The following is a 141,115-nucleotide window of genomic DNA, read 5'->3' as shown; positions in this document are numbered from 1 at the left end:
ACGCTCCGGTGTCACTTCAGCAAAGATATGTCATCAGCAAAGTCATCGTGGTCCCGTCGCAGGCAGCGGAAGCAGCGCCACTGGAACACCATGAGGCAGAGAGGCAGCATGAACAGGGCGCAGATGGCTGCCATGACATAAGCAATGGTCATCAAGGTGGACTCATCCGTCTGTGGGATGTTGTAGCCGCAGTCCTCCATGTTGGAGTGCAGGTAGGGCCCCTCCACTGCGGCTGTCCGAAACTCGTCGTGCACTGTGGGCAGGTAAAAGGCGAGCGTCTGGTCACTGAGATACCACTGCACATCCACACCTCTTCCCCGTAGCCCCCTGCCTTCTCTCCCTCTTGCCTTGCTTCTCTTCCTTACCGTGGCAGGCACTGACAGCAAAGCCAATGCGCTTGCGGGCACGGTCAAAAACCACGTAGAAACCTTCCATGATGACAGCACCCATGACAGTGCCTGTGGAGGACTGAGAGATGGCGAACTTGTAGCAGTCATCCTGAGAGGTGGCCACATCCTCCACTGGGCGCAGGTATTGCTGCAGGGAGAGAAGAGCTGTCAGCTCTGCCCCAGACTGCCTCCTGCTCGGTGCTGGGCAGGGTCTGGCCCGGCCAACGCTCACCTGGGGAAGGATGGTGATCCGGAAGGATTGGTTGGTGGCCTCCCCCATCAGGTAGAGGGACAGAACGGGGAAGATGTGCCAGGGGGTGGTGCCGACCTGCCAGCAAACCAGCTGCTCCCCCAGCCAGAAGCCATCTGGGAACTTCTCCGTCTGCCAGAGGGAAAGGAGAGGTGAGGGGTCTGTGTGGGCAGGGAGCAGAGATGCTCAGGCTGGTGACAGGCAGTCACCCTGCCCACAGCCCTCCACTGGCACTGGGGATGTGCCCACAGAAGGGGGGGATGGATGGATGAGTTTCAAGGGCCACACTGACCGAAGAAGCTGTTTTGATGGATTTTACTGCAGCCTCAAACACCTTCTTCGGCAGCCTGAGGTTGGTGGTGCCGCTGTCCACGATACTCTTGTCATAGTTGTACTGCAGACAGCGAGAGGAAGAATGACCCAGGGGGTATCCCAGCCCTGCTCCCCTCCATGCCAGCACCTGACTGCTCTGGCTCCCCCTGCACAGCTACTGAGGCTGAGCCCATCCCCTTCTTCCTATCGTGATGGACTCAAAGCTCACGCTCATCTCAGCTTCACCCTTGGCCAAGCTGCCTGGTGCCCTCAGCCTCCATCACCAACCAGGCACTGAATCCCCAGGCACCAGGGCCTGCAGCATTCGCTGCACTCAGTGATTTTATCCTTTAGTAACCAAAGGACAGATGCTTTCAGCAACAAAGCAAACCCCTTGCAGGGCAGCTCCCCCTGGGGCCCCTGTCACCTCTTTGCAGTCCATGTTCAGGTCCTGCCCATTGACCTCCAGCTTGACAATGATGACCTCGTAGTACCACTCCTTCCGGATGGGTGTGTACCAGATGTCACCCACGTACAGCGAGCGGTCGATGCCACCAATGATCTGCAATGGGAACAGAAAGGTGTCTGATACCGTATCTCCAGCCATGGCACATTTTGTATGGCCATCTCTGCCCATGGGAACACCCAAACCACGTGGAGAATCCCCAGCTTCCAGCTGCCACACCAGCTCCTTCTCCAGAGCACTCACCATGCTGCCTCCCACTGATGCCAAGGTCTCCGTCTCATTGGATGAGAAGCCTGCCCCACAAAGCTGGAGGGAGAAGATGTTGGGCACCTGGGTCTGCTTCACCAGGGAATCAAAAAAGGGCTCCAAGCTGTCATCAGGCTGGAGAAAAGCAGAGGCAGGACAAGGACATGTCAGTGGAGGACACCCAGGTGTCCCCTCTGTGCCACGAGAATCTTGGCTCTGTACACTGTTGAGGTAGGGCTCAAGGTCAGCAGTGCAAATGCACACCCTATTTGGGCCCACTGGGACTGTGTGGAGCTATGGAGAGAGGAAATGTAACCCCTACCCCTTGAGAAAGGTGTGTTGTGCTGGGACACGATGCCTATGATTGCTGAGAAGCTGGATGCAGTACAGGCAGATGTGGGCCCCCGGCTACAATCAGGACTCACCCGGGCAATCTCTGCATAGGCCAGCCCCAGGATCCCTTCCCAGTTGGAGCCGTTGATGAAGAATTTGTCTGACTCCGTGATGGCAGCAATGTTGGCTCTGACAGTGACGTTGGGGCCGTGGGGGATAGTGACAAGGTCAGTGCCCAGCTCCCCTTCCCACTTGCCCTGGGTGTAGGGCACATACACACCCTTCCGCAGGTCACGGTAGGTGCTGGACCTGGAATGGCGTCAAAGAGAGTAAAACCACTGCAGAGAAGACAGTGACAAACAGAGCACATGCATAATAACCAAGCATTACAAGTGCACAGCCCTGCCCAGCCTGTGGGTCAGCATGGCTGTGTGAGGACACTACATTTCTCTGCCCGTGCAGCTGTTGGAGAGTCCACAGAGGGTCAGGGAAGCACAAGGACAGTGCCTTGCAGCCTGGGGTGAGGCAGTAATAGGGCACACGGGATAACTGTAGCTGTTGTATGCTATGCAAAACAGCCAGCAGCACAGATATGGGGCTGAGCACAGATATACAGCTGAGGGCTCCCCTGCTTCTATAGGCACAAGAAGGGGCCATCCAGATCTACCTGAGGCTGAGCAGCATTACCTGTGCCAGCCCAGGACTTAGGGCCATGTGTGGCCAGACCCAGTGCAAGACAGACCACACCATCACTGGAGGTGAGCCACAGGCACAAGGACCAGTGGCTGTGCTGTTTTCCCCCAGCGCCTGTCCCCACAGAACTCACAGCTGCCGCTGGTAGTATCTCCGAAGAAAGGGGTGAGGTGCAGCTCCCACAGCAAAATTACTGCTCCCAGTGTCCACCAGGATATTGAGCTGGAGAAGGAAGAGACAAGGAAGGTTTGTGACTGCAGTAAAACCAGGCTGTACTGTGCACCCAAGTCTGCGTGGCATTGCAGGCAAGCAATGCTTTCTTTTTCCCTGTGTTTTCTACATGGTGGCTGCAGTGCTGTGTGCTCCTGTGACCCACAGCTCTGGGTCCTCATCTCAGCAGCAAGCCTGGTTCTGCCCTGCTGGCTAGGGCTGTGTGCCAGCCACGCTTGTGGGACTGTGGGAGCAGCAATGGGGCAGCCAGGGGTAGGGCAGGGAGGCTGTAGCCCAGCAGCTGCAGGGGCCTGCTGATGCTGTGCACAAGGATGGCTCAGGGCAGTTGTGCAAGAGAGGATGGGACGGTGGAGCAGGAGTCAGCAACATCAGGCTGTTGCACAAAAAGCAAACATCATCTGGCACTGTGCAAACACAGCATGAGCTCTCCTGCCCTGCTCAGCACGGTATGACCTCAGCCCCCTGCAACCGGTGTGGGAGAGAGCAGCAGCAAGGCAAGGTCTCCAGGTCCCCCTTGCCAGGAAATCTAATTTGCTGGTGGGAAGGACTGATGGTACACAAGCCGCTGTGGATTGCTGCGTCCGCTAATCAGCCATCCGTGTGCTGAGCTCCGCTCCCGATTCATTTCTGCCTTGCCCTGGATTAGCAGCTTGCAGGCAGAGCTTGGCAAGCACCCACCAGCCGGGCTAGGAGTGGGCCAGCCCTGTCCCGCCACTGGCCAAGCTCTGCTTGTGGCCCCTCTGCCCTGCTGGAGCCGGGCCTGGCAGGACAACGCTGGTTGCAGAGGGCTGTGCAGCCATAGGGCTGCTCACCCATACAAGTGATCCACGAGGGCTGTGGGCCTTAAGCTGTGGATTCGGGAGGAAGGAAGCTAATGCGCTTGTGCTAATCGCACTGGTGCTTGGCTACCACCTGCAGAATTTCTTCAGTGAACTACAGGCAACGGCTCCCCTGCACACAGCACAAACTCGGCAACCACTGCCCTGGCCCACCTCGGTGCCCAGCTCTCCTGCGCTGACCCTGGGGGCTGTCCTGCATCCTCCACACCGTGACACAGGCAGGCTTTTTGCCAAGGAGACTTTCAGCTCCAGGTAGGAAGTGGAGCAGCACGCTCACCCCGCTGCACGCCTTGCTCAGAGGGGCACTCAGAGCCTTCCCCGGGCAACCACAGCCCTGCCATTCCCAAGGTGGCTGCTGGAGCGTTCATTAGCCATCTGCTGCACACAGCCTTGTTGCTGATCTCCAGGGTACCTGGTGAGGACTGCTTTCTCTGGGGAGATACCTGCTGAGCTGACTCTGCAGGGAGAGGACACAGGCAGCGGGGAGGAGGCTCGCTCTGGAGGCCACGTTGTCAAGAACAACCATGTTAGGAAGATGAGGAAACCTGCAGCTGCCCAGGACCTGCACCAAGCCCTTGGACGTTCAGACAGTCCCAGAACTGCCTACTGGGCTCTTCCTTGTGTGGCATGTGCAGCGTTTTGCACCGGTGACAGTGGGAGGCAGGGGTGGGGTTTCTGTCCTGCAGGCTACGCTCTGCTGCCTCGAGTTTGATGCCACGTGCATTGGCCCCACTTCCTCCAGGCGCAGCCCAGCCCTTGTCTCAGGGCAAGACACGACACGTGCAGCAGTGAGGCTGGGACATGTATGGCAGGGATGCTCTCTGAAGCCTGTCTGCAGCTCCCTGGATGTGACAGCCCCTCTGGGCGCTTGGCAGAAGCACTGCCTCCACACTGCACACGAGAGCGGGGCTGGCAGCACGCTTGTGGGGTCGCGGGGGGACAAGCACACAGCGGTGGCACCGAGCCTCTGCCATCTGTCCCAGAGCGCTGGCTCGGGCTGCTCTGCTCCCACCTCCTCCTGCTGTCCGGGTGAATCAGCGCTGGTGGCACAGGCGCGCTGAGAGCCGGGGGGGTGTGAGAGCGATTAATTGTTGGTAGTGACTGCGCAGTGCAGCCCAGCTCACAGCCAAAATTCAAGCACAGCACAACAAAGAAGGTGAAAGCCAAGGAGAGCGAGGGGCTGGCAGTGAGACCACGTTGGGCTGCATGTGTACCTCTGAAGAGGATGCACGCATCCTCCCAGATAAACACCCGCCACGCTCCCCAATTTCCTGTGTATGCATCAACTTAGCCTTTCATGTGAATCTTTTAATTCCATTAAAATGCCTGGAGGGATTTTGCTCCGGCACACAAACATGCACATACGCATGCATATGCACACACTGCATCCACACTTGGAAGCACTCCAAGGCTGGAAGATGCTTCCCAAAAGGGTGACAGCTTCAGAAATCCACGAGTGCCTGGAAACAGGTGGTTCTCACTGAAATTATTTGGCAGCTGTGACACATGGCATGTTCCAAGCAAAAGCTCCAGCAGGGCTGGATGATGAAATCACATTTAGAGCTAGATTTTAGAAATAATCTCCATTTTTTTTTCCTTTCCCCATAAACATACCCTGCCTGAACAGAAAAATACATCCTAAACACACACAAATTGACACAAAGCCACCTCAAGACACACAATCTGTAGAGCCATAGAATGGCTCAGGTTGGAGGGGAGCTCAAAGCCCACCCAGTGCCACCCCCGGCCGTGGGCAGGGCTGACCCCCAACAGCTCAGGCTGCCCAGGGCCCCATCCCACCTGGCCTGGAGTGCCTGCAGGGATGGGGCACCCACAGCTCTCTGGGCAGCAGTGCCAGTGCCTCACCACCCTGACACAAGGATTGCTTCCTCACAGCTCACCCACATCTCCCTCTTTTAGCTTAAAGCCATTCTCCCTTGTCCTGTCACTATCAGACCACTCCCACAAGCAACATTTTGTCGATTGTGAGCAAAGGCGGTTGTAGAAACCCCCTTGCTGTGCTTCTCTTCTCCCCTTTGGCTTCTCCATCCAGTGCACCACCCGTGCAATACCCACCAGGCACCCGAGGAAGGAGGCAGATCACGCTGGAGGTGCACATAGCAAAGCCCAGCTGCTATTTCAGAACCACCGTGGGCACAGCAGAGTTTTGGCAGAGCCAACCTACACCGTGGGCGGCAGCAGCACAGGATCCCGGCCCTGTGCTCGAACGAATCCAGACCTCCACGCATTTCAGGAGGCCCTCAAGGTCCCGCTGGGCTGACCGTCCCGCTGCTGCTATGCATGGCACGCGCTCACACACCGTGCCGACCCCCGCGGACCCCCAGAGCCACCAGGACGGGTCGTGGCGGTGCGGCCCCGCAGCCCCGCGCCTCTCCCTCACCTTCTGCGGGGGGCTGCCCACCGTCATCTCCACATAGTAGCCCTGCCCGGACTTGCCCCGCAAGTTATCGATCATCTCCACGAAGGCGCTCCTCCTGTCCGCCTCCTCCGGCGCTCTCCTCGCCCTGGCGCCCGGCGGCGGGGCCGATCCTCCCCGCAGCGGCAGGCGGATGCTCGGCGGGGCCGGACCGACGCTCAAGGCCGCGGCCCCGACGCACAGCAGCAGGCAGGGCCAGGCGGAGGCAGCCATGGCCGCGGCCCCGTGCCCGGATCGCCCCTAGCGGGCCCGCAGCGCCCCGCGCCTCGGCCGGGCGGCCGCGCCGGGGCGGGCAGGCGGCGCGGGGCCGAGCGGGGCGGCGGGCATGGCGGCTCGGCGCTCCCCGCCCCTGCGCCCGGCCGCGCTGCCGTCGCCCCGCCCGCCGGCGGAAGCGCTGAGATCCTGGCCCGGCCCGGCCCGGCCCCGCAGCGCCCCGCAGCGCCCCGCTCTCGGGCCGGGCCCAGGTGAGCCCCGGGGTCGCGTCGCCATGGCAACGCGCGGCGGCGCCCCCCATTTTTTCCCCGAACTACAGCCCCCGGCATGCATTGCGCGCGCCACCGCCCCCCAGCCAATCGAGAGCCGGGCGGTGACAGCGCTGACCAGTAGCGCTCGGCGGGGGGCGGGCCGGTGAGGGCGTCGTGACCCGGATGTGGTTGCTGCGTGGACCCGGGCAACCCGTGGGCGTCCATGGAAGCGGCGGCGCGGCGGGGCCCGGCCCGATGAGCGCCCGTCGGGACCGAGCGAAGGGTGAGAATGACAGCCGGGTGCGGGGCGGGCCTCGGCCTGCTGAGCCCTCCTACAGCTCGAATGCTTCCGTCTGCTCGTAAAAGATTCCTTTTCGGGCTAGCTTTGCGTGACTCTGCCTCCGGGCCGCTACGGCTGCACGAACGCGTTGATTATCCGCGTGTGTGGGCGGGGGGGCGGAGAGGAGGAATAAGAGCGGGTTGGCTGATCCTGACGGCTGTGTCTGGAGCTGCCCGGATGAATTGCTGCTTTTGGGCCTCACTCTGCGATAAGGCTGTGAGCGTGGGTTGAACGGAGGGCACTGGAGGCTCAGCTGTTGGCTGGGGCCGTTCGTGTGCCCGAGTGAGTGCTGCGATCTGCTGAGCTCGTGGTGATGGGCTCTGAAGGAGCACGGCCTCAAATCTGTGTCTGTGGAGTTTAAGTTACATACTGAAGTAATTCTCTAGAGGTTAGAGATGGGACGTGGTAAATTAAGATCTGCTTTTAGCTTCCAAAATGCCCCCTGGGAACATGGGAGAGGCCAATTGGGTTGCTGAGAGAAGCTGGCTCGTCCCTAGGCAGAGCAGATTCAGCCCAGGGATTTCTCAAAAAGCAGTTCTGCGGTCTGGGAAAACTCTTTCTTCTTACCATCTCTTATTTCAGCCTTCCCTTATCTGTCTAAAAAGTGCCCAAAGCCAGGGCTCGTTTTCTCTGTAGGTGCTGGAAAGCCTGGGGGACTCAAACCTCTCTGTCAGCATCAGCCTCAGGTCTTTGATCAGTGTTGCAGTGGGGGAGTGCTGTGAGCAGGGCAGAGCTGTGCCTGCCTTGTCTGCCTTGTCTGTGGGGTGCCGTGAGCTGATGGTGTTGTGACCAACTGTGTATCTTCTTCCCCCTTGGCACTGAGGTGAGGGCTTTCAGTTTCTGGCTGCCTTACTGCTTTGTTCTCAGTCTGCATCCATGCTTGGTGACCCCCAGTGCACCTTGTTCTCCTCCACAGTTCCAGTGCTGAGTTTCCTGTGAGGCTCTGCCATGCACTGTGTGATGGGAAGTTTTGTTTCTGTCTGGCTGCAGTTGCTCCGTGTGATTTTTGTGTCGTTTTCTTCCTGCTGCCAGGTGCAGGGAGCTATGGAAGGAGGTGTTGTACGCATTGGTGACCAGATCATACTGGAAGAAGATTATGATGAGACATATGTTCCCAGTGAGCAAGGTAATAGATGCTCATCCTCCTGGGAGCTGCAATAAGCAATTCAAGCTTGCTTATTTCAAGGAGCGTTAAGTAAATGGGAACTGGGGAGAGCATGATTCAGGAGAGTGGATAAAAGGAGATGTCGTGTAGAGTTGAAAAAACAGCTTTTTGATTGCAAGGGTATTTGCCATCTTGCAGTCTCAAGCTCTCTGCTTCACCAGCCAGGGAAGACATGTTGATACGTTTGCTGACACACAGACCTGTTTGGGTGGTTTTGAGTGGTGGGATTTCCATTGTGTCCATTGCTTTAGCTGTGGAAGCTGGCTTTGTGTACTGCTTGGTGTAGACCATGTCTACAGATTCCTGTTTTGTTTCCCTAGAAATCCTGGATTTTGCGAGAGACATCGGCATTGACCCAAAGGAGGAGCCTGAGCTGATGTGGCTGGCCAGGGAAGGAATTGTGGCCCCATTACCGCCCCAGTGGAAGCCCTGGTGAGAGAACCCTCTCAGAAGCTGGTTTACAAGATTGCTGGTCTCTGCTGGCCTTCTCTGCTTGTGTTTATGATTGTCAGAGCAGGGTATCAGCTGGCAAGGGGAAAAAATATACACAGGTACTTCTGGGTTCTTTTTGGGGCAGTTGAGGAAGAGGGAAAAAGGTTTCACAAGTTGAATGAAGATGTGACCATTCTCAAGAAGGGATTTTTCACCACACTGAAGCCTCTGGGTTCTTGGAGGCCTTGTATTGCTGTTCACTGAATGTGAGGTGATCGTATGGTGCATATTTTTAGAGCCTTTGAAAGCCCTTGAATGAGACCATGTCTGTGCAGAGCTAAAGTTGCTGTTGTGTTCTCACACTGTTTTTGCCACACAGCCAGGATGTCACTGGTGATATCTACTATTTCAACTTCAACAACGGCCAGTCCACGTGGGACCACCCCTGTGATGACTATTACAGAGCGCTGGTCGCTCAGGAACGGAGGAAGTTGCTGGCACGTGGCAGCTTGAAAAAGAAAGAAAAGAAGAAGAAAGACAAAAAAGATAAGAAAGACAAGAAGGATAAGCAGTCACCGAAGCAGCACGCTGTAAGTAGGCTCTGCTGCACGCAGTGATTCTGGGGAGAAGCAAGAAGGCTGGCTGAGGATGAGTGGCTGTGGATTAGGGGGTAATGTTGAACTGTTGCTGCTTTGGGATGGGAAGAGCAATCACTTGACTGGGGATCCCGTCAGGCTATGAGTCTGATGAAAATCCAAGGGAAATGGGATCACACACCCAGAGGTGCACATTAAAGGTGCACACCTTTAGTGGCTCTTTCGCAGCCCTGTGATGCTATTGGTGAAAAGCACCTGGGCCAAGGTGGCTGCTTCTGTGGATACTGGCCATTCTGAAGGAAAAGTAAAAAAAAGTAACCACGTTAAGCTCTGGACTTGAGTTTGTTGCTTTATGACATACTTTCATTAGGGCAGAGAACATTTATTTATTTTGCATTTGGTGGAGAGAGGGAGGGAAACTGGACAACACTTCGTGTGCTGAGGGATTTTCTGGATTTTCTTTTGGAGAAGACAATAGAGGGTATCTGTGCTTGTTGCTGTAATATCCACACACGGGATGCAGGTAGGCTGGTCACTGTGCTTTTTGTAGCTGGAAGCATAGCCAAATGCCCTTTAGAATTCTAAGTGATGGAATTCATTCCTGCCTTCCTTCCATTAGCCTGTAAAGAGCTAAATATCAGTGGGGAAAGAGAGTTTTGTGTTGCCACTAAAAGCACAGGCATCTTTAACCTCAAGCCTTTAATATGATTATCTTTCTTTTATACACATACAGATCACTTCAAGTGCTCTAAAAATTTGCACACATTTATATACGTGACACATTTATTAGATATAAATCTGTACTTTAAGTAAGATAAGTTTGTATGTATATATACATATATATAGTTATGTGATATGTTTCAGTTATGTGCTAATATTTATCTAGTTAGGAAATGCAGTGAGGGATTCTTCTTTCAGCATCCTTTTGTCATGTACCCTGTGCTGTTCTGTCCCCTGGGCAGGAGAATCCTGAGCCAGAACCAGGTAGCCAGATTAGAAATGAAGGCAGAGGGAGTCCGTCACACATAAATGATTCATGGAGACAATTTGCAGGCATGGGGCCAAACAAACTGCATCCCACACTTGTATCAGCATTCAACAGGCCACGCCAAACCTTAACTGATGTGAAAACTGTAGGAAGTGGCCCACCTTTCAGCAGCTTTGATGTATACATCCAGCAGGGCCAAGATGTACCTTTGGAAGTACGAGAAAATGTTCTTTTCAACTCCTTTGGGGCTATGAAGAGAAATCCAATTTTATTGCAAGCTAGAGAAGGAAGAAGGAGCCATGACATGACTCTCTTTGATTCCAGTCCCATGGGTGACTGGAGTTTGCAGGAGTTGGTTGATGCTTCATGTGTTCACGAGCAGCTAAGGTTTCACAGCAGAGTATCTCAGAGTAGAAGTAAGAGAGAAGTTCAGGATGAGGCTTTGGCTCAAGCTGTCATTCTTTGCACGAATGATGAGAGCATCAGCAGACCCGGGAGACAGGATTCAAAGCAAATGGAGCCAATGGAACTAGGAGCAGATATAAAAGCAGACGATGTCAGTGGTGTACCAGAGAACCCATCCAGAGTTCCTCAAGAGATCATGGGTGTGCAACCCTGCTTGCAAGGAATAGATGCAAAGGGGGGAATTAATGTGTACCATCGTACATCAAAACGTGTTTCTCCATCTGTCAAAGATGGCTGTGGAGAAGATGGAGAAAGAGGTGATTCGATATCAGAATGTGACAGCAGTGACTGGGACAGTTCTCGTAGTGTTGATACACCCCAGATGCTGGGAGTGAGCCATCAGTTCTCCTCTCCACACCGTGAGTCTGGAAGCCCAAAGGACCTGCACTTTTTCATAGAGGAGCCTATCCTGCCTTGTGCCTTCCTGACATCACCCATGTCTCAGATACGCAGTCCTGCCCAAAAATCAGAGAGGGAACGTAGCTCCAAGAGTATGAAATTGTTCCACGTGCTGCAGGAACATGAAGAAAGTGCCAGCTTAGAACCTGAATGTGTTAGGTTTGTGGTGGATTCCTGTGAGCAACTCACTGTCCAGGATTCTGATGGTGCTGCTGAAGGACAGAAAGAAATGAAGAAAGGAAACGGAAGGACAGATCAGGATCCCAGAGTGTGGGAGGATGGAGGCACAAAAGACTCGTGTGCTCCTCCTGAGTGTCTCTATCAGATGGCTGACTGCCAAGGAAGCAACAGTCCCTGTCAGCACACAGAAGTGAGGGTGACCCAGACCAGAAAAACTGCTGAGAATTACAGCAAAATAGAGGTTGGTGAAGGAACAGGTGAAAATAAGGTAGGACTTTGTCCTTTGTGATGGCACTTCTGTCACGCATCTTGAGAATTGAGATTGAAACCACACATTGTAGCTAACCTTCAGGAGTAAAGGGAGAAGGCATCCTGTTAGAAGTTATATAAGGAAGTGTGACAAAATTTCCTCTCACATTAGTCTTACGTTAAGGAGGTGTCTTCTAAAAGAAATAAAGGGGTTATTGGCAGGGAATGCCAAAGGATTGCAGCATTCCATACAAAATAGTCCTTAATTTTGGCTCTAAGATCCTTTGTAATAAGCACAGGAGAAGTCAGTCTTTTCCCTCTAAAACCCACAGTCTGAATTGAGGGTGAAATAAGCTTTTTTGAGGCTAAGAAGGCCCAGGGTGAATGTGTTGGTTAAGACATTATAGAAACTGTAAGGCAAAGCCACGTACAAGTCTAGTATGTAGACAAATGGACTCTCTTCCCTTTTAATGAGAAAAATAGGAAAACATTTGAATGAATATTTCCTTAAATATTAGCATTGCTTCCATTGGTTCCAGATCGTTGTTTTTCAGGCAGTATGACTTAACACACTCTGGTCCTTGGATCAGTGTGGCAGTGGTCTTAGGACACCAAGAAGGTTTACAGGTGTGATGGGGCCCTCTGTCAATGTAATTTTCTTCTTCCTCTTTGAATACCAAACACCCCAAAAAAGCTGCTAGAAAAGCATTGCTCTGTGAACCTGGCACTCAGCTTGCAGCAGTGGGAGAAAGTGGAGAAGTGGGAAGTAGAAAGGGTAGGTGCTGCTCTCTGTCACTGTCTATCAGTGCTATGGAATATGTCCTGCAGCTTTCAACTCATAGAGCCCCCCTTTCCCTGGGAGGAATATTTCAGGTTGTCCTTGTCCTTAAGTAATTGCCTCAATTTAATAAGAACTGAGCAAATCTCTTGTTCTGAAAATGAAGCAAAACTTGCCCCGGAACTAAAAACTCACTGTGTGCAGTGGCAATGAGTTGCTTTGCTGTAGTACTGCAGGTACCCAGCTGTGCCTCCACCAAATTGCTAGCTCAGATTTCTAATTAACAGCGTGTGGTAGTGCTCAGCTGATAATAACTATACCTATAAATATCAGATGAACTGCAGATTATCCAAGAAGTTTTAATTAGCCCACTGGAAGTGAGTTTATCTTTGCTGAAGGACAACTAGTGTCTAGTGCTCCACATGCATAGTTAATGGCCATCTGCAGAAAATAATTAGGTAAGCCCAGAATACATTATTTGTACTGTTAGCATTGATGTGGCACTGAGTTGGTGGAAGAAGGATCAGTATGCATTCATCTCCTTCTCCCTGTCCCTCAGTGTGCAAGTGAATTAACTCTGTTTTCAGTCTGTAATTTTGTATAAACACTGAGTACCAGGACTGTGATTTATGAATAAGCATGTGCTCTGCTGAAGCAACAGCACTTGGCTGTACTGGCATGCTGTAGAGAAAACCCTAGAGTACACTTGCTTCTAATTTAACTGGTGCAGTGTATCAAAGGTGAGACTTCTTGGGCAGTGAATTCCACAAAGTAAAACTGAACAGTCGCGTTTCTCAGTGGAAATAACTTGAGATGTCAAGCTTGCATTGTTCAGAGGTGAGGATGTTGGGTGGTTCCCAGGGCTCTTGATGTGCTTTGAAGGGTAAAGATATATTCAGGAGCTTCTTACTGATGTGCTGCAGCAGAACTTCTTTCCACTTTCAGTACTGCTGAAAAAGTACAGTGGTGTAAGGAAAGGAAGCAGCCTGGATTTGCATCTAGAGATGCTAATTGCAGCTTGTGGAAAGTAAGAGACTTTCTTGGCTGCTGGATTCTCCTTCACTTGTTTCACACTGTGCTGAGGAGCAGAGCAGAGCGAGGAGAGAAGCTGCCCAATGTGCACAGGGTGGTGTGCTGGTAAGAGCCTCCCTCAGAGGGTGCTGTGCTCAGTGCATGTGGGTGCGTGAGTTAGCCTGACTGTTGGTAAGCTCTTGTTCCCATCTTGGAGTAATGGTCATTTGTTTTCTGGATCACCTTGCTGCTCTAAACTCGATCACTGTATCCAGATGGGTCTTCAGGAGTTGAAACGGATGAGTAAATCAATCTGCTGTTTCCTACACACGTCATTTGCTGGTAATTGTTTGGTGTTAGCTCACAAGAACAATTTCTTGATGGTAGGTTCAGTGCTAGCCAACAGTGTTTGCATTGAGGAGTGCCTTCTGAAGCAAATGTGAGCTGTGAACTCATGTTCTTCTCTCCTGTCCTCTAGCCTTCAGACACCCTGCCAGCACCTGTGCAGGTGCCCCTGGGGAACCTTGCTCCTCTGCGTGGCCCTGTGGCTTCTCCAGCTGGCGTCCTGCGTGCCTCACTGCACTCAGACGACATGGGGAGCTCTGTGGATGCTGGTGTTGCAGACAGAGAAGAAGCTCAGGTAAGATTGTTTTCTGTGGGAGCATGCCCAGAAAAGCAGTCTATGCAAGAGGTCACAGGTTTGGTGTTACTTACAAAGACAGTGTTTGTGACCTGTCCTCTGTTTTAAGGACTGAAACACTTCTACTGTTCCACTATGTTTCTTGTCTTTTGCTGTTTCCACGGGGTTCAGTGATAAATTTTATTTCTTTAGCAGCTTGAAAGACAGAATATTTTCAACTGTTGATTTGAAACTGTTGATTTGAAGTGAACTTTGATTTCTACCCAAATGAAGCATGATATACTCTACAGGTAGTGTAAGCTAATAAATAACATTCCTTTAATAAAAGTGATACAAGCAAAACATCTGGCACAGTCTTGACTGAATCTGTGCTCTGAGGCAGAGATAGATTTTTGCAGGTGTGCTTCTTTGGGATGGGAGCCTCTTTTTTTGTGAAACTTCACAAGAAATGTCATCTCCTAGCTGGATATGGCTCTATAAGGGTAGCAGCAGCATCCTGAGCAAGTTCTCAGAATTCAAAAACTTCCTTTCTATTGCCTGTTTCGGTGGGTTCGTACCTCCGCTGATACTTTGCCTCTCCTCTGATTTCCCTTCCTTTTTAACTTCACAATCTGTAAGCCCACTAGTGAGACCAAGGGATTGATTTGTGAAGAGTTCTTTAAACACAATGGCTGTAGATGAAGGGAGAAGTGAAGAGGAAGTGAGAATGAGGTAGCTGGCGTGTATTGGCTCCTCATATATGTCAGTAACCACAGTGCTTGAAGCCTCAAGGAGTGGAAAACGGTGATGCTACTCCAGTAATGGCTGATAGACTGTGGTGATTCAGTTTGACTTCAGGCTTCAATTTGCACTGCACTTCCTGTGTGTATCTCTCAGTTGCCAGAAAGTGTCTACTCCTGTTTTGTACTCTCTGTAAATCCACATCTGCCTCCTGTATTTCCAGAATGTAGGCTTATTGCTGTGGTACGTTTCTCTGGCTCTGCTCCCTTATTTCCATGAATTACGGACCCTCAAGTTCCTTCTGCACAGCCTATGGCATTGCAGAGATCAGAACTCAATTTTGGCCGTTTCCTTTTTTGAATACATCTAGAGTCTCCATAGGACAACCGGACTCTTCAAAAACCTGCACATGGATGTCAGTGCCCTGGGATGCAGCTTTGAATCTGAGGTAAGAAAAGCACGATCAAACAGGTAACGTAGAACTACCCAAATAGAAGAGGAGCTATGGCACTGCACTGCCTGCGTGTGGGCTGCAGGAGGGAGAGCCCAGGAGCTGTACCCTAAGAGCTGTTTGTAATTCATGAGAAATAACAACCTACAGCAGGGCTGGGAGGGCAGCATATATGAGAAGCCAGATACCCACATCACTGCCCCTCTACAGAGAGTATCAGAAGGTAGATTTGTCCTTGAAGGAGAGTGCTTTCCAATCTGATAGATAGCATTTGATCTGACAGCACCTGAGCGTGAGGTGGAGCTTGAATTCCTGATGAGTGAATAAAGAGAAACTTAAAGCAACATAGGTGCGATGGGCAAGGCAGAAGTCATTTCTTTCAAGAAATGACAGAAAGAAGAGAGTCTCAGATCTGAGTGGTGCCATTGCTGATGCTGTGGGAGGAAGGGTTGATGAGGAAGAGGCATGGTTTGTTTCCTCCTTGTTTTTTTTTCTGTCAGTGCAGAAGGAAGGCTTATTCTCAGCAGAAATTGCAGCGTTGTCGTTTGGAGAGTGGAGGGGGAATTTGGTCTGGAGACACCATCCTCACATTGTTGTTCATTTCCATAAGAATCTCTTAGGAACTTCATGGTGGACTGGATACGGCAGCTTTTTCCGTGTGTGGCAACATAAAACTCATTTTGTATCTTGCACTGCTGATAAATTACATTGCTCAGACTCTCAGCATCAGCAATGAGTTCAGTACACGCGTTGCCTTGTGCAGACATTTTGCTTTCCCTGCGGGTGTGCATTCTTTGCCAGCACTTTCTTAGCAGTGATCAGGCTTAAGATGACAAAGGGACAATGTGAAGTGCGTTGCAAGCAGCTCTAGTGATTCAGTCTGTCTGTGCTGACGTTAATCCTTTCTTAGCACTTTGAAAATTCTGTTCCAGCAATTGAAAGGCAAATTAATTTCTGTTAAAATGTTTTTACTATTTCCCTCATCCTTTTCACAGTGTACAGAAAATTAAGCTGTAAACTCATTTGGAGAACTCATTCATAGAGCAGGACAGGAACTGCAAATGTTTGTAATAAGGTGGATGCAAAAAAAAACACCCAAAATAACAGAACAAAAAGGCTTTGACCCTCTCATCTCCAAACAAGAAGCCTGTCAGAGCTCAGTTCGTCACTGAAATGTTAATGTGTCCAGGAGCAAAGGGTTGTCTTGGCATTTCAGTGACATGGCAAGGCTTCAGGAATCTATTATAAAATGGCAATTGCTGCCCAACAGCCAGGCTGTGTCTCAATAGCTAGTAACTCAGATTGGTGATATCTCAGCCCTGATAAAATATTAGTGCCCCATGGAAAATATAATTCACCCGTAACTCCATGAGAGGGCAGTAGAAAAACGTTCCTATGAGTGAGCTCTTATCCTGCATCCCATCTCTCCAGCTTTGTTCCAAAATGGAGAGAAGGAAAGGATTCATAAATCAAGCTCTGTGGGAGGTGAATCTAGGAAGTGATGGGGTGAAAACAGCTGGTTTCATGAAATCTGTGGATCAGGGCTGAATATTCATGTTTAAAGAAAAGAAATGTGAGAGTGTGGTGATGTGCTGAGGTTCAAGGATCCTCCTGAAAGGGACGAGAAGAGGAAAAGACCTGGAGGCACCTCTGGGTGCCTGGATTGAGGGTCCCATGACAGCAGGAGTAATCCACAGGCTGCCGTGCTTGCAGTTTGGGAAGCTTTATTGCCTTGCCTTCTGTACAGGTCAATCTCTGGGTAAACAATTGGAGTCAAGGGGGACCTTTATCTGATGGGGGATTAACATGCAAAGCTCTCTTAGCAGATGGAGATGTGTGAAAGGGAGCTCTCTCTGTAAATAAACATTATGCAATACAGTGTACATGTTATTGCAGAGATGTATACACAGGCAGCAGTGTTGCTAATTCCAAGGATATTAAGACATCCATAAAATATCAGTGCCTCGATGGCTGGATGACAGATGTGTCACAGCCTTGCTCCTTCACGTCCTGAGGAAGCACAGTGCAGAGCTGCTGTGCTCATTCTTACTCAGGCCCTCACAGGCAGAGGACCCCAGCAGCTCAGAAGGGTGCTGTGTGAGTATTGGCTAGCAGATGTTACCCCATTCACTAGGATAACAGCAAAGCAGAGGAGGAGAACTATGGCGGTCACCTGGCTGATATCACTGAAACTCATCTCCAGGACCAGAGGAGTCCCATGGAGGAAGCTGGCAGTCTGAGAGAGGTGATGAGTGGCTCTGACATTGCAGCCCTGCTTGCATGATGTCGCAGAGCTTTGCTTGCTGCTTCCAGTGTTGTGGTGTGGATCTGATTGTTGCTTAGCTTGTTTCTTTTGCTGCTTGAAGTATTATGTGTACGGAAAGAGGTGTAAACTTAAGAGCAAATGCTTTCCAGATGCTGCCAGACCTACCCCACTGTTCTTCTCTGCCTGGGACCAACCTGAAATCAGGAAGCAAAAGGGGAGCATGTTCAGCCTGCAGAGGAATTCTCTATGCAGTATGAGGTGGCTTGTTTTCTTCCCTCTCTTTTAAAGATAGGGTTGTGAAGGGTTTTGTTGTAATCTCTCATGTTCAAGCTGTTAAAATCTAAAGTGGCATAGTCATCCTGTTTTGGGAGATGAATAAGATGCGGTTTTGTTGGCTGCTGTCTGCACTGATTTTTCATCCCTGGATTGGATGCTTTTCCAAAAACATGATCCCACTGGTATCAGTGTGGGTTGCTGGGTTGTTTTTTTTCCTGTTTATTTTCCTCCAGTTATGCTGATCAGTAGGAAGTCTGGAGATAATGTGTTTGATAGGCAGAAATTCCATGTTAGTGTCACACAGCTGCAGGTGAAATGTGTTACAGCTTGTGAGAAGATCAGATAAAGCCAATTATAATCTGGATGGCTCTTCTTAGCCCCAAAATCTGTAGCAAATTCATGGTCTCTTTTTTACGCAAGGAAAACCTTCCTTCTCTTCCACCTGTGTGAGTGTCACAGTTCCCTATTCTGGAGAGCTACACTTGTCATCATTAAGGTGTAGCGTTAACAAAAATCTTCTGTATCTGTCCTTAAAATAGGATTCTACCAGGTAAAGAAATTATTCTGGGATGTTCCAGTAGCTGAGGTAAATTTTACTGGAGAGAGGTCTTTGTGTGTGCAGTGTATCAATGGATACATCTGTATGTTGTTGTATGTGCTCCCCAAAGGGAAAGATCTGTTTATGGTTTACAAGCCTAAGAATCCTGGTTGGTCTCATCTGGCACATCTTTTCTTGGACGTTATCAGATGTCCTGGGGAAAGGCTCTCATGAAAACTGCAAACCAAATCTGGCCAAACAGAAGCACATCTAGAGACTCGTCCCAGGTGCTCTTATCCCCAGATAAAAGGAAGCATCATGAAGATGGGTCCCCTGGAAGATCACTAAAGGAATGGCACCACCACGTACATTTTTCTGGGTTCTGGCACAGAGATGTTAGCCAGGCCTTTGAAGAGCCTCCTGTGGCTGGCTAGTGATTCAGTGGTGTTTGTGAACCTCTGCTAACCAGGCACTGAACTGGAAACAGGCCATAAGCTTTCATTTATTACTTGGCAGATTGCAGGTGAGGCTCTGAACTGTAGTTTTTTTGGAAAGTACCCAGTGATTTGATTTCTCTGTCCTCCCCTCTGCTCTGATTGATGACTCTCTCAGCCCTGAGAAGGTCTCTCAGACAAATGATGTGCCCAAGACAGCCTTCCAGTTTGCCGCAGCTCCGTGTTCAGAACTGACAGCATTCCAGTTGCACTTTGATAAAAATACATCGTTAAAATATGCAGTCTGTATGGTACACGCTGTACTCAGGATGCAGCTAATGTTTGACAAGATACCACAGCATTAATAAACAGCGAGAAAGTAGGAAGTGCAAGCAGTTTTGTTTGCGTACCGGCGAGGGAACCTTTTCCTGCTTCCTCCTGGCTGTCACGCTATTTGTTGTGAGTTTTGTGGGCCTCCCCACCTCTGGGAGATGCAGCTGAATCTTTGGGTGACTGAGTTCTTGCTTGGGATTGTTTTTCCCAAGGCCACTGGGAGAAACACATTTCTTTGTCTAATATCTTAGTTGAGTTCTGAACCAAACTGGGACTAGAGTGGCTGCTTAAATCAGTGCCTGCACTCGGCTCGTCCCACTGGGAAGCATGGAGGCTGCATCCTGCCTGCCCTTCTCTAGTTATTTTGTGCTAAATTTCTTGCAAACTTCCACTTGTGAGACAGACTCAATATAAAAGCCTTCTGCAGAGCTCCTGGGGTCTGATGGTCCCTACAGCAGCCACTGCTCACTCTTAGCTACTCGTGATTACAAAAGCAGTGGGGTAATCTCAGCCTCAGGAAATGAATGAGTTCATCTTAGTGTTCTTTTCGTTTGAAAGAGCCTGTATGAAAATAAAACCAAGCTGGTCTTGCTGAAGTCACCCAAAGCTTTGTGATTTTTTTTATTTTTTTACTTTTTTTGCTTGCTGTAGAAGAGCCCAGCGTTGTTTTCTGGTGTTGTTGGTGTTTCTGGTTGATGCTGGTGATGTTTTCACCCAGTATCCTCCCAGAGAGAGAGTAAAGAATGTTATAGCTGTAACTGTGTTTGACTTGCTGCCTAGAAGGAGTCTTTAAAATCAAGACATGCTGAAGAAGAGTCTTCCTTGGATTCTGGTGACACGTGCCCTCCAACTCCAGTTAAAGCTCTTTCTGGAGATGCTCACTGTAGGCTGTCTGACCAGAACAAAGAGGAATCTGATGAGAAACTCGCTGGGAATGAAGGACTGGGTGAGAAAGCTGCTGAGGTGCAAGGTGACGTCTCTGCAGCTGATGAGCTGCCACAGTCTCTGGAGGAAGGGAGAGCAGCAGGGACAGACGTGCCCAGCAGTCCTGGGCAACCTCGAGCTGCATGTCCAGATGCTGAAGCTGCTGAAGCAGATCAGCTGGCAAGCCTGGCTGTCACCGTTGACACCGTGTCTGTTGATGAAAATATAGTAAATGAAACGAGGGAGGAAGCAGCTGATGTGAAAGCTGACAGCAGGCTGGATGCTGGCAAAGTAAGCGACCTGCCTGCTTGGGTTTGGTGTGGAATCTGCTGTGGCTGTTCCCATTGCTTTGCAAGGCCCTGATTCAGGAAAGCATTTGGAGCACTTGCTCATTTTCTGTTTAGTCAGCATAAGTGCTTTCCTAATCAGCAGTGTGTTCCTATGGGGAGGTGGGGGTGGCAATAAGTGCTCTGAATTCCCAGATTGGTTTCTTCAGTACTGAGCTAGGAAATATTCTTCTCTGCATACACGAAGTGCTGTCCAAAGCAACTGACAGGCAAAAGCCCTGGACTGTGACGCATGTTTCAAGTCTTAGAGGAGAAATAAGTCTCAGCTTTCAGTGCTGCCATCTGTACTAAGCAAGCAGGTTTTATAATGAAGTTCACACCAAGCTCAGCTGTCTGTACTGCTTTGTTTCTCTCCTTCTGTTGTTTCTCTCAGCTTATGTAGAGATGGGGCTAAAGTGTAAAGTGAGCTGCCAGCTGTGATGTTTACAGCTCTGCAGGAGGATGCTGAGAGGGAAGCGTGAGGTCAGGGGAAGGGCCATACCTAGGGGCTGGCTCCCGAGCTGCAGCTCGTGCCCAGTACCTCTGTAGTGCTGCCTGGGAGGAGAATTGGCAGCACTGAGCTGCACCGAGGCACTCGATTGTGCAGGCTCTGGCAGGAGATGAACTGCTCTGCATCATGAGGTGCAGGTGGGTTAACAGCCTGGACCTGCAGCCACGATGTCAGATGCACACCTTTCAGTTCTGTTACCTGTCTTCCAGAAGCGTTAAAGTGAGACCTGAAAAATGATGCCTCTTCAGTCTATTTTCTTCCTGATAATTTTGGTGATTTCTCTGGTGTGTAATGTTTAAGAAATGATAAACCATATGACTGATTCTGGAAAACGTGTGCTTTCCTGAAGAGCTTAAAACGGAAATCTTTGCTTTTATAAATGCTCTCTTTACATGTTTGGTTTGCTGAAGTCAGCTGGACTGCATGGGTGTTAATGTTAAACAGTTCTGTATTGTTTCATTGTGACTCGGAACGTAGGAATGCAAGTAGGGACAGCAAGGTGCTGGATTTTTGAAGTGGTGGAAAAAGCTCTGTTCTGTGTGGCTTCATGATTTACTTGGTGGCCCAACAGCTTCTCAGAGCTGTGATGATCCTTGCAGAAGGAATGAGGCAGTAAGCTAGTGCCCTTGTCAGGGGTATTTGAAGAGCACTTCTTTGCCTTCCCCAGTCCCATCTCCTGTGTGCATCCTCCTTTCCCAGCCCTTTCTCTGTGGCATTCTGTGATTGTCTTGTGGGTTACACCCTTAGTGTCTCCTAACATGTTCGTTCACCTCAGACACTTGCTGTTTTTCTTCTTCACGGTATACAGAGACCAGATCTGTCTTCCAGTTATCATTTGTTGTCTTTTTAGTTGGAAATGCCTAAACGAAGCTGCAGGGCTAACACATGTACGTATCTCCTTTCAGCCTTCCAAAGTATCTGAGAGCAGTGAATGCATGGAGGACTTGCAGGCTTCTAACCACCTCGACCAGGAGCTGATCCAGCATGTGGTGAGTTGCCAGGAGCTCCTTATCCCTTGGCTATGGGCTTTGCATCCCTCTGGGAACACACAGCCAGCGTAAGGCTATAGCCATCTCTTGTATCCCTAACTCATGCAGTGACCCTAATGTCTGGCACAGATCACCTGTGTCACCCTTTGCTTAGCTCCCTTTGGTATTCAGGAAGACTCTTGGAATACTGAAGCACACTTGTGCTTAGCAAATTCCTGAGCCAGCACAGGCTGTATAGGATGAAGTGGCTTGACCAAGGACTATCTTTTTGGAGAGCAGTGCTTCAAGAGCCAGCTCTTACTCTGAAAGCCCTCTAGCTCCAGAGATGTGCTTTCGAGTTTGAAGCCAGACCCAAGTCAGGCACTCGGTAGGATTTCCAGGTCTGCCTGTGTGGTCCTGTCGTGTGTATTGCCCATGGTAGGAGGCTTGTGGTAATTCTGCAGTCAGGTGTGGTGAGAGACTTGTACTGAGCAGGAATTGCAGAAAAGTGCAGGTTCATTCTGAGGGTGAGGTAATAGCTCTGGCAAAGTAGGTCACTCGTAGCTGAGACTCCACTTGGATAATTGCAAAGTGGAAAATAATAAGCGATATAAAATCATGCTTTAAGGGATGAAATAGCTTTTTCTAAGGGAAATGTGCATGGCTGAGAGTCCTGGCTCCTGAAAGTTCCAGGGGGAGAACATGCAGGAGGATAGCCCTGAGGTGAGGGGTGAAGTGCCCATCAGCATCTCTTCATCTCTGCAGGAAACTGCTGCTGCCATCTGCCAGTGGGAGCGGAGGCAGCATGGCCAGAAAATGGCTGCGAATATCATTATCTATCAGTGTTAGTATGAGCCTGTGTTGGCAAGTGGCTGCTGCATCAAACAATACCTTTTCTAGAGCTTGCTTGTGGGCATGCGTGTGTGCTCTCTCGCATGCTGTGTGTGCAGCCAAGTGTGTGAACCCACAGCCTCTGCCAGTAGGGAGAATTCGGAGCAAGTAGCCCATGGGCAACTTGCAGGAGCTGACTTCCAGGAAAAAATATCTCAGAAGATCTGCACCAATACTGGGAATAGAGCAGTAGAGGGTTGGGGCTATAGATGCACTGTATCACCTGTGCCTGCTGTGATCTGTGGCATGGAAGAACGCATGAGGTGGTGTGGCAAGGCTCACTGCCCTGAGGCAGTTCATGATGCCCTTATGTGGAATTGCAGCTCGCTGGCATTGCAGGGAGTTTCCTTTGGGACCATCAGGGAAGGAGCCGCAGTGCAGTGCAGTGCCAGGGCCCCACCTGTGATGGTTCACACCGGTAGCTCAGTAACCCGTTACCTGTGTGTGTCCCTATGGGTTGGGAAACAAAACCCAACTTGCTGCTGCCAGGGCCATCTGACTGCGATACAGATATAATCTGTGCTTGGATGGAGGCCTGAATCTCAGTGTAGCCATCTCCCATGTCCTATAAACCTTTCTAATTGTAGTGGCTCTGGATATTTGAACCAAATTGCTGTCAGTGGGATGATGAGTGAGGATTCCTAAGCGTGTTCAGATTTTTTTTCTAATTTGTCAGGATCTCTCATGGGACGAGTGAACTGATCCTATCCTTTCTTCTTCAGGACTTGGCTTTCCAGAGCCAGTTTTCTGAGCGGGTGTTGGATGTAGATGCTCTGTCTCCTGCTTTAGACAAGTCATTGTGCAAGGTAAGTGCTTTATCTATGATTAGGGACCAATCTTGGAATGGGCAGGTTAAAACACTGCACTGTGGCATACTAATAGCAGGATGAAGCTATTGGCATAAAGATTTTGAGGCAGATGGAGCACTGTGACTTCAGGGAATGGATGAGAGCAGCAGTTCTAGCTCAGTGTTGTGTCTGCAGAGATGCAGGGAGTTGCAGCCACTCCTGTGAGGAGAAACTACACATATCATTCTCTTGGGAAGAGGTGGTTTGTGAGTGATGCATGCGTGCAAGCTCACAAGTGTGTGCCTTCACTGCCTCCAGTTACATGCATAGATAGCTGGCTTTCCTAGGGAGTGCAGGGAAGCAGAGTCTGTTTGGCTTTTTTCCTGTTGTGTGTATTTGTTCTGCTTAAGAGAAAGAAAAGATGAAGAGAACTTGTGTAACAGAGCATAGTAGCAGAAAATGAAGAAATGGAGGTTGCCTTCCATGGACAAAGAAACTTAATTTTAGGCATTTGCTTGCCTTGGCTGCTTTCATGTAGGGGAAACAACAGGATCCTTCCAGTCAGTCAGTGGCATATGAAGGAGTGTACACATGCATGAACACATCTGCTTCCTATATCGCGCTGGCCCCATATGTGGCTATGTTATGGCAGTTCTGACTGAGGATTGCTGTGCCTCTTGAGATTTTTATCCTTGTCTTCTCAGCGTGTTGCCAAGTCGTCCTTCTCAGCCCTGCACTCCTATTGAGCTCTCCCAGCTCTCCCTCTCCTGCACCATCTCAGCTCATCAGCGCGTTGGCTGGAGGAGCATGCTGCACAGCGAGGCAGAGGGTCAGGCTCCAGCTGGGGTTTACTCAGCCTTGCTCTGATTGTAAGTGAGTTGATCAGCTGCATTGGAGGAGACCTTGAGTGGCAAACTCACCACCTGTCCAGCAGAGAGGAGCAATCCAGTTTGTTAGGTTGTCTGGAGAATACACCTGTCCTCTTGTGCCTAATAATGAGCATAATCAGATGTGAAGGGAAAACAAAACATATGCCTGCTGTGTTCTCCCCCTTTCCCTCTCGCTACAGCACAGTCATCGTGCATACAAATGTCTTGTTGGAGCAGACACATTTTGAGTTTTTTACAGCCTTGTCTTGAGGAGGGAGAGGTGGATTTGAAATGGTGCCCCCCGCAGAACTGCAGCTGCTCTTTTGTTCAAAAGACAGAGGCTATTTCAAAATGAGACTCCGGAACGTTGGAATGTGATTATTTCCATGTAATGGACTTGCCTTGCTTTGAATATACTGACAAAATATTCTTCTTTTTTTTTTTTTTTTTTTAAATAAAAAAGACCTCTTCAATGGTGCTACATATGCACGACATTGGAGGCTTTTGGCTAGCGTGTTCTGGCAGGAGCTGTGTTAGATTGCAGTGGCAGTGTGGGCTGCTCTCTGCTAGACTTGACTTCTCTGCTGGCAATGGGAAGGTTGCTCCTTTCACCCTTCACTTAGCAGGCATTTAAAGTGCTGGCATCCTCTTTGCTGGCATTGTTACCAAGCTGAGGTTGATGGTGGTGAGGAGCTGGAAGCAGGCATGGCATTGGAGCTGTCACGTGCTGGAGACCATAGAAATCCTCCTCTCAAGGCTTCTTGGGGACTATGCTGTACGAAGAGGAGACAGCCTATTATCTGTCATCCTGGCTTTGTATTGTGAGCGTGAGATCTTTCCTGGGGGACTCAGCCTGGTGTCGAGCAGGACAGAAGACCAAGCTGCCAGCAGTACTCAGTGCTTCGCAGGGTCTGCTGGGGGTCCTGGAACAACAAGAGGGTTAAGGCTCTGGGAACTTCACAGGCAGGGCTTAAAATCCAACCCTTCTTCCCTGTGGGCGCAAGCTCTATTCGCCTTTCCAGATATGTCTGTATATTCCTACAGGGATTTCTGGGGAGATACGTTGGGCAGGAATGCAGAGGAGGTTCCAGACATGGGCTCAGCAGTGTAACCTGTAAACTCACCATCTTTATTCCCCAGAAGACCTCGTTCTTTGTTTTTCTGGCTTCTTTCCTCACACAGGCAGCAGTGACAGAGCCTGTTTTGAGCCAGGTGATGTTTTCTGGGCTCCTCAGTTCTCAGGAATTGAAGTCATTATTTAGGCTGGAGAGGTGGGGAGCTGCTGGGAGAGTTCTGACCAGGCTGATGTGATGGAAGGTGACAGCACTTGCAGGGAATCCTTCCGCTGTTTGCTCTGCTGAACATTTGCATAAATTACTGCTGTTTTAATTGTGTTATTTTGGCCCTGCTCCCTATTACATTCCTGCATGGCAAGGTCTGAGCTCACCTGCTATGTGTGGTCCCTGGAATTTCTGGATGGGCTCTGGGGACCCATATGTAGCATCCAGAAACCTCATCAGGCAGGATGGGCTGTTGGTTCTTTCTCTTGTAGGACTGAGGGTTTGAAGAGGGGACCTGTTTCCCCTTCCTTGGGTGAATTACACAAGTGTGTGTGTGTGTGTGTGTGTGTGTGTGTGTGTGTGTGTGTGTGTGTCTCCGTGTCCTTGCTGGAGGGATAGAGGTACCTGGTAGATGGCAGGTGGGAATAGGAACAGCTAACCATGTTACATTGAAATATTTGTTATTTTAAGTATTTCCTATTTCATAAATAAGCCACCTGAAGTCACTCTGAGCCTGTTATTGAGGGACCAGTTTAGTCAGCAGCATCCAGACTGATCTGTTCTGGATGGAGTGGTCAGAAGTCTCTGGGTAGGTGTGACTATATCGTATGGTGCCCATTGTGGTCTGTTTGGGAACCAGGATTCAAGGCAGACCTATTGTAATTCTGGTCACAATCGGTGCATCAGTTTTCTTTATGGCCACAGTACATTATTTCATGTTTGTATATGTGACATTCCTGCTTTAAAAGATTTGTCCTGCATTATTCAGACAGTTTATGGTTACTTGGATATGTAAGATGACCTCTGGGGGGGAATAAACAACCAAAGCTGATGTTGAGAGTGCTGTGTGCTGGCAGAGAGTTCATCTTCTGTACTGAAAAAACAACCCTGAGACCAATAATAGTAACACAACCTGGAGAGCTGAGCTCCCTGATGTCTCCGTGCTGATGGAGCCATTCCTCCATGTGTCCCCATGGTATCTCAGGATCTTGGTTACATGCAAGAGAAGAAATTAACGCGTTCAGCTGGGCATTCTGGAATGCCCTGTGGATGCACTTTAGTCCCTGGGCTTGGTGCTGGTATGTTAGACCAGAGTGCTCCTGCTTTTTGGTGGAGCCACTGTAAGGTCTGGGAGGCTTTGATGGCAAAGGAGCCAGCAAACTCCACATATTTGCTTTTACCTGCAGGCCCAGGAGCTGGGAGAAGAGGAAAAAGACCAAAGCAAAGCCAGTATAGATGAAGAGCAAAGCGAAAGAACAAAAGCTGCTGTGAGGTATGGTACAAACAGAACTAGAAAGGAGGCATAGACAGCTCTAGCTCCAAGTGACTTTCCTGTCTCATCTGTCCCTGCTGTGCTCAGGTCACTGTAACCTGTACAGGAGTTCCCTGCAGAGCACTCTGAGTTCCTGCAGTGTCTCACACAGTCTCTTCCATTCAATCTTTCTTTTCTCCCACCACCCCTTTAGTATCACCTCAGCAGATTTCAGCATTGTTTCAGCTTCTGGCTGGGAAGACAGCAAAACTGCCTGCCTTGCCCTCCTCATGACCACTCTGAGATGTGGAGCTGGCTTTTCCATTTCCCTTACAGCTACGTGGCTTTTATCTAAGGCTGTGAAAGTCGCTCTCTTGCCGTGATGGTCCGTTTTCTCATTATGTTGTGCTTTGTGGTGTTTAACACAGGTGAATTGGGCCCTAGCCTTTGCCTGATAACAAACGTTGCAGGTTTTGGGGCCAGTCAGTGCTGGTTTGGCAGGAGAGTTTAGCTCCAAAGTGAACAGTTCAGTTCCACTTCCTTCCTTAGAGGAGTCTTAAAGCCACTTGGCTTCTGTTTGGCCAAGCACAAATGCTAAGCTATTTTGTTATCCTGCTTTGTGGACATCTCTATAATGCAACAGCTGTAACCCCAGGAGCAACACAGGTTTCCCCAACCTTTAGTTGCTATGAGGGCTAGACTGTCTAGGTATTTTCCCCCGTTTGTGGAAACTTGTTTAAAGCAACTGTAATGTTGTGCTGAGCAGAGGGCTCTGTGGTCTCTAGAGCATCCTGCTCTGCCTTTGAGAGTTGTAACGTGGCGTTTATAGATGAATTGTGTCAAAACTCTTAGCCTCCACACAGAGCTACACAGCATTCTGGGGCACAGGGAATGAAGAAGCTGTTGCTTATGCCAGGAAAACCTGTGAACAGAAGAAGCTGCAGTCCATCTTAATGGTTGGCTGTGTGCAATTGGGATTCACAGCTTTGTGCTTGGAGGAGCTGTTCACATGAAGGTCCCTAAAAATGTGTTCTGCCCAAGGAATTCTCTTTATCACTTAGTACCTGCTTCCCAGCTATGAATCCTCCCCACTCACTCTGCCTGTACAGCTACGTTGTGCTTGCTTAATCTCTCTTCTCTGTGCTTCCAAGATGAAGTAGAACCATAGATGTAAACATGCCTGCCAATGTATTTCCATCTCTAATTTAGACTACAATATGAGCGTTACTAATAGGGCTGATTTATCTTGGGGAAATTCTGTAAGGACTTGCAAAGAGAGGGAGGTAATCCGGCAAAGATATTCGACATTTTGAGGTTGACAGACAAATTACACCCTCAGCTGCCTGTTAGTCTGGCAGTGCTCGAGGTGGTGTGAATGGTTTGGAGCTTTGTCGGGGCTTTGGCAGCCCCATATTGGACAAATGAAGCCCCTTGGCAGGCATGAGCTCGTGCTGCAGGCTGCCCATCTTGAGTCAGCTGCTCATCCCGTCTTCCCTCTGTCTTTGTCTGCTTGGAGCAGTCACTAGAATCTGATCTATGCTAATCTGATATTCTGTTACCTTTTTTGTGCTGCGAAGTGAGAGGGATCAAAGTGGTGGTGAAGCATCAGAACAGAAGTGTGTTGCTTTAGAAAATGCCAATCAAGAGGAGGCTGTGGCCCTGCAGCTGGATGAGGAATTGCCGGATAGCCTAATCGATCTGGAAGAACTTGCAGCCCTGCAAAAAGCGTAAGGGCTTCATTTAAGTCCCTAGTGTTGTATGCATAACAGTTTTTGTTCTTTCTTTTCTGTTCTCCCCATTATTTGAAGTTACTGTGTGAGGCTGGCGCGCTAGGAGATGCAGTTTGGTGGGCACAGCAGAGCTTGAGAGCATCTCAGCATGCAAATCCAAGCAGCTGTTCTCCTGGCAAGAGTGCCAAGGTAACAGTCTGTCCTGCGGAGGGTGAGAACAGCAGCTCAGCCCTTGGGGTCTGTGGCACAGGACTCTGTGGTATGGAAAAAGATCTGTTTACTTTGTACTTGGAAAAGCCTCCTTACCAGCATCACTAATGAGGCTAAGCATTTACACACCTAATATAAACAGTTTTCCACAGCAGTTTGCTTGCTGAGCAGTACTGAGATTGGAAGGAGGGAGGGGAAAAAAAATCCTCTCACTTTTAGAGTCCCTGGGAATGCTGTTTGGTTTGGGATAACGAGGTCAGAGCAGAAGATGGGAGAACTGAGTTTCTCTGCAAAAGCCAGTGGTCTGTCACAGTAGTAAATTGGTGGAGTTTGCTGATAGGTACCTGCAGTTTCACTGCAATGGAAGTTCCCAGTAGAGGAACATGCTGACTTTGCTTTCTGTGTCAAATGACAGATCAGCAGAAGTAATTGGAAAAAATAGGCAATGCATCTATCAAGACAAAGTGGTGGAGTAGCAATCTTTGGTTTGAAGACAAGTATCTCCTTTTTTTTTTATTATTTGAAATTGTGTAAATGTGCATGTGTTGGTTGGATAGTTATTTAAACAAAGATTTGAGCAAAAAAGAACAGTTTTAGGTGGAAGTACTCGAAGTGCTTCGCAGAGCAGCCTGGTAAATGGCACCTCCTGGAGGCATCAGTGCAGTTGGCCCGGAGCATGCAGTGTTACAGGGGAGCAGTAGTGAAACAGGATTTTTCCAGGACCCGGCTACCCTTTCCTCTCTCTCTGTTCTTTTGCTAATGGCTGCACGAGTAACCTTTTCTCTCTGACTCAAGGTTATATTACTAGAGCTGCTATTTCCCTGATTCCAGGCAAGACAGAGATCTCTGCCTTATGCTAGCAGTCTCGGGGCATGATGAGAAGACCTTGCTGCTTCAGCTTTCACTAGCACAGAATAAGAATTTTGTCCTTAGACTAATCTTCATTTCTCCCTCTTCCCTTTCAGCCTCTTTCAGACCTTGTAATTTTGCTACTCTATGTCTGAAAAAAAAAAAAAATACTTAATTAGAAACAGATTGGTTTTGAATTTTTGGAGAGCTTAGGGCTTTCTGTTGCCTAGGGCTGGCAAACTCCCAGCACGCTTTCGATTGCAATTGCGGAAAAATACCTGGTCCGTTAGAAATACATTGCCAATCCCTGGGTTAGAAGCTGGTGCTGATTGCATCTGCTTTTATGGTCCTAGGCAGGATTTCACAGCTGCTAGATCCTTTGTGAGGTGAGGCTGTGTTTCCCTCACGAGGTGAGCTGTAGCAGGTCCAAATAAGAGCCGTTCAGGACCTAAGTTCTGTTAGGACTATGTTTAAGTTATCAGTCAGAGTTTAGAAGTCAATGAGAGTTCCAATCAGTGGTGCCTGGGAACATCCCCAGGCTGGCTTGAAGCTTGGAGGATCAGCTGTGTGTTCCTCAATGGCCTTGTAAAAGTGCTCGCCTGTGTCTGCAGCACAGGAAAGTTCAGGATGTAAGGCTGGTGAGTTTGGCTGGCAAGCAAGGGAATGGATTTGTTTTCCAGGCATGTTGTAGGGAACAGTGACAGCATGAGTTCTGCACCAAGCTTGTCTTCTACCTGTGTGCCCTCCACCTGCCTCCACTGCTGTTCCTCACCTCCTGTGAGCAAAACAGCAAGTGCTCCACAGCAGCAAATAAAAAAAAGAAATCAAGTGGCTGCAATCCAGTGGAGATTCTGCATTTACTTTCCCTTCATGGAGAGGAAAGCTTGTGGAGTAGGAGGCTTTGAGATTTTTGCTTTGGAGGTGATACTGTGTGTGGGAATGCTGCTCGTTCCCTTTGTGTTACTCAGTTCTCTCACCCTTTTGCCAAAGGAACTTTTTGCTTCTGATAGGCAACCTGAGAAAGAAACAAAACAAGAGCAGTCCTTGACCCAGTCTAGTGAAGAATCCCTGGAGGGAGTAGCCAAGGAGCTGGAGAAGGAGGTCGAACAAGACAAAACGCACTTACTGCAAGCAAAGGAGGAGAAAATCCAGCAATTCCAAGAGGAAATGAGGCTACAGGAGGAGGAAGAAACTCAGAAGCTTTATGAGCAAAAAGAAAAATCCCTCAGGTACTCCTTTGTTTTTCCTATTTCTCCTCCTGAGTCTTTCCCAGGTGTGATTCATTGCTGGTGGCAGCAAGTTTGTGCTGTGTTATAGGCCACCGAGAAACAGGAGCTGCTTTGTGGAGCTGTGGGTGAAGGAGGCAAGAATAGAGCTCTTGAGGTGAAAAGGAGCATGGGGCTCCATCCTGACAGTGGCAGTAAGGATCTGCACATCCTGAAATGGGCAGTGGTCTGCTCTCAGAGCTGCTCTCAGTGCTGCCAATGCTCAGAGCAGAGTACAGCCTGCCTGAGGAAAGCTTTCTCCCTCGTTACAGGCAAGAGAGCATCTTCCTTGTGTCCTGTCAGAAGAGCTATGATTCGAAACACATGCAACTTTCATAGAGCTGTGAACTTGTCTCTTATTGTTAACCTGGGAGAAGTTTCTAGTTCACTGCTTGGAGCTTTACCACCTGGCAGACTTTCAAATCTTGGTCTAAGTGGTAGTAATAGGGCTGGAAATTGGGGCATTAGAGAAGATGAGGTTATCCCAGAGGAACTATTTGAAGCTCTGGTACTGCTTGTATTACAGGAGGACTTCCAAACAAGACTTTAAGGAATAGGGCATGGATTTCTACGTGCAAAACCCAGCCAATGCAAGAAGATCTAATGGCAACCCAGGGAGCAGAACAGCAATAGGAATGGTGTCCTCTGTTCTGGGGGACTTTTCTCTCAAGACTTGTATTACAAACATCAGGGCCACCCCAGATAAGCTCTTAGCAGCACACAGGCAGCCAGAAAAGGTTGCCTTGACATGAAGCACTGTGGGGATGCTGCCTTCGGTGCAAAAGAGGACAAAAACTGTACCTGAAGGGAGAAATGTCTAAGCAGTGGGGAAAAAGGGTGTTGTGCAAAAGCATGAAGCTTTATACTAATGCATCCAGCTACCTTAGCTGGGAATCTGCCTCCATTTCATAGAGTTGATTTTTACATACCTGGGAAAAAAGTGCCACCTATGATGACAGTATAGTGAGCCTTTAAAATACACCACAGGAGCTTGATGCTTAAGGGCTGTGTCTCCTGTACCAGCAGCCAGACTGTGAAGGTATGGAAGGGAATTAACTGTCTGGAACCTTGGGAATGCATCTCTCAGGCAGGTGCAGTGAGTGGGAGCTGATCTGTGTGCCTTGGGGAGGTGGTTTGAAGACATTAGAGCTTCCTGAACCTTTTATTTTTTTTCCCCTCTTTTTTTCTTCCTCCTGGCTGCTCATCTCTCAGGACACTGAAAGAGGATTTGGCAAAGGTTTGTGAGGAGGAAGAATTACGTGTGAGAAAGGAGGAAACTGAAAGACTCTCAAAGCTGCGAGCCACCATCACCTCTGAGACTGAGGCAGAGAAGGAGAAGATAAGGTGAAAAGTTTTTCCACAACAAGCAGGAAGCTGCCATCCTTAGGGACATAAATTGTGGGTTTGAGAGAGAGAAGCATCTTGCATGCCATCAGCATCCACTTGAGGTTCTTTAGCCAGCCTGAGCTTCCTGTAGCTGCTGCCTTGCCCTGTTAGAAAGCTAGGAATCATGAGGACCCAGCTATGATGCTGTTTGCTGTTTATTTCCAAGGTCTTTGCTATTCAAAGTGTACATTGGTTCTCAACTTCTTCTGGGGTTTTCACGTCTGATCTTCTGAGCTCTGGTTCCTCAATGGAGCCCAATGTTAAAGTACCAAATTCTGACTGGCTCCTCTGCTCTTGTAACTCTACCAGGGCAGAGCAAGAGCTGGCACTGCAAAAACTAAGAGAAGAGTGGGAGTCCCTGCAGGAAATGGAGAAGGAGAACTTGGAGAGGAAGAAGCAGCTTGCTTTGGAGAAAATGAAGCTGGAAATGGAGGAAGCTCAACAGAAAGAAACAATCAGGCTAGAAAAAGAGAAGGAACAATTCCTAAGGGAGCTTAAGGAGAGATTAGAAATGGAAAAGAAAAAGGTGAGACTCTTTTGTTACCAACTAGAGCCAGACCCTTGCTGTTTATGCTGACCTGACTTGCACTGCAATGCTGAAGTTAAATAAGATTAAGTAACACCTGCATGTGCTTTGATAATGACTACGTTAAAACACAAGGGAAAGATGTTTGGCATGCTGGTAGAGCTGTGATTGGGCTGGGGATGCTCCCCTTGTTTTGTTACAGAGGGGATTAAATAGTTGTTTCAGTGGCCACATTGCATCTGAAGGAAAAAAATATTGTTCTTCTTGGCCAAGTGAAAGCAAACTAACTTATCAGGCTAGAAAACCTCTTGGGTGTTGCTTTAGCACTCTGGAAGGCTTGAGGTTCTTGAATAGAGGCAGCTGATAGTCTTTCCATGGGATGGCATGTCTGAGATCCACTGGGATCTTCTGGAAGGGAAAACGTCCAGAGAGTGTACTGTGCATTACTGTGCATTACTTGTTTTGAAAGGGATTCACTGCGCTTTTGCTGCTTGTGGATAGAAGTTAATTGCAGCTGCACCTTGTATGGCGTTGTCCCTGTAAATGAAGGATTGTCAGCAGACTGTTTGGCTTGTCTTCCTGTAGGCTGCAGAGGAGCTAGAGAAACAGTTTGCAGCTGAACTCCAGCAGCTGAAAACTGCAGCAGAAGAGAAGCATCGAAAGGTAAAAGATGGTGTCCCCAGAATGGAAATTGCTTTTTCGTCCCACTCCATTTCCAGGTGTGGGCAGGGTGGGTGGCATTAATTTTTTTCTACTTCCTAAACATGGTTCTGGTTTGGCTCAGTATTTGGTCATGTTCCAAGTTAGGGGGTGGTGGGACTGTACATGTTGATCTTTGCCATGCTTCTTGATCTCTGTAGGAGGATGCTAGAGAGATCTTGTCAGAAGGGTGACAAGTCTCTGTGGGTGGTTTTCATGGCAGGTCACTTCCAGCCTGCAAACCCAGATAGCGGAGGCACAGAGGAGTGAGGAGGCTTGGTTGCGTGAAGATTTGCAGAGAGCAGAGGAGAAAGTGCAGCAGAAATCATACCAAGTAGCAGAATATGAACGTGAGGCAAGTATTCGTCTTGGATGCTGAGAGTTCTTTGTTCTCCATTGATGTTTGGTGAGGTCTGAGATGCAGAGTTCCCTGCCCAGGGGTGACAGTGGTGCGCACTGGGGAAGGGACACTCCTGCAGCATCTCCTTTCACAAAGTGCTTTTTTGCTACTATCTAGGCTGTGGCCTGATCCCACTTGCAAGGTTCTCAGTCCTTCTGTTCGTGTGGGAAGCTGCTCTCTTGGGGAGCCAGTGCAGTGATTCAGTGAAGCCTCTTTGTGTCATCATTGCAGCTCAGTGAGCTTATGAGTGAGAAACGCCATGAAGTGGAAAAAGACCATGAGAGGAAAATGGAGAGGATGAAGGAGGAGCACCAGGAGGTCCTAGCAAGGATTCGGGATCAGTATGAAGAGGAGGTACTTCTGGGGAAGTGCAGTGGACTGGGAGATCACTGTTGCTCAGCTGGACTGTACCTGGGCTGGCACTGCTGCTTGCCAGCTCTGCTTATCTCAGCCACTCCTAGAACTGGGGCATCTCATTTGTTTTAGTGATTTGCTGCTGTGTAAAGCAAACTGAGGCTCAGGTTATGAGGTTAACCTGTCGAAGCATTCTGTGCAAGCAACTTCCACGTGCATTTGTGGACTTCTGTATTTAGAGAAGCTTTTTGATGGTTCTGTAGTTGCCTGTTCTGGAAAGCTTCCTGTCACACAGTCAGCAGTGTATGACAAAACCCTATCATGGGTCATTTCTTCTTTCCTGAGCCATCTTCATAATGATATTGTACCTACAAGCGGCAGGCTTTAATCTTGCTGAAATTGTTATTTGCTAAGGACATGTTGTGTGATGAGCTGGTTATACAGAGCGCGTGTCCTTTGTGTTCATGGCTTGCTGGAGGGTTTCACTCGGCCGCCTTTTCTCGTTTGTATTCTGTGACAGGAAAGAAAGCAAAGAGCAGAGCTGTTTGAAGGCCTGCGAGGTGAGATGGCTCGCCTCCGACAGCTCCATGAAGCAGAGGTGAAAACTCTGCAGGCAGAGCTGGATGAACGTCTGACCGCACTGCAGCACAGGCATGGGGAGAAGGTGAGGAGAACCCTGCTTGGCAGTTTGGGGCTTGGCTGCTTGGGTACTGCGACACCTCCGTGCATCTGCCACCCTCTGTAGCCAACAGAAATACAAGTGGCAGGTCATTCTCTCCTGGTGGCAGAGCTCTGCCTGGTGGGTGAGGAGCTTGTGCCATTCACTCTTTAAGTTGACATTTCTGTGCAGGAAAGAAGACTCCAGGATTCAGAAAATGAGCTTGAAATACGTGCAAAGAACATTAAAGCAAGATCAGTGCAGCTTCTTAGCCAGGTGAGTCAGCTGTGTTGGGCTTGAGACATTTCCTTGCCTGAGCTGCTCCCCGGCTGCTTCCTGGCTGGGTTGTATTTGGCACCCAAGTTACCAGGTTTCAAGATAAAACTTCTGTCGTGAGGGCTAAGTGTTCTTAGTAGCACAGTCTCACAGTTAGTGGTATTTGTGGTGAAAGTCAATGCCTTGGCAGTGCTCCTCTGTTTTGGGAGGCAGTATATGAATTCTGTCACTTACAGGATGGGATGAAGCAAAACAGAGATCAGTGTTCAGGTAATCTTGAATTATCTTGAAAATTAGGCCTGACCTCTGTATTTCAAGTGTTGTTGAGCATCAGCAGTCTCCTCTACTAGTATCTCTATGTTCTGGTAGTCACCTCCTTTTTCTGCTGTGTCTAGGAGGAGTCTCTGAGAAGGAAAAAGCAGCAGCTGCTAGATGAAGACAGACGGACTGAGCGAGAAAGAGATGTATGTATGCCTTGGCTCTGCAAGGGATCTGTGCTGCTTTGGTTTTGGGGGTGGAAAGGGGAACGCACTAGAACCATGGCTTAAAAAATGAAAGCTATGTTGTTTTCTAAACTGTGAGTTTGCAAGTCCCCTCCTGCCCCTTTGGCTTGACCTGGAGAGTCTTCCTGCTGGGAGTTTGGTTAGCTCAGAGGTATTTCCCAAAAAGAGCAGGCAGTCTTGTTCCCCTGGGATTGACGTGTGATGTGTGTTTGTAGCTCTGGGACCTCCCATGAACTGTGCAGATAGCAGAAGTCTCTTGCATGCAGTGTGCATTCACTCCATTGTCAGGGAAGCCTGAGAGATTTTTTGTTTGTTTGTTACCAGGAAGCTGCTTTAGCTTCTCAGCTCCGCCTGGAGGAGAATCGGAAGGAGCACACCAACCTTCTTGAGTCCATCTGGCAACTGCGTAAGGCTCTTGAGGAGCTCCAGGACCAGAAAGCTGAGCTGGAGGCCCAGGTGGATTTGCTGCAGACTCGAAGCCAGAGGCTGCAGAAGCGTATCAGGTGTGTGTCTGCGTGCGAGAGATTTCCTCTAGTGCTCAAAATCTACCTGGTTACTGGTGTTGTCTGCAGGTGTTGCACGAGCAGTTCAGCTGTGCCTAAGAGCAGTGGCAGTAGGCTGTCTTAATGGTCGTTGTCAAACTGCTTTGCTACTCTCTGATGTACCCCAGCCCTGGGTATAGAAGTCTGTATCTGAAAACTGCTATATGAAGTCTCTTATTTGTATTTATTCCTGTATGTGGGAAAAAAAACTGTATGAGACAGCAGCTGTAAGCTGTTGTGAATCCTTGTCGTCAGCATGTTTCTGTGTTCCCACTTGTCTTTCATGTCTGGCCCTTTCCTGTCTGGAATCTGGAGGTTGCTTTGGACACTTGCTGGTAGTTTACTGGGCTAGGAGGACCTGCAGTCTAATGAATTGCTGCCATTGTTGCCTTTTCATGTGGCAGTGAGCTTGAGGCAGCTGTCAGGAGCAAGCAGGAGACTTTGAAAGAATTGGAGGCAGAAGAAAGTGCAGAGTCTCCCAGAAGGAAAGCTGAGCTCCATGTTGAAGACCTGAGAGAAACTATTCATGCTGTGAGTAGAGCTGTCTGCAAAGGCATTTGCCTCGTGAGATCTGAGGCTGTAACTTTCTGAAAATTCCAGCCTTGGCTCTTTCTGTCTAAGCTCGTTTCAGATGCATTGATGCATTCTCCTTTGCCAGAATACATCGATGTTTTGTACTCCTTGTTGCTTTCTGCCTATTATTAGGGGAAAAGGAGCGTGGGATGCCTGAGTGCCCTTGAAGTCAAAAGCAGGACTTGAGTGGGAGATGGAAATGTCTCTTACTTAAAATACCACACAACAAAATATCCCCAGCACTGGTCTTGGATCAGGGCAATAATACAGTGATGTCATCCAGACATCCATTTTTGCCCCTAATTTGATTCTAATGGGATCCTGGGGTTCAATTTTCTTGTGCATATCTATCAGTGTTTGAAACGTTTCCACTCTTCAGCATTCATCCAGAGAGCCTGCTTCCCCGCCTTCTCAAAGCCATGAAGACAGCAACTTCCAGTTTGATCAGTGAGTATCTGTGTACCAGCTACTTCAGAAAATGTGGTTCTCTTGTGTTTGTTTTTTTTCTTCCTTGGGTTTTAGAAGCAGATGTTTTTGCTTGAGTTTTATATGCATTGCACATACCGTTTATTGTGGGAGGGATCTGCATGAGGCTTGCTGGATGGAGAGGCCAGCACAGAAGGCCAGAATTGTACCTGTTTCTTATAGAGTCAGGAGCTACATCTCTGCTGAAGGAATCTCCATCAGAAAAGCCAAGGAATTCCTGGTGCGTCAGACCCACTCCATGAGGAAAAGACACACAGCACTGAAAGCTGCAAAGCAGCAGTGGCACCAAGATGTGCAGAAAGCACAGGAGGTGGTGCAAGATCCTGACAACTCCCAGCTCCTGGAGGGAATGCGCAAGAACCTGGAAGAGGTGAGTCACTGAGCACTGGCAGGCGTCCATCCCATCAGCAGGGACAGGCTCACAGTTGTAGCTCTGCAGCAGCTTCGCTCTTGCTTGAAAACTGATCCCTGAGTACTTGTCAGTTCTGCTGATACATCAACCAAAGACAGGGAAAAGGTCTTCATTTCCTTCATTGACAGAGCACTCCTATTTGCAGATTTTTGCTGCAAAGCTGTTGACTGTTGGATGCAGGATTGTGACACCCCTTTTTCCGTGGAGCGATGTTGCCTTAGCCTTGTTCTTTCCCTTCTGCACGTTCCTTTTTGTTGCTCTGTGGGACTTGGGAGCAGTTTAAATCCAGCAGCATGATTTCTTGTGCCAAGTAGAAAAGAGATGGTGAAAATCACCGTGACCACTAAAGTAGATAATTTCCTGTTGTTCTTGGGTAATTTTCCTCCTTGGCATTGCTGTTTGATCCACTGCAGGAAGCCAAGCAGCTGGACAAGATGAAGTCGGCTATGCGGAAAGGACAGGTGCTGCTGAAGAAGAAGGAAGAGAAGCTAAGCCAGCTGGAGTCGTCCTTGTTGGAGGAGGTAAGCACAAGCATCCTGCTTGGACCTGCCCAGCTGTGCTCCCAGTTTGCAGAGCTGTTGGCCTCCTCCCATAGGCAGGAGTCTCTGCAGAGCTTTTGGCTGTGTTGTGCTTTGAGAGCAGACTGATGGGTCTGTGAGAAGAGTGGGAGAGAGTAGGCGAGACAAAGAGCTGGAGAGAATGACTGTGGTGCACATGATTCACCAGGTCTGAGGTTTGAGATGGAGAGTTTGTCCCATGATTGCAGCTTGCCGGTCAAGGCTACTGGCATCAGGGTTTGAGTTGGTTGGAAAAAAATCTGCTAAATGAGCCCTCAAAGCTTCTTAGATCAGAAGCAAATCTATGTTAACGCTGATAATGCAGATTACAATATAAACTGAACTCCAGTTAGAATTGTTAGATATTTTATTAACTGTCTGTGACTTGGGCAAGATGGCAAGTATTTCCCTTTGCTGATGGCATCTGGACTCAGCATTAAGCGTATGACCCAGAAAGCAACCTGAAAAATCGGCATGATTTTTGCCTGGAGAGAACGAGGGCAGGTCACCTCGTGTGAGGTGGAATCCACTTTACTTTCCTGTTCAGGACAGACCTTGGAATCTGTCCAGCTCTGCTTGTGAGCATGTGGCCTTAGAGCAGCACTGTAGATGTGAATGCAGAAGACTTCTGGTGGCCGAGCACTTTCTGTTGGTGCAAAGAGATGACCCAGCCTGCAAGAGCTATAAGGCATATTTGATGCACAGAACATTTTGACTTCTGCCTGGAAGGGCTGGTTCATGCAGCTGTTAAATTTGGCCTCCAGTGAATGCACGTGCTTCTTTCAGAGGCCACACAGTCTCTTTACTTTTCAAACGTTGCTGTTGGAGTCACAAGACTCTCTTTTCACCTGTTCTGTGCCTGTCCTCATGCAGTCCTGCCTGCGTAGATGAGCTGTAAGCAGTAGTCCAATGGCTTTGCTGTTGCAGAGACAGAAAGCAGGTTTTATTTGCAATGTTTCCCTTACCAGCTTTCAGATGAAGATACACTAAAGAGTGTTGCATGCAAGAAGATGGTGACTTTTGATCTCAGCAGCTCTGAGGACACAAACAGTATATCCAGTGCAAACGTACATTTGCCAAAGTGTAAGTTTCTGACTGGTTTGATGCTCTGTGCTCAATGTTTTTGGCAGTGTCTGGCTTTCCCTTTTGCCTCTCAGTTGTATGTAAGGCTGTTCCTGTTTGTACTCATTTCAGTCTAAGGCAGCTTTGCTATTTATGACTGAGACTGCTCTGTATATAACACTTTGCTTGAAAAACTTATTTCCTGCCTGTAGTGGTGCATGAGAGGGATGGAATCTGTGCATGAACTTGCCTCTTAAATCTACCCTTATTTTTACTGTGGAGTGTAAAACATGGCTTCAGCTGTTCCTTCTCTGCTGCTACAGAGCTGTCATGCTCTGTCAGTGTCCAGGCTTCCTCCTCACATCTCTGTCAGGAGAAGTTGGTGCAGTTTCCCATGTCTGCTGCTTGTGCTATTTGCCTTCTGTTCCTTTAAAATTAATCTTTGTCTCTGGTGCTCTGTCTGTGAGCAGAGACTGATCAAACTCAGCTCACTGTGGCGCAGCGCGAAGTGAGTCCTGATAAGGAGACAGTGTCTCCCTCACCTTTCCAGTGATTCCTTTTTTCCCTTCTTTCCTCTGCTAGCTGACCTGCGAACAGAGGTGCAGATTGCCCTACAGCAGGACAAGATCCAGTACTTGACAAACTCTGTGCAGCACATCACCAACGAGCTGAATGGGGTCCTTGGCGTTCTGAGCTCTCTGAACACCCTCCAGCCTCCGCTCCTCACTTCAACACAGGTGCCCCTGCAGGTTCCCTGTGACAGCATTCCTCTTTCTACGTATTCCACCTTGGCAGGATTGCAGGCAGGTGCCTCCTCGAGGCCCTCTGCTGGGCTGTCTGTGCCTCACCAGTGGGCCTGGGGCACTGGGCTGAGCTCCAGCCGCTCCTTCGTGGCTGGGCAGTCAGTGGACCGTTTCCTGGCAGAGAAGTGGCACAAGTACTTTCCAGGTAGGTCTCCTGTCCTTTCTCCATCTCACTGCTTGCTTATGACTTCTGATTTCAGTGCTGCGTGTTCTAATCAGCTCATCATGCCAACCTGTACTGCTGTTGAGAGTAGCACTAATAAGATCAAGAACGAGAACCTCATTCCTGGTAGTACAATATATGTCCAACCATGCTATCCTGCCTCTAGAAAAGTTTGGCCTCTGACATACACAGGAGAAAAGTTATTAAAGAAATGAGCAAAAAGGAATCCAGATCTTGCAGCAGCCTCCCGTGGATTGGAGATAGGGTTCACCATCTCAGCTTCCTTTATAACAACGCTGAGCTCTTGGCACATGGTTCCACTTGTAGGGACAGCGTCCATAACAGGAAAGCAGATGCATTCAGATTGTAAAGCCTGTTGATTTTTTTCAGTGAGGGGGGACCCTCACTAAAATGTGTATTTAATGTTTTTAATGTTTGTTTCCCAGGTGGGTTCCCATCATCCAGTGGAAGTTCTGGTCCTTCAGACAACAAGCTGGGATATGTACCTGCAAGGTGAGTGTCTTTTTGAGTGTTCTTTTTTTCGTTGTATTGCCTTTATTTGCCTGGAATAAGTTTTAAATTAGGTGATTTTGTTTCTTACCTACTTGTTCAGTGAAGCAAATTAGATATTAAGAAGATAAATTAGATACCATTGGTTACTCACTGCCACATGCCTTGAGACAGCAGCTTTATTTCAGAAGCCAGAGTTGTGCAGCTAGCACTGATCTCAGGAGCAGAATCCAAGGGTGCCAGCTGTCTCCAGGCAGAACTCTGGCTGGCTCTGCTGTGGCAAGTGTCACTGGAGGGGTGGCACTGCAGGCTGCCTGCCAGCTGAGCCTTTCTGATGCTACACAGGCTGAAGGAAGGACAGCAGCTAGGTGGGATGGGGGGGCTGTTGCTGCTCCAGCTCTCCCTCGTGATGTGGCTGTGCAGAACAGTTAGAGCTCAGAAGAGGTTGCTTGTTAACCTTGGCTTTTTCTTTAGCTATGCTTTTTCTCATCTCCGAGTTTGTTTCTGTCTAAGCCTGTTTCCCACTTCTGTCTTTTTCTCTCCCAACAGTGAGCAGATGCGCGTGTTCCAGAGCCGTGAGTCAGACAAGATGAGTATTCAAGGAATGATTGAGACCAACAAGAAATGGCTAGAAGACTTCAAGAGTGATTCAAGGATGTATCCTTTGCCTGGATCTGGTCTCTAATTGTAGTCCAGCTTCCTGCAGCAGGCAGGAGGAAACAGCAGGAGGTGAATGAATCAGGAGCCACTAAAGGATTGAACAGCAATTTTGAAGCCTTAGCCTCTATTTTAGTGTCCAGTTCTGCAAAAGAATGTTGTTTAGCAGTTGGAGCACGAGTGACCTGGTTTTTCCATCTTTGAGCTGTGCTTACCTGAGAGATTCTCCTTCCCTTCTCCCAGTTGTGAAACACAACAGTTGGAGACAGTAATGTGAGAATTTTGCCTGCTGTTGTAGGCATGCAGTTGGTGCAGTTGATACAGGCAGCCTGGTGTGAGGGAGCCATGAGCACAGCCCAAGCTGTGTGTGGCAGCTGTGACTTGCAAGGTGAGGTGGCCACACGGCTGTGCAGGGAGGCCCTGGGCTCCCTGGTGGAGTTGCCCTGTCTAACTCAATTTGGAGACGTATAAGTGAGTGAAACCTAATGGGAATGTTTCCAGGTTTGTGTTGTAACAGCATTATGTGGGGCTGGAAGTATCTCCTTTGCAGTGTACACTGATATTAGCAGCAAATCCCTCAGGCCCTCTGATAGCACACACTGTCCTGAGCGCAGCGCTCCTTTGAATTCCATAATCCCCCTTTAATTCCATTTGACTTGGATGCAGAGGGCTGAAGGCAGCACGTGTGTGTGAGGCTGGTTCCTGCCCCTCAGTACCTGCCCTGTCTCCTGGCTGTGCTCATGCCTGCTAATCTCTTGTGTAAGCCATGCTTTTCCTTAACCCAGCTGTCAGACCTCTCTTCCCAGGCGCAGAGAAGCCCCCTGCCAGCAGCTCCAGCCTACTTCAGCTAGGGCTGGATGAAAACAGACAAATTAAAGTGTACCGTTACTGAAAGGTGGGACTTGATGTTTTCAGCCCTCGACTCCGGGCACAGGACCTGGAGAGATGATAGCTGGGGGCTGTGCAGTCTCTCTAATGGTACGGTGGGTTTTGGTGATACCCAGCCATCTCTGTCTTTGTGCTGTGCCCTTGAAATAAAGTCTCTTTACAAGAGAGTGGAGGGAGGAGGAAGTGAAGTTCCCAGGTGGATTCTTCTAATCCTGTAATGTGTCCAAATATACTTTATAGACTGTTTAATCCAGTGGTGAAATATCAGGGCTTCAATAAATCAACAGTTCTCTCATTAGTATTCTAGAAACTGTGAGACATAGCTGTGAATCATGGAGAACTTTGAGTAACTGGTCAAGGGGGAGGACATGAATCTAGCTGAGACTTTGCTAGAGGAAATGTATCAGGAAATGAGCCCACACTGATGCCCAACAAATGCTTAATTACAGATGAGCCAAGTCATCTGGCTTCTGTGGCGAGTGCATGAGCAGGGGAAAACGGGCAGCAGAATGGCTATAGAATTGGGAAACAGCAGATCTTGACTCTGGGAAATGTTCCTCTCTTCTGGTGTGGAAACAATAGGAACAAAACCAAGGGTGGTTTTCATGGCAGATATTGTAGGAAAGAGTTCCCTGCGTCCTCCTCTTTCTGCCAGGCTGGCCAGAACTGCGCAGCATAACTGTGCTATGGGAGCTCAGCTCATGTATTACAAATGTGCTGATGGCAACACGGAGCAGGGATGGCAGGAGAGCGAGCAGCAGTGTCTGCTGGTGCAGGCAGTGCTGGGGAACTCAGCCTAGTGTGACTGCGAGGAGACAAAGCCCCATCTGCATCCTTCCCTGCCCTGGGGAAGGGGATCTGGAGCTCAGCAGCTGGGGCTCTTCCTGCACAGCAGGGCTGCGTGGCAGACCTGAGCGCTGGCCTCGCTGCTTGGAGCAGCTCTCCCAAAACCTTGAAACAAGGCTGGGAGCAGGGCTGGGGAGTTGGCACATGCTGTGCTCCGATGTGAGCTCACACCTCAGCAGGTGGCTGTGGTTGTGGTGCTTTGGATGGGCTGCATTCAGAGCACAGCCACGTCCTGCTGGCATGCAGAGGTCGGCGGGGGCTGCTTGAATCAGAGGGGTGGGAGAAATCAGGCCGTGCTTTCATACCACTAAGTGGGGAAAGTGGTATTTGGTTGTTTTATCAGTCATTCCTCCGAGCTGACTTTAAATATTTAATGCTGTAAAAAAACGCTGTACCATTTGCTATTTTGTCTGATGAGAAGTCTGCATTTCAAGGGATCCCATCTGTGAGAAATCAGCTTCAAAGTCGCTCTCTCTGGAGACAGCTGATGCGGGGAGGATGGCGAAGTTGCTGCTCTTCACCCTTCAGTGCTGTTTTGCTTCTCAGTGGCTAATGATGTGCAGCAGAGTAAAGCACAGCTCCCCCTTCCTGGCTGTTGTGCACTGGCACAGCATTGCAGCGATTTGTGCTGTGAGGGTGGCAGGGGAATGTTTACATGCAAATAGAAATATATTTTTGATGAACATTTTAAAACTCTCAGGAAGAATGTCCGTATTTGCATTTATTTTTATTCTTTTGGGGCTGAACTCCTTAATATTTTCTAAATTCCTCAGCCAGCCTTTGTCCTGGGATCTTCTGCAGTGGGTAGCATCACGCTCGTGTCCTTGCTGAAGAAATCCCAGCTGAGCTGAGCTGGGAGACCTCGTGTGACCACAGGGAATGGCAGCTGTGTGGGGCAATCCCTTCTCCATAGGAAGGGATGGATGGAAATGCAGATTTCCTGTCTGCTGTCAGATTATGCCAATCCCTGCCTAGAGGGATTTTGCTTTTGGTTTCCCAGCTCTTGGTGGAACACGTGGCAGAATCTCTAGTTATATTTTGGACTTCTGGCTCCCTGAAGGTGGGGGGAGGCTGTCAGCACGGTGGATGCTGCACCCAAAGCCGTGCAGCTGAGCTCAGGCTGCATTCTGAAAAGCATAGATTGGTGGTGTGGGGGAAGCGCCTGCTTTCTTAGCAATAATACATTTTGAAACATGTTTATTCTTCCTGTTGAAACTTGTGATCGCTGTATCTGGTTTTGTAAGCAAATTAAATCAACACGAGTCTGTTTTGTATGGGGTGATGTTTGCGGCTTTATTTTTGCTTGCTGAGCCATCCAGCTGTAGTCTCAGATAGCCAGCTCGTACTTACCTTTCACATCTTCCCCTCACTTTTCTCCAGGCTGCTTCATGTTTTGTCTTGTCAAGGTCATCTCTGGCAATTTTTAAGACCACTTCAGCTCGCTGCAGCTTTATTACCATTATTCTATTAAGCATCTGGCCACGGTAGCAAACGCAGGGGCAGATAGAAAGCTGGAAAACAAAACTACAAAAGCAATTCTTCACGGGGCTCTCAGCCAGCAGGACAGCTTTTCATGGGCTTGTATCCTGCCCTTTTCATAAAACTGTCATCCAGACTCATTACAATGGTTGTCTCCCTTCTGAGCTTCGTGTCAAGGCTGCGAGCCGGGCTGTGTGCCTGCAGAGCAAGGCCAGCCCTGCGGGAGGTGCAGGAGGGCTCCGGGTGCTCTCCTGGCTGCTTTGGCTCTGCCCTGGCTCCCTGGCATGTGTCGCCCTGCTGGGGAACGGGGCCTGGCTCTGGGGCTGCTCTTGGATAAAGCAGATTGGGTTAAAAGTGGTGAACTTGCAGCTGCTGTTTGAGGTCCTGTGCTGCTGCGTCGCTGGGTCACGTTCTCACCACCAAGGAGAGTTGGATCTGTGCTGTCATAGAATCATAGAATCGCAACAACCTCCTCTGGTACAACTTCTGGCCATTTCCTTGGGTCCTACTGTTTGCCTGGGAGAAGAGGCCAGACCCTTTTTCATCACAGCCTCCCTTCACAAGGTTGTACAGTGCAGTGAGGTCTCCCCTGAGCCTCCTCTTCTCCACACTGAACAATCCCAGCTCCCTCAGCCGCTCCCCATAAGATTTGTGCTCCAGACCCCTCACCATTTTCGTTGCCATGGTCCTCTGCCCACGGTTTGGTCCTTTCCCTTCCCACCACCTGCCTGCAGCTGTGGGACTCCACAATCCGCTCTTCCCTCTGCCTGTTTGCTCCTTTGGGACTTTTCAAGGTGGTCTGGTTAAAAACTCAGATTGTCTTGTCTCTAAACACTGGAGTGAAGGCTCTGGTGCTGGGAGGCTGCAGGTGTGTAACAGGGACAATGACAGAAGTGCTAGGGAGAGGGAGTTCAGCTCCTGCCCTTGATTTTCCACCTCTGACTTCAGCACAGCTGGAAATCCCAGGTTCAGATGGATGGGGATGGGAGAACTCTGACAACTGTAATATGATTTGAGCTCCTGGTACAGCAGCAGCAAGACACAAAGACAAATGTGGTCCTGGGATGCACGAAGCATGCAGACACACGGAGGGGCTGTGCTGCTGCTGTGCACAGCTGTGCTCTGCATGCAGGGGGCTGGAAGGAAGGAAGGCAGTTGCTGCTGTGCGTGCTGGGGAGTGAGGGGAGCTACTGAAGCTGTAGGACAGATGAGGTGCAGGAAAAATCTGTTGGCCGTGTAGAAATGGTGGGCGATGGCTAGATGCACGTCCTTAAGAGCAAAACACAAACCACCCCCAGACCTTGAATTGCACATTGTCCTGCTCAGCTATAGCAAATATGATGCCACAGACCTCAGCATGCTGTTGAGCCCATGTAATAACTGAAGCAATCAAGTCTCTTGGTTCCCTACAGCTCTTCTGAAGCAGCTGTTGGGCAAAGAGCACGGGATGGCACTGAGAAACCCAAATTCACATCTGGACTCTGCAGGCCTTTTGGGTGCGGGAGGCAGTGCTGTCATCCTGCTGAGAAGCAATCCAAAATAGAGCCATGGGTCTAGGTGTGTGAGTGTGCATAGGTCTGCACAGGTACATAAGGAAGAAGAGGATTTGCTTTTCCTGGAATGCTGGTGCTGCATACGTTGGAGAAATTCAACGATTAGAAGAGCAAGAGGACAGAGCGTGATTATGGTGCCAGGATGAACACAAGCTGTAAGCTCATTAAGGAGCTTGGAGTCGGCCTGCTGGAGGAGGGGAAGCTTCAGTCACTGCTGCTCAGAGACCACAGTGCATCACTGCCAGAGCTTTGGCTGCCCAGGACGGTGGGAGACTCTCGGAGACCACAGCCATGCTGGGGACCCTGATGACAGCACTGTTTTTTGTGGTGAGAGCATTTGGACAGGTGAGTTGGAGCTGGCAGTAGGTAGGATTTAATGCTTTTTGTCTTATTTCTAGAAGCGTGGGGGTTGTTATCTTGTCAACTCTAAGCTGGTTTGAGCACATTTGAATTTCTGTGGCTGTAGCAAAGTAGATCTAACAGCTGCTTTGCAGAGAACTGCAAAGTGCAGGTACTTAGGCTTTCCAGTCTGGTGCTTTGGTGCCGCAAATGGGGAGCAAATTGGAGCAAATTCGGATTGGAAGGCAGGAAAACCACCCCTGCTTGCTGCTGGGGGCACCTGACCCTACAGCTGGGGGCACCTGAGCCCTTGGAGCTGGGGGAAGGGGATGAGGATTCCACGCTTGTCTGGTGGGACACATCCTAAAGCCCTCCTGAGCAGGAGGGTCACCTGAACTTAACACAGTGCCACACGGCATCAGCTTTATCCATAACATCTGTGTTTGCTTTCACAACTTGCTTAGCTTTAGTTCTTGTCATTTAAGAGCTCAGCAGCACAATCTGCTGCCTCTGTGTCTTTCCTTCCTGACCTGCTGCTTGCGACCCTGTAGTCATCTCTGATGGCAAGCATGATGTCAGGTGGAGGAGGAGGAGAGGGCAGCAAGCATTCTCGTGGGCTGTGAGTCCCATGCTGGCTGTGCACTGTGGGACCAGGACCTGTGAGAATACCCAGTGAGAATTGCCCATCAATGGTGCCAGGATGACAAGCTGAGCATCGCCACTGTTAGCAAGGGTGTGATCAGTGTTGATGTGCACACAGGAGCAGCTCTTCCTGTTGCTCATCCGCTTCTCCCCCGTTCTCTGACCTGCTGCAAATCCTCTCTCCATCCAGCTTGGGACCAGCCTGTTCCAAGAAGAGCCCCTGCCATACCTTGTGTACCAGCCCCTGCCCTGGCAGATCCAGTGTGTGACACAGAGCCGCCGCACCAGCCGGGACAGCGATGTGAGTGCTGGATTTAGCTGGAGAAGGCAACTGGTAGGGAGGAGAGGGCTTGTTTGCTGGCCCTTGTGCAGCCCTAGGCCTTTCTCTGGCAGTGCAGTGGTAGCGTGGGGCACCTGTTGTACCCAGAGAGTGCTGCCAGGCTGCCTCACTGCTCTGTGCTGGCATTGGGAGGCCCTTGGTTGGTATGTATGGAAAGTAGGGTGCCTAGCATGCATGGGGCTGTAGCGAGGGCAGGAATTGATGCAGAGCTCAAATAAAGAGCAGCAAACATCTGTTAACCAAACAGTCTGCTTGGAACAGAAGGTCTGGGCAAGGGGGAGAGATTTGTTCTTTCCCTTAAAAGACAGAGAATGGGGTAATTCTGGGAGGCAGGGCATGCTGAAAAATGTAGGATGGTGTTTGTAGCCAAACTCAAGCTGTTATCTTGCAGGGATGAAGATGTTCCTTAGCAGACCTGGCATCCCAGGGGCTGCAGCACTGTGATAGGAGCTAGAGCTGAGGAAACCAACCCAGTCAGTCTGGTTCCATGCTGGTTTGAAATGCACCCCTAGTGAGGTTAGGCTGTGCCAGCGTTCATCCTAAGGTGTTCCTAGCAAGTCTTGCAGATCAGATTTTTGATACAGAGCTTTCTGCTTCTCCTCGGAGGACTTCTCACAAATGCAAATTAATTAATCACTGCTCTTTAGGTTCTTTAAGGGAACAGTAAGTATTTTCAAGTTTCCCAAAGGGAATGGATAGCAGACAGCTCAGTGGAGCCCTGTCCCATTCAGTGCATCCCCGCTGGCTGGAAAGGACTGCTCCCACTGACTGCATTTCTGTTCTGTGCCTTTCTAGAGAGGCAGGAGCTCACGTCACAACAGCATCTACTCGATTTCTGAAGATAGAGGTGAGTGTGGAGCTGGGGGGGAGGCAGTGCTGACGGCACAGACAGCAGCATTTGTGTGTTTGATCCCTGCCTCCCCCTTCCCGTGCAGCCTGCCCCGTTGGAACACGTGGCTTGGGCTGTCCCCCACTTTCCCTCCTCCCTGCTCTTCTGAGACCTCCAGCACTCAGCAAATAGGATTTGTCTGCTTCTATTCTCAGTGCACCCCGTCCAGTAATCGGATGAAGGCAGGTACAGCGATGCTGGGGTGGGTGCTGCCGCTCACCCTGCACGCTCCTCAGTTGAACAGCTCTGTCTCACCTGGCCGCTGTGCCGGGCTTTTCATTGCTGGGATCAGATGAAGGTCCCCTAAGGCTTCCTGGGCTGGCGGTGGCACTCGTGTTGGTTCAGCAGTGGGCTGTTATTGATGGGCTCTGTCACTGCTGAGCCTCGCCGAGCTCCTGCACCCGGTGTATTTCTCACAGAGCTGTCAGCAGCCCGCACAGCTGGGGGTTGGGCTCTGGAAGCTCACAGCTCTAAGTGCCCCCAGCGGCTCCCCAGCCTCTGGCATTTGATTTTTGCAGCGGGCAGGATTTACAGCTGACGATGTATCTTGTTAAGCAGGGCAGGAGGGAGCCGATTCCCAACGTGGACTTTTTTATGTATCTTTTTACTTCGCAATTTCTTTTAGGATGTGAATAAAAATGGGTTCAGGTGACATTGGTGAGTTTATACAGCAGCATCTGGCATCAGGATTTCTGATCGCTGCTCGGGGGGTGCTTAGCGGTGACACAGTCGGTTAAAAGAGCACTGCTGAGTGGCTTTGATTCAGTTCCTGTTGAATTTCACAATACTTCCCTAATGCCACATTAAGCGTGGAGTGGGGAGGGCTCCCATTTATCAGCGTGAGAGCTTTATTGCTGTACAGCGCTGGGCTTTTTTTTCTAATCTTATTTGTGTGTGTGAAAGTAAGTGAGTATCATACGTGGTGATTAAATGTGGGGAAGCTGAGGTCTTTGGGGAGTAAAGCTGTGTAAATAGAGGGCTTAGAGCTGCCGGGGAGGCTGGGCTTTTCTCTGCCTCCTTCTGTCCCTGTGTGTGCTGGTGGGCTCACAGCTTCCTGATATCCCTGTGCTCACGGAGCTCTTTGGTTCTCACCATAGGCAGCGTGACCCCCGATGCCAGCAGTGAGGGCAAATTCTTCAGCGATCCCTCTGAGAAGGCAGCTCTCACCATCCAGACCCACTTCAGGAGATACCAGCAGCAGAAGCAGGGGAAGAAGTAGCTGCCTTGGCCGTCGTGCCCTGCACCGTCCCTCCTTTTGTGCGTCGCGTTCCCCAGCGAGATTTGTGGCTGTGGTGACCCTGCTACCTAGCTCTTGGTGTGTGTAGATTGTCTGCTGGTCACTGAGATCCTTTTCCTGGTGGCTCCTTCCCTGGACAGCGTTGCCTTGAAGACCGAGGTGCAACCACAGGGCTCCTGGTGGGAGCCTGACATCCATGTGGCAGAGCTGGCATTTGCCAGCCTAGGTGGAAGCACAGTGCTGGGAGCTGCAAGCCTAGGATGTGGAGAACAGGGCATAAACAGCTAAGAGCAGTTTGCAGCAGTTAAGCATCCAGGTGGGGCTCTTTCTCATCAGCTTCAGCCCTCCTCCGTGCCTCTGTTTTAGGCTGGAGCTGAGGCAGAGCAGTCACCTCTCCTTCCCTTGCTCTTGGACCTGAACAGTGATGTCCCCTAGGCTGTGTGCTTCAGGCACTGAGGGAGCGGGAGGTGTGCTGCATGGTGACCTGGTTTCTTCTTTTCTTGGGGGCTCCTGGCTTCAGAGTGGGGCTGGGCATGAGACTGTTGGGGCTGCTCCTTTCCCAGGCAGCCCCCTACCACCCCAGCCTTTGGCTTAGCTGCCTGTTGTCACTCGTTTCAGAGTTTTGCAGACCACAACACCTGTTCCACATCTGGCAGGGACAGGACCTGAGCTTCTCTTGATTTATAGCATCCATTTTTTGAGTGCTGGCTTTAGGATGTTGCAGAGTTGTTGAGAAAGATGAGAAAACGGAAGCAGAGGTGGGAGGTGCCAGACTGGGAAACCAGGAAGTGTTTGAGAAGCAGGTGAGGAGATCCAGGAGCTATGGCACAAATGGAAGGGCCAGGAGGTAGAGGAGATGCTGACTGTGAGCAGTGATGCTCTGACCACTGCAATGTGTTCTCAGCTGCCTCTTTGCTGGCTACGGTGCTGGATTTTCTGTGCAGAGCTGCTGATGTTGTGTCCTTCACCTCCTGCCTCGTTGCTGTGCAAGGCAGTGAGCTCTGGGGCATCCTGGGGAGGGGCTGCAGCCATGGCAAAGTGGAGCGGGGTCATGGGGAGGGGAAGGAGTGCTGGAGCAGCATGCTTGCCAAGCACCAGGAATTTGGCCTCTGTTAATGAATGCAAAGCCACAGTCTGGAACTGCTGGGGAAGGTGAGGTGGAGAATTCTTGCTAAGATGTAGAAGGAAATCTGTGCTAGCCGATTATAATAAAGACTTTGTAATCTGTTGTTCTTTTTATCTCGCTAATCCACTTACTCTCACAGCTGTGAACACACTTGCCTTTTCTTGCCTCCTCTATTTCAAGTCTGGGATTGATGTTTCAGAGCTGCACGGTTGCCTTGCTGTGACACAGCTCTGGGATGGGCTCTTGGCTCCATGCAAACTCTGCACGGGGTTTGATGTCTGAAATGCGCTTGAACTGTTTCTGCACTCTTAGAAACATGCTAGGAAAAGGCTGATTTGCTTTTCCATGCTTTCCACTGATTCAGAGGGAGCAGGAATGGTTTCATTTTACGAATGCTGCAAGGCAGACCCCATAGGGGGGTGGGCTGATGAGGGCAGAGCTGCAGCCTCGGTGCTGTGCATCTGTGGGGGCAGCTGTGCCTGGTCACTGCGTGCCTCCCAGCCTCACTGGCTCCTTCACATTGTCCCTTCTTGTCTCCTTACCTTATAGCAAGCCACATACACTATTTCAGGACCTAAGAAGCCCTGTTGGAGCTGCACAACATGACCTTCAGCATTAAGTTGCCATGAAATCTGTGTCCTCCTTGCATGCAAGTTGGAAAACTTGGCGTATCGTCTCTGGCCACCTGTTAAACTGAGGGAGAGAAGTTGTGTAAAAGTAAATGCCATTCACAACAGCTCTTGGGATTTGTGCTTTAAGGAGGGGGCATTCCTGTCCGCCCCCAGCGCTCCTTGGCACAGGGCAGCTCTGACAGTCACCACATCTGATGAAAATACAAGAAACTGTCATTGCCGCTCATTTTCTGGGTCTCCCCTCCATAAAACCCACTGCTGCCAAGGCAGCTTCCAGCTTCGCTGGCTTTAAAGCGTTGTAGGACTGCAACAAGCAGATGGCAAAGGGGGATGTGCTGAGCAGCAGCAGCTAGCAGAGGTAATAAGGGGTGAATGAGAGCCCAATGCCAACAGCACTGGCACCAACTGCTGCCCTCCCCATCCTGGCCGGCGCTCAGCCACCGCAGAACACCCAGCTATAAACATAACCTTTATTGCACACAGCGCTGGTTTTTTTTTCATAGAAAAAGGTATTAACACATAAGCATTTGCAAATTGAAGCAACTCCTGTTGTTTTCAGAACAGTAAAATAGCATGCAATGTCTTTGAGACGTTCCTTTGTCAAAACCACCGACGAGATCAGGGGGGGAAAACAAAACAAAACAAAAAAAGTCGCCGAGTCTTTCCTTGTGCCCCTCTCAAAATGATGTGAAATATATATATGTTTACATATATATTATATTTTTTTTTTCTTTTCATCTGTAACATCAAATTCTTTGTGCCCTGTTTTTTGTTTTTTGTTCGTCTGTTTGTTTTCCATCTGGAGAAGAAGAAAATAGTTTCATTTATACAAAAGAGTTCCTTATGTACAGGTCCGTGATTTAAATAGAAATAGGGGCGGGCAGGGGCTGAGTCCGCGGCGCCTACACCAGCGTGTAGGACTTGGAGTAGGCTCCGGCGCCCTGCTTCTGCGCCCTGCCCGCGCCCGACGTGCTCATCTCCAGCAGCGAGTCCCGCGAGCCCCCAACCTTGGAGTGCGCGGCGGTGGCGGCGGCGGTGGCGGCGGGGGGCTCGGCAGGGGCGGCGGGCGCTGGGGCCGGTGCCGGCGCGGTGCTGGCCGCGGTGGGCATGGGTAGAGTCCTTTGAGGTAAGGTGGTGGAGGAGGAGGAGGAGGAGGAGGGAGGAGGAAGGCCCGGGGGTTTGGCGGCGGGGTCCAGCGTCAGGTGCCGGGCAGGGGGGTGGTAACCACGGGCCAGGCTGCGGATGGAGGCTTCGCGGGGAGGCACCACAGGGCACGGCTCGTGGGAGTCTGGCTTGCGGAAGAAGGCGTCCGACTTGACGTAGAGCGGGAGGTTGCAGTAATCGCCTGAGAGAGGGGAGAGGGGAGGTGAGGATGGGGAGCGGCGCGCCCTGGGGGTGGAGCTGAGCGCCACTGCCCGGACTGCGCTGTGCTACCGCGCTGGGGCTGTGATGGATTTCTGCTTTATGGCTATGGGACGTGTTGTGCGCTGCGCCTGCTGCTTTTCAGGGAATGGTTTGGGTGGAAGGGAGCTGGAAGGCCGCCTGGTGCCGCTCCCTGCAGCGCACAGGGACACCCACAGCTCAGCAGTGCTCACAGCCCCGTCCAGCCTGACCTTGGCTGTCTGCAGGGACGGGGCACCACCGCCTCTCTGGGCAACCTGTGCCAGCGCCTCACCGCCCTCACTGCCAAACCTTCTTCCTCAGCTCCACCTCAATCTCCCCTTTTCATCTGAAACCATTTTCCCTTCTCCTCCATTTCTGGCATCACGCAAAGCGATGGAGAAGGAGCAGGATAGCAGCATCCCTCATGGTCTGAGTGCCTGTGATTTCCAAGCACCATGGCTCCCTCTTTTCCTACATCTGTGATCGTTGGAACATTTGTCTACAGATGTGCAACATCTGCAAGAGAGGGCTCCACTGAGATCAGGTGTACAACAGCTGGAAAAAGTTGGCCACATCTGTAGCAGCAGACTCCCCCTATGGGAACAGATGCACATCTGTGAGAGCTGGGCCATGTGGCAACATCTGGAAGCATCTGCAAGGGTGTGCAGTTTGGAGCAGGGTGAAACATCTGGCCACATCTGGAATGGTGCGGGGGGGACGACACATCTAGAACAGATGTGGCCAGCTGTTCCTCCCTCTTGCACGTCTGGAAAGAGATGTGCAAGAGTGGGCTAAAGCAGCCGGCCACATCTGGAACAGGTATGCAACAGCTGGAAGCATCTGGCAACAGCTGGAACAGCTGGCCTCTGTTCACTGGATCTATTAGAACCTGACCCGATCTCACAGGTTCTGCCAGATTCTGATACTCCATTATAGGATATTAAAAATTCCTTTTGAAACGTGCTGGTGTTTGGAAGACTCTGGAACAGTGATGTATTCTGTTGAGCTATTAGATTTCCTGAGATTCTTTCAGATTCTGTCAGACTCTAATGCATTTTTTCACAACCCGACAAGTCGCTTAAAGCCTACTGCAATCTGTCAGAATCTCTTGAAATCCAATAAAATCGGTCAGCATCTATTTTATCGTCAGGCTCTTGAATCCATCGGAATAGTTTTTAATAGTTTTCCAGGATTGATTAAAATGCTGCAGGTTCTGGGAAATCCTGACATCACGTTAGATTCTGTCTCAATCCCTAAACGTTGTGTCAGAATCTCTCACAACCTCCTGGCATGCATCAGCCTCTGACAGATCATATCAACATCTATTAGGTTCTGACACAGCCCAACAGCTTCTGACACGTGTGTGTTACGATATGTGTACCATTTGTGTTGTAATGCAAACAAGCATGCGAAAAGCATGATACTGAAATACGGCCACTGGGCAGAAAGGGGCAAAGGGAGCATGAAAAGGCTTCTCCTGTGCCTTCCCTTTGCAGCAAGCACCTTGCCCTGCCTCTACGCTCGTATTTGACTCAACTTACTCTTGCTGGCACGGTGTGGGATGGGCACGGCCACGCTCTTGCCGCGCTCACTGTCTTGGGGCTTGGGTGGGGATGCGGTGAAGCGGCAGATGCCGGGCTCTGAGGGGGTGCTCATGGAGGTCATGCTGTCGGCATTGTCTGTGGTGCCCGTGGTCATCTGATCCGAGGAGCTGTCGGAGATGAAGCACTCGGTGATCTCGAACTTGGCGTGCTGCAGCTGCTCCTCCAGCTTGGCGTGCTCGTAGGCGCGCGCCAGCTCCTCGTAGGTGGACGAGGCGCTCTCGGTTGACACCATGCTGTTCCGGCCCTTGTCTGCAGAGGGAGAGGACATCGGGTCCTCACCATCCCTATCCCACGACTGGGAACGCCATCTCCACCTTCCCCTTGCCCGCGTGTCCCCAGCAGTGGGGCTCAGAAGCCACCAAGGACCCCAAGCGGCCAGGCTGTCCCCCAATCCTTCCGCCACCCAGCACTCATCCTCTTGGTTGAGCACCGTCCCCATCACATACCGGTGTCCTGCGAGAGGCTGGCGCTGTAGCTGTCGCTCTCAGTGACGGTGATGCCGTGCTGGGAGCCCACCGTCCGCCAGTCCGAGGTCAGGGTGCGCGCCGGGGTGGACGCCTGGCACTTGGTGAGGGTCCATTGGCTTGAGTAGCGGTTGCGAGTGCTGTGAGCAGACTTCACGCTCTTCCTTGACACGGGGTCTATGGCACAGTGATGACAACATCATGCGGGCTCAGTCCCAGAGCCGACCACCTCTGGGGTGGTAAGAGCCGACCACCCCTTACCCACTGGGGGAGATGCCCCGTGGCCCTCTCGCCCACAGCACACCCAGCCCAGCACTCACTGGTGCCGGGGCGAATGTCCGACATATCGATGAGCGGCCCCGTGTTCTGGATCAGGGCAGGGTGATGCAATGAGACTCCTGTGCAGAAGCTCTGGGGATTCACGGCTTGGCTGAACTCAGTGTCTGTCACCGGGATCGTGGCTTTGTCGTCTCCTGTGGGGAGCAGCTGCAGGTCAGAGCTCTTTCCATAGCAAGGCCTGCTCGTCTGTGCCCAGCTCACTCACCACATCCCCTGGCACCTCCTGCCCCTCTGTGCACCAGAGCATCCCTGGGGTGGGGATGGGGTAGGGTAGGAAACCCCCTAAACCAGAGCACCCCTATACCCCGGGAGGAAGGGGTCTACCCAGGGACACTGTGCCCGCCCCTGCAGTCCCCACACTGTGCTTACCCAGCTGCTTGATGCCCTCCTTGTCCTCGATGAGGAGCTGCACGCGGGGGATGTCGATGTGCAGGCGGGGGCCCTGCGGGGGACCCTTCACCGGCGTGTCAAAGCTGCGGTTATTCTTGCTGTGAGGTAAGAGGGGACGCACACCCGGCGATTACTGGGGAGAGCCCCCGCGGCTCGAGCCTGGCACAGGTTGGGACTCCCCATGCACCAGCCATGGGCTCAGCACCCCCCGGCCCCCCAGACCCTGTGCCAGGAGCTCACCCCGGGACCCACCTTATCAGCATCTCTGCCAAGCTCTTGGCATCTGTGTTAAAAGAGGGGAAAAGAGGATGGGAGCTTTTTGAGCCTTCAGGCATCACCGTGGTACATCGCGCAGAGGTAAGGGACCCCATCCTGCACACAGTACCCAGCCCCTCTCACCTCGCAGCCTCTTCAGCCGCTTCTCCTTCCTCTTCTTGCGGATGATGAAGAGTAGGGCCACTCCCAGCGTGGCCAGGATGATGGGGCAGGCGATGGTGAACAGCTTCTTCACATCGTCCCCTTCCCCTTGCGCAGACTTGATGGGTGGGATGGTGCCTGCAGACCAGGCGCGTGCTCAGCACTCCAGCCCTCCATGGGACAGCACAGCCCCCCGTTCCCCACTCACTGCCATCGTAGTCCAACGTGGCGAACTGCGTGCTCTCATTGCCGCAGCCCGCGCTGTTGCAGGCCTTCATGCGCAGCTCATACCAGGTGGCCTCACGCAGCTCGGTCAGGAAGACCTCTCCGGAGCTGTTGGTGCGCAGGCTCTGCCAGCCCCAGTTGCCCTTGGGGCGGTACTCCAGGACGATGGCGGTGATGGGGCAGCCCCCGCTGCTCCAGCCCTGCAGGTTGAGCCTGGCATGCGTGGAGTTGATGTGGGTGAAGAGGTGCTGGTCCTTGCTGAAGGAGGGCTCTGTGGGATGGGAGCCATCAGCGTCACAGCGCGGAGCTGAGGACGGGGTGTCCCCATTCCAGTGCGCCCCATCCCTGAGTTTCTAAACCAAGGAGCTATGTGGGAAGTAAGGGTGCAGCAGGCGAACCCAGAGATGCACGCACACAGGGAGCCCCCGAACCAAAGCACCTGCATCTCTTTGGGCTGTGCACAAAGGCGTACGATGGCAGAGGTTCCAGGGCAGAAATAAATCAGCTGCAGTGGCGGTGACTGCAGCAGCGCCGGGTTCGTTTGCCACCAGCCCAGCAGCAGTCAATCCAGCCCTCCTGCCCTGCTCACCTCTGCCGTGGGTCTTGGCCTCGATGATCTCGCTGATTCGCCCGGCTCCCACGCTGTTCTTGGCCGCCAGCTTCACCTTGTACCAGGTGCCGCACTTGAGGCTCTCCAGCTTGAAGGAGCGCTCGGAAGAGCTGATGAAGACATCCTTCCACTCCTCACTGTTGTCCACCGAGTACTGCAGCACGAAGCCTGCGGGTTGAAGGAGGAGGGGGGCTGCGTGCACGGCCAGCACAGAGCCCCCCAGGAGCGCCATCCCATCGCAGCACGGCCCGGCTGCAGGCAGCCCTCAGCCCCTGCTGAGCAGCTCGGTGCTCTGCGCCCGCCTTCACCACCAATTACTGCGGTTGTGCACGGGAGCGCGGGGAGCGCGGAACGTGATTGATTGGTGTGAGGCTATAAAGGGAAAGCCAGAATTAACTAGCTCCCTTGGGAAGCCGCTCGGAAGTTGCTTCTGTCATTGAACGCCGCCTCCTTTCCCATGATTAAGAGTATTAGGAAGCGCACTGTGTCCTGGATGAGCAAACCTGTTACGCTGCCGGCGGCCAGATGTCAGAGAAGGGCACTCTGGGTTTCCCCATGCAGGGGCACAGCGGTCGGAACATGGTGCTGCGATGCCTGGCGCAGCACAGAGCTGCTCACCCAGTGCTGAGCGTGTGCCCCAGACCAGCATGGGGCTGCTCAAGGTGCCCACCACCATGGGGCTGCCCGCACCCACTGCTGCTCTGCCCATGCCAGGCACCTCTTGGCCATGGGGACAGAGCTTGGCTGCCCTGCAGTGTGTGCACAATGGCCCCGTTGCTGTGGGAACCACCACTGTGACCATTTTGACCTTTTTGGCGATGCAAAATCCCCACTTACTTCCCCATCACATCGCCAGATTTGGCTATTTTCACGTTTCCCTTTGCCAATTCTCAAGCAAAGATAGCGGCTGTTCTCCGTGTGCATCGGGAGCCAAACAGAGCTCTGATTGCTGCACCACTGCCTCCATCACCCCATGATGGAAGCACGGCACACCTGAGCTGCCCCATCCCCATCCCCGTGCCCACCCAGCACCCCGCTGCCTGCCACCCGGCATTCATTTATTTAGTACATGCAGCATGTTTTTAATATTTCTAATCCAATTATAACCAAATTTATCAACAGAGTCCACTGGAGTGAAAGGCTGCTGGCTGGGGAGATTTGCTTGTAATTACTTTCATGCTTTTAATTAATTGTAAGCGAGGTCTCCTTCCCCTCTCCCCGCTCCCCCCTCCGTGCGCAGCTGTTTCCACGTATAATTCATCAGATGAATCAGAGCAGAAATGAGGCTCTGGGAGGCAGGGGTGGTCCCACAGCCCTCCTGCAGCCCGCAGACACCAGGATGAGCCCGGCAGAGCTCCAGAACTGGAGCCACCAGCACCTGTGTAATTAACGGCGTGCCCTTTGTTAGCTGCCTCACTCCCTGCATCCTGCTGAAAGAGGCACTCACGAAGAGCAGCATCCCTCCTGCAAGCGTTAACCTTATTTTGGAGCATGTGGGGTGGCTCTGGGGATGTACCTCGGATGGAGCTGCCCCCGTTGTCCCCAGGAATCCATGCCAGTGTGATGGAGGAGGCCGAGGTCTTGGACACAGTCAGGCGAGGCTGGTCTGGGGGTACTGTGGAGGAGCACAAACGTTTGTGAGCACCACGCACACCCCGACCCCACAGCACGCACTGTGTTCCAGCAGCACCCCTCACCTTGCACCAGCAGGTTGATGATGATGGTGTCGAAGCCCCAGGTGTTGGTGGCAGTGCAGGTGTAGTAGCCAGAGTCCTCTGCCTTCACCGAGCGCAGCACCAGCGTGCCATTGGCCTGAATCAGGCGGTGCCCATCCACTGTCACTGGGATGGCAGAGTCCTCACTGCCAGGGGGAGCAGAACATGTCAGCCCCACAGGATTGCAGCCAGCAGAGCTCCCTGTCCCATGTTACAGCACCCAGTACCTGTCCTTGGTCCACTTGATGGCAGGGACCGGCTCCCCGACCGAGTTGCAGGGCAGCCTCACATCCTTCATCCAGGGTGTGGTGACAGTGCCTCCAAAGGAGATGATCTTGGCCGGAGCTGGGGAGCAAGGAGGAGGTCAGCCTCACTGCTGGCACCCATTGCTGAGCCCAGAGCGCTGTCAGAGTGGCCACGCTGAGATGCACTGAGCACGATGGCTCTGGCTTTGCATGTGGCCAACCCTCTGCATGGGACCAGCATGCTTGTCCCACAGAGGCCCCCACACATCCCCCATACCTTTCCCAGCAGGCTCGATGGTGACTTTCTCACTGATGTTGCCACGGCCCGCAGAGGTGACAGCAGCCACCCACAGCATGTACTGCTGCCCACGGTTCAGGTGTGCGATGCGGTAGAAGAGCTGATCTGGGCTGGTCTCGTACTCACTGGGGGCCTGCAGGGGGGGAGGCAGGAGAGGGCACGGCTCTGTTAGAGCCTCATTCACACAGCCCTCATCCTGGGCACACAGACACTTGGAGAACAGCATTAGCACGAGCGAAACAGCACCTGAGCTGTCAGCTGGGAAAATTCATCCTTGGCCATCTGCCTGCAACCAGGCATCCCCACCAGCATGATACTCAGGGCATCGCTACCACCCAGCATCTCCATGCCCTGGTACTCAGAGCACCACCATCACTCCCATACCCAAGGTATCCTCAAGGCCAGCAGGTTTAAGCCCTGCGCCCATCACTCGGCAGAGGGCTGCACTGCCCCACTGCCCCACTGCCCCACAGCTCCACCCAGCTCTCCAGCAGCACACCTCCTCCAGGTGCTGTGGCTTCACTCCCCAGCAGCAGCTCTGCTCTGCCCGGTGTTTCTTAATGCCGGTGTAAGCCGGCTGGTGTCGTAATTTCTCCAGGGAGCCCAGGCCAGTGCACGAGGAACAGATGGCAGCGACGGCATGATTTGTTCCGGAGAAATGATGCTTCCTGGCCGCCCCGGGCTGCAGTGGGGCACAGGGTAGGTCCTAGCTGGGGCAGCCAAACCCTTCAGCATGGCGGTGGCAGAGATGGGGTCCCTAAAGTCCCGCAGGGTCTCCATCACTGCCCACAGATGTCCCAGCCCCATGGGGTCCCTTCGGCACGCTCTGGCTGCCAGCCCCACAGTGCAGCCACACAACCTCTGCCTGTGTGCCGTGCGTCAAGGCCACATCTCCTGCATACCACACTGGGTATGAGCCATCCTCAAGCGCTTCCCCACTGCCTCAACCGTGGCACGAGATGGAGATGCCATCACGAGGGATGGATGTGTTACTTCTGTGTGCACACAGGGCTGCGCGTGGGCATCGTCTCCAAACATGCACCCTGGTGTGGCCCGCAGATGTGAACGCACCCCACAAGCAGACACCTATATGAATATTGCATGGTATACATAATTTTTTTTAACCAAATGACAGTTTTGACAAGATGCCAGGAAAACAATATCGGATCCCAGCGGTTTTACCAGTTGCTTTGATGAAAAGATTATGTTGCCCTGGAAACCAGAGGCTCAGATAGTGAAATGAGTTTGAGAAGGAGCTTTTGATAAGCACCAGTCTGCAGACCTCCCATCAACCTCTCTCTCACCAAGGAGGGATGGGACCAGGTTGAATTTATGTTTTATTTTTGGTTGTCTGTTTGCATGTTTCCCATTCTGGAGTGAGCGTTGAGATGGGAGAACACTGGAGGGAGGCAGCAGGTGACTCACGGATCACTCCAGGGTGCCCTGGGCACCCCTGCACTGCCGCAGGCTGGATGCATGGCACCACCTGCATCATCCTCTTGGCAGCATATGGGGCAGGTTCCCCCTAACCCTATTTCTGCCTCCATCCAGAAGCTCCATAGCTCCCCAACTCCCACCCCCAGCCCGTCCCCATCGCTGTGCCCTTACCGGTTGCCCGGAGCCGGGGCTGGAGCAGAAGATGGTGTACTTGCGGATGATGCCGTTGGGCTTTGCTGGGGGCAGCCAGGACACCACCACGCTGCTGGCAGAGGATGGCACAGCCTTGATGCCAGCCGGGGGACCTGGAACTGAAGGAGCCGGTGTGTGATGGCACTGACAACACGGGACGAACATGGGGGCCACTTGTACCAACCCCATGGCGCATGGTTGTGGCCACTTCCATGCTAGCCCAGACTCCTGCCCACATGGAGGCAGGAGAGTTAATTGCAGCACTGGTTTAGAAACAGTGTTTGGCATTGAGTGGCCATCGCCTTAATCCACTCACTGCCCGCTGGCTTAGCCCTGCCCTGCCCAGCTGTGTGCTGAGCAGCTGCCACTTCCCAGGGCTGCAATGGGCAGAAGCCGCTCTGCTACAGAGATAATGGCATTAAAGTAGGGCAGGCAGGGTGTAAATATTTAAATATCTGCACTTAAGGAAAAGAAAAAAAATAGAAAGGGAAATGCCCTGCGTGCTGCACGCTGGGGGTTCCCCGCACGCTGCAGCTGCCCCCATACATGCACCCAGCCCCTCTGCTTGATGGCTCTTTGGCGCTTTGTGCCTGGATTACTGCGTGCCTATTGGCCTAATCAGCCCAAGAACATATGTCTGCCAAAGGACCTCTGACAGATTGCAGCATGCAGTGCTCCGCAGCTACAGGGAGCACCCTGCCAGTGCTTCCGACCCACAAACCGATTGCCCGTGGAGCTCGGGGTGCATGCATGCCAGCCCCAGGGGCTGCAAGCAAGGGGTGCTGCAAAGGGCAGGAGCTGCAGAGGGTGGGTTGGGCTGGGGCAGCAGCACACGAGCTGTGCTTCGGGCTCAGGCTTTTTGCAAACCCAGCAAGGAGAAAAGGATGGAGAAATCTTGCCCGCCTCCTCCAGGGGCTGCAATGCTCTCCTCATTATTCCTTGCCAATGGCTCTTACTCGACACTCCATGTTCCTATGTCTAATTAACACACGCAACTGTGATTTATCAGTCAGGGAAGGGGGAGGCACACGTGTGCCCACTTGCAGCGTACAGGAGCCGCCAGCTGTGCCAGGATCTGTGTGGAACCACACCACCCTGGGTCGCACCACACCTCCTTGGCCGCCATCCCATCATCAGGGACAAAGGGGTTGGCGCAGCGCCACTCACTGTCCTCCTTGGTCTGGATGTAGAGCACGCTGCTGCGGACGCCATCACCAGCCTGTGTGTAGGCCAGCACCTGCACGCTGTAGTTGGTGAACTTCTCCATGCCCCGCAGCTCCACTCTCTCCCGCGTGGTTGTGATGTTCTGCATCTCACCCCACTCTGTAGGGACACGGCCATCAGCTCCGTGCTGCCCCCCACGTATGCTCCACGTCCTGGGCATCGGCACCCACCTCCGTCCATGTAGAGGGACCAGAAGATGACCCGGTAGCCCTTGAGCACACCGTTGAGGGTACTGCGCGGGGGCTCCGACCAGGAGATGACAGCCACATCTGACGTGATGGAGATGGCCCGCACGTTCTCCGGGGGCTGGCTGGGCACTGGGAGGGCACAGATGAGGATGGTGAACCTACTGTCCACAGATGCATCCCACGGGCTCTATGTTGGATCTCCCCACCGCCCTCTCTCTCCCCTCCCCAAACCTGGTGCCACGATCCTCCTCCTCTCCTCACCCCAGGGTTGCCAGGATGCCGCACTTCCCAGCAAGGGGCGAGCCGGCTGGATGCGAGGTAATTGCATCCAATTGCCCCATAAGAGGTAACTCTAATTTTTATGAGCATTTAAATGATGATACATCACGGTAACGACCCTCTTTGAAAATGATTATTGTTTCGTATTACTTAGGTGTAAAAATATAAGCACCATGTAATTAGGGACCGCGTATAATAAACTAATACAGATAGTCCGTTTGAACAAAATGAAGGTAATATAATTATGGAAAAGACACTATTGCTAAAACAGGGGCCCTTGAATACCCCAGGAGGAGTGCTAATGTAGCCAGGAAATGATCACGGTTTGACAGGCTAACGAGAGCCTTAATTAAGTATGAAAAACTGCTGCGCGAACGCACTGCAAAACTTTTTCTGCTCATTTCTGGAATGGCAGAGGCTCTCTGGATGGGTGCCTTGCACCCTGTAGCACCGCCATCCCTCCATCCTTACCATCCTCCAGCGTGGTGGCATTGATCTCGCTGGAGGACGGCCCCGTCCCCGCGCGGTTGAAGGCCTGCACCACCACCCCGTACTGCGCAAACTTCTTCAGGTTGTCCAGCGTGTAGACCTCGCTGTCGCCCGTGGCCTTCATCTCCACGATGCTGTACTGCCCGTTGCTGCCCGGGCTGTTCTCGCGGTAGCCGATCTGGTATCCACGGATCACCCCGTTCTGCAGCTCCTTCTTTGGGGCCTGAAGCAATGGGGACACAAAGAGGAGTGGCGTCACGGAGCTGACAGCCCCGCAGCCTTTAAATCAATCTGAGCAGCGTTTCTCTGAAGCATTAAGAAATCGATAGGGTTGATTGTGAATTTATGTTACACAGCCGGCGCGATCCATCTCGCTGCAATACTCTCCGAACAAACGGAGTTATCCTCCAAGTCAACCTTATCATTCATTAATCCGCTTTCCAGGAGGGGGAGGGGAGTTGGGGGGAGAAGCTGAAACCCTACATTTATCAACTTCCCCTTCATTCTGAAGTCCTAATTTTATAATCAATTCTTTTTCTCATTCGACCTCCTGAAAAATAAATCTGATTCTGAACTCGATTGATCTGCGCTTGAGCAGCTGGCAGCCAGACGTCTCAGTTTTCCCATGTTTATCCTCGCTTTCCCCGTGGCCCCCCATGGATATCCTATGAGATAATGAGCTCGTTACCAAACGCGATTAACACGTGATGTGGCTGAGCTGCGTGCCCGGCCCCTGGGTTTTGTGACATCTCAGGAGCTGTTCTCTGAGCTGCGAGGGGAAATGTGGGTCCCAGAGTCCCACCAGTGGGGGTGGCCAAGGAGAGCCCACTGCCCCGGCCCCACGCACCTTCCAGGTGACCTGGATGCTCTGCGATGTCATCGGCTGCAAGGTGACATCCATCGGAGGCCCGTCAGGAGCTGTGGGAGGGAAGAATTACGCATTATCACAACAAGTCCCATCCGAGAGGGCTCTGCTCACATGCGCCGCTACAGCACAGAGCAGAACCTGCTTCCTCCGTGCTGATGGTGAGCTCCTTGCTGGGCTCGCTGCGCCCGATCTTGTTGAAGGAGTACATGCGGATGCTGTACACGGAAGCAGGGTGCAGGTCCACGATGTTCGCCTGGTTGATGGTCGGGGAGATGTTTCGTGTTGACTGCTTGAAGTCCCAGGAATCTGGAAGAGGAGGCAAAGGGCAGTCAGCACCCACACCCTGTGCCAGCGTGCGGTCCCCAGAGCTCTCTGCCACGCTGTGTCCCCCCGCCTTGCTGTTGTGCTGCTCTCGGCTTGGCTTTCTGCAAATATTGCCTCTTTAAATATTCCCTTTCAAATGCTCCCACAGAACATAAATTAACATATTTCATTAATGCTGCTCTCTCCTTTCTTCATCAAAGCAGCCGGGATGCAGAATATTCCCTGCACGGAGGCAGCAGGGCCAGCTCCCCACCTGCCCCACAGCACAGCCAAGCCCACAGCGCGGGCTGTGGAGGTCTGGGGGGCACAGGGGGGCAATCAGCTCCTACCAGACTTGTTCTTGTACTCGATGTCGAAGCCGGTGATGATGCTGTTCCCATCAAAGCGCTGCGTCCAGCGCAGGTTCATGCTGCGGGCTTTCACCTCGCGGATCTCCAGTTCTGGGGGGTCAGGTGGCTCTGGGGGAATGGGGGTGGTTAGGAGCGTGGGGTGACAGGCGGAGCAGTGGGACCTTGAGGTGAGGCTCTGCTTGCTCCCGTGCCCAAGGTCATGGTGCTGTGAGCTCAATACCTTGCACGGTGAGCTGGATCAGGCCCCTGTCTTCGCCGTACGAATTGATGGCATGGCAGGAGAAGAAGACTGAATCCCCACGGTCAGCCGGTTTCAGCTGTGGGTATTTTGGGGACAGAAAAGCAGCCCCTTCAGATTTAGGCACCCCAAGAACCAAACTTCCTACAGCCTGCAAACACAGCCTTGCCCCCAGGCCCCACCCCCATCTACTGCCTGATCTGGAGGGTTGGACCTGGATGATCCTTGAGGTCCCCTTCAACCCAACCAACCTGTGATTCCATGACCGCCTGCTCAGACGTGCATGGAGATTTCACGCTTTGAGGCATCCCTGGTGCTGCAACGCACCTTTCGAACAAGGGCCCATTGAACAGCAAAGCAAAATTTGGTGCAGGGACAACCCAACTCATCGGGTTCCCCTTGTGGGGCCACCACAGCAGTGGTTGTTTGGCAGCTCTTTCAAAGGTGCTGAATGCAGCAGTTGCACATTCACGGCAGTAGCACAAAATGGCCCGTGCTGGCGGAGCATGCCCAGGCATCCTCGGACCCAGGGACATCCAGGCCCCTGCCCTCACCTTGAGGGTGGAGATGACCTCGTCGCCGTTGTCCTTGGTGGCGATGGCGTAGCGCATGTTGCGGTCGGGGTCGATGACAGTGTCTCCCTTCTCCCAGCGGATGATGATGGGCCGCTCGCCCCGCGCCGTGCAGTTCAGCTCCTTGCTCTGCCCCTTGATGGCGATGGTGGTGTTGGGGTGCGAGGTGATCATGGCGGGGACTGCGGGAGGGAGCACGGCTCAGCCACCTGCCGGGCACCCCCTGGAGCCAGTGGGGTGGCGCTGGGTGCTGAGCCCACCGAGAGGACACGCAGCCCTGAGCGGAAGCGTTTCGCTGCATTATACGGCTCAGGATCATAAAATAATGAAGCAGATAAATTTTATAATGCATAGCATTACACCGGGGTAGACAATAAAACGTGAAAGACAAATAACCAAGCGCACGCTATAATGAAGAGAAAGCCTCCAGTCGGAGACGTGCGAGTATGAATTATTGACTAAGGTTTTACACTCCCGAGGATGAGAGGAAGAATGTTTTCCATCACAGATTTGCATAATTCACTCGTATAAACCTGGGCAGAATATAGAGCGTGATTCCACAGCAGCAAGGCAGCAGCCTTTGCATTGCAGATGCTGGAGAGATTTTTTTTTCTTTCCTTTTTTTCTCATATTCATCCAAACATGCAAAGGAGGGGAGGGGACACCTACTGCCCTGGTGTAGCACTCAGTGCGGTGGCACTGTGGAGTGTCATTGCAAATGGCACTACGGGGTGGTACTGTAGAATGGTGGGTGGCACTGTAGAATGGCACTGTGGTGTGGCATTCTGGGGTGGCACTGCAGTGTGGCATTGCAGGTGGCATTGTAGGGTGGAATTGTGGTGTGGCATTGCAGTATGGCATCGCAGTGTGGTATTACAGGTAGCACTGCAGAGTGGCACTGCAGAGTGGCATTGCGGGTGGCATTGCAGGGTGGCATTGCAGAGTGGCACTGCAGAGTGGCATTGCGGGTGGCATTGCAGGGTGGCATTGAAGGTTGCATTGGGGGATGGCACTGCAGGGTGTCATCACTGCATGGCCCCACAGTTGGTGCTGGGAGGTGACACTGCAGGGTGGCACTGTGGGGTGGCACTGCAGGCATCATCACTGTGTGACATTGCAGGTGGCACTGCAGGGTGGCATTGAGGGGTGGCACTGCAGGGTGGCATTGCAGGTGGCATTGCTCAGCACTGCCTGCTGTTGGGAGGACTTGGCGTTGGGTGGCAGAGCTGGGATGGATGCTGGCAGCACAAAGGGCACCTCGTGTCCCCTGCAGCACCAAGGCTGGGGGTGGGGGCGGCCTGGGTAAGCCGAAAAAAATGTAATGCATAAACAAACAGCGCTGCTGAGTCCCGCAGTAATATATGATAATGACAATCCGCAAAGGCAACACACACTGTTATAATGGGACACAAGAGGCTCTAATGAGCTACGACTTCTCGGCTTTCTGTGGCAATGTAATTCAATTAGCAGCTAAGGAAACCTCTCCTCCAGAGCTGCCGCTTGCGGGGTGCAGCCTGTGCCCACGTGGCTGGGATGAGGCATGGCCTGGGTTGGGGTCACCTCCTCTGCATGACGACTCCTCGGGAGCCCATGGGAACTCTGCCTGCAGCAGCTCCAGGATGGTACATCACTACAAGCTGATGCACGGCAGGGAAAAGCCCGACCCATTGGGGTGCATGGGGAGCACGAGGGCAGGGAGTCTTCAGCCAGAGCATGGCCCCGGGGCTCAGAGGGCTGCAGAGGAGCCAGCCCCTTCCCTGCACGCAGTGGCCCCGGGAGAGGAGCTCTGTTTCAGGCTCTGCTTTGCTGAAATGCACTTATTGATGTTTGATTAAAAGCAGCTCCTTGGATGTAAACATATCAACTTCTCTCAATTGCTGGGGTCCCAGGAGAGTGGCACGTAGCCCAGAGCAGAGGAAAGCAGCAAAACAAACCAAAAGAAAACCCCGACCAGCCATGCAGGCAGTATGGGCAGGGCTGGGAGGCACGCTGTGCCACCACTGCACACCAGCCTGGTGATGCCCACGGTGACCAAGGGAAGGAGGATGCACGTGGCCAGAACTCCTGCAGCCGTCAGCAGCCTTCTGCACAGGGCAGGCTCCTGCACGCCAGAGCTCCTGTTAACACGGCTCCGACAAGAGCCACGTCCCGTTTGCTGGGCAGAGATAAGGCTGTCCACAAAGGGAGCTGTCAGTGCCCCACGTGCCATCCCCAGCCACGCTGGGACAGGGGCAGCTGTACAGCTCAGCAGTGACAACTGAATGAGAACGGTGACAGCGGTGAAAAGGGCTGCGCCCGCCTTCCTCTCCCCCCTCTTTCTTGTTTAGAGCCAGCTCTGTGATGTTAATTTGATTGCACCCGTTTCAGCTTCCTTTCTACACTGATTAGCTGAGTTCCACCTGAAGCATGAGATTAATTCAAATTGCATGGCAGCAATCAGTGATGCTCCTGCAGGAGGACACCGAACCTCCCAGCACCTCTGGTCCTGCCCAGTGCCCAGTGAGCCCCAACCACCAGCACTGCCCTGGGGGACTTGGACAGCCCTCATGCTCTGCTCTGGAGCACAGGACAGCGTGCAGGCAGGTGCTAAATGCCATTTAGCACGCACTTCAGAGCCCCTCACCTGCACCTGTGCCAGCCCCGGGCGCACACTCGCAGCCTCCAGCAGCCCACACCTCTCGCTCTGCAGAGCGCTGGACCTGATGCTAACAAGTTGCTTCGGAAAGCACGGATGAACGCCCTCAGCCCTGCACAGCAGCGGGATGCTGCTGTGTTCAGACAGGTGCTGTGCTCAGGGCTGAGCAGAGCGATGTGGCAGTGAGGTCCCAGGGCCAGCACACGCCCTGGGCACTGTGCTCCCTGTGGTGCCCCAGCTGGGAACAGCACCATCGAAATTCCATTTGCACGCAGGTTTGCCACCACCTGACAAAGCAGCAGCTAACTCCTCCTGGCATCAGTGGGGCCGCTCCTGCTGCTCTGATTTATTGCCTCGGTCAGTGAGGGATGGGGCTGCACTTCCCATCCCGTGGTTTGGGTTCTGCTCAACTCCCACTTAACTCCATCCGCAGTGGCCTGGCCTGAAGCACAAGCCTGCACTGATCTGGCTTTAATTGGCCTGACATTTCACTAAACAAACAAAAATCAAAAAATGAAACAAAACAAAGAGCCCCATATAATGCTTAATTGGCTGCGGTGCTTCGTCTACCTATTCATTCGAACCTTTTCAAAGGCTGCTGAGGTCTCTGGGAAATGTAAAAGCACATGCATAATAAGGTTATGTGCTATTCAAGTCAGCAAGCAACCTGTCCTGGGATGCAATTATACCAGATAGCAGGGACACGGCAGCAGTTCAGGCTCCAAGACTTCGGCACACTCACTCGGGATTAATCGCCTTGACTTTGTACCTGCACCTCATTGAAGTGGGTTGTTTGAAGTCGCTCATTTCAGTTCATCAATCAGCGGGATAAATTAAACAGCTGACAGGGAGGGGAAAGGCTGCCCTCAGCCCTCCCCACGAGAAGCTGGCTGGGGATGGGGGGAAGCTGGGAAGGCAGCAATAAGACAAGCAGGGGGTGCTGGAGGCCAGCAGGAGCCAAACCGGGGCGCAGGGCAGGTGGGGAGCACAGCATGCTGCAGGCCAGCCCCACTGCCATGAGAGAGTTCTCCCTCCTGCACCTCTTCTGAGGGTTTGAACTCTTACGGCAGCACAATCGAAATAAATAGAGAGGCGCTGGAGATTATGTATTCTGCTGATAGCAACGGGAGAGGAATCCAATAATAAGCGTAGTTCAAACACGGTGTCTAACAACACTTCCCGGCCCAGCCCTGTCAAATTAGCAGAGCTATTTCCTTTCCTGCCGTATGATGTAGATTGATCGCCGGGTTTTATTAAGGACTAAGTGTTTTTAATAGCATAAGGGAAGTCTCCCCTGTAGGAGGGGAATCAATGCCCTCCATGCCCGCAATGATCCGGGGCTGCGTGATGCTGGGGCTGCGCTGGGCTGCTCTCTGCACGCAGCAGGCTGTGATTCTCATCCACCCATCTGTCCATCTGTTTTTTATCTGTCTGTCCATCTCAGCCCACCCCCAGCTCCATCCCAGCCATGACCTGGCTACTTACTCTTCACGGTGAGGAACATGGACTTGCTGATGTCTGTGCCCACCCCGTTGCTGGCCTGGCAGAGGTAGTAACCAATGTCCTCCTCCAGCACGTGGCGGATCAGCAGCGAGCTGTTGGGGAGGATCTGGATGCGGCCCGTCAGCGGGATGGGGTGGTACTGCTGGGGGTTCCCACTGCCTGGAGGGGGAAGCAGAGATGCATCACTGAGTGCACAGCTGAGGCAGGGGGTGCTTGTGGGGCTCAGTGGTGGGGTGACCCAGCAAGAAGGGTACTCGCCCCACTTGCACAGAGGTCCCCACACGCTGCTGTGTCCTCTCCCACGTACCTTTGGCATGTTTCCACATCACTTTGGGAGGAGGGTACCCATCAACGGAGCAATTCAGCACCCCGGCTTTACCATAAATGCCATCTTGGTTGTTGGGTTGAACCACAAACCGAGGAGGCACTGCATGACAGGAAGGAATCATAGAATCACAGAATGGTTGAGGTTGGGGATGACCTCTAAAATCATCTAGTCCAACCATCCACCTACCGTCAATCCCACTAACCACATCCCTCAGCACTACACCTACACGTTTCCTGAGCACCTCCAGGGACGGTGACTCCACCACCTCCCTGGGCAGCCTGTGCCAGTGCATCACCACTCTCCTAGTGAAGATTTTCCTAATATCCAACCTGAACCTCCCCTGATGCAACTCCAGGCCATCAAACTCTCATCCTATTGCTGTTTTCTGGGAGAAAAGACCGAACCCCACCTTGCTACAACTTCCCTCCGGGGAACTGGAGAGAGCAGTGAGGTCCACCTGAGCCTCCTCTTCTTGAAAATTATCTCTGCCTGTTGTTCCTCAGCCTGATTCCATCCGCTCCCATCCATCCTTCCCACCTTCCCACCCAATGGGGGGACCCCAAAGCTCTCACCCCTCACGATGAGCTGCCGCTCGCGGCTGACTGTGGCGGCGGCGTTGCTGGCGATGCACGTGTAGTTGCCGTTGTGCTTGAGGGAGACACTGGAGATCTGCAGGGAACTCATGAACTCCTTGCTCTCAATGGTGACGCCTGAGCCAGAGAGGATGACGTGCCCGTCCTTGCGCCATGTGATGTGGATAGGCATGTCCCCGGAGGAGACCACGCAGGGGATGTAGAGGAGCTGCCCGATGGAGGCTGGTGGGAACTCGAATGGCTGGATCAGAGGAGGGACTGTGGAGGGGAGAGGCAGAGCATGCTGTACAGCCCAGCTGGGGGAAGCCCTCACCTGTAGGGTTCAGGCCAGCAGAGGGATGAGGAGGGTGAGGAAAAGCAGTGTGTCTCCGGCTCCTGGCACTTGTCACAGGCTCGTGCATACCACTGAATCATTAAGGATGGTGAAGACCTCTAACATTAAGTCCAATTCCACCCCACTCCCACCATGCCCATAAACTGGGTCCCTCAGTGCCACACTTCCACGTTTCCTGAGCACCTCCAGGGGTGGTGACCCCACCACCTCCCTTGGCAGACTGTGCCAGCACCTGATTGCTCTTTTGGAGAAGAAATTTCTCCTAACGTCCAAACTGAACCTCCCCTGTCGCAGCTGGAGGCCATCACCTCTCATCTTAGCCCCAGCACCATCCCACAGCAGGACATGGCTTTGCAGAAGAGCGAGCCTGCTTGGGACCAGCACAGCAGTTCATATCCTATTGCCCCATCACCCGAAGCAATTTGCTGACCAGAAACAGGCAGGCTTTTGTCCACCCATAGCACTTCCAGGAGGGGTGGAAGACACTACTGAGCAGGTGACAGTATGACGTGACCATACGCAGGGCAGCACAGGGAGCTGCCAGCTCCAGCCCCTCTGTGTGCATCAGCTGAAATTCCACCTCAGCATTTATCTGCTCACAGAAAAGCAGTTATTAGATGGATGCTTTTCTTGAAGGCTATGGATTCAGAACCAGCCATTATCTTCCTGATAACTTAATTAGGCAACCGCAGCATCTCTGGCAATGTGGGAGGGGGAAGAAAGCAGAGAGAGGGAGACAATTAGCTTAACAAGGCTCAGCACCTGGTAGACGAGATCCTCTTTCCGCAGCCTCCATAATTAAATTAGCAGGCTGCCAATTGTCCCCTCGGCAGAAATAAGATGCCCTCTCATACAGACGTGGAGCCCCGGCAGGCAGGGCTCACCGTGCCACTGTGCACGGCCCCATCCCCACCCCACCCCTCACCCAGCGTGCTGCAAGGCTCTCAGTGCTCCAGCAGCACTGCTCAGGGCTCCAGGGACCATCCAGAACCAGGCTGGCCTCTTTTGGGTGTCCCAGAGCCCAAAGCCCATCCAAGCAGCCGCAAAGGGCAGCAATACGGGTCGGTCGTCACCCCCAAGACAGGCTGCAGCGACGTGGCTTGAGCTGCTGGAGCCATGGAGCCAGCAGCGCCCGCTTTCCATAATTAATGAATAATTAATTGGGAATGCACTGCAGTCTATTGCAGAGGGCTGGGCTTGTGCGCCTCCAAACACACCCCACAGGCCACTTGTGAGCACACAGCCTCTCGACAGAAGAGCTCTCCCTGTTCCATCTCCCCTTACCCAAAGCCCAAACCTCATCCTTCCTCCCCAAATGATCTTGTGCTGCATGCTCTGTCTGCAGCACTTCCCAGGTTCTCCCACACATGGCACAGCCCTGGCACCATACAGAGCCCCCGCATCACCCAGCACCGTGCTCCCACCGGTTCCTCTGGGCACAGCCAGGCAGCACGGCCCCAAGTGATTAATTAAAATGTTCCAAGATGTCTGCTGCTATATAACGAGCTGCGGGGCACCTCGACAATACAGAGAGCAGAGGATGCAGGAGGCTCCCAGTTGGGACATATGGCTGGGAGCCATGGGAGCAAGCAAGGGCTTGCAAGGGTGGCGGATAGAGGATGGAGGTGCTGGCGGGAGGGGCCCATAAAGATTTTACTGCCATTGCTTGGGAAGCCTGCGTAATTCACTGGTGGCACTTAGTGTGGCCGCCAGGCACTTGTGGCAATAAAAGCTTTACGGTGCTCCGCGCCATCCTGCACTCAACACGGTCATATTTATTTACTCTGCTGCTCGGAGTGAACTCCAAAGGTAGCAGAGGGCAGCTCAATTCCCCGCTGCCCTCTGTCCAATGGGCAGCACGTGCAGCCAGGCTGGGCTGGGTGTAACTCCGTGGAACGAAGGTGGATGGATGGCACTGCGTGGCAGCTCTCAGCCAAGGCAGTAAATCTGGGCTCATAGAGGTTTGCACGGCATTCACTTTCCAGGATATATGGATGAACTTCTGCGTCCACCTCCCAGCAATGGGCACAGAGCGAAGTGTGTGACTCAGCATCCCTCTGTGTGAGGATTTTGGTACAAGGGGAGGAACACAAAGGCTGGCTGTGGCCTGCAACGAGGGTGCAAGGGAGATCCATCCCCTTGGCACTGCCCGGAGGTTATCTGCAGCCCACACTTCCGCTAGCAAAGCCTCAGAGAAGAGCATTAGCTAATCAAGTAGTAGCATCTATAATCAGCTTGATGCACTCTCTTGCTAACCTGATTCATAATAAGAAAATGGTGGATGGGAGGGGAGGGTAGGAGGGGGATCAGCATAAGATCCGGTCCATAAATACCCTGCTCAGTGAGACAGAGGGAAAGACAATTGGCCAGCTCTGTCCCAGCGTAGCTGTGTTTGTCTGAATGATTTACTGCAAACACTGCACTGGCGACGGGCAGAGCCGACCCGACAACTCTGAGGACGGGAGATACGATAGCACTGTGCTCATAACACAATCTCAGCAAGTCACTGGGAGGGAATGCATCCGACTCAATTCATTAGGACTGATAGCTCCCTCAATGGGGCTGAATAATTGATGGCCTGTAGAAGCTTTTAAGATGTTCTGTGCGCTCGGAAGACCGAGAGTATTATTTTTTTAAAAGCTAACACACAGAGAAAAACATCAGTGAAGGTGATCCGAGCAAAGGTTAGATGTTTTAATACACTGTGTTTACACCGTAAATCCTTGCTCCGCTGCGTGTAGCAAGAAATGGAGCTGGTGCAGCAGCAAGCACACAGGTGGGTGAGAGGTGCGATGCAAGCACAGCGTTTGGGCTGCAGGGCATCCCATGCAAAGCCTCTCTGCCTTTGCCCTTTGCAGAGATGGTCCCAGCACCACCTGAATGTTTGACCCAGGCCACCTCTGCAGCTCCTTACCTTTCACCGTGACGTGGACGCTCTGGCTGATGGAGAGCTGGGGCTGGATCAGCACGCTGCACAGGTACTCCCCTTCGTCCATGCCTTTCTGGACGTCCATCAGCTTCAGGGTCCCGTTCTCAAAGACCACTTGGCGGTGGTTATCGGGCAGCAGCAAAGAGTCCTTGTACCACTTGATGGAGTAATACGGGTACCCGATCACCCTGCAGTTGATGAAAGTGTCCCTACCCGCGACCGCCGTTATGTTCTTCATCGCCCGGATGCTCGGGGGACCTACATAGTGGGGAGGAAGGAAGAGGCAGGCTAGGTTAATTCCGAAGGGCGGTTTGTTTGCACACAGATCCGCTGCAAATGCTGCTGCTGCCCCTCAGAGGGACACCAGAAGCTGCTGAGAGACACCTGGGGAGTGCTCCCAACCGCCCCAGCTGCTCTGCCAAATGGCCTTGGTGCAGAACTGCACGCAGGGGCCTCCCTTCCATTTGTACATTTATTTATTTTCAACTGAAACAGCCCATTCCGTGCCTCTCACTGGTTGCCTGAGTACTGCCCAAAGCCAGCTCGCCCCCTGTTCCCAGCTGCTCTCACGCTGGCTGGAGGACTGGAGGCATGCTGCAGGTGAGTATTATAACAAGAGGTTTCATGCTTCAGTAATTATATTGTTCTTGTGGCTGTCGTATAAAATAGCAAACCCATCTGCAGATTAACTCCATCTTGGCTCCTCACCCTAAGTGGTGAGGATGACAGCTTAGCAGACACTCCAGATAAGCCAAGGTTGCCTTTAGTGTGTTTCCGTACATTAAGTCCCACTGCCCCCAGATGGGGGGCACCCATCAGCTGTTGGTAAGGTTTGGGTGGGAGATGCTCTGTCCCCATGGAGCAGGGAGGTGTCTGAGGGCACAGCAGCATGGATTCCCCCCCTGGTGCACCATAAGAAGGAGCAGGGAGAGATAAATTAGCATCTGTAACTGTCTCCTGGGCCTGTTGGAGGGACTTGCTCAATTCCAAGGCAAAAAAAAAAAAAAAAAAAAAAAGCCTGAATCTTATCTAGTGACAGGCAGTCAGGACCAAAAGAGGGAGAGAAAAAAAAAGAAGACAATGAAACATCCTCATTCAAAACGCTGCAATTGCTTCTCGTGGCTGGGACATGAACTCGCTCCAAATTTAGCAGAAAATGGCAGCAAAATCCAGACTCTCCCGGGATCCCAGCCAAAAAGCCACTAGATCCATTTCAAACCTGAGACACAGACAAACACAGCTCTTCAAGCCTCTTTCTCAGTAGATAAATTAATGTTACCTTGACTCTGCTCTCACCTACGAGCCTAGAAGCTTTAACTGGTGATTATGAACGGGCAGGGGCTTACAGCACGCCCCGTGCCCTGCAGAACGCCCTACGACACACAGAACAACGCGCTCCAGTGTGACAACGCATGATTCACACAGCTGTGGCTTTAGCAGACAAAGAAAACACAGACACAACACATCCAAGCTCATTTTCCATCATTCCCCGTGCTGCCTCATCATCACTTGTAACGGGATCGGGGCTGGATGGGGTGAGCTGGGGTCCTGGGTTGGTTTGGGGACACATCACTGGTGACTGCAGAGGAATGGACAGCACAGGTCACTTCTGAGCCACCAGAAGGTCCTTCATGGAGGTGCTTGCTGCACAGACCCAACGCTGGGAAGGGTGAAAGCAGAGCCCAGCAGGGAGGTGCCGCCCCTCTGGGAAGTGTTGCTCTGGATGCGCACTCAGTTCAGTGCCCCGCTCTGCGCCACGAGGAAGATCCATCCCATGGCTTTGGGGGCCAGCAGGGCTGCAGGGGGGTCAGGCATGGAGGATCTGCACGGCTGGGAAAGGGCAGGGGCGAGGAGGAACAGAACACAACCAAAAGCCCAGTAAAAGCCCTATTCTGATATTTAAAAGTAGACAGGCACCTCTTACGTTTATTCGCGCTTGGTATTCGGCGCTGCCCACCGAGTTCCGCGCGGTGCACCGGTACACGCCGCCGTCCTTGATCTGCGGGCTGGTGACGTTCATGTGGCTCACCGTGGTGCCGTCCGACATGGTGTACTGGTTGGTGCGGTGCCCGTTGTCCCGTGGGATGGGCTCGTCGTCCAGGGCCCAGGTCACGGTCGGGGGCGGCGCGCCCTTGGCGGCACACATCAGGGAGAACTGCTCCCCGGGGTTCACCACCTTCTCGCTGAAGGAGGAGACGATGCGGGGGGTCCCATCTGGGGGCACCCAGCGGGAGCGGGGTTAGGGCACGGCTGCAGTCACCCGCACGGATGCGCCCGTGCCCCTGTGCCCTGTGTGCCCTCGGCTCAAAGGGTGCCCATCCCAGCTCCAACACCCAAGGATCGCCATCCCGTTGTCACAGAAAAGGCGAGAAGATGCCTTGTGGAAGGCGGGGTGCCCACCCTGCTGGCACTCGTTTCCCTCTCTCCTTGCATAAAGCATCCAGGGATGAGGCAGCTCGGAAAGGGGCAGAGAAAAAGCCACCACCAACCCCCGCCCCAAGGAAGCCAGCTCACCCTCCAGCATGATGATGGAGAAGTCCTGTGCTGTCTGGGACTTGCGGGTGGCAAAGCACTGGTAGGCTCCAGAGTGGCTCTTTTGTGCTGCTGTGATGAGGAGGGTTTCATTGCTGATGCCCCGGATGGAGATGAAGTCATCCACCACCACCAGGTCTGTGTTGCGGTACCAGCGGATGATGTACTCAGGTGACCCACTGAGGGCACAGGAGAGGATGACGGTGCTGCCGATGCCCGTCTTGAGCTTCTTTGGTGTGAGGGTCACACGCAGAGGGTCTGTGCGAGAGAGCAGTGACATGTTGGGGATGCTGAGCAGCGGGTGCCTCCTTTGCCTTTCCGTCTCTGGAATCACCAGCCTACATGCAAAATGTCACCACGCAGCTAGGGGTGGCAACCCTGTCCTCCCTCATGCTGCTTAATGGGTGTTAATGTTGGGGTGGCAGTAGGGACGTGGCTCTTTGATGGGACAGAGCCGAGTGGAGATGTGCCAGGGCAGCCCGGGTGCTGCTGGTGGCTGCAGGAACCCCCAGGAGCAGAATGGGCGGTAAATATTTGGCCTGCCCAGATGGTATTTACTGTTTGGCTGGAGCTTATTTTATGTAAATCAGCAAAACAAAGCACAGAGGCACCTCGCAGAACATTGCTATCCAGCAATTTACATCCCGTGGTATTGCACTGCTTTTTCCAGAGGTCCCGATTAAAGCGGTAAATCAGGGGATGGCTGCAGATCTGCTGCAGCAGCATTACAAACTCCCCCCGAACGCCCCGAGCACCACATCGAACACGCTGCGTAGCGAGGCACGCACGCAAAACACAAAGCTGTACGGTTTCCCAGAGATGGGCAGGAGGCAGCTCTCCCCTCCAGCACTCACCGATGACCGTGAGGGTCCCTGTGACCTCTGCAGACCCGAAGGTGTTGGTCACCTCACAGATGTAGGTCCCGCTGTCCTCCACGCGCAGGTCGGCGATGCTCAGCCCCGTGATGCGTTTGGCCCAGCGGCCGTCAGCAGGCAGCGGGCGCCCGTCCTTGAGCCAGCGGATGGCAGGGTTGGGGTATCCCGAAGCGATGCAGGGCAGCTCCACCAGCCGGCCTGCGCGCACCTCCCGTGACTGGAAGCTGTCTAGCATGGTGGGGATGGACTCAGCTGGGTCTGCGTTCGGAGAGGAAATCAACTCACCCAGAGAAAAGAGGGGAGATGCGCTCCTGCTCCCGGCCAGTGTGGAGAGCTGGGCTCTGAGCTGATGGGGACGCAGGGAGCAGTGGGGCAATGCTGTGTCACCCGGTGGAACCTCCCCAGGGAGCCTCACCCGAGCGGCTGAGGGATGGATAAACTCAGCACTGTAGGAATTACTCAAGGTGACACCTAATTGGTGCAAAATACACAAATTCTGTGGCACATTTCAAAATTTACAAGCAAAAGGGGCCCATCAGGCAGCTGGGAAAGGAGAAAATTAATCACCAAGTCTCAGGCGTGAAATTAAATTCCAGGGGAAAGAAACCTCTTTCATTACTCCCAAGCAGAAGTAAAACGCTGTGACGTGTAAATAATGACAGCGACCAGGAGGGGACAGAGGCACATCGAATGCAAAGGGAGAGGGAGCCGGGTGCCCTGTGGCTGCCCACGCTTCTCTCTGGGATCCAACAGGACCGGGTCGAGGAATCTCAGCCATTCCCAACCCCATCCCAAACCCTCTGCAGGGGTTAATTCAAGGAGTTAGCGCGGGAACCGTGCACACGTGGCTAGAAAAACCATATGGCAGAGCGCGGGCGAGCTGCAGCTGACGAGCGGGAGAGACGATGCAGCTCCCGAGCAGAGTAATTTGGGCAGTGAGCGGAGCCAGGAGCGCCCGGAGCCAGCCGGCACTACGGACTGCGCCGCTCGGCCGCAGTATCGCTTGCTTCTTCGTCACATCGCGTCAGGCTGCTCACATCGCCGGCTGTCACATCGCATCGCCGCGCGCCCCGTCGCCTCCTGCTCAGGGTGCTGCATGGCACGGCTGCCCACCGCCGGGCACTGGGGCACGGCACGGACCCCCCGTGGTCCTCGCACCCCCCCCTGGGACATGGGCAGGGGTGCACCCACAGTGGGGCCCGCAGGCTGGGTGCTGTCCCCAGGGCTAGATGGGACTGGGCACATGGCTGGCACACCTCGGGAGCCTCGCGCTCACCTGACACCGAGAGCCTGGCCCCGTTGCTCTGCCGCGTCTCCCCGCTGTACTTGTGCTTGGTGATACACCTGTAGGTGGACAAGGCATCTTCCTTCTGCACGTCCGATATGTACAAACCTCCATAAGAAGTAATAAAAAACCTATTTTCTGGAGACACAAAGAGGAAAGGGAGGAAAAGGGTGAGTGTGTCCTCGCACCACGTGCTCTTCTCCTGTACACAACCCCTGCTCGCGGGGTCGGCATCACCAGGGCTGCAGTTTGGGTAGGTTGGCAAGGATGAGTGCTGCACATGGGTGTGCAACAGCAGCCCACATGTCCCTGGGCACTGCACTCCCCCGGAGCATCGCTCATGCTGTGGCACACATCCTGCCCACGCACTGAGGTATGTGGGCTGTCCTTGCAGCCTGCCTGCAGCCCATGGTCCCAATGCCAGTGCCCAGCTGCACAGTGTTGGCTGTGCAGGATGCTGCGGGGCACGGCCCTGGGCTCGCAGTGATTCCGTGGCTGCAGTTGAAGAAGGGAGCACAGGCAATGAAGCCCATCTTGGTGTGCTACATAGCAACGCTGCAATTAAAAGTGAATCCGTCCTGCTGAGTTAATAATTAGCTTAACTTACTTAGAAGCATGTGAAAACAAATAAGGGCTTGAGTTGATAGTGGAGCACCGGGGGAAGATTGCTGAGGCCACCGGGTGGCACAGCACAGCCCTGTGGCACTGCCTGGCTGCCTTTAGGTAAGCCCAGGCACGTGGGAAAGGCACGAAAAGCAAACCACCAGAACAGCCTCTGGAGAGGATGGCAGAACTTCTCCCTGCCCCCAGAAGCAGCGCTGGAGGCTACAGATTGATACAAAGCAGTTCTGCACCCAGGAACTGGAGTGTGTGCATCACAAAAGCCAGGTGAAGGGTAGACCTGACCCTGCTGGCACTGCCCCAAATCCCACTGTAGCTCAGCTGGACAGGTGAGTTTGACTCTAATTGAGAGTATTTGGGACTCCAGACAGAGGAAATAGAAGCCTCACTAAGATGCAAGTCGAACTGTGGTTTAATGGAAGGCACAGGCAGGAGAAACTTGAGCATCCCAAGAGCCCAGGAGAGGACTGGAGGGGTCGGTGCCCCACACCATCAGTTGGTGGCATTAAGAGCTTCATGCAAACCTCTGTAAAAGGGAAGGGGGAGCAGTCCTGCAAACGCAGCTGAAATAACATGCAAATCAAGCATTAATTTTTCATCTCCCATCAAACCAGTAAGCAGAGAGCTTTGGCTGCACTGGAATTTGAGAAGGGGGGAGTCAGTTTCTATGGTAACAGCTGCTGCATTTTGCAAAGTGCTCTGCAGCCCCAGCTGGCCTCCCCCACAGCGCGCACTTCTGTGCATGCCTAACTGCAGCCCTGCTGCCAGGCGCGCTCACAAGTGCTCTGGAAACAAAGACTTGGAGAGCAGCAGCAATGTGCAGGGACCCAGGAGCAGCAGCAGCACCACGGGGACCTCGTGCCACCTTGGACACTTGGCTCCTGGAGCCAGCATGCACAGATCTAGGTGAAGCTCATGAGTTGGGTAAGAGCCAGACAGAAGTGCGGCTTTAAAGATGCCATGGCATTAAATGTAAGGTCTACACAACCTGACAACACAGCCTCAATTCTTTTTTTTTGTTTTTTTTTCTTCCCAACGAGGGACAAATAACTTGGTTGAGGAGCACTGCATTGGTTCAAGGGAAAGATGCAGGGCAATAATTGATGTAAGCAGGTCTGACGGAGACCTCACCGGAGTGACTTATGGCTCAGTTAGCCAGCGAGATTAACGTCGAAGGTCGCCGAGCAAAATCAGATCTTTCTGCCTGCCAGGAGGTGGAAAAGCTTTACAGGATGCAGAGGATTAAGTACATCCACAGCCAGGCTGGAGCTGTGTGCCTCTAATAACTCTTTCAGCCAGATCTCAGCTGCTTCTGTGGCAAAGGCTTTGCAGTACCCTTCTCCCCTCTCCCTGTTGTGGGGTGCCCATCACCAGAGAGCTCATCAGCAGGGTACCCACCACCGAGATAGCCATTGCCAGGGCACCCCTCACCAAGGTATCCATCACTAAGGTACCCATCATTGAGGAATCATCACCAGAGTGCCTGTCACCAAGGAACCCATCACCAGAGCACACATCACGGAGGCACCTGTCACTGAGGCACCCATCGCCAGGAAAAAGTGGTGCTCTCCTGCGTGCAGAACATTAGGAGGATCTCCCCCTGTACACACACACATCCCTGTGCTTTCTGCTACTGAAATCCCATCCCCATCCAGCAGCCTGCAGTGACCATGAAGCTCGAACATCAGTTCCCAAGGGCCTTCCAATTCCAAGAGAAAAATTACAGTCGATACAGGTTACCAGTTACCACTCCATCCAATATAGATTTATAAAAACAATGGGGTCAGGGCTTCAGGAGAGAGCACATTTTATAGTTCATGAGACTAATGAGATAACTTTCCCTTGGTACTCTGGGGCCAATATTTCCTTACGCAGTCTATTTTAACTGCTGGAGAATCAATAGGTGCCAGCATTTATGAATTAGCCATACTTGGAGCATATGCAACCCAAGGCATCCCGGACAAATTCAATAAATGTTTGGTGCTATTTGTGGCCACGTTTAAAGTGACAAATGCCTCCCTTGGGTGAAAGGCATGGAGAGGGAAGCCCCTAAGTACACAGCCCGTGGTTTCTCTGCGTGGGAATGAGAAGCCTCCCAAATGCCATTCACCAAAGGGAGCCAGGAGGGACTCCTGGTCCACTCCATGTTCCCCAGACCAGGGCTGGTGCCACGGCACCACACGTCCCTTTATCCCAACGCCTGACCCCGGGGTCGCTGCTTAGCAAATACCCAAAGCGGAGGGCGCCCGGATTAGGCGCGAAGATTAAAGATCCATCCATCCATCCCAGAGATGGTAAATAGGAGCCGCGACTCGAGCCCAATGCAAATTTAATAAGAGCTGCACGATATCTGACAGATTTATTTACATGTTTCCCTGCACACAGGATCCCAGGGGACGTGTAAGGCAGTCGCAGGCTCCCCAGCCCTTTCAAAGGAAACACATTTCTCCTACGTAGCCAATGCAAAGCTGAGCAGCCCAGCACCCAGCACAGCGCTTCCACCTTGAAGTTCCGTGGGCATCTGTAAAATCACCGACTCCAGCTGAGTAAGTGGGTCACGCTTTGCACCAAAGGGCTCCCTGCCTTCTTTCTCCTCCTCCTCAATCCAGGAGGAACGGGGCTTTGCTGGAACGAGAATACCGTGTCCTAGAAATGTCGCTTTGGGGAGGCTGAGGCACTGCACCCCAGCTTTGCTGCATCCCAGGCACTGCGGTGGGGTGGCGGCAGCTTCCAGAACGGTTCCCCCGAGAGGAGGATGGAGGGGATACTGGCACGAGGGAGCAGCCCTGCAGCCAGCTCTGTGTGTGCTCACCAGTGCCCAGTGCAGTGCCAGCTGCCAGCCGGTGCACAAGAGCCGGAGCGCACGGTGAGCTTTGTGCAAAAGCCCTAAAAACCCCTCCCAGACAGCTGCGGAGCATCACCAGGACCTCCCCTTGCAGACCTAAATTTAATCCCTCCCCACGCTCACTCCTGGCCAGAGCACCACAGAAGCACTGAATCACAGCAGCATGCAAGGCCACCCCAAAATCTACGCTCCCCCACCAGGCTGAGACCCACACAGCGGGGATGGATGAAGTCGGGGAGTCACGGCAAGCTGCCCACCTCCCCCTCCCCTTAATCTCCTTTATAAGCATGGCTCTATCTCCTCCTGTTACAGGATTAACACCCATCTCTCATTCTCCTCTTGCAACAAGATTTTATTTCTAATTACGCTGTAATAAAACTGGGCGCGCTCCCAGGGTTGCTTCCAAATGACTTGTAGACACTCGGCGAGATTGGATCCTACTCGGGCCCATTGTCAGCGCGCCTGCCTGACATTCATTAGACATGCATGAGGGAGATGTTTTAAGAATGGAATTGCATTTAAATGGGCTTTCTGAGAAGGAGAGATGAAACAAAAAAAACAAGGCAGAGGGAGAAAAAGACGCTGGAGCAGCTGAGGAGCGGATGTAATTGTCAGCTCGCTGTCACACAGCTGCCCTGCTCCCGGTGGCACAGGAGGGGCCGAGGGGCCAAAGGGCCAAGGGGCCAGGGTCTGGCACTAATCCCCCAATAAACCCCATCCCGTGCCCTCCAGAGCTGCAGTACAGCAGCAGATAATTTTCTGCTGAATTACCTCTTAATGCGGTACAGAATTACCTGCAGGACGGCGGGTTGCAGGGGACAAGTGAATAAACACCAAAGGAAATGTCCTGGTTTTCCCCAGCCTTGTGTTTGGTTCTGACCACCAGATTTACGGCCGGGGGGCGGCGGTGTGGGAACAGCCCCTGCAAACAGCTGCACGACTGAGCTGGGCTCTGCATGACAGGGCTGTGCACTGCATGATGGAGCAATGCACTGTGCAACGGAGCTGTGCACTGTGCAACAGAACTGTGCACTGCGTGCTGGAGCCGTGCATGGTACGATGGAGCTGTGCACTGTATGATGGAACTACGCCCTATATGATAGAGCTCTGCACTGTATAACAGAGCTGTGCATGGTACGTTAGGGTTGTGCACTGTGTGATGCAACTGTGCACTGTGTAACTGAGCTGCACGCTGTACAATAGAGCTGTGCACTGCACAGCAGAGCTGTGCACGGTACAATGGAGCACCGCACTGCATACCGGAGCTGCTCACTGTGTGGTGGAGCTGTACCATGGAGCTGCGCACAAGGGAGATAAACTGCTTGCAGACACCCAAATTCAAGGGATCAAAAGTTGAGGAATGAATGATTCAGCTCATAGGGAAGCTGACGGGTGAGAGCCACTGTGCTGAAGCTCCCACATGCCATAGCCCAGCTCTCCCTGCCCCACATTTCCTCCTCTTTCCTGGAATCTTACAGGCCAGGTAACAGTCAGCATCTACATCATTCTACTACTGGTGCCACAGGCTTGCCTTCTGTGTTTCTTTCTCTTCGGGCAATGGAGGCACAAGGAGAAGTTTGGGTTTTCTGCACAGGAAGCTTTTTAACAAAAGAGCAAAAGGCTGCAGTTTGTAGCTGCAACCACAGTCCCAGTAGGAGCTTAAGGAAATCATCACAGAAATGCTAATTTCATTTAACACCAGAAAATGAAAAATGCCACTGTCACTTTAATACGCTGTGCATATCTTATTTCCAGTGCACCATTGCTTCAGACATTTTCCTTCCCCAGTTTGCTTGCTTGCAGCGTGCACCAAAACCTGGGTGCCACCCCCCAGCCTTACAGTCAGCAAACCTGGGGAAGCAGATGCTAAGAAAGATCTCTTTCTATTAACTCCCTGGGAAGCAGCACGTCCTGCAGGGCTGCGAGGAGTTATTAAATCAAGAGTAATTATTTACCAAAGGGCCATTCTCAGAACTCACTTCTACAGGAGTAAATGCGGAATTGTGCCGCCGACAAACCGGGCTCACGCGGAGCAGAACGGCCCTCGCTGGGTTTCAGACACTGCTGAGCTTTTTTGGCCCGACCCCCCCAGCACCGCAGAGGACTGAGGAGGAATCCATCTCCCAAGGTGGTCCAGAGACGCCTGATTCCAGCAGAAAATTACAGAACAGGATGAAGAGCATTACAAAATGAAGAGGAGGGGACTCGAGATTTCCATGGCTAATCCTGTTAACGAGACAATTTCTTATCAAACTCATTATGTGGCGCAGAGCGGAGGGGAGGGACGGGCTGGCAGTGGGGCTGGGGGGGCTGAGGGCAGCCCCATCCCCACAGCACATTGCTTCGGCACAAACTGTATTTTCATTTCTGAAGACAGCTAAATATTACCGGAGTGACATTTAGTGCAACACAGTGCCGTCTGCTTCAGCTCCGCATCGAGTCCTCTCCTCTCCTCTCCTCTCCTCTCCTCTCCTCTCCTCTCCTCTCCTCTCCTCTCCTCTCCTCTCCTCTCCTCTCCTCTCCTCTCCTCTCCTCTCCTCTCCTCTCCTCTCCTCTCCTCTCCTCTCCTCTCCTCTCCTCTCCTCTCCTCTCCTCTCCTCTCCTCTCCTCTCCTCTCCTCTCCTCTCCTCTCCTCTCCTCTCCTCTCCTCTCCTCTCCTCTCCTCTCCTCAGCAGAGGGGATGGCAGGCATTAGAAAAAAAAAAAAAGGAAAATAATCCACTCGTGGCAAAGAAACAAATGATGCTTTTTAGGATTTTTTTTTTAACTTCCCGTTCCGATGAGCGCCATTCTATGGGAAGAGGTGAGAACCAAACGCTTCAGCCCCCAGGCTTGGCACCGCCATGGAGCTGACCAGATGCCCGCTCCCAACCAACCCCTCTGATTTTGACCCCCTCCCCCCCAACGATTGTGGGTGTTTTTAGTGCAACTCCGTGACGGCGCTGTCATTTTCTAATTTTTTTTTTTTTTAATTTCTTTTCCGTTTGCTATTTCAAAAAATCGCGGACCTCGTCAGATTTCATGCTAATGAGAAGGGAATCTGGATCGGGAACTGTGCAGAAAATTTGCATCTCAAAGAGGAAAACAGGAAGTCACTAAGAAAGGAAAATCCACCGCTGAGGTGTCGTTCATGGCCATAATTAGGCTAATGCTGCTCCATTCTGTCAACTCATTCTCATCAGCCTCGGGGTGACTCATGGGGGACATTGGGCTCCTTCCCAACGTGACCCCAATAAAGACTGAGGGCTTCTGGAGCCTTCTGAACCAACAGTGCCAAAGGGACCCCCCAGCTGCACCATGGCACTGCTTCCCTCTCGTGCACTGAAGCTCTTCACTTAAAGAAAAGGTGAAAATATGGCAACAGCCTGATGTCAGCACCAACCTCCTCAATAGGTTGGCCATGGGGTGCCCTGGAGCTGCCCCGTGCCCCCTCTGGCCCATTTGGTACAGACCCAAATGGTGCAGTTTTCCCATCAATTTCCCTCTGATTTCTTTAATTGGGTTTTGCTGCTGTTGCAGACATTCCTGTGCAAACAATGTGGAATAGCTTTAACCAAGCTGTTTGCTCATAAAGAGCCGTCGTGAGCACGGAGGGTGACAGAAATGGGAAAGGTTTGATGAAAACACTGGGGAAAACAACGGGTTCCTCGGCCCGTTCCAATCCATCAGCAATTTGGGTTATTAAAAATACAGGAGGAAACAAATCCTAACGTTTGCAATCAAACCTGGAGAAACCTTGAAAGGACAAATACCTGCATAGGAGGAAATGTGTCCCCCCACTGAAGCCTGCAGGAGTTGTGTTGCAATTATGACAGGAGCGAGGCTGCTGGATAACGTGAGAGTTATTTTCCCCACTTACGTTGTCAAATGATCATTTCGCCCTGCAGTGAAATCTCAATAATTATAACGCCGAACCACGAAAGAACAAAGAAATAAAAAAGCAGCGAGGGTTTTTCTGTGTGTGTGTGGTTTTTTTTTCTGAAGGATCAGGTTGGGGAGAGCTGCAATCAGAGGGCTGAGAGTGCAATTTTTCCCTAATTATCTCCTTTAGGGCCGTGCATCAGCAGCGAGATCCCCATCGGCTGCAGGGAGCACTGTGCACCAATGGGGCTTTGCATGGGCTCCAGTGGGATGTCCTGCAGTTTGGCTGCACCCCTTTGCACAACAGTCACTCTTGCAAGGGGAAAAGCAACGGGAAATAAAAGAGAATGGGAACAGAGAAGGGGAAGTGGGGCGAGGCGGGGGGATAAAGAAGGGGAGGAAGAAAAACAAGACGACAGAACGCTTGCTCCACAGCCCTCGGCTAAATTACAAACCGGTTTACTGAGGTGGAAAGCTGCAGTGAGCTGAGGAGGAATATGTGGAAACCATCTGCAGATTTAAAAATAATCTATTTTACGATCACCCTCGAACATATTCTTTTGCGGAAACCAAATAGGATTTGTTGTTGTTGTTTTGTATAAACTGTTAGGGGAAAATTACTAGAAACATGCAGGGGGTTTTGCCTTCTTGAGTACTGAGAGTCTAAATATGCCCTTCCTTATGTTTAGAATAGTAACAGTCATCTTAAAATTAACTTGGTCTGCATCAGAGCCTCCAACAGTAGCAATTCTGAGCCTGCAGAAAGCAGGACAGACCTGCGCTGGGTATCTCCGCTTCGTGCTGACAGATGTCTTCCTACATACAGTAAATATAGGTCGTCTTTTCCTACCCGGAGAACTGTGTATCTTAATTAACCGGGCCACTAGCAGCATATGTAATGATTTTTTTGCAGCTTGCTCAGTAAACCTTGCCTTACTGAGACGCAGAAGCACGAAACATGCGTGCGAGCCACCCTCTGCCCTCATCCCCAGCCATGCACACACTGCAGTGTGGCTTCAGCTTTTGTTTTTCGCTAGGAAATCTGCAACCAACACAGAGCAGGTGCCCTGGTGCTCAGCTTCACCCCGAGAGCCACATGTCCCACGGGATGAGCAGTGCCACCGCTTTGCCATCATGCCAGGAACAGGGGGGCCTACAGTGTCCTTACCAGGAGGAAAGGGATGCAGGATGCAGCAAGATGGGGGGACATGGAATCAGAAAGCCCCACACTTGGGATGCTCTGGCTGCATGCAAAGCAGAGCAAGAAGTTCCCTGGGACTTGCATAGGGAAGCACAGAGGCCAGGAGGCTCCTGCTGCAAAATGGAACAGCACAGGAGTGCTGCACACTGTGCCAGGCTGCGCCTATTCCTGCTGATCCGAGAGCACGCTTTGATTTGAAGAGGAAAGCCAGCAGCCCTGCACACGGAGCTCTCACTGCCAAAATGCAGGATTGGAGCAGGGCGGTCCCACGCTGCCCTGAGCTGCTGCTGTCCCGCATCGGGCACATGCACAGCTCCTCCACCCCTCCCTGCTGCTTACCAGGGGAAAAGCCAAGTGAAGTCAGCTCGAACAAAGGGCAGAACTTCTTCCCCGCTCATTAGCACTGGAAAAGCGGCAGCAAAAAAAAAATCCCCAGGACATAACCTTCTCTTTGACTGTGAAGTCTGAATGGCTCAGAGTGAGCGGTTACACTTATTCTTTGCATTTCCCCTTGCACAAAGAGCTGGAGTGCGTGTTTTTCAGCAAGAAAAAGGAGGTGCCCCAAAGCTGGGAGCATCGCTTCCCCATGCAGGGACCCAGCAATGGCAGCAGGAGGAGAGGAGCTGCTACGCCATCAGCTGCGTCTTATCAATGATTATCAAGACAAGGCGGATGTATGTCGACCTACTTAGAGGTCTGTGAGAGATAACGGCGACGGAGCCCTGCTAAATCCTTGCAGTTTGTCCACCCAACAAACAGCGCTGGGATGCACCCTGCAGAACAGATGCATGGCTTTGGTCCCTGGGCCATCGATCACCAACACCAAGTACACCCCAGCATCCCCCCGGTGTCAGGGACATGAGCAGGACATCCCTCTTCTGTCCTTTTTGTAGCTGCCTACGGACCTGGAAGCCAAAGTTAGGCAAATCCAACCATGAAACGATTTGCAATTTCCTAGCAACGAGCAGTGAAATGGTGGGGCAGCTCAGCAGCAGGGCAGGGGAACTGCACGTGGAGTCTTTAAATGAGGTGAGTGTGCCATGCACTGTGCTGGCGCTATGGCTGCTAAGGGCAGGAGTCCACTCACATTTCATCTATAAAAACACCGCTGCGTTCACATGCACCCACTAATTACTCAACCTGCTCCTCTATCAGGGGAATAATGAGGGGAAAAATAATCAGAAATCTGGTCAAAACCCACCAATGCACTCCTGCAGCATTCCAGCATATCTGCTTGCTGCAGCTTTGGGGCACGGCTGCTCGGCTCTGGGCACAGCACAGAGGTGTGGGCAGCACTTCCAGAACCATAGAATCATTAAGGATGGAAAAGATCTCCAGGATCATCTAGTCCAGCTGTTCACCTACCACCAATACTGCCCACTAACCATATCCCTAAGTACCACACCTACACATTTATTGAGCACCTGCAGGGATGGTAACCCCACCACCTCTCTGGGCAGTCTGTGCCAATTCCCAACCACTCTTTTGGAGTTTTTCCTGATATCCAACTTGAACCTCCCAAGAAAGCAAGCACAACTGAAGCACCCACCCAAATGGATGCATCAGGAGGAAGGGGATCCAGGAAGGCCATCTTCCCATTTCCCAACTTCTCCACTCCTCTTAGGAACCAGGCTTCCATGCTAAAGGACAAGAATGCTGCCAAGGGGAGCCTTGCTGTCCCTGTACCCTTAGCTTCACTAGAATCAGTGTCAGTGCCTGGCAGAGGGGAATGGGAGCACAGCCCCCCCTGCACACAATGCAATCATGTGCAGGGGAGGTGAGGAGGGAAACAAAAGCCAGCAATAAATCACCACCCTGCTGCTACCCAAGGAGATATAATTAAGTTTATGCCTAGAGTGGCTCTGCTGACGGTAGTCCTGGAATGAGATAAACAGAACGCACGAGGTTAGGCTGTAATGATACAGGAGTGGATTGGCAGGTGATACCTTTGCTTAGCAGTGGTGCTCAATTAGTCAGCTGCAATTTTCACATGCAAGCTGCAGGGCAGAGAGCCACCGGGTCTCTGTTCCCCTCCTGGGCATGGGGTCACCCCATGGTGTTGCTTGCGACCCACTTCTCCCTGAGTCCAGGCTTAGCTTTAAGCACATGAAATGTCCACTGATCTCCAAAGGATTATTTGTGGGCTTAACTGATGTGCAGGTCATCCTGCAGGCCTTGGGTGGATGCTCGGCATCTCTGTGTTTTAGGAGAAAATTTCCTAACGCTTCCTAAATATTCTCCTCCATTCCCATACAAAAAAAAACAAAAAACAAAAAACAAAAAACACCACCAACAAAGCACAAATCCAAATCCAAGCCACTAGGAGCTCTGGCAAATGACCCACAAATGCCACATGTGGGGATTCTGCACCCCAAAAGTAGCTCCAGCCATGGGAAAGGTGAGGCTGTGCTGCAGGGAGGAGGGGGCACCCCGCAGACCCTGCAGCCTTTTGGTGCACAACGGGCGCTGAGCTCAATGCCTGGCCCTGCTGCCCTGCGGCCGCGCTGTGCCGAGTGCCCAGCTGCCATCTGGGCACATCACTGCATTTGTTCCATGCGTGTATGAGAGAGGGGGTGGGGGGAGGCTGGGGAAAAGCAGGCTGCAAAATGAATTCAGCATCAATTATTCTAAAATATGCGTGTTAATACGGGAAGGGCTCCGTGGCTGCATTCATCTCCACTTCTGTTAATTTCCAGCATCAAAATGTGACCTGGGAAGATGACAGCATCTCACATCTCGGTTACACAAACACGAGCCTGGAAAAGGGGGTATATTAAACCAGGAGACAATGCTGCATATTAAAATACCACAGATGGAGCTTTCCACAGACCTCACAGTCTGCCTCGGAGATTATTGCTGGGCCATATTGTATTAAAAATGGGGGGTGGGTGTGTTATTTATTTAATTTTTAAACAAATTCCATCTCCTACTCACGCCGGATGGATTCAGTGAGCTCTTGAGCCCCAGACAGCTTTTCCAGAAAGCCCACATGAAAAATGCATTTTCATTAATACAAACTGTTTGCAGTAGGTAAATTAATTCTGGAAATGGTTTTCATACATGGCAAATTACACGTTTGGTGGAAACGCCAGACGACACTCTACAGTCACAACAAAAGCCCCGCATCTTTAATGAATCGGGAATGCCAGGTAAGAGGAGCTCGCTCCAACCATTCCACAAACAAACAAGTCAATGGCGGAACAAAAATGGCAGGCACCCGCAACGTCGGGCTCCTATGGCACCGTAAGTACCAACTCCATTGGGACAGGAGGGGAAACTCACCGGCAAGGTGGGGCTGGAGCTGAGTAGGGCTCGGATGGGAGAGGAGATCCCTCCCCCAAGATCCTACCTCACCCTCCAATCTGACCGCGTCTCCTCTAACAGCCCCGTGTACGAGCGCCTGCTCATGGCAAGGGAAGCAATCTATAATTGATGAAATCACGACGTGCTCCAGCCACAGCCTCATCCCCTGTTGGAAGACATCTGTTCTGCACGTAGCCCCGCTCAGGTGCTGTCACACCGCATTTACCGCAGTGGAGCAGCGCTAATATCGGCACAGCCGCAATGCCGCGCAGCTCGGGGTGTGGGGATATTCCTGTGTTCTTCACCCAACCATCGACTTACATCCTTCCAACCCCTCCAGTTGCCCACCCTGCAGCAGCACAGCCCAGAGATGCGCTTCAGCGGCACCACGGAGGCTGGCTGCCTTCGCCCAGGCATCGCAGAAACGAGGGTCCAACAGCTCCATGGATGGCACTGGGAGAGCGCTCATCACATGGCACTTTGGGAGGCACGGGAGGAGGGAGCAGCATTTCCTAGCAGCCTGTCGCATCGGGAAACAAAGACTGAATGAGGATCTTTTAGTCACTTCCTTATTACATATTCCGGGTACACGACAAAAGAAGAAATGCATCTCAGGTCACCTCCTGTCACCGTGACAAAGGCCCGTGATGAGTTATGTATTCAAAATATTTGCACTAATTATCGGCACAGCTCCCCTTTGAAGGAGCGGGGAGGGAGGTGGTGCTCGCCTTGGGGAATCAGCTCGGAGCCTGCACGGGTTTCGCTGCACTACAGATAAATATACTCGTACGCCTGCATATTTTTACCAACGTGCCTGCATGTGTATCCATGGAGAAAAGCCTATAAATGTGTAACACGCGTCGCGTGGGGCTGAGCGGAGCAGCACAGAGGGGACATTTCCCATCAGGGCAGGTGTCAGCGATGGTTGAGGACTGGTGGCATCATTGGGGTTCCAAAGGTGGAAGCAGCACCCTGAACCCTGCAGTGACAGCACTGGGGCTTGGCCAAGTGAGAAACAGCACCCAGGGACAAGTAGAAAGCACTGAATGCAAATGTAGGCTGACCTTTAATTAGGCACGAGGAAAAACAAGTAAAGCAAAACAAAACAAAACAAAGCAAAACAAGTCACAGCTCTGGGCACCTTCTCTTTTCCAGGCCTGGCAGGAACCCTGCTGTCCCAGGTCAGTGACGCTGAGACAAGGATCCCACTGCTATCCCAGCCCTGATGCCTTGTCACCAGCCCTGATGGCACCATGGGGGCTGTCACACTCCTCCCAGGGTTCTCTGCAGGCAAGCAATGCCATCCTCCTCCTCATCCTCTTCCCGGCCACAGATGCAACGGGAGGAGCAGAGCAACGTGGCACCTCCGAGATGCCAGTCCTGCCCAGGTGCCACAGCAGGGTGCCAGTCTATCCGTGCTCTTCCCCTGCTCTGTCGCTAGCCGATGCCTGCATTGCCCTCCCGAGGCACCGAGCCGAAGCAGGGCACGCGCTGCCGAGCATCCCCTTCCCCTCAGCGAGCATTTAATCTGAGTGGACAGGAGCAAAATCATGTAGATATAAATGGTGCAAGGAGAAAATAGCATGCTTCAGGTTCCTGGGGAAAGCATATGGGAACAGGAGACTTATTAATAAATTCTTCTTTGTTCTGGATTGTCTGTGATAAATAGCCGCACTCAGCATCAATAACGGCAAACATCCTTGGGAAAGAGAGACATGCAGAAACCCATCACACCGCTGAAAGCAGAGAATGGATTCAATTTCAGGTTTGAAGGCAAATTTCACAGTCCTAAACAAAATTATCGGAGGGGGCTGCCGTGGCCACAGCCGCAATAAATGTAAGGTTATGGCTGCTGAGCCAGGAGAACGTCTCCCAAGAGCTGTAATACCTTAAGCTGAAGGACAAGAAAGAATAGCCCCGCTCAGGGCGATGCCTTCGGAAAAATAACGTTTACGCTTCCAAATAAAAAATGTTTTTATTAAGGGAACACAATGCTTCTGGAATTTTATGGCACCGGAGATTATTCAAACTCCCACCTCTCCGCTGGCATCCGAAAGTAAATTTCCATGAGATTTAAACTGCCGAGGCCTCGATAATCTGGGGGGTAGGAGGGAAAAGAGAGCAGCGGCAAGAGACTTCCCTAATGGCGAAGACATGAGAAATGCTGCTTTATTTTTTGATGATTGCATTAGATTTGTTATCGCGGAGATGAGAAATGAGCAGCTCCCGGCTCCCTGCCTGGGGACAGAGCACAGCAGCTCCTTTTCCTAGCACTGGAAGCTCAGCACTGCTGCAATCACTCCCTGTGGGTGCCTGGGGCAGCCCACAGACCTTTGCCATGGAGGCCAGCGTGTCTTGCTGGAGTTTAACCTGCCCAAAGGGCGCCAAGCTCAAGAAAACAATTTGCACAGCAGCCCAGCGACTGGGCATCCCCTTTTCTTCTTCCTTGTTAATCCTCTGCACTGTAACCACTTTTTCTCATGCTCCAACTTGGAGCACCACGAGCCTGAAAGGATAAAGTGCATTAAGAGTTTTAATGCTGAGGAAGATGTCAGCCTGACACTTTAATAACACTAATGCTGTGGAATTTGCAGAATTATCACTGTAATGCGTTCTCACAACAGCAGTGTGCTTAGCACAAGCTCTGCGCCACGCTGAGCACCACAGCCTCCCTGGCGCTCAGGGAAGAGGCTGAGCCCCTGCACAGCACCACACACAGAACCACACACAGAGACCCAGGGATGTCCTCCCCCTCCTGGTTTGCAGTTCGGTATCTTGCAGAATCATTCCCAAGGCACTGCTCACCCACCCCACAGCTCAGCTTAATATCGCTCGGATCGTTTGGTTCTTTGCTTGTGTTGGGCTGAAATCCATCCCAAGGGCATGTCAGACAGTCAGGACAGGGCACAAACTGCTCCTGGGGTCTTTGCTCCCAGATTGAGATCCTGCTTCGATTCCCAGCCCTGCTTTCCCAGATCCTGTGCATCTTCTGCCCACCCCCCTTCTCTGAAAGAAACAAAGCCCTAAAGGCACTAAGAGCTTCAATCAAATCCAATGCAAAAAAATGTAGATTTGCTCCAAAATTATACGCCCACAAATCTATAAAAAATACAGCCAAAATCCCGTGAAAGCCAAGGCTTTTTGGAAAGTTAAGAGAGTGACGGAAGGGAAGAAATTGCTTCCTTTCCTGCCTTTGAAACATACAGCTTTGTAAGGCTGATGGCAACAGGCACTGCTTTGGCTCACAAACCCCAATCCTGTGCATGGAACCCATACACTGGGACCGGGCTTAACAAGCATCAATAAGGAAGCAAAATTAAGCCTCTCATTTTTAGCCTCTGCCCAAGTTTCACATGCAAAGTCAAACACAGAATAAGTGTCAGGAAACCCGAGGAGTAAATGAGAGAGTTACATCTCGTGTCTAATGAGTGACACCAGGTAACGCTGGCAAATTGCTCACCTAGAGACAGCAGCACTGAATTGCTGATGGATGAACAAGCTCTTTTTTTTCCCCCTCATCAGCACACATCACAGGCAATGATGGAGCATGTTTCTCTGATGGCGCTGGAGATTGGCACAATCATTTTCTAAATCCGGTCCCGCTAGTAATATTTGGGTGATAAAAAACAAAACAACAAGCAAGAACAAGCTGCACTAAGTCAAATCCTCGGATGCTGTAAGCTGGGAAAGCTCCCCGGGGTCTGCTGAAAGCATCTACATGCCTCACCCCTGGCTTCTTGGAAACGTGATCCCACTAAAATGCATGCAAGGTGGGGAGAGCGCGCACTCAATGCGACGCTAATGGGCAACAATAGACAGGGAGACACTTGGATAACGAGTCAGTGGGGGATCCTTAGCGTTACGTCAGGAGTATCTCCCCACTCCCCAAAACGTGGGGCCAGGGCTGCAGTGCCCAGCTCAGCGCCCGCCATCACGTGGGGAAGCCTCACGGCTGGGCTGCGATGCGGAAAGGGATTTACAGATGTAAAGCCACATCTCGATAACGCTTGGAACAAATCCCTGACATTCTTCACACAGCTCTGCACTAACAGGTTCGGCTCTATCAGAGTGGAAACGCAGCTCCCCGCTATCTCCACGCTTCCACCGCCGTTAACTATTTGGGGACCCCTGCGCTCTGCAGTGAGGTGCACGGCCCTCTGAGGCAGGGCTCTCCCCGTGACAATTGCGCTCTGGTCAGGACTAGCCATTTGCATGCAGTTCATTTGTGATGCAGAAAAGCTTGAACCTGTCATTATCGCTTGGCATCAGTACAGCTCTGTGAAAAGACACAGCTCAGAACATGCGCACAGCGCTGCACCCTATTTTCTTTAATCTAGGCTGAAATGACAATGAGAGAAAGCAGGAGGGAGGGAGGGGAGAAGGGGGAAATTGAGAAAGCATCTTTTCCATAAATAAGAGTTCGATCTTTCAATGAGCCAAGCACAAGTATTCTGCTCGGTGCCCAGAGGGTTGAGTATGGGCGACCAGGGGAGAGGGGTGACAATGAGGGGTTCCACAGGGCTTATGGGCAATGAGTGCAAATGAAACCAGGATGGCTCACCAAAACTGTGCCCTGGAAAGGGCTCTGCAGGCACTGATCTGCACCAACCTTGGCCAAGTAGGAAGTGCCCCCCTCTCACAGCTTTGGGAAGATGGGGGAAGCCAGAGCAGCAGAAGGAAGGCAACAGCCCAATGAGAGCCGCACTGCCCACCCAGCACCCAGCATCCCCGAGTGGGCAGATGTGGGCTCAGCCCAACAGTCAGAGGTCAGCTTAAGCCCAGCCTGCAGCAAGAGCTCAAACAGCTCTGTCCAAATGTGTGCCATCATCTCACTCCACAGCATCTCCCAGCACATTAGCATCAAATTGCTTCGTGCTGATAATGTGACTCCTGTGACCATGTCCAGGCCATGAGTGGAAGAGGAGTGCCCCAAGCAGCTGGAAACCCTTCAGCCATGCTGAGCAGGGTGCAGGGGCACAGCCTGGGGACAGGGCAGGCGGTCCTGCACTCAGGTGAGTTCGAAGCAGGATGTGCTGCCAGCAGGGAGCCCAGCTCCCTCCTTACCTTTCAAATGAGCAGAGCTACACATGAATATTAAACACCACCTCGTTCCAATCCCAGGGAAAAAAAAGAAAAAGAAAAAGAAAAAAAAAAGAACAGTCTTTGAGAATCCCTCATTAAGATGCACTGGGCGAGTTGCACTGGGAGCCCGAGAGCCAATTAAGCGGGACTGTAACAATCCTAAAATGAAGCTGCATGCGCAGATCAGATCCGAAATGTTTGCAGAGCTGCAGCAGGAGCATTCCCTGCAGTGCCATGCTGCTGCCCTGCCCCTTTCCTGCACCCAGGCATCCTAGCAGGGCTGCAGCAGGGAGCTGACCCCAGCATGGATGGGACCCCAGTACCCAACACCCTTTTCAGCCCCTCACCTCCAGCTCCAACACCAGGGAGAGGTGAAGGGAATGGCTGTCTGCCGTGAGGAGAAGCAGCAAAGTTTATTTGCTGACTTTCAAACACCATTATTTCCAGGCCAGATCGCAGGTAATACAATCAGACAAGCCCGACATTTCTCATGACTTTGGAAGGACTCTATTTTCATTCTGTGGCTCAGCCTCATCCCACAGCTCTCCCATCCACCCCCTCCCCGCCAACACGCGCAGCCCCACTCCCAGATCAATTTCTATATTTCAGATACAAAGGTTGTTTTGCTTGAAAAATGAAGCTGCCCTTCACCGAGGTAATGAAGAGATCAATACTAGTTACAGCGAGTTTCCTAGTCAGATCAGGGAGCCAGCTGCACTTCCCACATCGTGGTGCACCAGCATGGCCAACCCTGGGTACAGGTTGGCACCAACGGACCTCAGGGAGCAGCAGCACGTGCTCCTCTCCCCCTTCCAGTGATGGGAAACGGGAGAGAAAATTGTGGATATAATTTATAATGCCTCATTAATTTGACAAATGCCGCTTCATGCGTGCTCTCTGTCACTGTCCCAGAAGCCACTCCATCATCAGCTCCTTCAGATGGAAAATCCACCTGCAGAGCCCTGCTGGCGCATGACGGGTCCATCGCCACCCACTCTCTGGGTGCTGCTGCCCAGGGGTGCCTGTGCACAAAGCCCCCGGACCACTCCAGCTGCAGGGAGTGCTTCCAGAGAGATGCGAGGAGAGATGGAGGAGGCAGACATCACCAGTGGCTTTCAGGGAATGCACCCGACCAGTTCTGATAGCTCCTTACCAGGTCTTTGCATCAAATCAGTCCTGCAGGAAACACTCCTTCACCAAAATAAAGCTTTTGTGGAAATTCTTCATTTTGGTCACAAACCGAATTCAATTTTGCCTTCATTTGAGAGAAAGTTTCCCTTCTCCCCATCTCTCCTCCTTTCCACAAACCATTCATTTCTGCACTGAAAAAGCAGTGAGAAGGAAAGGGGAAGCAGCACGTGGTGACGTGTTCCTGCAGTGCTTCGGCAGGAGCAGGGAACAAGAAGCAGAGCATAGAATTAAAAATGTGTGCTGCTGCCTGGTTACCAACAGAACCATTTGGGATGAGGCTGTATCCTCCAGGACAGCGGCTCTCGATGAGCAAGTGGGGTCCCAGCATCACGGAGGGACAACCGGGGCAGACGTACATCCCGCAGGCAGAGATGTATGGGCGTACAGCAGTGTTAGGACAGCTCTGCTTGCTGTGTGTTAAATAACTCTTGCAGGGCACGAGCAGAATGGCAGTGCAGAGCAACCAGGGGACATAAATCCCAAGCTGTAAATCCTAGCTGTCGGAGGAGCAGTCTGTTGCATCTGTTCCTGCTCAGGTCCTGCCCCATCCTCAGCTCTGGTGCTCGGCGTTGGGCCCCTCGCTGCAATGCAGGCATGGAGGCTGGGAGCGTGCAGAGAATGGAACGGAGCTGTGAGGGGTCTGGAGCACAATGGGGTGCGATGGGGAGCGGCTGAGGGAGCTGGGATTGTTCAGTGTGGAGAGAGGAGCTCAGGGGAAACCTCACTGCTCTCTGAAAGAAGGTTGTGGTGAGGTGGAGGTTGGCTTCTTGTACTGTGTTACTAGTGATAGGACGAGAGGGAATGGCTTCAAGTTGTGCCAGGGGAGGCTCAGGTTGGATGTCAGTCAAAATTTCTGCTCCAAAACAGTGGTCAGGCATTGGAATGGGCTGCCCAGGGAGGTGTTCAAGAAACGCTTAGGTCTAGTATTGAGGGACATGGGTTAGTGAGGAAATATTGGAGGTAGGGTGGACGGTTGGACTGGATGATCTTGGAGATCTTTTCCAACCGTGGTGAGCCTATGATTCTATGTCCACCTCCCAGCCCCAATCCTTCACCCCTGAGATTTCCATTCATCTGTGTCCCACTCTGGGAGCTCCCCAATGTCACCACATACCTGACAGCACAATTCCAGCACAAACCAAGAGCGAGGCCCTCACCACAACCCATAGCAAAGCACAGGAGAATGCTTCCCAAACCACAGCCCCAACCAGGGCTCTGGGACCTGACCTGCATGGCTTGGGCAGAAAACACATCCCCAGAGAGTGCTAAGGAGAGAAGAGAGAACTGAATGAAGATATCCCTGAACCACCTTGTTGCACTTCAGCTCTGCCTGCTTCAGCTGTTATTTCCTGCAAATATATTGCACCGTGGGATGCCTGCGATATTTTATAAAGTTAATAACTTTTTTTTAATTGGATGAGTTTATAGAATCGTGTGAGCAATTAACAATAATTACGTTTAAGACACTTAAATTCCAGGATGCACCACAAACATTGGAATATTAAGCTATAAAAACCCTCGATTGTACATTCAAATTACATTAAGGGTCTGTTGGAAGGAATACACTCTCAGTTTCAAGAGCACAGCTCTGCCTGCTTGCACAATGAGCTTCCATCAGCCATGTCAGCAGCACCCATTCCCCAGAACAGTTCGGTGCTTGGGCACTGCACAGAAGACAGGGCAGCACCCACTCCTCCAAACTTCTGCCACTGGGAGCATCCCTTAACCCAACACAAACCATGGGCAGAAAGAGAACTCGTCACGGGAAGAGAACTGGGCCAGAGCTTATTTCACTTTAATCACCAGGTGCCAACCTAAATTATTGATGTAGGTTCTCAGTGACAGGTACGGCATTTTATCAGCGCACGTTTAATAATGCAGGAGTCATGATACCTCGTGCTAAAATGTCAGGCAATTCTCAGGTTACCCCCGCCACGCCGACACCTCCTCCCTGTCCTGCCCCAGGCTGCGGTGCCCAGCTGCTCGTGCAGCCCCAAGAGAACGAGACTCAACGCAGCAGCACTCGGGTTGACCACCGTTTGCCGTACCTCTGAGCACCAACCCCAGCGCAGCAAAGAGCGAGCGGTGCCGGCGCTGCAGCAGAGGCCCCTGGAGCCACGTTCCCGTTGCAGCACGTCGGAAACACGCTGCTTACAGACCAATTTAATACGTCCCGGTCACATAAAAGGACAATTTCAGAGCCATGAAGGCTGCAGGGCAGAGGAACAATAGCAGCCTAATGTCTCCATTTTGAGCCGTGCACGCGCAGCTGGCGTGCCTCCACCGGGGCCTCTGAGCAAGAAGCAGCGCAGCTTCACCGGCACGCAGCTGCTGCTTTGCAAGGAGCAGCAATGTTCCCCACACCCCGTGCCTCGCACGGTGCTCCTGCTGCCATGGCACACTCAGAGCTCAGCGCCTGTGCTATGGTAACCCCCAGACCCCAGCCGGACACAGCGCAAGGCTGAGCTCAGCCTTTGTATTCCAGCAGCACAGCTTGACATTTATAGGGGGAAGTTTTATTCCTGCTGTAAATAACCTCTAATAGTGTAGGTCATTACACTAATTACAGAAGATAATTAATTTTCTAATTCTTGTTAGGCCGCCACATATTCCAAGAAGAGCGCAGTTCATTATTTTCCCATGCAATTATGACCTCCCTTCTCCTTCTCCCTGTCAGCCCCGCCTTCAGGATTTTAGCACTTTGTCAAGTTGTTTATCATGCAGCCATCGAGCTGTTGCAAAGCCGAGGCGGTGCACAGGCTCCTCTCTTCCTCCCACCCCATGCAGGCGGGCAGGGAGCAGTGCCTGGGACCCAGCCCTGCGCTCTCGGGCTGGCACACATTGCCCAGAGCCACCAATGGTACAACGGTCTCTGCTTGACCACCCAAAAACATCCCCTACAGGAGCCTCAAGAGCAGCTTACAAGCAAGAAGGGGATTGACTTTTTACATGGTATAATAGTGACAGGACAAGGGGAAATGGCTTTGAACTACAAGAGGGGAGATGTGGGTTAGATGTGAGGCACAGGCTGCCCAGAGAGCTGTGGGTGCCCCATCCCTGCAGGCACTCAGGGCCAGGTGGGATGGGGCCCTGGGCAGCCTGAGCTGGTGGGGGGCAGCCCTGCCCACGGCCGGGGGTGGCACTGGGTGGGCTTTGAGCTGCCCTCCGACCTGAGCCATTCTATGAGTCTGTGATTCCATGCTGCAGGTTGATGGCAGTTCTCAACTCAGCCATTGTGGCCAGACTCAGTCCATGAGCAGCAACATCTGCAGGATCACATCCCACCATGGGGCCAAGCGTACTGAAATCTACAGCCTTGCATGCAGATGACAGAATAAAGACAACTTGGCAGCCAGCAGCTCACACAGCTCCCCTGTCTTCGCCTTGTCCGGGACCATAAACCACCACAACAAAACACTGCATGGTGAGAGCAGAGGCACAGCACTCGTTCTGCAGGACCTGAGCACCATATAGGACAAAACCCTCCTGATCCCACAGCCCTGCATGTGCCAGGTCCTGGCTGCTCCTAGCTCTGCAGCCCCGCTGTAAATCCGGGTATCAGACAGGTTTTAGTGGTAATCAATTGTAATAATGAACATGTATCCCTTGACCAGATAAGTGGAATATTATGTTTTAAGTCCAGCTGCAATTAGCAGAGCAGATGGATGGGGGCTGAAGCAGCAGTAAGTGCATCTCCCATCCCGCAGCCACTTCCCACCCGCCTCCAGATGAATCCCACTGCAAACCAACGCAGTGGGGTGACCCTGCTCCCTGCTGGGATGTGCATCTGAAGGAACGCACAGCCAAGCTGGGGAACTTGCTGCAGCATGGTCCAAGAGCCCATCCAGGCTCTGCCAGGTGATAACACGCGCACCCGCTGTTGTATCAGAGAGAATGAATTTTTAAAAGGCATATAAACCCCTGATGCTTCAAGGCATCAGCTGAGCACTAAGGAGGATTAGGAGGAAATATCTCCTGTGGAAAGCTTATTCCACATGAATTCCACTGACGGGATCCTTTCATCTCCCCCCGGAGCATCTCTTCCCCTGGTCTGATGTGCCTTGGCACTCGCCGAGCTCCTGTAATATATTTGCAGGCGGCGATCCGCCCGCAGAGGTTGACAGCTGTCTCCGTTACAATGCCTCCTCCCGACTGATGGCAATGTGACAGGAGCCGTGTGACAGCCCCACAGGACAGCCACGCACAGCGGCTGAGGTTGACACGCACTGTGGGGTTAGGGCTGGCAGCATCCACTTCGGTGGGGACGGTTGGCACACCCAACCCCATGGGGTTTTTTGGGCAGACAGCGCCCTGGGAAAGGGTTAACATGAGTCCCATCTCCCTTCTGCTTTGCATCAGAAAGGAGAGGCACTGAGTGCATTAAAAACTGGGTTAAAAATGGCTCTGCTCTACCTATCTTATCTTCTTTGTACTAAAAGCCCTCAAAGAGTGGCAGGTTTTCACACAGAATTTTCCCTCCTAATCCCCTTTTGTTAGCTCTGATACCGGCATTGCAATACAAACCTCGTCCATGCGATTTAGGAGGGATTACACGCCCTCAATCCTACGGCATGTGGGAGAAAAATGTTTCCTCAAATCAAATTTTACACAAACTGGTATTTGAAAATAATCAAAGCGCAAATCCCTGCCACGGGAATTTCTGTAGGGAGGCAGTGGGGGATGGCAGCAGAACCTGGTGCATCCCCCGGTGCCACCACCCCCCATTCCATGCCCACCATCCCCAGCCATCCAGGTGCCCACTGCTGCATTCACACCAAGACCAAAGGGAACCCCTGCGCCACGGCCAAACGACTCCTTATCACCATGGCCAAACTCCTTGCCGCCATGTTTCGTTCCCACGTTTCCTACAGCCAGCCGTGCGCTCTGCGCACACCGGTTTGGCTCCGCTTTCCTGCTGAAATATTGCCTCTGCCGTTCCCGTAACATACATGCCACAGACACAACCTCATCTTATTGATCTCTCCGTAGCTGCTGGGATATCCACGGCGGAACTCACGCGTCCTCCGACTCCGCCGAAAATAAATAAATAAATAAATAAGGTAAGCCCATCTGACAGTTTCAATTAGGGAAGCGTGAAAAGCGATTTGCGTAAGAGTCTCCGGCTTCGCGGGGGAGAGGAGGGCAGCCCGCAGGCAGCGCGTCTGTACGCTCGCATCTGGGTAAGTGAAGTGATTTCCTACAGGAAGTGATGGAGGCCAGAGCGAAGCCCCCGCCGTGCTGTCTGCGGCTGACGGAGTGCTCAGCCCGCCCGCTCTGTGTGCCACAGTGGTGACAGCTCCCGAGCCGACAGCGCTGGCATGTCCCCAACCATGCCCGGGCACTGGGAGCAGCACGGGGAGCGTGGCACAAGAAGGGTGCATCAGAGCCAGGACCATCCATAACTACGACTAAGGAAGCAGGGAAAGAAACAGATCCTCCTGCAGTGCTCTCTGAGGTCTCTCTGGGCATTCGCCGCGCGCAACACCGGTGTGCAGCCCCTCTGCTGGGGGAAGCATTGAGTCATAAAGGCCAGAAAAGACCTCTAAGATCATCCAGTCCAACTGTCCACCTACCACCAACACTGCCCACTGACCGTGTCAATCAGTGCCTCATCTCCGTGTTTCTTGAACACCTCCAGGGACAGTGACTTCACCAGCCCCCTGGGCAGCCTGCACCAGTGCTCCATCACTCTTGGAGACGTTTCTCCTAACATCAAACCTGATCCTCCCTTGGTGCAACCTGAAGCCATTCCTTCTCATGCTATTTCTGCTACCTGTGAGAAGAGGCTGACCCCATCCTCATCACAACCTCCTTTCAGAGAGCTGTAGAGAGCAATAAGTCTCCCCTGAGCCTCCTCTTCTCCAGACTGAACAATCCCAGTTCCCTCAGCTGCTCCCCCTCAGACTTGTGTTCCAGACCCTTCACAAGAGAAGCTGTGCTGTGTTCTGCAGAGCACGCACCAAAACGGATATGCGTGAAGCAACCAAATCAAGGAAAAAACCTAAAGCCATGCTGGAACAGGAAAACAGCCAGCAGAGTGGGGCAAACTCTATACAGCCATGGGGAAGGGACATGGATGAGTGGGTAGCATACAGTGTGGTACAGCTCATCCTCTCCATGGCCTCAGGTGGACACAGCTGACAGTGGAAGGCTGGGGAGTGTGGCACCTGTCAAGCATTATTATAACCACATCCATCCAGGGCGGAGAGCTGTGAAATATTCATGTCAATGTAACTCATAGGGAAGGTCTTCCGTTGGTTCTCCCCAGCCTCCTCCAAGACTCCCAGGCAGAGCTGGGAAGGAGACAAGGCCACAGGGACTGCATGTTCACTGGTCCCATCCAAACCCAGACCCTGTTTGTGGCTGCAGAGACACCGCATGGACTCATTTTTATCCAGACTTGGGGCAGCACTCTGCTCCACCATAAAATTAAAAGTCATGTGTCCAAATAAATCAATTGAGATCTTGTTTGTAACAACACCTACTCACAAATCCCACCAACCCAGGGTCTGGCCAGCTGTCCCAACATTTGGCTTCTTCCCAGCAGGATGCACAACAACACAAGTGCTTAAAGCACTCATCTGTGAGGAAGCAAAGCCCCTTCCTAATCCACTCCGCACTGAATGCAGAGCCTCTAAGAGCCCAGCCTGTGTTATCTGCATCCGTTTGTCACGGCTGATGGACAACGTGAGGTGAAATGCAGGTGGAGCTGGCTGCTCCTTTATGCATACCCAACAAGTTAAGTTCCCCTTGTTTTCCCTGGACGTGCCCCACATCGCCACACTCCCAGCACACGCAGCCCGCAGCTGGCTTCCCTGGCACCAAAAGCAGCGTATCACCAGCCACAATTAAGCTGTATTTTTTTCTTGGGGGTAATTACATTTAAGCACGTATATTCCCGTCGCACTCAAAGGCCCCACAAAGCACTGCAGCCAGCTGTGTTGGGCATCACCAAACCTCACGCACAGCTTCCCCCCGCCCCCAGCAGCACAGCGGGCGCCCCGCTCACAGCTCAGAGCACCCACACCTGCCCCTTGCTTTAAACACTGTAGGACATGCATGCAGCAGCCAGTCAACATGTTTGCAAAAAGCAGAGCACCAAAGCATCCTCAGATAGAACAGGACACCTGGTCTCACTCCCTTTACAACAGGACCCGTGTCTTTGCAAGCCATCCAGCAAACCCCCCTTCATGCTTGCTTACTTCTCTCCAAAACCCTTCCAAGAGCACAGGTGTTGCCATAAGCTAGCAGCACACTTGGTGCAAAAAGAACGAATTCCATGCCCCCAGAGGACCCCTCTGTCCCCAGGGATAACCCGCTGTGCAGCAGAGCACGCTGCTAAGAATTGATTCACTTCATTCCAACAGCTTAATCTTGTCCTTCCCTTGCAGCAGAGCTGCTTCCCTCAGGTCCTTGGCGTGAAGCTCTCTGTGTTGGACGCGTGAAAAAAACGGGGGGAAAACGGTAAAAACACAGCACAAGAAAAAAACAAAAAACAAAACTACAAAAAACCCGTAACACAGCAAACAAAAAACCCCAACAACAAACTACATACCTTCTGGCAAAACCCAGAGCACCACTTACACAACATCTTTACTCGCTCCATTATTTATAGCGCAACTGAAACATTTATTCCTACGCTGAACTAGCCGGAGCCCGGAGCTTCTGTGAGCTGCGGTGGGCGCTGTGCATCCCAGCACACCCCATGCCTGCTGCTGGACCCTGGGGGCCGTGGGGATGGCTGTTCCATGGAGCTGTGTCCTGCTGCCAATCCCACTGCAGAGAGGGGTCCGACCCTGCTAGCACTGCCTGGGATGCTGTGATGTGAGCATTCCCTGTGCCAAATGGATGCGTGTTTTAGCACGTGGAGGTAACAGTTGAAATCCTGCTGGAAGAATGAGCTCCACGATCAATCAATGAGCAAGGCATCAAAATTGCTATTAATGATGCTGTCAGGGTGTTCTTTCATCCCCCAGCACAGCCTCTTTCTGCCATCAAGGAGAAAAATCAGCAGTTCCGTGGAGCAAGACTACAGGCAGCGGGCTGACATCACAGAGTGCAAGGAGCAGGGTCCAGAAGTTCACATCTAGAACTGCTCTAAAACCCACAGCTTTTTCATGCTCAGGACATGCAGGCTGCAGCCCAGCAGCATCGCCTCTTGTTCGCTCCCACTGATCTCAAAAGCACTCACACAAAGGCGGCTTTATGCTCAGCATTGGTCCCTCCACTCCCTCCCCTCTCTCCTACAGCTCCACGAGTGCAGGAATAGCTGCAGAGTCAGCGGGGCAGAGCTGAGATTTGGTGAATAGCAGCAGCTGGAGGTACCCTATCACACAAACACCCCCAACAGAACCAGCCCCATAGCTGAATGGAGCGATTATGATGGATCGCAGCAGGCTGGAGCCCAACTGTCTCACATCAGGCTAATCAATAGCAGTTAATCAATACACTGATCAATGGTCTCCGCTAGTAAATATATTTCAAGGAGCACAAATCCCATTATGCATATCTTTAGCCTGAATGCCGGCTCCTCAAGCAATCGGAGGATTAGGGGCAGCAAATCTCCCATTTGGAGCACACAACACGCGCGCCTCATGCCAAAGCTCACAGCTGGGTCTGCCCTGCATGCAAGGAGAGAGAGTTAAAAATGAAATTAAATTAATACGGGCTGGGAGCCAGCTTGGAGCAAGCTCAGGAGGATGCTTTGTTCCAGGGACCGATGCACCTGCGAGCGGTGGCAGCTCCCTCACTGAAGGACAGACACCTGCTTGCTCAGGCCATGGCTTTGTGGGCATGGCAGGGATGGTTTAGTGATTGGGCTTGGCGATCTCAGTCGTCTTTTCCAACCTTAATGATTCTATGATGCACCAGTACAACTTCTCCTTAGCACTGAGAGAGGTCTCTGGGTTAAACCTGAATCCCATTACTTTGGAGAATGCCATGTCCTGTATTGACTGCATTATCAGGGCTGGTGGGTGCTAACAGGGCAGCTTTTCCCATGTTGTAACCATTCACTCCCTTTGGACCCTGTCCGAGAGAAGCAGCTGGATGCTGACCTGCAAAACCAGGGGCTGCCTCGTGGCTTTGTCCTACCCTTGGTCCCCACAAATCAGAACATGAAATGTTCACAACCATCCCAAACAGCAGAACATGGGACCCCAGCGCCAAAGCAGAACTCATGCAGGGACAGAGCAGTTTTCAACAGCACAGCACAGCACTTCACCATGGTTTTGGGATGGAAGACGATAAGAGAGAGGATGAAAATTCCAGACGAATGCAGACCATGAAAGCTGCATGACTGTGTGGAGCTGGAGAGTTCAACAAGAGGGCCTCTCCCGGCTTCTCCCAGGGAATCGGGAAGAAGCTGCTCCCACACAATCCCAGTATCAGCAGGGATTATCTCCTCCTACCTGCAAATATTTGCTCACTGGAGCCCATACAGCAGGTGCAAGCCAAGCACAGCCTCACGCACACACAACCACGTACAGGAGGACCGCGAGGCGGGGCACGGGGACATTTCAGCACCACAAGGGCTGGACAGCGCCACCGCTTCGGGCCATGGGCGGAGCGAAGCGCGGCCTGGAGGCACCGGCAGCATCGGGGGGGGGGGGGGAGAAGGGGGGGTTTCCCCACCCTCTGCCCACTTCTGAGCTGGACACAGCACAGCAGAGGGGCTTAAACGACACGGAGAAACCTGCAAGCAAAAAGTGCAGCCGAAGAACTGCGAAGCTTTAGGAATTACAGCACTAAGCCACCTGGGACGTGTGCATATTGACTTAGAACCAAGCCTTTAATAAGGCAGCTAACAGCAATGCTTTTACATTCATCCCTGCTACAAGCGGAACATGCCCAGGACAAGTTAATGTTCCAGCTTCAACATTCACTGGGCTCAACAGTGGGATTACCTGGCCTTGTAACTACAGCACACCCTTGCCTCTTTTTCTCTTTCTTTCCCTTTTTTGTTCCCTGCTTGGTGTCAGGTCACAGCAGCTCTTCCCATTCTGTTTTGTTTTGTGCTTTGCTTGCAGATCAGACGCTGCCTCGGGGTCCCTCCTTCGCCGCAGGCTGGCTCGAGCAAGGCAAGATGCTGCTGCCCTCACTGTGTAGCTGCTGGGGAAGGACAGCCCAGCAGCAGGAACGGGGTGCGGATTTGTTTGAAGTCCTTTTAAAGGCAGCAGGAAAATGTCTTTGCCACTGGCAGATGGGTCTGAAAACCCACAGGGAAGCTCCCTCTCAGGGACAGACTGAGCTGATTTAGAGGTTCCCAAAGCATCACTGAGCCTTTCCTAGGAGCACTTCAGACCCATAGTAGTCACACGGACACCAGGCAGTACAGGCAAATCCTGCAGGATGCAGCCCCAGGGTGTCCTCTGCAAGCGCATCTGTGCAGATGGCATTTTAAATGCATCTTCCATGCTGCTGGAAATGTCATTAGTGCCTGGAAAACGAGAATCTTTTTGCTGCTGTGGGAGGCATCTCCTGCTCCTGCAGCCCAGGGAGCAGTGGGTCAGCCCCATGTTGCCCCAGGAATATCAGCAATGGACACATGGGGCTGTTCAATGCGCAGGGATGGCGTGGGCTGGGGCACTGGGCTCAGCAATAGGTACTTGAACAGACAGAGCAAAGCAAATGGGAAACCCAGAAGGCATTCATGGGGCTTATTATTTGCGACTCATAGATGGATTTCTTGCTCTGAAGTGTCTGCAAGCTCAATGGCCCACCATCTTTAAGGTGTACAGACGCCACCAAAGCCACTCAGAGTTGGGCTGCCCCACAGCCTTCCCAGGAGGAAGCACTGGAGCTTGGATGCAACGCTGTCTCCACATCTGTTTTGTGTTATCACCGACAGTCACTGCTGCACACAGCACCAGGACCCTGCCGGGATCCCGAGCTGCTCCAAAACCCTCTGCAGTGACGGCTGCAAGCACAGAGCAGCAGAAGCAGCAGATTAATGTCACAGGCAGCCAGCACGGAAAAGTGATGGCAAGGGGCAGGAGGAGACTTACCACAGACATTAACAGAGCCCGGAGTACATTAATACTATCGACGTGCTGTCCATCAAGCTAAGGAGGCTCCAGCATCCTCCGGGCTGGATGCACAGGCAGCAGCGATGCTCAGCACCGCTCCGTGCAGCTCCGCTTGCCCTTTGTGGGCACGCGGCTGCCAGGCAGCGGCAGCGGCTGCTCCCTGACCCGTGAAGGAGGGGCCCGGGGCTGCCCCCCGGCCGCACACATGCTGGCTGTCAGCTCTGCGCAGCCCCAGCTCCTGACGCTCGCTTCTGCCCCGTCCTGCGGCTGCGCTGAGCCCCAGCGCTGGGAAGTCCCCTCCTGCTCCCCGCACAGCATTTTATCTTAATAACGTTTTATCTTGGATGACAAGCCTGTGTAATGCGGTTTAAAAGCCACAGCTACGCTGACACCGTAACGGGGGAAAGGAAAAGAAAAAAAAAAGAAGCTCTTTTCTCCCATCTGATACATTTGCTAAGGTCACAACTTTAAAACCCCTCACCGTATCCTGTTCGCCGGGCTGGGAAGCTGCTTTGTGCAGCAGCTCGGAGGGACCGGCAGGAGCTCCTGCCCTGCTCCTCTCTCCCATTCAGGGTTGTGCAGTAAAGCCTCCATCTCTCTCTTCGCGTTGGGGGAGGGACAATTTTTCTCCCTTTGCTCCATGCAGTGAGCGCTGGAGGCTTCGAATTGAGATGCTCTCCTGCTTCGCAAGGCTCTCTGCATCTTGAGGCTCTCCACATCCCTTCTTTCTGCCCCCTGCACCCCGAGGCTCTCTACAACCTGAGGTTCTCCACATCCTCAGAACACCCTCATCGTGGTGGGCACAGACATAGAGCATCCCAGCCCCAGCCCCACTCTCTGGGTCCAACCCCACAGCATCCGGACCCCACTGCAGCCCAAACCTCCCGCAGCACCCAAACTTCGCAGGGATCACGGATCGTGCACTGTGCTGTAAGCACCGCAGCGATAGTGCACCATATATTATCGTTAAGGAGACGGCTATTCTGGTGTAATTGCCGGCGGTTCAGAGAAAACACAGCAGCCTGTGCCTGCTCAGAGCAGAACTGCTCCTGTGCTATCAGCTTAAAGACAAAGAGCACACAATAGGAGGAATAAAAATAGAAATTAAAAAAGGAGAAACCTAAGCAGAGAGGCGTGGAGATTTGAGCTAAGCTCGAGTTGCGAGAGCTAATTTAAGACCGGGCAAATCCTGCTGCAGATTATTGCCTCCCCCCTCCCCCCCCGTCCAGCAGGTAGGACCTGACCTGTGGTGGGAGAAGTGCCCAGAGCCGGGCAGGAGCCCCCCCTGCCCCAGGAGGGAGCACAGCCCCCCGCCCCATCCTGTCACTGTCACCTTGGTTTGCTGTGACAGACAGGCCCCAGCTCACAGCACCATCTATTATTTACGTGCACTATTTCTGAATATTGATGTTAAAAGCAAATTCCCTGCCCCTCACTTGCATTTCAAATGAGGTTTTCACGCCACCAGGACCTCAGTTCCTGCTGCCATTAGGTGCCATTAGGTGCTGCCGGTCAGAGAGCCCCATGTGGGCAGTGCAAAAAGCACAGCGCTATTTCTGGGTGATGCTACAGCACGTCGGCCCTCCCTCCTCTGAGCACCAATGCAGGCTCCCCCTAAACCATCCCAACGCCAGGGCTGCCCTCCTGCAGGCACCAAGGCCTGCAGGCCGATGGGAGGGACACGTACACCAAACCCAGACAAAACAGCATTTTCTCCCCCTCTCCTTCTCATAAAAAAATATTTGTAAATAAATGCTTCCTGCTTCTGTTTATCCCGTTTTAAAAGACTTTAAACGGAAGCCTGCTCCCCGTGCTGTATCATTACCCTTCATTAGCGCAATTTTCCAGAGTTTAGGTGGCTGGAGAAAGAAAACAGAGGATAATGTGCCACTCCGAGAGCTGCAAAAACAAACAGAGGGAGAACAATCGCGAGCCCAACTTGGAGCCTTCTGACCAAAGCGTTTCAGTGATGCTGGGCACGCGGCGAGCTCTTGCTGCGCAGCCTCCAGCACGGCATCGGCACCGTAATTAGGCTCTGCGTTCATACGCAAACAAGGTAGATGTCAGCACATTTCTAATATGCTCACCACTACCGCGGGGCAAATTAAGCCATTTGCAGCTCGGTCAAGCTTTGCAGGGAGCCCCGTGAGCAGGCGCAGAAGCTGCTGTGGGTTGGGGCTCGGCTGCGAATCCACCCCATGCAGCATCCTCATGGTGGGCAGCATCCCAGCGAGCACAACCTGAGCTCCCTTGGAGTGATGCAGGAGTGTGCTCCGGAGCGCAGCTCATGCTGTACCATCACAGCCCACCCCTTCCTTAGGGAAGGAGGCCAGTGCCAAGAGCCCACAGGGCTGCTGAGATGTGGGAGCCCCAGCACAGCATGTGTAGACAAGTTGAAAGGCACTGGTTTGTCTCTTGGGGATGGAAGCAGAGGTCAGCAGGAAGGGTGAAGCAGGCAGAAAGGAGTTCGGTACAGAAGATGAAATGAGAGAGTTTTATCTAGCGACCACAAATAACCCTCCAGAGGGATTAAATTTAGCCCTTGGTGAACACAAATTATTGTGTTGGGATTCACAGTCAGAATAATTTGGGTCCCAGTGAGAAAGAAAAGCCAACTGCCAGAGCCACGTGCACAGGGACAGCCAAGGTGCTGCTGACTTGGTTTCCACCATTATCATAAAATCATTTGAGCTGGAAGGGACCTCGAAGGCCGCCTGGTGCCGCTCCCTGCAATGCACAGGGACACCCACAGCTCCAGCAGTGCTCACAGCCCCGTCCAGCCTGACCTCGGCTGTCTCCAAGCCTGACAAAGCCAACAAATTGTTGCAAAGATAACTGCTGTGCTAATGAATCCAGAGCACCGAGCAGCTGAGAAATGTTCCCAAGTAGGGACAGCCCTTGTTGCAGCAGGGAAGGGCTCCAGAAAGAAATCCCACTTATAGATCACTGCTTTGATAGCGTTTTGCTTTGCATTTCTGTTCTATACAGCCTTGTTTATTGCACTGATATTTCATCCTGCAGATTCATCTTGGATCATCGTTAAGGTTCCTTCCCTGCTTGCAGACATGCCTCTGCTCATCATAAAAATCCACGCTGAAACTTCAGATTAATTAAAAGCTGTAAATTGCGAAGCCAGATGCTACAGCTCACACCTTCACCCATCCAAAAAAAAGAAAGAAAAAAATAAAAAGGAGATGAGATCACAACACCCTGCCACGATCACCGGGCGGCCGTTCCCTGAGGACGCGGCGCTGGGATGGAGCTGCTCTGCGCTACCAGCGCTCCCTGCCACGCAGCACCTGGCGCTGCTGTGCCTCTCTGCCCTCTTCCATCACTTCAGGGCGGATTAGCAGGAGAGAGCCAGGCTCCAGCGCTGCTCAGTTCTTGAGCTCCTACTTGCCACAGATCTCTTAATGCATTTCTTGGCCAAGGGTTAGCAGATTAAACACTCCATAGAAGGCGAGCTGACACAAGCTGACAGACCTGAATCTTCTGCACATGCATAAGTGCCAGTCCTCATCACAAGGATGCTTATTTGCCAGCCTCATACCTATCACTTTGGCTGGGAGTCAATCTAAATAAAGCAAATTCACTCGTTCTGATGGGGAGAGGGAGTCACCGGGCTGTCATAAGGCTGAACTCAGCCTGCATCACTTCAAAGCGGAGGTGCTGCGGAAACGCAAAGCACTTCAGCTCCGGGAGCAGGAGGGGGAAAGTTTTGCTTCCATCCAGGAGAGGTGTGGGAGGAAGAGCTCTGCACACCCCTCTCCTGGCCCTGCCCTGCTCAGCCTCCTGTCCTTCCCCAGCTCTCGGCTGTGAGGATTAAGGCTCATTTCAAACGAAGTTTTCATTATTTTCCGCTCTCTTTCTTTATTCCCAAACTCATTTGCATTACAAAAAAATTAAACAAAAGCTGCTTTTTGAATCTCCACTCATTACTCCCATTACATTTGTTAACATCATTATCTTCAGCTGAAGATGGCAACTATTATCAAATGTTGCAGAGCTTTTGTAGACCTCTTGCTATATTACTCCAGAAAATTGCTTTAATGCTTATGCTTTTAGTGGTTTTAAAGAACCAGCTATAGCATCAGAAGCCATAAAGAAGATAAAAAAGCGCATCGTTTGATAGTACGTGCATTTTTTCCCTTTACACTGAGATATAAATACGCAGTGGTAATGCAGGATGCACTACAGCAATCCACCATGCATCCTCCTGTCTGACCCTTGCTATGCTGCTCCGTTTCTCTGCAGCTCCTCCCTTCCCTCAGACACTTTATTTGGGAGAAAGCATTGCAACAAAAGCTTCTACCCAAAGGAACACCCGAACTCGGCACAGTTTGCTTCTCCCAAAATTCAACAACACTGATTTTGTTTGCACAAGGGACAGGAATGGGGAACAGCTCCAGCTGTGGCTGCAAGATCTGTGTCTTTATCACAGAATCATAGAATGGCCTGGGTTGCAAAGGAGCACAATGCTCATCCAGTCCCAACCCCCTGCTGTGTGCAGGTCACCAACCAGCAGCCCAGGCTGCCCAGAGCCACATCCAGCCTGGCCTTGGATGCCTGCAGGGATGGGGCATCCACAGCCTCCTTGGGCAACCTGTGCCAGTGCCTCACCACCCTCTAATGAAAAACTTCCTCCTGATATCCAACCTAAACCTCCCCTGTCTCAGTTTAAAACCATTCCCCCTTGTCCTATCACTACCCACCCTTGTAAACAGCCATTCCCCTTCCTGTTTATAAACTCCCTTCAAATACTGGGAAAAAATATCCCTCCCTTAGGAGGGAAAAGAAGCCCAGACCACATCAGTGCTTGGGGAGCAGCCCAGGAATCTCCAAACACAGCCTGCAAGGATGGCACACAGATATGACAACAAATTGCCCTGCTCTAGCCATGCGTGAACACAACTCACATAAGTTCATGCCTGGTCACATAGCCCAGGAGACCCACACACACAGGTGTAAATTATCACTTTGTTTTCCATTGGGCTTTTGGTGTTGATTCATGCTGCCCAAATAAATAATTACAGCCTTATCTCCATCACGCAGCAGCATTAACTGCAATTCATCATTTCTACCTGCTTTGTCTCATGCGTAGCATATGTACATACACAAATAAAGAAGAAATTCAGCCGTTCATGTTTCATGGGGCACAGCAAAGTGGTGCTGGGTTAAACATGGGCCCCACCACAACAATAGAATGGACACAGGCAGCACAAAACCTCGCCTGCAATTGATCCCATCCAGCACAGCAGGGCTATAGGGGAACTATAAACCACTCAACACAACGCAACAGTTCAACTCCTGCCCATGCTTATAGTGCTTTCCAGGCTGCAAAAGAATATAAGAACACAAATGGGGGCATCATGTGGGGGTTTTGTACAGGCCAAGAGAATGCAAACAGAGCTTCTTGTGAGCACTCAGCTCGTACATCAGGATACGTACAAACGTGGAAGTCAAAGCAGAACCGTTAAACTTGGGATCACAACTCCCCTGTGATGGGGAAGCAGGGCTCTGCATTTCCCTCCACTGAAGGATGGAAGCTCTCAGTGCTGCCATTCTGGTGCTGGTTTTTGTCACCTTCTTCAGGATCCAATAGTTTGTCTGCTGGACAGACATCAAGGCTGGACCTCAGCATGAGGATTTGCTCTTGGAAGCCCATGGGGACATGGGCATCCAATACAGGAGAAGGGAATCGTGGGGCAATGCCTTGCAGCCTTGAGGACACCAAACTGAGTGGTGCAGCAGACACAACAGCAGGAAGGGAACCATCCAGAGGGACCTGGACGGGCTCAGAAAGTGGGCACGAGAGAACATGATGAGGTTCAGCAAGGCCAGGTGCTGCTTTTGCCAACAAGAAGGCCAACAGTCCTCTGGGCTGCAGAAACAGAGGGGTGGCAGCAGGGGGAGGAGATGGAGGGGGCTGTGCCCCTCTGCTCTGCCCCTGGAAGGCCCCACCTGCAGTTGTTGCTGATCTTGCTGCCCCATCAGCTGCTCTATGATTCTACAACGTTCAGGTGCAGCTCAACCACAGCAACTTATATCTTCAGAGCTGCTACCAGTGGGAAGACACAGAACAGGCAATGGAAGCACTGGAAACAAACATTCAACACCACAGAAATTAGAAGTATTGCTCAAGAGAAAACATAAAGCCAAAACCCAACGTGGTGCAGCCTTCAGCTGGAATGGAGATGAGCTGCAGATGAATTGCCCCCTCCTAAGGATCGGGGGGTGCAGAAGTGGAGCCCCTCACTACCGCCCCAGCCCCACTGCTGGGTACCACGTGCTTAGGCAGAGATCTCAGTTCTCGGTTAAAAATAACAGCGGCTTCCAGCCCTCAAAGGTGCAGAAAAATGTGACCTCTAAAAATTCAGGAACTGAAAGGCAAATCAAATGAGTCCCAAATTTGTCTACGCTATAAACGTCAATTTCTTTTTGAAAGAAATGAATGTTTTTGATGAATGTTTTCTTGAATGCCTGCTCTTGGCAGTGCTGCCATCTGTGAAAAATCTCTGCCACGCTCGCTATTAAGATTCCATTTCCAAGAAGAGCTCATCGCCGTTTTAATAAATGGTTAAAAAACTGTCACCGATCCAAAGGGGCAGCAGCTTGTTTACTGCGAGCGGCTCTGTCACCACGCACAGCACCTCTGAGTGATCGGCTCCGAGCTGCCAGACCACATACGGTCCCCCCGCAGCCCTCCAACGAGCGGCATTTCAGCTGTGTCGAGCACGTAGGAACCTAACGCCTATCGACTCTGAATGAGATTTATACTCCAGCTCGCTTGCGAGAGGGTCACTTAGAGCCTCGCGGAGGTTTCACCCAACACCCAGAAGTCATTTATTGGCCCTTCCCTACCATTCCTCACCAAAAAGCACAAGCTCTCCCCAGTGGCGGAGGTGCAATAGCAGCACTTGGCAGCAGGGGCTACCAAAAGCCTTGGGAAGAGCACCAGCGATGGGCTGGGATGGAAGCAGCACGCCTTGCTCATACCACAAACAACGTGCCATGGGGCTGCAAACTACTGCATGGTTTTGTGCATCCATCCCAGCACCCATGGGAGGGCTGAGGAGCCCACCTCGGGTGCACAGCTGCTGCAATGGAGGCCTAAAGCGCCTGGCGCATGCACAGCTCTTGTGCGTGACTGCGTCAGGAGGAACAATGAGATCTTCTTCCAGATTCGGCAAACATCAGTATAATAAAATAATATATATATATATAATTATATGCTTGAACATATGCACCAGAGCAATGCCCTGTATTTTCTCCTAATTGTTCTCCGAGCCTTACAGAGCCACATTTAAATAAAAATGAAGCAGTTATTTAAACCGCAATTAAAGATGGAGCAATTTATTTTTAAACTGGAAGGAGTGTCACCGGAGCAGGCGCGAGGGCTGCGGGCAGCGCCAGCATCACCACGATCCTGGCACGTTTCAAAGAGGAGATGGAGGCTGCAATGCCACAGAAAGGCTTGGCCCTTACTGAGGTCAGCTCCTTGCTGGCAAATTTGCAGCATGGGTCTCTCTGAGAGTAGCAGGGCCAGGCGCTGCAATGTGTTTCAAGGAGAGAGGCAGGTCACTGTCCAAAAACATGGAGATGTGGCACTGAAGGACATGGTTCATTGGGCATGGTGGGGGTGGGTTGAAGGTCAGACTTGATGATCTTAGAGGTCTTTGCCATCACGCAGCCCCGTCCACCAAATCCCTGCATCCCACACCAGCAGGAGGGAGCATCCTCTGCAGCAAAACGCTGCTGGAAGGGGGCTGGGGTGGGAGGGAGAGGAGCACCCACAACACAAACCCACCCTCTCTTTTCATAAGACAGCAGAATTTATCAGCCCGCAGCCCTTCACATCTGTCTCCTCATACAAAATGAAAGAGGCTTTGAAAAACAGAGGAGATGAAATAAAGCCGTCTGTGTGAGGAAGCTGGCATCTCTGCCACTGTCACTGTCACCATGGTAGGAATAATGACCGCGATTGTTTCTGCATCTGTGGATGCGCGGGGAGGAGGAGGAGAAGGAGGAGGAGGAAGCAGCACAACCCCAGCAGCAACCCTGCAGCTCCCAGGGGCAGCAAGAGGCTCCTGCACCCCGACGTGGTCACATCCTCGTCCCCACACGTGTCAGCCACCCCAGTGGCTGTGTCAGCAGTGATGGCACAGGGCAGGGATGAGCTCGGCAGCACGCAGCTGTGGGTTTTCTTCTCCCCAGCCCAACACAGCCCCAAGGGCTGAAGCTTACGAGAACATGGTTTGAGAAGAGCTCTGACCTGCACGGTTTGCACACCATGATTGCAGTGCTGCAGCAATTGTAGGCACGCTGCCCTGGGAGGTGCAGCTCCTCTGGAGACCTCAGGGTCACAGGGCACAACCAACACCATCCTCATTCCATTAGATAACAATTAAAAGGAAAATATTGAGGCGGAGCATCTGATCATGCCAATAAACAGCTGGTGCAGCAAACCCCTTCCCTCCAAACATTCCCCAAAGCTGGCCTGAGGACATTCAGGGAGATGGCAGCAAATCCAACCCAAAAGGGTTCCACAGTCTTGTCCTGAGGTGACTCAGCGCATTGTAGAGCTCCAGACCCCAAAGGATTGCAACTCTGCTTCAGCAGCAATGCCTCCAAAATGCACAGAAGCATTACAATTTGGCAAACGTCTTTTGAGTGGCAGACAGCAGACTCCTCTCTCCCATGGCACTGCAGAGGGCTTTGCTTCTCCCCTTGGCTTCTTGGAAATCTTCTGCAAAATCACAATCTGCAATTCAGGGCACAACTGGAACTAAACCTGTTCAGAGCCACCCTGGGACTTGAGTCCATGCAGCATGCCCTGCTGCCACCAGCAGAACATTCTTCCATTCATTTCCTGCTCCTCTCCCCACTGCACATCACTCATCCCATCCCCCACACCAAGAACAGCACCAGCACTAAGTGCTCAGGCATTCCCAGTAAGGTGGAGCTCACCCGTGCTCATCCTCCATTCCCAGCAGCATTCCAGGCTCTGTGCCCGACCCTCCTGGGCTTCGAGGGATCTCAGGCATCTTCATACCAGCAGAGCCTTCCACACCTGGAAGCTCAGCCTGAGCCCTGAGATGTCAGTGCTGGAGGCAGATGTGGGGCCGGAGCACAGCAGTGAGGTGTCAGACAGAGGTGTACAGCCATCCACCCAGCCTCCGTGCACTGCTCATCCATTCCCTGAGCACCACAGCTCCTCGAGCAGTAGCAGATTTACACGCACAGGCGTGCAGAGATGGCAGCTCCAACATGGACACTTCTATTTCAACCCGTGGAGTTCACTGTGCTGCACTTGGCTCGTGCTCCACCACCCACAGGGCTTGGAGAGGGCAAGGACATCACACAGGGCTGGCACATAGGGTTGGGATGCCGCATGCTGAACCAACAGCACCTTCTCTCCACAGGCAGCCCTCCGCTCTACACCCTCAGCAGCCAGGGACCTCCTCACTCTGACCTCAGATGGAGCTTCTGCAGGAGAGAAGTGCTCCAACAGCGCAGCCAAAGCGGCACAGAGATTTCCTGCAGAACGGGCTGAGCTCCCGCAGTTCCAGGCAATTCTCACTGCAACATCAGCAGCTGAGATCTGCTGCACAGGAGGTGAGGTTGGCAGCCAAACTCGCTCTGCAAAACTGGAGCTCGTGGCAGAGGAGGACATAGCTGCAGGGATGGGCACGCTGCAACCACAGCACTGCCACCAGTGCCCACCGCAGCACGGGCACAGCTGGAAGCAGTAGGTGCTCACCTCTCTATTCACATGCATCTTATTGACTCGTTTCAGTCTTCTTGTGTGCGTGCGTGCATGTGTGTGAGATCGTCTCCAACGTGACTCTGCATTATCAGGGCTATAATGAGTCCTTGTTAAAGTGGATTTGATGGAATAATTATATTCCAGAAAAAAAAAAAAGAAAAAAAATCCTGCAGGAAAGCGCTCTCCCCTCTTAAAGGGCAGGAGCATCAAACGTTCTCGCCACATTATTTGCAGTCACACCTTCTGCTGCATCTGCTCCTTTTAAAATCTCTAACTCCAATCTGATCTGAATATATAAATCTGAATTATCACAGCAAAAGGAGATGTGCTCACACCTTTTTTTATCTGTTGCCATGGCGATTAGATAAAATTCACGCCAAGTCTCTGGGGAAGGATGAAATGATTTCAGACAGAATCTCACCCCACTTGGTGAGAATAACGCCTGGAGCTCCTTCCCTCTGTAACAGGTCTGGGCACATGTCGCAGCCAGAGAGGGTGCGAGGGGCGGGGGGACACCGGGACACTTTGGGAGATCTTGGGACCGACAGAGGAAAAGGTTCCACAGCACCCCCAGCCAGGGGAGGGCAGGACCACGCTCAGCTGAATCACATCAGGCTGCTCCACAGCGCTATGAAATTCAAGTGAAAAGGGCACCTCGTGCCCACCGGTCACAGCCTGGCTTCCTGCTGCCCGTGAGATGGGTGCCAGCCCCACTCCGTGCCCACTGCAGAGACAGGTGGCGCAGCAGCCTCCATCCCTTCCCCTCCAGTGTGGGCATCCCATAAAGTTGGGGTGACTCCAGAGTGCCCTCAGGTCCCAGCATGCCTACATATTGCCACCACAGGCTCTCAAACAGCCTGAGCTTCTATGTGTTCAATCAGAAGTAGAACACCCCATGAAACTCCTCTGCCAAGGGTCTATCCCACACCAGGGAGAGGTTTGGGAGGGGCTCAGAGGCACCAATTGAATTACTTCTCTGTGTTTCTCCCTAAAAAGCTGTGGGCATTCACACAGATGCCAGCAGAGCTTTCCTGGTGGCTCTGCTCCATAGCAGGAGCTGGCACATCCCACCCCGATGGCACGAAGACTCCAAACTTCCAGCAACACAGGGAGGGAGGAGATCAGGTTTCCCCACAATTTCTGATGCAAAACTTCAGGAATCTTTGGAGCCGGCCTTCAGCATTCACTGGGAGATGGCTATTTGACAGAATCTCTGTCCCTGGAGGTGCTAAAGAACCATGGAGATGTGGCACTTGGGGACACGGTGGGGATGGGTTGATGGTTGGACTCGGTCACCTTAGAGGTCTTTTCCAAGATGTGGTGACCATCCTCAGCAACGTATCTCCAGCCCCCAAACCATCCCACAGAGGATGAGCACACACACAAGGACTGCCTTTCAACTCACCACATCAATTCTATCCCAGCTTTTCTCCAGGAGCTTGATACCCCTCAGAACAAGTCCATTGGCCAAAGGACAACGCTTCGCTCCCCTGGCCTGCTATCCACGCCTCGGGGATCAGCTGCCCCATCCCACAGCATGCAGAGCATTGCACCCATGCACACCATTGGGCTGAACTGCTGGCAGCCCCACGCTGTGCCTCTGGGCTCACTGTGCTTGGAGACAGAGTAAAGCAGGATTTGTGCATAGCTGCACTCCAACATTTTAGAGAGAAATGCAGTGTGGGGCAGATGCTGCCAGGTACAGCAGAGTAGAGCCTACATCTTTGGGGCAGATGGATGTATTTAATCACCCGAAAGCTGCTACTATTTTATTCTCTGCATCACTGAAAGGTCTGTGAGATGAGCTCGAGAATCCCATCCATAGACTTGGGCACAGCATGGCAAAGGATACTTGATTTAAGCTCATATCTGAGCCAGCACCACCAGATCAGCATAGGTGCTCCATAGAATCATAGAACGGCGTGGATTGAAAAAGACCTTAGAAGATGTTTCCTACATTCCAAACAAAAATGTTCACAGAAAACCGTTCAAACTTTGCAGAACAGATCATTTCTTTCCATGGTTCTGGCACGGAACTCCGCGTGTTGGCTTCCAGAGGAAGGACTTCATGGCCACCCAACATACACACGTGCCTCGTTTGGAAGCAAGGTTTTGGAAAAGTCACCAAGCACAGCAGGGAGCTCTCTGCTGCAGAAGGGCTGACTGCTCCTCACCAACCCATTCCAGCATCTTCAGCTCACTGCCTGCGTCACCGCACAGCCCCCAGGACGGCTGCACGCCCAGCCCTGCTGAAATCCCTTCCCATCAGGCAACACCTGCAGAGAGGACGCGCCAGCGCCACGCATTTCCATTTCTGTGTCACAACAACTGGAGCACGGTGACGCCAAGGCAGCTCCGGTCACGGATGCAACAGTTCCTCTGACAAATCCAGCCCGCGTGCTGCCAGACCTCGCGTTACCCGGCACTTTAATAGAGCCATTTGCTCCGCTCAGGGCAGCAGCTTCTCCCCGTTTCCCTCCAGGGAAGGGAGAGGCACACGGAAGCACGCTGCTCCGCTGCATCCTCCCCGGTCCTCCTCCCACCCCACCCCCAAGGATACATCAAGATTCATCAATAGCAACAGAGTTTGAAATCACAGCCTCGGTGTGAAGCGCAAATCTTGCACGCAGCCCCCAGATCCGCGAGCGCTGCTGCTTTATCTGAATAAGCACGAGCCCACGTTCCACGCCAGAGCACTGAGAGTGCTGCTGCACGTGTGCTACCAGGCTGAGAACGAACAGCAAGATTGATTTGGACGCGAGCACCAGCAAAGCAAATGGCTTTTTGAAAACCCTATAATTTCTCCGCAACCCTTGACTTCACTAAACACACATTTTTAGACTACGGCACCGTTAGGTAGGCATTAAACAAAAATGAGCCGCACTAATGATGATTTATGTGCAGGATAACCTTCCATAAAGAATTTATCTTTGATTTCAGGGTAAGTTACAGCATTGCCAAGTGAACCAAACCACGCGAGTCAGCACCAAAGTCCCTCCTGCAGCAGCGCGACACAGACACGAGGCACTGCTCCACCACTGTTTCAAGATCTCACCCAAAATTAACCCAGTAGGAGCTCCTGAGAAGGCACACATGGAGGAACTGGAGGAGAGAAGTCAGGCAGAGCTCTCAGAAAGCAGCACTGCACCGCTGAGAGCAGCACTAAAGGAGCACAGAGAGCACAGGGCACAGCAGCAGGAGACGATGGGCATGAGCAGGAATTACTCCCCCCATTCCAAGGGGAGACCACGGTTTGGTAACAGCAAAGCCAGCACCAGTTCTAGCAAGAGCAATAAAAAATCAGCTCCAGGCAGATACTATATTTGTAATCCAACAGCAAAACACGCTTGCTTGTGTCGACTCCGCACTGTAACACAATTTGTATGTTCTGTCTTTAGGGTAATTATTGCTTTAGAATGTTAAAATTGTTCCACTCTAATTAAATCATCATATTTAAAAAAAAAAAAAATCCACTGCAGCAGTGAGCTTGGGAGCAGGCCTGGCTGAGATCATGTGTGTGCATGGGTGCTTGGGTGGGCAATGCACTGCTGTTGCTCACACAGAGCACAGACACTGCTCTGCTCCTGCAACTCCACTGCACAGCACAAATCCATCAGAGCACCCTGCCATCCCCAGGGTCTCCAGCACCACTGGGAGCACCCAAAGCAGAAGAGCAGCACCAGAAGCCACTATGCACCAAGCTAGCCCATCAGGGAACAGTGCTCCTCCTGAGCAACAACTGCTGCTGAAGGCATTTCCATGATGCTGCAAAACCTCCTGAAACACCAGAAAGATGCTTACACAGGTTTGTACTCAAGAAGACTGTTTGCTAAACAGAAATCTCCCTTTCCAGGCACAAGGCTGCTGCAGACACAGAGCAGCTGCCCATCAATGAGCAGCGTCCTTCCCAGCTCCTGCCCAGGGAAGACCACGGAGAGAGGAGTCTCATGCAATATTTCATCCTGAGACTGTCAGAAGTGGGTCAGTGCTGGGGAGGAGGGGCACTGGGCTGGAGCCCTGACCACGGCAGGGAGCTGGCTCCTCGCCCCAGCTCCACAGCCCGGCGTGGGCTTGGTGCCAGCACCAGGATTGGCACAGGGGTCGGTAGAGATATGCGCCCTTGATGCTCCAGCACAGCTCCCAGGTGTCACCTCACAGACCCTACAAAGCCCCAACAGTGGAAGGAGTGCTGCCTCCCAACGTCCATCCCCATTCCAGCCATAGGGGAGCATTGAGTCAGCAGCTGGTCTGCACCCAGAGATGCCACCACAGCCCTCTGGAAGGCTGCTCATCCCCTTCCAGGTGAAGCACTCTGCTCCTTAAGCTCCTTAGGAAACAGCCCCGCAAGGCGGATTAGAGCAAATCCCCTCCCATGCATGGTCAGCAGCTGGCACTGGGATGTCCCCTCATCCATCCCCCGCTGGTGGCAGCCCCTGGGCACAGCATAGCCTATGTGGCCCTGGGGGAGCAGCAGGACTTATTGACCTGTGAGCAAATATCAAGCACCGAGTGCTCACTTTGGGCAAAATCCTTTAATTCTTTCTGGATCCCCTGGGGAAAGAAGCATTGATTACTTTACTACCAGCTCACCCACGCTGCACCAGGCAGCCAGCACAGCCATCAATATAGCCAGGGAGGAAGCCAGGAGGTCACCCCGGCACACAGGGACACTGGTGGCCCCACACAGCACCTGCCACAGCCCTGTGCTGCTCCTGAGCCTGTGACAGCCTGGCAGGACCCAGCACAACATATTCAGCAGCATCCCCTGCTTGCCCACACCAGGCCTGGGAGGTTGTATCCCACACAGGGGACCTGCTGGGGCATGACCCTGCTTTCAGAGCCTCCCTGCTTTCATGGGGTATCAAAAGCCATGGGGAACTGCCCAAGGGTCCCTGCAAAAGGTTGGGTGCTGCTGTCCCCCTGTGTCACACTGGTGGGAGCACATCCTGCCAGGGTGGCCACGTGGCTGCCAGGTGCCAGGAGAAGAAAGAGATGCACAATGCCATTTTCAAGTCAAGAAACTGGAAAACTGACTCTGTGCCATTCAAAAACCAGGGAAACCAACCAGCTGCAGGTCAGGATGGGGATAGCATGGGACATCTCCTGCTGACCCAGTGCAAGGTGCCACACAGCCATGGGGGTGAGATGGCTCAGGCAGGCAGCAGACACCGGGACAGAAGCCACAAGCTCAGCAATGCACAGAGCATCACCATCACCGGAGACAATAACACACCACATCTGCTCACACCACCGGGCCTCTCCGGTGTGAAGCCACAGGATGGTCCCCAATAAAAGCCTTGGCTTTGGCAGCACCAAAAGCCATCCTCCACAAGAGCCAGCCCAACACGACCAAGCAGGTCAGGTATTCCAAGGAACACGGCGCTTCCCAAGCAGCTGTCTCTCTTACCTGGGATGATAGAAACGGTGTCTTTTTCCCAGGACACAACACTAACATATTCCTGCACTGAGGAGGGGATGAGGCACTTGAAGACAGCCACGTTTCCACGCATCGACCTTTGGTCCTCCACCCGGACGGTGTACGGCTCCCTGAAAACTGCAGAGGGGGGCAGATGGTTGGTGGCATGACAGCACTGGATGGAAACCCTTCTTAGTTTTGCTTTAATCCTTCATCTCCCCCCCCAAAAAAACCAACCCCTCCCACCTTGCTGGCTGTCAGGGCACCTTGCACTGCTGCTAGAGATCAGGAGCAGAATGGGTACATTGCTGGGTGCTACTGGGTGACACCTCACCTGGACAGTAGCAGGGGAGGTAGCAGCCACAGGTAAGCAGCCAGCTGAAGGACAGGCCCCAGCTGCACTGCTGCCCCCCCAACTCCCTGCTATTGATGGGGTGAATGGAAGAAACCTGCACGGAAAGGGACACCAGCACTGCAGCAGCATAATCGGCCAAAGCCTCCTTAATCACATGGAGCAGGGGCTTGTTCACAGGCTTTGAAGGCCAGCAGAGAGCATGGGGGCACCCAGCTGGGCTCTGCTCCCAGCACCCCAACCCCAGCCCCACAGCCCCTGCTGTGCCAACCTGCTTGTTCCCACAAAGGCAGTTTAAGATCAAGACCAGCATGTTTACAGTTTTCCATTGGCCAGAGAGATTTACTCCCTGTGCTCACTACTAGCTTTGCTAAATATTTTGAGAGTTTTCCCAATTCCTCATATTTTTAATTGGGTCTTACTTGCTTTCTTTATACAGCCGTCATTGGCTTTTCATGCTGCATGGCCACCACAAAGCAGAGAACACAAGATAGCCAAGGGGACACAAAAGTTTCAACCAATTTCAAGTGTTCCAGAGCCAAAGTGCTTGGAGATAGCACTGCTGAGGCCATCCTGGTGGCCCTGCTCATCGCCCCACTGCATGCTGCCCACTGATTGCACCTGCTAATAGCACAGATGTGGGCCCTGGGCAGCAAGGGAGCTCACAGAGCCCTGGCGCAAGGATGGGTCAGCTCCATGCAGCACAGCCACGTTTACTGCACCCCTACCTGCTGCCATCCCTCCTCCACTAAGCTGTGGTTTATAGGTAACCTGCTAATGTTGGTAAATAATTCACTCCAGGAGGGGGGTTAATACCCATTTACTCTGCAGTACAAGGTATTAAAATAAAAAAACCCTGTAGTCACTTCTGTCATGTTCCCTCTGCTAGCCCCATTTTTAATAGGTTACATAATGAAGCCATTCCTGGGCTATTAGCCCTCCTCAGCCTGGTCAATAATTTACCATAACGGCTTTTGGAAGCAGCTCTTTGCCATATTCCTCCTTTTTTCTTTGCTTAATAAGCCTTGGCGTGCTTAGACTGGATGCTCCAGTGGGAACAGAGCAGTGTGAGAGGGGCTGTGGGACACGGTGGGGCTCTGGGCTGCAGATGGATGTGTCCCAGGTCCTCCTGCACACGATGGTTTACGCTGCTTAAGGGAGGTGCAAGGATGCAGCTGCACCATCGCTGCACCCAAACCACACGCCGTGCCCCTGCCCATCACTGTGCAGCCCTCCCCGTGCCAGCAGCAGACTTGCATCACACAGCTTGCTCTGAGCTCAGGCAGGACACAGCTCACAGACATATTGGCAGCTGCCTCCCGTTCATCCAACCCCTGCGCTCCGGCTGTGCAGCATCGATCGGTGCCCTCGCAGCAGGGCAGCACAGCCCATGCTCAGCTTTCCTCCGAGCACAGCAGCGTGCTGTCACCACCCCACACCAGGTGGGCAGGCCAGGAGATCCGAGAAAAGCCGTCACCGCATCCAAGCCCCAAACCCCAGGGAGATCCTACCTGCTTTAACACGGATATTCGGGCTCCTGATTTTGCCAGCCGAGTTCTCCGCCGTGCAGAAGTAGTCGTTGTCGTGGATAAAGCTATTGAAGGCTGATGGCGAGAAGGGGTAGAGCTGCAAAGTCCCATTGGCATGGACATGCCGGATGTGGGGCACATCGTAGATGTCGTCACCTGTGGCCAAATACCACCGAAGGACGGCGCTGGGTGACCCTGCGGCCGGGCAGGGGATCACCACCCCCACTGTGCTGGAGAAGGTGACCTGCTGGATGGAGTCGTTCACAAAGTAGAGGCTGGTTCCAACATCTTCAGTGTGAGCTGCAGAGGAAGCAGAGTCTGAGGGTCAGTGCGGATGGCAATGCTCCTCAGCAGTGTGATCAACCTGAACCCAGCCACGGAGCACAGAGAGAACATCAGGGCAGGGGCTGGAAGCACAGCTCAGGAACTACGAGCATCTCACCACCACCAGATGCCCCCACGCATGGGTGCTCCTCAGCCAGACGTGCAGCCTCAGATGTGCAGTGCAGGCTCTGCACACACACCACTACCCGGTGATGGGGGCTGTGTGTGCACTGGTGGCCCTGAGTTTGCACCAAAGCACAGCTCACACTGCCCAGAGCCGCCCAGCACACCGTGATCACTGCAGAAAAGCAAAGGAGACCTCTCCACCCAGCACCCCCCTTGCCACTCCAGGACCACGAGCTCCCCTTTACCACCACAGCGAGCAAAGCTGCCTACAAATAAGGACGAGGCAGCCCCCAGTCACTCAGTTCCGTTTTTCTTTTTTTAGCCACATTTTTCTGCGTGGGCAGAAGGACACAGATATAGCAAGCGGCCCTCGGCGCTGTATTAATAGCTCTTCCTGGGAGCACCACTCGTGGTGCTGCAGAGCCAGCACAGAGCGTGCCATGCTGCTGGCTCCAGCGAGCCGCTGGGGACCTCCCTGACCCCAATTCCTTCACTTGGGGAGAAGAGAACAGGAACAGGGTGGGGAAAATACACCAAGATCCACATCTGTGCCCACATCACGCTCCACTCATTCTGAGCCAGGTCAACAAAGGAAAGCCCAAAGCACCTCAAACTGTGCAGAGCCGTATCCGGGTTCCTATGATCCCAGTGTGAGCACCCACATCTTGCTCTGCACTGAACCATCATCTAAAACACATAAAATGGCCAAGTTTCCCCCTTTGCCTACTCAGAGCCCTATAGTCTCACACCAAGGCCAACTGCAGCTGCAGAATCACAAAGGTTGGAAAAGACCTCCAACCATCAACCCGTTCCCAAGTGCTGCACCTACAGAGCTGCATCACAGAGCAACCAAAGGGACTGGCAGCCAGCAAGATCCAGCACTGTCACTGCACCCCAACCAGTGACATGCACCAGGGCAGGATGTTACCCACCCTACACCCTGCCCAGCAGCGATGGGAGTGCAGCCACAACCCTATGGGGAAGCATCCTCCTGTCTGATGAGGGCTAGAGCTGGAAGGGTGAAGGGTGGGAGCAAAGAGTGGAAAAATACCTCGTAAACAGAAATTCAGATTACCCATGAAGCTTTTTCAGGTCAAAGGGGGAAACGGATTTTTAATAGAAAATGGAAGTTATGGGATTGGCAATAGTTATGTGACAGACGCATAGAGTTAAATCCAGATAATCTCCTTTACCATTTAGCATTGAGCACCATTCTAATTCCATGTTTCATAAAACTGTCTCCAAATCAAAGAGGGAGATTAAAAATTTAGAAATAGCGCCGCAATATTTTTAAACCAGAAATCACTGCTCACATCTGGTCAGATGTGCTGACCCTAACCTAAATATCGAGGGCATTAATTCACGCGAGCTGGAGAAGAGGCAGCTACAGAGGAGCCCACATGGAAGCGTTTCGCCGGGGGAAGTGCAGTGAAGCAGGCACAGCACCAGACTGCTGGTTCCAGAGCTGCACAAAGCCCTGCACGCAGCCGGACACTGCCTGGCTCACTCTGAGAGGCACGCATTTGAAGTCATCAAGGTGCAATCTTCTTAAATTGTAGTAAATTACAACCTAGAGGTATTGAAATATTAATATCTCTCACTGAGCTGGAAGCAGAAAGTCATTTTGCTATCATCCCATAGGAATATTTACCAGCCTCGATGGCTGGACTTTCCAAACTCGACTCCCTCTGGAAGCGCAGCCACTCTCAGCACTGCAGAGCCACGCGCCGTACGAGATGCACTCATTTACTCTAACGAGTGGCTGAGGCAGAGCAGCCATAAATCGACCCCAGGGTCTGTCAGCAGCCACGTGCTCTGGGAGGAGGCAGCTGAGGTGTAGGTGTGAGTCCTGCATGGAAGTGACATGCAGAAATGCCAGCACCTCCCCGATGGCAGCCCAGCGAGGCAATGCTTCCTCGCCTCCAGACCTCACAGGGAAGAGCTGCTCCTGTCACACGAAGAGGGTTTAGGGCTATTTGCCACAACCAGGCGCGTTGCTGCCATGCAAAGGGTTTGCAGCACCGTGGAGCAGGCAGCTGCTGAACTGCAAACCCACTGCACCCCACCAGCAGCATATTCCCAAGGCTCCCCCTCGGGCTCAGTGCTCCAGGTGCCTTCCAGGATCACCACCAGGCAAGCAGACGAGCTGGATGAGCCATGGGGGCTGCCCAGCCACCAGCTGTGACAGGCTCTGCCAGGAACAGCAGGCTAATCACCGCCTTGCCACTCATTTATTATCCTCATTAAGGGCATTTGACACCTGCCCTGTTCAAGGAGAAAGTGAAGTGGGTGGGAGTTGAGGTAGGTGGCATGGCCTGACCTTGCCTCCCTGCTGCCAGGAGGTGGGACAGACCCATCCCATGCTACCCATCCACAGAGCAGTCTTTGGCTCTGCTTGGAAGGAGCTTCCATCACCATCAGAGCACTAACAATCCTTCTGCTAACAAAGGGAGAGTCCTCAGAGCAAGAACTGACATCTCTGAGCATCACAGAAGGGAGAGGAATGGTGAGACATGGGGTCAGATGCACATAGCAGGGCTCCTCCAAGCGCCCCAGCACCTGCAGCAGTGCACAGGAGGTGCACAGCCCCCCCGGCAGCACAGCTCCCCCATGCAGGAGGTCTCCCCAAAGCAGCAGTTTCCCAAGCCATCTTAAAGCCCTGACCTCAGCCGAACAGCCATCCCCACAGAGCGGTGCCCCCAAACACCAAGAGCAGCCCCAAGGGCAATCCCAGAGCACACAGCCACCTTCCTTAGGAGGGAACACTAGAGCAGAATCCAGCTTCCAACCCCCTGTGGGAGTGCATCCTGCTCAGAGTGCTGCTGCCTGCCCCTTAATGCATCTGCATGGAAATTAAGGCCTGAACCACCTCCAGCTATTGCAGCAGCACCCAGGCGCAGGCTGTAACCCTTGCCTGGAAGGATCAGCACTCCCACTCATTTGCCCAGCCCCTGCAACGTACAAATGGTCACCTCCTGCTTCTTCACACTAGAGTGTCACTGTCACCTCCCCATCCCTGGAGGCTGGCACGGAGACGGGCATTCCCCAGCCCTGCATCACCTCTCTACAGCCTCCCAACCTCCTCCAGGAGGTGGGAACAAGCTCAGGAAGCACAGGCAGAACCTCTCCCTGCCCTCTAACAGCCCACCCTTGCTTCTCCAAGAACACCCAAGACCCAAGGGGACATCAGCAACGTGACTAAGACAGGCTGCAGCAATGTGCCCCCAGGCATGTGGGTCAGGTCCAACGGACAGAGAGGCACTGAGGCCACGTATGCCTACTGCTGGCCTTCCTGCAGAGCCAGCAGCCCCTCACTTCCAAACCACAGCTGGCACACTTGCTTTAAGCACAGATTTCTGCCCCACAGCCGACAGGTGTGAGATGAGGAAGTGTGTCCATAAAGCAAGCCAGAGGAAGGCAGCTCGCTCACCTTGTCCCTTTCCCTTTAAGCTGCACTTGCTCCCTTCCCTCCCACAGAAATGAAACCCAATGGCCCCTTCCAAGAGGCAGCTGCTATGAGCAGTCAGGAAACGAATTTCCAAAATATTTGGTACATCTCTGCTAGCAGGTGATGATGGCAAGATGCAGATGGTACACGGTTGGGTTTGTTTCTTAACCATCTACAAACAGGGAAAGAGAAACCGATGACATTATAACATATAAATACATAGCTGGCTGTAGCTGAGATTTCAAAGACAAGAAACACTCTGGACCCAAGGCAGCCACTGCATAGCTTCTCATTACAGCACGCTTTGTATCTACTGCGACAAGCAAACCCCTTCCTCCTTCATGCCCTCCTAGGAAGCCACACTCGTTAGCAGCCTGCTTGTCTGGGTGTGAGATGACTTCATGCGATCCAAGGCACAGCTCAGCACTCACACGCTGCCATGTCAGAAGGATTCCTGCCACAAAGAAACGCTTCCAGTTTTATCCTCGCTCCGTCAGCTGCTTCAAACGAGGACAGTGCTCCTCACCACTCCACTCCGGACCAGATGGGCAGAAGTGCTGCAGCAGAAAGGCACCCTATGCACTGCTGGGCAGCACGGCCCTGGCACCCGCAGCCTCTGCTCCTCCAGAGAACAAACACCAAGAAATATAGGGTTACCCATATCAATTTCTCATCCAAAAGCGAGAGCAGCCCTAACCCTACGCCAGGTGCAGGTAAGGGCTCTGGGCAGGTTGCCACCGTGGCTCCCAGTGCAGGGAAACGTTGGCTATCCGCAGGCTAACAAACACCGGGCACGGCGAGGGCTCAGCGCCGCAGCCTTCTCCTCCGTGCATTTAATGAGGCTTCCATGTTTCATTTCAGAGACAAACGAGCGCCATGCCACGCTGGGGGAGGGCCAAGATGGGGAAGGGAAAATAAAAATAAATATAAATAAAAATAAACGCAGGCTGCAGAGTCCACTGTACCCAACACCGGAGCATAGCGCAAATCTAGTGCCAAAATAAACCAGGACAGACCCAGCAAGAGATGATCTCCCAGCTCAAAGCCTCTGCTCCTCAGCGCACCGCTCACACCACAGAGCTCCTTCTGTCCTTCCTGGGGGCTCCCCACCTCGGTTTGTTCTAAAGCAGGGCAGAAAGAAGCCACAGCCACCCCTCAACTCCAGCAGCCCCCTGGATCAAACGCTCATTTGCTTTCCGCCCCTACTTGAGCTCTTGCTCTACAGTGGGAATGTATTAAAAGGCTGTGCTCCGGTGCCCAGAAATATTAAGTGCCTGAAAGGTTTATCGTGCATTAAGCAATTCATTTTTTTTTTAATCCCATTATTATAATGAAACTTCCCATTGTATTGCTGTCCTCTCTTTGGAACCGTTTCACTTTAACACTTTCCATCACCGAGGCTGCTCAGCACTGAAGATATGTTTTATTCCCCCTCCTCTCCCCAAAAAAATAAAGAGAAAATGAGGCCACGAGGAGTTGTGCTAATGGAGGCTTTTAATTTGCACTTCTCAGAAGAGATAGCTCTGTGGGGTGAGATCCTTCTTCCAAGAAGCTGGGGCTGCAAACAGGCACGGGGTTTATTGGCTTTGCAGCTCGTTATTTTGGCTGCTGGGGGCAGGGAATGGTGGGGTCCTCAATGCTGATTTGTTTCTGTTTTTTTCCCCTTGTAGCACGGTTAGAAATGCAAATGTAAGCAAAGCAGGCGCTGGCACATTCAGCACAGCAGATCCGAAACAAAAGCAATTTTGGTTAAAGCTCCCAAACGCAGTTTCAGCCCGGTTCTAATAAAGCAGCTATTCCATAATTAATAATTGATGGAATAATTGATCACCAGGCAACCGGACAGGACGTCCTATTAAGCCTCAGTAAATATTTTTCATCGGGTTAGCACTGAGATAGATGTGCAATTTAACAGACAGCAGAAGTCTCATGGAAGGAGGCAGCTCCGCTCCCCTCATTTCTCTTTCATTTCCTAAATCTCCCCCCCTCCACTCCTGCTCTCAAATGTCAAAAAACAAAAAAAAAGATAATTAGGGCAAATGCCATTTCATATCCCCCAGGCACCCCCACCTGCCACAAGGTGGGCACTTCCCCCAGTCTGCAGATGTGGCGACGGACGTCCAGAGAGGTAATTGATGAGAGAAGCACAATTAAAAATTCCCACGGACCTGGAAATGGGCAATTCCTTTATGTAACATCGATTGATTGTTGTCACAAACGCCCTGCGATTTAACTGCCCGCGCTCCATGCGGCTCCTTGGCTTTCTATTTTAATTGCATCTATAGCAGACTTGGTTTAGAGTATTACCTCCATAGATTTGGATAGCATTCACTTAATCTCCAACTTTAAATTAATCTCTAATCTTTAAGTGTGCATCTCTCCTTGACATACTTCTCCCACGATCCCCCCCCCCAACGGCCCCCCCTTCCCAATCTGATTCATATCAAACCACTGGGTTACACTTAATGCAACATTCCTAGAGGGAAGGCTGTGATTTTTAAAGCGTCGCTGGATTTACCCAGCCTGATGGGATTAGAACATCGCTCTAAGTAGTCCCGGAAAAGCGGGCTTAGATGCACAGAGCTCCCCGAAGTAGCGCCGCGGGGCCGCCGTCCAGGGCTGGGAGCGGGGATGCTGCGCCCGTCGGTCCGCGGGTCCCGGCGCCTACAGGAGCGGCACCGACCCGCACCGTGCGCTCCTCCGGGCCAGCCCGAGAGTCCCGGAGCGCCGCGCAGCCGAGGAGGGATGGGTGGGAGGGGGGAGAAAAGGAGGAGGGGGTTCGAACGCGGCCCGAGGGAGCCCACCGCCAGCCCGCCGCCCAACCCGTGCGGACGTACCTTTCCGCAAAGAGTACAGCAGGAAAAAAGTTACCAGCCACATGCCATAAAGAGCACCTATGGCCCCGGGGTGCGGCGCAATTGCGGACGGTGCGGTGCCCCCGGCGTGCCGCGCTCCCTGCCGCCGCGCTGCCAGCCAGGTTGAGATGCCCAGAGCCGAGCTCGCAGCCGCTCCTCCTCCCCTCTCCCGGCGAGTGGCGTCGGGAGGGTGGGCCGGGCTCCCGCGCACTCCCCGCCCCCGCGCCCCGCTCCCCGCCGGGCCCCTCCGCGGCCGCGGGCGGACACGGCCCGGAGCTGAGCCCCGCCGCTCGCCCGGAGCGCTCCGCGACGTCCCGGTTCCCCCCCCGCGTCCGAGAGGGAGCGCATGGCTTCCCCGCGCTTCCTCGGGCCGGGCCGCGTTTTGGGAGGGCGGCTGGTGACACCCAGCCCTTATGCAAGCAGGGGGTGTGTGCTCGCGCGCGCCCTTCCTCTGCCCACCCCGGCTGGTGGCACGCACCGAGCCCGGCGCTGCGCTCACACCTGGGCAAGCGCGCAACGCCCCGCACCTCCGACCGCCCCGCAGCGCCGGGTGCGAGCGATCGGGTTAAGCGGCGGCCGGGCCGTGCCCGTCACGCTCCGTAAAGCTGAGCGCAGCTCCATCGTCTGCAAAGCTCAACTTCACCTTCGTACAGAAGGGTTTCCCCTGGGGTGAGCTGTGTCCCGGCTGCAGAGCTGCTCCTCAAGGCAGCGTGCTGTGCCTGAAACACGGCTGGCAGCGCTCCTCCTCCTGCAAACCCCTTAGCAGCCAGGGACAAAATCGGATTTACAGGACAAACAGCACCAGCACTCAGTGATCCCATAGAATAGGGCCTAGTACACCTCACTGCACCAGCATCCCTCCAGCCAGCACATACGCACCAGGCCATGCTGTATTTTGGGGTGTGTTTAATCCAAGGCTTAATAGATTGACTAACACCAAAGCCAATTTGACTGGACCATTAGAGGAGTTCAGAATGTCTTTTCTTGGAGTGATCACAAAGGTTTCTCCTTGCTTTCCAAAGCAACCTGCTCAACTCCAATTTGTTGAGAAATAAACAGAAAGATTGAAGCAACAGTGAATAGATAAAAATATGCACTGTCTTCTTTAAAGAAAAAAAAAAAACTGTTTAGGCTTAGAAGAAAACACATCTCAGTAAAAACAATTAGAAATGCAGCTCCTTGGCCATTTTCAACCTGCTCCAGCTCACTGCAGTCCCTTCCTTCATGGAAGGGCTTTGAGAGAATCAGACACCTCTACCCCCGAGGTGCCCCCTGCAGTGTGCTGACACCACAGCCCTTCCTCCTCCTCCCTGAGGCAGTGCTTTATCACCCTCAGTGCTGCTGGGATCCATCACCCCCCCACACACAGCACTCTGTCATCACGTGTGGGTGTCCCCACATGCAGCCCTCCCTGCACCCCAAAGCTCTGGCTGACACCCACCCTGCACCCACGCATCGCCCAGGGACTGAGGTGTATTTCCACCCCCTGCTCCACCTGTGTACAGATGTTCGCTGACATCCAGCAGGGAAATTGGGATTCTGGCCCATACTCAAGGCTACAAGCAAGTCCCAGGCCCTGGGGAGTGCCAGCCACATGCCAAGCATCTTCCCCTTCCTCCCCCAGCAGCTGAGCAGAACCTGCTGATGAAACCTTCCTCCTGCTATCGGCACACTGCTGGTCCCAGGTGCAGCTTCTGTCCCCTGCAGTGAGGGAGGGAGCACGGGGCACTGACTGAGAGCCCACCCCTGGGCTTTGCCCCCACACTCAGAGGAAGAGGCCTCCCACAGCGCCCACATGCAAGCCCTCACAGAAGTATTGGTGTGTCTCCTTCACGTCAGCACTCAGCCCAGAAAGCTGTTACCGTACTAAAAGCCACCCCACTGACAGAACGTGAGCATCACACACCTCACGCAGCCCCTCTCCACTTCAGCACAGAACGCATACAGAAGGGCTGGCACACTTGTATCCTGGTGAAGGAGCTGCTTTGTCCAAAGCAGCCTTACCTAGCTGCAGCTTTTTTGCTCTGGGGTTGGACAGCATTTATACTCAGCTCCTGGATACCCCCTGAGCTCACACATCCATTATTCCACTGGGTGCTTTGCCCAAACACACAGCCTGCACATAGACACTGAAGAGCACTGCAGAAAAGCAGCCTTGCATCAGCCTCACAGCTACAGCCACATTTGAGGACCTCTCTCAAGGAAACAGCCAACACACAGCCCTCTCACCCCACATCCCCCAGCCGCTCTCCCAGACAAGTCCCATAGAAGAAGCACTCATTAAAACAGCAGGGCTACTTACAGGATTTCCACAGGATGCTTCCGATGCAATGAGGGGCTTAACCCGACAGCACCCCTGCATCCGGGGAGGCAGCCCACTGTGACCCCAGCCTGCCACTTCTGAGAGCCCCCACACACTGCCTCTGTCCTGCACGGAGATCCCCAGTAGCACCACACAGAATGCTTAGAGCCCTTGGGACTAAATTGCAGGATGGGCTGCACCTGCACCCAAGCTAACTGCATGCACCTGGGTGCTAAAGGGGCAGGCACAGCCCTGTGAGTCTTCTCAATATGGGGAGGGGGCTGCAGGCCCTGGGTGCCCCAGGGATAGCTCGGTGCTGCACTGTCTCAGGGAGCAAAGCTCCCACCCTGCTCCGTGCGTCAGTTTCCCCCGATGGATCGAGCAGATCCCGGCAGCGGGAGGGCCAATGCCGGCGGCTTGCAGCCCCGTGTATAGGTTGGTAACACCTCAATCAGACCGAGAGCAGCGGGCAGCTCGCTCCGACAGCTCTGTGCCTTCTGAAGGATGCTCGGAGCCTCACGAAGCGCGGCTTCTGCCTCCCCCTAGTGCCGCCGTGCGGAGCGGCGGGCCCGGCCGGGAGTCAGCAGGACCCGATCAGCTCCGAGCAGGGCTGCGAGGACCGCTCTTCGCTTCCCAGCTTCGTCTCAACGCCAAACCCGTCCGGAAAGCACAGCCCATCTCTCCTGGCTGCCCGCTATGCGGCTCAGCACCTGTGCCGTGCGGGCTCTGGGCTGGGCAGCTGCCCCGGTATGAGTGATACACCCTAATAAGCCCTGCTCCGGAGCGTGCCCCGCAGGGGGGCGAGAGCTGAAACATGATTTGTTTCACTTGGGAGGATAATTTCAGCCCGTGGAGCCGCTGCTGCCTCTGGCAGATCCGCTGCTGTTGATGGATGCGCTGCCTTTTCCGGAGCAGAACAAAGGCAGAGCGAGGCGTGTGGCTGGCACCCCGCCAGCCCGGCCCCGTCTCTCCACATCGTCAAGTGTTCCTCCTTGGCTCCATTAGTCACCATTTGCTGCTCTCCTGTTTTAGCTAATGAGGAGACATTTTGCATTCGCGTTTCCTCCCGGGCCAAATGCATCCCCGGCACCGCGGCGACGGCAGAGCAGCACTGATAGGCTGGTCATGATGAGCGCCCCGCATCCCTGGCTGCTGCCCCAGTGCCTCACCTCTCACATTTACAGTGCATTAAGCACCAAAACTGTCCGAGCCACGGCCCGTCAGAGCGCCTCTCCCTGTGCCTGGAAAAGCAAATGGTGAGTGGTGCCAAGCTGCTCTGAACTAGATGCTTCCCGGAGGAAAAGGACGCCCCGGTTGCCCACTGTATTATTTACCCAATCCCCTTTGTGTCACAGAAAAGATTTACTCTGAGCAGATTAATGGCTCAAGGCACGGTGTGAGAGAAATCCCCCAAGATTGCCAGGGCAGAAGGCGAGTGCCTGCTCACCAGGGCCAGCAGCTCCTGGCTGTGCCATGGGGCCGTTCCCGTGGGCACCCCCAGAGGGGTGAGCGGAGTGGGGCAGGAGCCTTTTGCTGGGTAGACATGGGAGCAGGGCAACCCAGCAGAACGTTGTGGCTTTTTGGTGTCCCCAACCCGTGGCAGAGTCCCTGAACCCCAGCCAGGCGTGCGAAGGGCTGTGTGAGCATACGTGCACACGTGTGTGTCTGCAAGCCGTGCAGAATAATGCTATTAATGCCATCTGGTGCCGAGACACAGATCCCCCTGTGCAGGGAGCAGACACGGCTTTTTGCTCCCATTAATCTGCTCCCACTGTGCCTCTTGAGCTGGGTGTGTGGGGGTCTCTCTCTCGGGGCTGATGCTGGGGGATGTGTACCCTGAAGGCATGGCTGCCCACGAGCTACAGTGCAGCCAACACAGGGAAATGGGAGCCTGGAGGGCACATGGCACAACTGAGGGTCCTTCCTCATGCCAGCTGCTCTCCTGGCTGCTGTGCCCTCGGCTCCTTCTGCAGGAGGACACAAGCACACCGCACCCCCAGGCTGTGGGGTTTGGGAGCTGCAGCAGGGAGAGAGGCCAGGGCTGCAAGCAAAGTCTTTGGCTCGTCTGTGCTGCTGCAGGGGAGCTGCTCCCCTCTGAAGGTTCCTGCTTGAACTGTGCAAAGCTGCACCGAGCCTTTATTAGTGGGTCAGTGTCAAAACAAAATTATATTTCCAAATAATCTCCTTACCGTGTTAAATAAGCACCTCAGATTATACAAATTGCGCGGATTTTGTCTAATAACCTTCCCCTGGCTAATCCTATTTTACTGTCAGTGTCTGACCTCGATTTAAGCCCAAACGAAGCAGGTGAGGCAGTTTCTCCTCTGCCAACATCACAGGGAGGGGGGGAGTTTGAGTTTCCAGAATACAGAGCAATGAGGGCTTAAACCCACAGAGAGCTCTGAGTCCAAACCTGATGCTCACTGCCCGAACTGTTCCCCACAGCACACCCCACGCACTGCTGCTGCTGGGATTGCTTCCTCTATTCCCCTTTCTGTGCAACTTCTATTTTCTGCCTTGGCTCAAAGCTTGTTCCGTCACTCCCATGTGCACCCCCAGCTGCAAAGCCCTCAGGGGCAGAAGACAGGGGCAGCACTGCGGGGCTGCATGCAGCCCAGGATCAGAGCAGCAGGGCACAGCACAGCTGCAGCATGCTGCACAGCGGTCGCTAGGTGTCTGCCTTGGTCCAGCACAGAACTCACAGCCAGCTGCACGCCTTGCTCAACAATTGCAGGAAAGGGATTTTTTGGTTTGCATCCAAAGATGTGAAACCGATGCACAAATTGTTTCCTGTCCCTGCGCAGGAAGGATGTTTGGAGCAAGCGGTCCAAGATAAGCAAGCGCACTGACAGCCCCTCCCCAACAGCACTGACCGTGTGTGCAGGGCACCGGCCAAAAACACAGGCAGTGCATCCCATGAGGAGGGCACGTGCTGAAAATTTGGGCCCCACAGCCAGCCCTCGTGCTGGGCAGGAAGGCAGTGGGGTGTTTGGGCTTGGGGACATCCTTCCCTCTGTGGGACCCAATGCAGATGGGGTTACTGTGTGCCACTGGGCCGTGCTGTGTTGGAAGATGCCTGCAGGGCAGAAATTCATTGGTGCTGGGCCAGGAGAGTGGGCAATTCAGAATGTCTCGGGCACAAAGTTTAACCTCTCTCAGCTGGAACTTTATTAGCTAAGAAACACTCGCTGGATCTACCAGAGGGGAAAGCACGAGGGCAATTAGCATCCCAGCCTTGCCCAGGGTGAGCAGGATAATGAATGGATGCATTGGAGCGGGGCAAGGGGTGGCCCTTGGCAAGGACTTCACAGCTGTGGATGAAGCTCTCCTCCCACAGCAACTCTGGAACTGGATGGAGTGGAGGGTCACAGTTCATCCTCGCACCGCTCCCCTCAAAGCAGGTGCCCATGTGGCTCTCAGCACTGCCCTGAGCCACACAGCCCATGGTGCCTCCTCCTGCAGCCTACCTGCAGCTACAGGTCCTCCTCATTTCCTTGTCTGTGGATGGAAAAGTGAGGGGAGACGCGTTACCCTGGGCAGCATCGGGGGAGGGGTGGGAGGACAAGCCGGTCTCTGTCTTTGCAGCCAGCAGGAGAGATAGGGCTGCCTTAAACCCGAGCCATACCCACCTCCTCTTCTTCTTCCCTCCGCAGTGGAACCGCCGGCCTGGGGTTGAGAGGAGCAGATGAGGCTTCTTGTGCCCACAGCCCCCTCCCCTTCTCCCTCCCCATCTCCCATGAAGGCTGCAGGGCTGTCCGCACTCTGAGCTCCCGTTGCTGCCCAGCAACGCCTGAGTGCTCTCCTGGGTGCCCATCTGCCTCCCCAGGCTGCTCCTACGGACGCAGGAGCTTTGCTTATCTTTCTCCCTGAAGCACTCGGGAATGTCGTGGTAAGAGCAGCTTTGCAGAGAGCCCTGCACGCTTGGCACCGCGTCCCTGGGAGCTGCCAAGGGCTGTGGGAATGCTGCTTTCTCCCTAGGGAAATGTCAGACTTTTTCTCTGCTATTTTTAATGACTGACCTTCCCTCCGAAGCCTTTGACGCTGGCAGGGAAACGCTCAATATTTACAGCGTCTCCTTCCCAACTCACTTTGTGTCGGGAGTTGGCCTGGGTGGAAATTTCTCAGGCGGCTGCGGGTGATGCCCACCCTGGCAGCAGGACTGACACCCCAGGAGCAGAGAGGAGCCCCGTGCAGGGCAGCACTTACTGAGGATGATGAGGAGCCCGATCACAAAAGCCACGACGGCGAAGATCAGCCCCCCGTGGCGGATGGTCTCATAGTCTGGGGGGAAGGATGGGAGCTGCAGCATCAGCCTGGGTGTGTGGAGGTGGGCTGCCAGCCCCTCCACTCACAGCCCCACACCTCATGGGCACCCACTTACCGTAGGTGAACCTGTCCGGGCCCTGCTCGGGTGCTTGCTCTGGAAAAGACAAAACCCAATGGGAGCCTGAGCCTGGGAGCTGGGCTCATAGTGGGTGCCTGGGCAGGGAGGTGAGGTGGAAAAGCTGAGAGCTGCAAGGAAGAGTGCTCTGATTTCCTTCCCGATCCAGTAAAGGATTCCCAAACTCTTGTTTTTCACCCCAACTCACCGTGTGCTCACAGGATGCATTTGCAGACGCATGAGACTCGAACTAAGCTGCACACAAGGACCCGGAGCACCGAGCACCCCATGGGCTGGCACTGTCATCGTGGCTGTGCCACTCTGCGAACCACCTCACCTGATGGCACGTCCCTCGGCAAGGAGAACTCTGACTGCAGAAATGCCCTCCAGAAGCTGAATGCTGTCCGGTGCCGGTGCCCCAGCAGGCTGTGGGGCTTCGAGGACCCATCCCTGCATCTCTCCCAATGAAAGCTGCCCCCACCCTGATGACAGGAGGGTCCTGTGCTCCTGTGTGTTCCCCGCTGCCCGCAGCTCCCTTACCGTCCCCCATCGCGCCGGCGTGCCGTCCAACGGGCGTCTGGCTCTGGGAGTGGGCACCCAGGGGAAAGCATGGTAATTGGGAGGCAAACCTCATTAAACATTAACGGCCTTGGTGTAATGTTTATCGCAGTCACGAGGGGAGGCCCAGGGCTCCTGCCTGCCTTTGGGAGGGAGGGGAGGGCCTGGGCAGAGTGCCCCTGTCTCAGCTGGGAGGAGGGCTCGGATGCTGGGTGGGAGCGAGAGAAGGGTGACAGCAGTGCCAGGTCCCTGCAGTGCCGGGTCCCTGCAGCAGCCCAATCTGTGCCCCAGCCATCACTAAACCATCCCAAGGCACTCGCTGCACACCAGCGTGGCATTGCTGGTGCCAGGATGCTGCACCCCCCAAGCTGTGCCACCTTGGTGGCGAGGCTGGCTGCCAAGCAGACTGCTCCATCCAGTTAGCCCTAATCTCACCATCAGCGAGTGGGTGCCCAAGCTGCTCAGCGCTGAAGGAGCTGAGAAGAGCTGGCCCAACAGAGCAACCCCCTGGACATACCCAGGGCTCAGCTCCAACTCATCCCAGGAGGTGCACACAGGGCCACACAGGCATCCGAGGTGCCATGAAGCCCAGCGTCGCTCAGCACCCCTCTCTCAATGCACCAATGGCTTAGAAGGGATGTGCCCCAAAGACCAGGGGACAAAGGGGCCCTGTGCCCGTGCTGCTGGGCTCACTGTTCATGCAGCTATTGACTCTGGCTATTGTTGAAACTGCTGCTGGCTGCAGAAAAGAGCGCGGCACGGAGCAAGCTCAGAGCGCCTGCCCACTGCCAACACAAAGCCCTGTCTGTGCTGCCCGGGGGGCCGCTGCCACCTCCCCCAGGGAGCCAGGCTGGCTGCCTCCCTGCCCAGCACAGGGCACAGTGTGGGAAGGGCTCAGCCCTTGCTTTGCTCCATGCTTGCCCCCAACCTCAGCACACTAGGCAGTCAGACACTGGTAGAAATGCTGTTTTATTCCTTTCCCCCTCAGATCACAGCACAGAACACACCAGTCCTTCACCACAGCAGCACACTCGCCTATTTAAAAGGAAACACAATAGCTCTGTTTATTTGACAACAGTCAAAAGTCTGGCTGTTTCTACACAACCACGGGGTTTTTCTTTGTTTAGTGTTAACACCAACGGAACGCCACAGACACCACGGGCACTCCAACACCGACACCAGGACACGCACACAGCGACGCACTGGGCTGCAGGGCACGGGGGGCTGTGCCCAGGGACAGATGGAGCAGCGACAGCCAGGAGGGAGGGACACAGTACACAGGACCCCTCTCACAGCCTCCAAGATGCAGAGAGTTTTGCTCCCACGCCAACACAGCCGCAGGTTCCCAGTGAGGCTCTGCATGGATTTGGAGAAGCCACCAGGAGCAGAGGGCTTCTGGACACGGGGGGTGACCTGAGCCCACGGTGGCCAGTGGGCGTGCAGAGCTCTGAGCATCGCTCCCTGCTGCTACTGAGTCCTGGGGCTGAGCATGAGGGGTGACAACACACAGCCACTGGGGGACACGGACACAGGGCGGGCACTGGGAGGAAGTATCCCTGCCCCTTCCCACTGGAGGTGACAAGGACAGGGGCTGAGCTCAGCGTGTGTACGGTTCAGCTCCACCCCAGCAGCACACGGAGCATTGGTGAGGAGCGGTTGGTGCTGGCTGGTGGGGTCACCACTGCACAGCCGTCCTCGTTCACAGTGACACGGGATTTCACAGCCCTCTCTGCACTTTGTCCCATTTAATGCAGCACAGCGCACTGGGATGGAATTGGGGAGCTCTGAGCAGAGGAAATGGGGGCTGTGCCAGAGGGGTCCCTGCAGCCCTGAGCCCAGCACTGTGGGGCACCCGGCACAGCCCAGCCCTGGGTTTGGGGCCAGGGGGATTATTGCTGAACAGGCAATGAGTGCTGTGCTCCCTTTCTCTCCCGGCCACGCTATGGCGGGCTGCAGTCCCAGAACAGATGGAAAAGCCACCAGAATGCTGCTGGTCTGTGCCAGCAAGCCAGCTGGGGGGGAGCCACGTGTGCTTGGTCCCAGCCTCACCATGTGCATGCATGTGTAGGCACTCAGCAATTTCCTAAGGGCTACGGTGCCCAGGCTGCAGTAAGCTGCATGCACCACCACAGCCAGGGCTGTCCGTGCCCTGCAGCTTCCATTGCCAGGGCCGGGAAGGAGCAGGGGAATTGACGCAGCACCATGGAGGCACACGGTGCTTTGCAAACACCCACGATGCCGCTCACCCCCTCCCAGGTCCCCACAGGACCCAGGGCAAGCCAGGGGTCCGCCATGCCCAGCCCACATCACACTCACAGCACGAGGAAGGTGAGGAGAGAGTCACTATTACAACATCAGCAACAACTAGCCCTAGAGGTAATGGTCACCTTACATTAACATACACAGCACTGGAGGCAGAGAGGACAGTGAGTGGAGTTAAGTCGGGTTAGTGGATAGAGAACCGGTGTTGAAGTACAGAGGGTAACACAGACACAGCAGCTTTGCATCTCCTCCAAGGGACCTGTTGCTGCGGGTTCAGTTTCCTGGCAGGCCGCTGGCACCTGCGTTCCGAGCATCTGTCCTCAGGTCTCTGGGTCTGCATGGGGAGGACGGCGGGGGTCAGCTGGGCACACGCTGCAGCCCTGCCCTGAGTGGGGACAGAACACGCTCCTACCATCACAGTGACTCTTTATGAAAGCAGACCACAGCCCAGGAGCTCAGAGGAGCTCTGGCTGCAGGGT

The 141,115-nt window shown here is 52.7% G+C and overlaps 4 protein-coding genes across 4 annotated transcripts in view; 1 reads left to right on the top strand and 3 right to left on the bottom strand.

Moving 5' to 3' along the window:
- Window positions 1–11: 11 nt before the first annotated feature.
- Window positions 12–6,409, bottom strand: BACE1 (beta-secretase 1; the record flags this gene model as incomplete). Its single annotated transcript, XM_079545814.1, has 9 exons — window positions 12–253; window positions 366–537; window positions 622–771; window positions 932–1,033; window positions 1,379–1,513; window positions 1,661–1,798; window positions 2,089–2,305; window positions 2,823–2,911; window positions 6,161–6,409. 9 exons carry the CDS (start codon window positions 6,407–6,409, stop codon window positions 12–14), a joined length of 1,494 nt encoding a protein of 497 aa, XP_079401940.1.
- A 434-nt stretch (window positions 6,410–6,843) lies between these two features.
- On the top strand, window positions 6,844–44,259 carry CEP164 (centrosomal protein 164; the record flags this gene model as incomplete). Its single annotated transcript, XM_079545861.1, is given in 35 exon segments — window positions 6,844–6,960; window positions 7,044–7,100; window positions 8,033–8,126; window positions 8,486–8,597; window positions 8,977–9,187; window positions 10,156–11,493; window positions 13,742–13,903; window positions 14,994–15,071; window positions 17,209–17,319; window positions 19,702–20,136; window positions 21,588–21,671; window positions 23,264–23,347; window positions 26,666–26,751; window positions 28,308–28,457; window positions 30,530–30,748; window positions 31,997–32,128; window positions 32,480–32,696; window positions 33,282–33,359; window positions 33,619–33,750; window positions 34,027–34,149; window positions 34,670–34,813; window positions 35,000–35,083; window positions 35,479–35,547; window positions 35,911–36,089; window positions 36,533–36,659; window positions 37,081–37,148; window positions 37,350–37,557; window positions 38,013–38,120; window positions 39,125–39,239; window positions 39,801–40,166; window positions 40,631–40,697; window positions 41,244–41,351; window positions 43,859–43,901; window positions 43,903–43,995; window positions 43,999–44,259. Coding segments are annotated over 35 exon segments (6,060 nt in total).
- Window positions 44,260–52,224: 7,965 nt separating this feature from the next.
- DSCAML1 (DS cell adhesion molecule like 1) lies at window positions 52,225–131,158 on the bottom strand (the record flags this gene model as incomplete). Its single annotated transcript, XM_079545683.1, has 33 exons — window positions 52,225–52,667; window positions 54,247–54,558; window positions 54,756–54,950; window positions 55,094–55,246; window positions 55,482–55,600; window positions 55,755–55,785; window positions 55,902–56,057; window positions 56,128–56,415; window positions 56,734–56,922; window positions 58,271–58,369; window positions 58,452–58,615; window positions 58,697–58,814; window positions 58,992–59,145; window positions 60,621–60,760; window positions 61,809–61,964; window positions 62,036–62,182; window positions 62,804–63,044; window positions 63,669–63,739; window positions 63,828–63,995; window positions 64,343–64,471; window positions 64,584–64,680; window positions 65,156–65,355; window positions 69,294–69,466; window positions 69,615–69,738; window positions 70,212–70,490; window positions 73,481–73,753; window positions 75,413–75,709; window positions 76,010–76,285; window positions 76,882–77,160; window positions 78,179–78,325; window positions 122,491–122,637; window positions 124,363–124,680; window positions 131,116–131,158. 33 exons carry the CDS (start codon window positions 131,156–131,158, stop codon window positions 52,225–52,227), a joined length of 6,126 nt encoding a protein of 2,041 aa, XP_079401809.1.
- A 5,750-nt stretch (window positions 131,159–136,908) lies between these two features.
- LOC306954700 (FXYD domain-containing ion transport regulator 6-like) overlaps window positions 136,909–141,115 on the bottom strand; it is a gene marked incomplete at both ends in the record, with an annotated part of 5,341 nt that continues 1,134 nt past the window's right edge. Inside the window, 4 exons of the mRNA XM_079545860.1 lie at window positions 136,909–136,933; window positions 137,065–137,101; window positions 137,642–137,716; window positions 137,817–137,855. Coding sequence (XP_079401986.1) covers window positions 136,909–136,933; window positions 137,065–137,101; window positions 137,642–137,716; window positions 137,817–137,855 — 176 coding nt within the window. The remainder of the gene's footprint in view (window positions 136,934–137,064; window positions 137,102–137,641; window positions 137,717–137,816; window positions 137,856–141,115) is intronic.

This window comes from Tetrao urogallus (genome assembly GCF_951394365.1).
Source record: "Tetrao urogallus genome assembly, chromosome: 22".
NCBI classification, from domain to species: domain Eukaryota; kingdom Metazoa; phylum Chordata; class Aves; order Galliformes; family Phasianidae; genus Tetrao; species Tetrao urogallus.
Note: the sequence above shows the minus strand (reverse complement) of the source record. Positions and strands in the feature narration are given on the sequence as shown.